Source organism: Varanus komodoensis, unplaced genomic scaffold (genome assembly GCF_004798865.1).
Source record: "Varanus komodoensis strain SLA01 unplaced genomic scaffold, ASM479886v1 scaffold58, whole genome shotgun sequence".
Classification (NCBI taxonomy): Eukaryota; Metazoa; Chordata; class Lepidosauria; order Squamata; family Varanidae; genus Varanus; species Varanus komodoensis.
In genome coordinates, this window is record NW_025336197.1 from 1,613,696 (window position 1) to 1,757,874 (window position 144,179).

General features: G+C 40.1%; 4 protein-coding genes across 7 annotated transcripts; 2 read left to right on the forward strand and 2 right to left on the reverse strand.

The window, feature by feature from the left end:
• The first annotated feature begins 3,563 nt into the window (after positions 1–3,563).
• Positions 3,564–23,129, forward strand: RAB5A (RAB5A, member RAS oncogene family). The gene is made up of 6 exons (XM_044449370.1): positions 3,564–3,774; positions 10,265–10,516; positions 14,522–14,673; positions 17,481–17,603; positions 20,087–20,180; positions 21,701–23,129. The coding sequence occupies exons 2-6, from the start codon at positions 10,354–10,356 to the stop codon at positions 21,814–21,816; spliced, it is 648 nt and encodes a 215-aa protein (XP_044305305.1). The 5' UTR covers positions 3,564–3,774; positions 10,265–10,353; the 3' UTR covers positions 21,817–23,129.
• Positions 23,112–36,309, reverse strand: PP2D1 (protein phosphatase 2C like domain containing 1). Of its 3 annotated transcripts, XM_044449365.1 has the most exons (4): positions 34,823–36,309; positions 27,037–28,946; positions 24,037–24,138; positions 23,625–23,788 (listed from the first exon to the last, which is right to left on the reverse strand). In XM_044449365.1, the coding sequence occupies exons 2-4, from the start codon at positions 28,943–28,945 to the stop codon at positions 23,748–23,750; spliced, it is 2,052 nt and encodes a 683-aa protein (XP_044305300.1). In that variant the 5' UTR covers position 28,946; positions 34,823–36,309; the 3' UTR covers positions 23,625–23,747. The 3 variants fall into 3 exon arrangements, with proteins under 3 accessions (XP_044305298.1, XP_044305299.1, XP_044305300.1); XM_044449363.1 differs by having other exon boundaries at positions 23,112–24,138; XM_044449364.1 differs by lacking the exon at positions 34,823–36,309 and having other exon boundaries at positions 23,112–24,138; positions 27,037–30,467.
• A 245-nt stretch (positions 36,310–36,554) lies between these two features.
• Positions 36,555–93,059, forward strand: KAT2B (lysine acetyltransferase 2B). 2 transcript variants are annotated; one of them, XM_044449400.1, is made up of 18 exons: positions 36,555–36,944; positions 54,361–54,487; positions 56,696–56,841; positions 57,384–57,473; positions 61,543–61,724; positions 62,490–62,681; positions 70,103–70,209; positions 72,726–72,851; positions 76,128–76,264; positions 78,328–78,539; positions 81,848–81,974; positions 83,949–84,059; positions 85,840–85,983; positions 87,137–87,251; positions 88,308–88,344; positions 88,557–88,620; positions 88,719–88,803; positions 91,057–93,059. In XM_044449400.1, the coding sequence occupies exons 1-18, from the start codon at positions 36,570–36,572 to the stop codon at positions 91,248–91,250; spliced, it is 2,571 nt and encodes an 856-aa protein (XP_044305335.1). In that variant the 5' UTR covers positions 36,555–36,569; the 3' UTR covers positions 91,251–93,059. The 2 variants fall into 2 exon arrangements, with proteins under 2 accessions (XP_044305335.1, XP_044305336.1); XM_044449401.1 differs by having other exon boundaries at positions 78,331–78,539.
• A 1,403-nt stretch (positions 93,060–94,462) lies between these two features.
• On the reverse strand, positions 94,463–106,289 carry SGO1 (shugoshin 1). Its single transcript, XM_044449410.1, has 10 exons — positions 106,224–106,289; positions 104,462–104,610; positions 104,189–104,385; positions 103,259–103,363; positions 102,333–102,400; positions 100,990–101,153; positions 98,503–99,369; positions 96,232–96,396; positions 95,268–95,451; positions 94,463–95,063 (listed from the first exon to the last, which is right to left on the reverse strand). Exons 2-10 carry the CDS (start codon positions 104,601–104,603, stop codon positions 94,925–94,927), a joined length of 2,031 nt encoding a protein of 676 aa, XP_044305345.1. The 5' UTR covers positions 104,604–104,610; positions 106,224–106,289; the 3' UTR covers positions 94,463–94,924.
• Positions 106,290–144,179: the final 37,890 nt, after the last annotated feature.

Below are 144,179 nucleotides of genomic sequence, written 5' to 3' on the forward strand. Positions count from 1 at the left end.
AGAACCCAGTACAAAAAACACGTGTATATTATTGAAGAATTCTGACCCCAGGAATTTGAGTGCCAGAAAAGAACAGAACTCCATCCTGGCTACCCTGTGTTTTCTTGATTTCAGCAGTATAATTAAGGCTTGGGGAAATCATTTTTCTTCCTGCTATTGTTAAACATATGGAATTCATATGCAAGACATCCTTGCCAATCCACTGCATATCGTCCAGAGATTTATTGATACATCAAGATATTCTCCGGTTCTCTTGACTAGTTTCCATCTGTCTCTATAAGATTATCATACAGGGGAACACTTAAATCTTCCAGCAATTTTCTAAGTTCATTAAGGCTCATTATGAGCTTTCACACTAAAAGTTTTCACTAGTCAAGAAAATGTTTTTCTTGCCCCTCTGCATCCCTTCTCCCCTTGTATGAGGAACCCTGCCAATTTTTCTTGCACTTTTCTGCATTTTGTTTGTTCTACTACTCCATACTTTTTAAAATTAGGATTACTCAGCCTTACAATGAAGAGCATGTAATATTGCATGAGTACTCAGGGGTGAGTATAAGTTCAATGGGACTTCCACTCAAGTAAACATGCAAAGGATTGTAGCCATAAATTGGGCAGGGGGCTGCATAGAACAGGATAGAAAACAACATGCTTCCTCAACTTTTCTGAGGTCTCCTCTGCCACTGCCACTAAATCGTGCTCGGGGAGGTGGGGTGGGGAGATGGCCGCGATCGCAGTCGCACTGGGGTGAGGGGAGATGGCCACGATCGTGCCTTTCTTCCTGCACGAGCACAATCACGATTGCACAATTATCGTCTGGACTCTCCCTCCAAACAATAACCTCCCCCGCTCCTAGGTTAGTGTTCTCTGCTGTACTGTACAGTACTTTGTCATTTTCATGATAAAAAAATGGTTACGAACGGATTAACTTTATTTACATTGAACCTTATGGGGAAATTTGACTTGGCTCATGACCAATTTGGGTCACAGCCAGAGTCCTGGAACAATTTAAGTTCGTGAGCCAAGGTACCACTGTAGTTTAAATTGGGTTAATGGGTTCAAGGTAGAGGAAGCCAGATTCCAGTCGCATATCAGGAAGAACTTCCAGATTGTTGGAGCAATACAAAAATGGAACCAGTTACCTAGGGAGGCTGTGGGCTCTCCCACAGTAGAGGCATTCAAGATGCAACTGGACAGCCATCTGTGAGGGAAGGTTTAACTAAGTCCTGCACTTAGCAGAGGATAGGAGCCGATGGCACTTTTGGCCCCTTCCAACTCTACTGTTCTATGATTCCTGTCACAAATAATGCCTGTTTATGCTCTAGCCATACAGACATTCTGGCTGTTAATGGAACCTGAGTAGAAACAGGCATTATCTATGTTTTCTAAGCCTGTGACCAACTTTGAGGAAACACAGTTGGAACAGGACAGCAGTACAACATTACTGTGCCATTTTAACCTTAATGTTTTCTGCTGCTTTTGTAATTTTCTAGCCTTTTAATTTATTGTAAAGCAGGGTGGGATTTGGAGGAGGATTTGCATTACTGTTTTGCTTTTTTCTTGTAAACCATTGGGGAATATGACTGCAGGCCAGTATTTTAAAAAACCAAGAGTAAATTATATTAATTTTATTTTATTTACTATTAGCGTTTATATACCACTTTATTTGCTAAGAAATCATAAAGGTATTGCAGAGCAATTTAAAATAATAAAATAATAAAACCTTGAAACAATGCAATCAGTAAAACTATAACATTAAAAAAACTACAGGCTTTAAAAGCTGGATTAAAAGGATGCATCTTCATACCCTTTCACAAACCATGAGAGTGTGGACCAACTGTTGTAGTTCTTGAAGAATTTCAGTTTAGGAACAAAAGAAGTAAGTTAAAAGTATAATGAAGATTCACACCACTGTATGCTACCTCTAAAGATGCTTGATGGTTTGCGTAACCTTGAATTTAGTTGAGATTGAGACTTGGGAGGGTTTTACTCTCTCCTTGGCTGTGAAACTCAATGGGTAACTTCAGGCCAGTCCTCAGCCTATGCTACATCATAGGGTTGTTGAACGGATAAAACTGAGAATTATGTTAGCTGTATTAAGTTCCTTGTAAGAGAAAAAGTAGTAAATGTAATATAAATAATATTTAAAAACCAGGTAAGACTTTTGCAGTATCTTTAAGGGACATCCTCATATGACTTGGAAACTGACATGAAGTCACATCATTTTCAGCACTAGGGAGCAAACCTTTTTTTGTTCTTGTCAACAGGCCAATACTAGTAGATCTGAATTGATGTTCTGTGTATTAGCAGCATTTTTTGCTACATTTATAGCTACTAGTCTTGAGGCTCTACAATTTCCGGCACTGCCTTTTTAATCCGTTCTAAAGGAAATTTATTTATTTATTTATTTAGGAGGCTTCTATGCCGCCCCATTCGCTGAAGCCTCAGGGCGGCTCACAATAATAAATAAACACAATATAAAAACAATATAATTTGAGTCGACAATTCGCTGTTTATACGCAGCCTCTTAGCTATACATACTGTGTATTGTAAACGATGGGTATTGCTTTTTTAAAAAGTTAATGTTGCTTTCTTCAGCTGGCTAATAATTTATGTATTTTGTACTGATGCTACACTGTTTAATGTTGCTTGCTAAAACTATAATGAAATGTAAAACTACAAAAACCACAACACTGATGGAATCTAGACTTCATGGTCCACTATAAGCATGAATCATTCAGGACCAAACCTTTGCTTGCACCACTATAGATTTGAATTTGCAAATGAGTGTCAGCTTTTTCATTCTTTACGAAACAATTTACCAAATCCAAAGATAACATAGATAGAAAAAGGTACACTGTACGTTTATGCTCGCATACATCGTTCACTGTCTTAATCAGCCTTCTCCACCACGGTGCTTTCCAGATGTGCTGGACTGCTACTCTCAGTTTCCTTCAGCCAACCCTCCGTGGTGCTAGTAGTTCTGGTCCGTCGCATCTGGCAGCATGAGACTGGAGAAGGCTGGTAAATTGCACCAACACGCTTTTCTGTTTGTTTGGGCGAACGGGAAGCCCGGGATCCAATTGCACTCACATCATTTGTGGGGCCCAACCGGCCACTATCGACGTGCTCGCCTCAAAGGATGCCAAGATACCTACAGTGAGAGAGCAGAAGTGGCCCATTCCCCTAATTTCAAGAACCGACGTATACTCCTTAATTAACGCGGCCAGATCGCGGCGGCTGGACCGCACCCCAACGGACCCTGCAAGAAGAGGATGCAGAAGAGTCTGAATGGAAGACAAGTGCCGGCTTCGGTGGTCACGTGGGCCCCTGAACTAGCCGCCCGGGCTGGAGCCCGCTTCCCTCTGCCGCCGCCCTCCATCCCACAATCCCTAGCGCAAAGAGCGCGCCCGGCGGAGAACGCCCTTCGCTCGGGTCTTCTTGGGCAACAACGGCTCTGACCGCACGTGACCGCGCAAAGCGGAAGCAATCTCAGGGCGGGCGCGGTGACGTGGCAAAGAGGCGGCGGCGCCGCGAGTGGAGGAAGTGGCGTGTTTGTGTTTTGGTCCGGGAGGAGGAGGTGAGGAGGAGGGAGGAGGAAAAGACGGAAGTTGGAGGCCGCGTTCCTCCCCGCCCCTCCGCCGTGAGACGCGGTAGAGCCCCAGTCCTTTGGCCTGTGCGCCCTGACCGGTGGCAGCAGGCGGTTGCCGGCGTTTGTTCTTGCGCTCACGGGGGGACGGACGTGGCGAAGAGGTCGCGGCTTTCCGTCACAGCCAGGTAACGAGGCATCGAGGCCGAAGCGGATGGGGGAGGGGAACGGGCCGGGCCCTCAGCGCAACGCGCGGGCGCGCGCCCCAGCCTCCCTCCCCCTTTCCTCTGGTGGCGCCCGCCGTGCCCCGGGGTGGGGGGCGGTGGCGCTAGTTAAATGAGACAGATTCCTTTCCACTCTCAAAATGGCGCCCCCATTTCTCCCACTTCCTCTTATTCCCGTGTCAACGAGCGAGATGGGGCCGCTGGGCGACTCGATGGGAGGCGAGAGAGGGGCAGAGGCGACAGTTGGTGGAGCTGATGAAAGGTTGGCTTCGGGGATGCAGGGAGTGCGCGGAATTGAGCGGAGTGAGGAGCAGGGGTGCGGGGAGAAAGCAGGCTCCGATGGGCTTCTTTTCTTGATTCCCCTGAAACGTAACTCTTAAATCGTCCAGGAGGGAGGTCAAGAGGACTAGGGGTGGGGACGCCAAGGGACGTCTTCTCATTGCGTTCAAGTCGCCTTCGTTTACGGCGGGGGAAACAAAGGCTGCTACGGTGGGATGGAAAGCGGAGACGGCCGTAGGGCCTGACCGTAGCTTGCTATCTTAATATCGGAGTGAGAGTTTTTGGCGTTCTGCTCTAGTGAACCTACAGGCGTGGTGTGAGCGGCAGTGTACGTAAACAAGGAGCATTACTTTTACACGAAACAGTAAAATTTTCAACTGTTTGCTATCAGTAATTTCCACTCACTGTCTCATCACTGCGAACCCTTGAAGTAGTTTAGGAACCTGATGTTTTGACCCTTCTAAGATAGTTGTACATGTATAGGCTATGTAGTCAGTATATATTGGGTACTTTTTTATCTTTAAACATTGCTTTTAAAATCTGTGTACTTGTTTTTACCAAATACAGGGCACCAAACACTGAATCGAATAGCAGTCAGTTAGCAATGCTCATTTCTGCCTCAAATCACTTTCTTTTTGAGTTGTGTAGGTAGTCTTCCATCAGTTATTGCCTGAATTAAAGGAAAGTTGCTATGCACTTCAGCGTTAACATTTGTCATCTACTTTTTCAGTTCCTTTTAGCTGAACAATAAACATGTAGTCCTGTTTAAAAGTGTACTTGCAAACTGGCATCATTTAAAATCGCTTAAATGGGAACTGCCACTGTTTAAAAACTGCTTGGAAGTTCAGGAAGAACTTAGGTTACATTTGAATAGTTAATAAGGTTCATTATACTTCTGTTTAAGTTATTTAGTTGATTGTGTGGCAATTTATTTGTTGAGTGCACTTTAATATGCTTTGCAAGCTAATATTAGAAATATTGCTAGTAAAATACAGAAATGGCAAAATTACAACATATCTCATTGCTGTACTACCAGGTAAGTAACAACAGATACACTCACATACACTCCTAGTAGATAGCTTACTGTATGCTTAGGACTAAACTTAATTGAATTCATAGAGTAAATATGAGTAAAGCACTAGGCTGTTAGCAGCTCCATTTAAAACTGATGTCTTTTTTAAATAAATATTTTAGGAATGACATAGTTGGGGTACTATTACTGACAGACCAAGGCTGCTAGCATGTTGGATACAGACATGCTTGTGAAGGAACATTGCAACTCGCACTACAACACACTGATGTATATTCCAGTGAATTAAGTGAAGCTAGCATATGAATAAATATAGTTGTATCCAGTTAACCCGTTCTATAAACTTAATTAAACTTAAGGCAACATATAATTTACAGATACACATATTTGATCCGCACTTTTAATTTTTACATAACATGAAAGCCATGCTGGACCAGACCGAAGTTCTATTTTGTCTAGCACTCCATACAAACTGTAGCAAACCAGCTGCCCATAGGATCGCTCAAGCAGGATGGCTAGAAGACCTCTTCCTGCCCAAGCTTCTCAGCAACTGGTATATGCAGGCATGCCACCTCTGGTGAAGGAGGTAGCACATAGCGCTAGCAATGCTAGTAGCCATTGATAGCTACTTCATGAACTTGGCTTTTTTACAGTTCAGCAGATGAATAATTAACATTCATACAGATGTGAGGAACATAAAGTTATTTTGACAAGAGATGGGCTAGGTTCCAAAGATTTGCTTAGGCACATATAAATAGCTTGTGCTGGTCCACTGCAAACTGACTTCTTTTTCCTCAGAACAGCTGATTATCAGACTGTTATATTTATCAGACTATTTTTATGTGACATGAAGAGGTGGCCTAAATTCCCTTTCAGTTCAGAGAACAAGTTAGCTGCATGATTCTTTGTACCTAATTGTGATTTATATCATATCTACAGAAGTAAGGTGGTAATATTACAGAAACAGGTGGTAAGAAATTGTAAAACATTTTGAGCACATTTCTGTAGGTTGTATCTTTGTGAGACAGAAACATCTGAACCCAAAGCCTTCTAGGTGCTCAGCATCCTATTCATGCTTCTGGGAAAAACAGGAGAATGGAGGTATTTTTTCAACTCTCAGTGTTTAGAACTTTTTCTTTAGTTGGGCCTCACTTTTCAGGATGAGCATTTAATGGGACTGAAGCTTTCTGAAATGTTGTCCTCATTCTCTATGCACATTGGAATGCCTCCTTCCCTCTGGATGCACATTTGCGATCTTGGGAATCAACTGTCACAGTTCATTCTGTGGTAACTGTGATGGGGGATTAGTTCTCTTTTCAAGGTTTTATCAGGCCTTGGTGGGGGCTCTTTGAAGAATCCTTCCTTGGGACATTCCTGAAATTAGTGGGTCATTCTTGCCAGATGGGATCAGGGGAGACATGTTTCTGAATTACAAGTTCTGCTTTTTTCCTAGAACCCCATGAACCATAGCCTGGTGCAAATAGGTATACTCTGAATCAAAGAATTCTCAGTCCAAGACTTTGTTCTTGAATATCAAAACTTAATAGAGTTTGCACTCTTTCCACCCGGGTATCTGTTCTTGGTTACCTGAAGCTTTAGTTGCTTCAGCTGTACAACAGAGGTCAGGGTGGAATAATTTTGTTGATATTATTTAATGATCAGAAATTTGTGTGCAGATCACACCAGTATCTATCAGTAAATCCAGATCTATGATCTGCCAAGGCACTTGTGGTTGTCATTCTCCCCACATACATATTCATAATTCACCAATACAAGTTTAGTGCCTGAGTTAGGATGTAAAGCCCAATTTTCATGGTATTTGCAAGTAGCAGGTCCAATTAAGGGGAGAAACAACCAGAGTCTCTTAAAACCCTTGCTTGCTGCATGTATCATTTCATTTTATCCAGGATGTGGAAAGGTGGTTCTGAGTAAGAACTGATTAATGCTGAACAGGATGTGAAGCAGTTGATGGATCTATTGAAATATTCTGAGGAAGTTCTTAGTGAATAGCATGACACTTAAGTAGCTAAACTGGATTAGGATTGCAGTGTGCATGTTTACTTCGGAATAAGGCCTAGTGTGTTCATTGGGGCTTGCTCTGTGGTAAGAGCATTTAGTATTGCAGCTTTGGGGCTGTACTACACATTACACTAAATTTAGCTATCATTTATCATATCTCTGTTTTAAAAGACTTCCAAATATGTGTGTATGTGGGAGTTCCCAATATAGGATCCAGCACAAACTGCCCCTCTAGCAAAAAATAGAGTGAATAGTAGCTTGGACTGAGCGACCACAAAGTATATGCAGAATTCACACACATTACATAAAAGATGGTCTGAGAGAGTATTAGTTGCTTTGCAGAGCATTTTGGGTCACTTGATTTGCATGATTCCAAAGGAGACAAGGGACTGGAGCAAAACTCCACATATTAGACTAGTGAAAGCAGACCTCCGACCTCAGGTAGCTTGAAGTTTGGACAACGGGCAAAATAAGCTCAGTTCCTCGTGTAAGTGGTCAAGATAGTTGATTAGGTTATTTAGAAAGATGTTTCCACTATTTAATGAGTTTTGACTAAACCCGTTAAACAGATCTCCTGTCCAAAACACAGCCATAAAATAAGGGAATAAATTGGAACTTTGAATCGGAAATAAAGAATTTGGGTCTTTATGGGAGTGGAGGCTCTCATTAGCTGTCTATAGTCCCACGTGCTCTCTATGGGACTTTTGATCTATATTGGAAAATCAGTTCATCATAACTATGAAGTATTATTGTGAAGATACAACATACAGCATCTGCTGTGGGCTTTAGACTAGCATTCATGCTTACTGGGCCTTTTTAACGAGTTTTGTCTACTTGTCATTAATTTTAGTGTGCACTTATACTGAAAACGTTTAAATAAATAGATAAAAATATAAGTAGAGGGGACAACATTGGTTAAACGGAATCTTGACTGCTTGAACCTGACTCTCTTTTCTGATAGCATGCGTTATTGTCCAGTATTAGTACATTCTTAAAGATGAATCTGTAATCTTACTAAAATCCGTAACTATCAACTTCCCTATTACACCAATTCTTTTAAAATCAAGGTCTAGGAGTCAAAAAACCTTGCATTAATCATTGCATTCACAGGCTTGTTTTTCATTCTTTCCCTTTCATTGACAAATTTGCATGCTCCTTGCAAACCCACCTTTAAATGTTAGGTTGGCTTTCCAACTTTAGTGTAGAGCTTACACTAAAAGGGATAACTGACAACTCCATACAATGTACCACCCACACATTCACACTCAACTGCTTGTGGGAGCACTTTGAATGTGCACCTCTCTGAAGGTGTTGTTCTGCAGATATACTGTGGAAATGATTTTTGTATCTTATACCTGGTTACACTACTCAAGTCAGTGGGCTTGTTTTTTAGTATGTATTTAAAGGATTACCTTGTGAAGAGATGCAGTGATTAAAACATTGCATTGCATTTAAAACATTGTGAAGAGATGCTGATTAAAGTACTGTTCGTGTTTTAATCCCTGATACATGCTGGATGCCTTTTCCTAATTAATTGCCTGACATGTTGTTCAAACCCTAGCAGCATGACTTCTTAGTGGAAACAATTCTCAAATAATCCATGGCCTATCATAGGGTTGTTTTGCTCTGAAATAGGCCATTCCATCTGGATTTCGATGACATGATAAGCTGCACCAGGACAGATAATTAGGAAAATGGGTGCCAGCATGCTGTGGTAGTTTGTTTGACCGCATAAACTGGCCCAGTAAATATTTCTATACTAGTCACTAAGTCAGGTAAAATTCAGGAGGACTGTTGTAATTTTACAAGAGCTATAATAATGTGGAAGGGAAGTGGTAAAGGAGACCCCCCTCTATCATTTCTTTGCCTGAGTCTCTTTCCCAATGTTTTCCAGCAATAGGATTCTCTGTGAGGATACACAGACTCGATAATTGTTGTATATAGCCTCTTTACATAAAGATTGGATGATAAAGGGGGCTTGTGGCAGAAGTCCCTTTGCAGACCACCACCTTTTATAAGCAACTTGTAAGGACATCTGACATGCTGATGCATTGCAGGGATGGGAGCAGGGATTGTTGGCTACCCAAAACTTCCCAGTCATACCCTAAAAATAATTGGTCTTCTGCAAGTGCATTGCCTTCTGCAAGAGACACTACTTGCAAAATAAGAGTGGTAGATTAACCTGTCAGATCCTTTAGCATATATTTTCATTCTCACTTACCAGGAAATTCCTCAGTTAATGCCTGTGTGTTCCTCTCAACTGTAGAAGAGTGTTTGTAGAGTGCTCCCCCACCCATACCAGGAGTCACCAAGTTATGGAGACATCCAAGTTCTGCATTAATCTGCCTGACAGGAGTACAGAACCTCAGGCATAGGGGCTGAATTTGGTCCTCAGAATGCCACACTTTTTATCTTGACTGTTCCACTCCCCTGAAGTCAAATATGCTGGCATTTTTGCTTTTCTTGGACCTAACTCTTTTGCCTTTGCCCATGAGCACCGCTAGAATTTGCTCTTGTGCACTCTCCTCAGCATCTTCTTTGACATGGAATTCAGTCTTTGGCCTAAACAAGGTTCTGCACCCAAGCCTAAAAGATAATGGGAGTATTCAGTGGATTCCAATATCTTCCTGAGTTATGAGGCTTTCAGTTCATGTACAGGATAGCAGAGCTTTGGTTACATCTACAGAATAAAGTGTACAACTTCTAACATAAATGAGCTAATATTCTGTCAGAATTTGAGAAAAATAGTTTGGTTACTTTTTGAGAATTTCTAAAAGTTAGCCTTTAGTTTGGGACATTAGTAATGAGGACAAAATAAGGTTAGTTGGAATTGCTAGAAGTTCCTCCAGGCTATTCTTTGGATTTGTGCTGAAGGTTTTCAGTTCAGCACTTCACTTTGAAAATTAAGCCTTGGTTCTATAAAACCTTAATCACTTTGAAACCAATGGTTCAGTTGACAATCATATGTGGACTTGTATGATAAAGCTATGTAAAATAAGCATGCTGAGTATGGAGATTCAGTTTTTGAAAGCCTCATGTAATAATTAAGATAAATATAAAGTTTAACATACAGCAGATGTGTGCCTAAGATCTTGTTACTAATATGAATACTGTTCTGTGATACAGGTTGCTTTGAGGTGAAGGCGCATTGAGGTTTGCATCCTGGAATCATCTTTTTAAAAATCTGAGAAAAGGGACTCCTTTCTAACTGGGACATGGCCAACCGAGGAGCAACAAGACCCAATGGTCCCAATGCTGGGAATAAAATATGTCAATTCAAGTTAGTTCTTCTGGGAGAATCTGCAGTTGGTAAATCAAGTCTGGTCCTTCGTTTTGTAAAAGGCCAGTTTCATGAGTTTCAGGAGAGTACAATTGGAGGTGAGAAAATGTTATATGCATTATAGTGCTTTATACTTTTCAGTAACATGTTTAATATTGTCAGTTTCATTGTTTAGTTTTGTAGGATGATGTTCTTGCCAGCATTATGTGTGGGTATAGTGAGATTCTTTATGATTCATAAAAAGGCATATGACAAATTATAATCAAATTTATGCTATAAGAGGGTGCAAACTTGAGATGTGTAAAGAACATGGATAATTGTTTATGTGAGGGATGCAGTACTTTTTATTGAAGATACATGTACTTATGTCCATATGCATTGTACAGCTTATCACAGTTTCTTGGTATAGCTGAATTATTCTGTAGGTTTCAAAAGCTGGATCCTCTGCCTGATAGTATCCTGATCATTGTAATCAGTGGAATTTGTAATACATTGTATCACTTGTATCAAAGGACTTCCTTCAGCTACAGAAAGACATTGGAGGAAAAAATACTTATTTCTTCCTTCCAAACATGGAATTCCAAAACTATAATTTATTATGTGATTACTCTCATATCTGATGAATCAAATTGGCTTCCTTATATGCATAGAAGAATTTTCTGGCTGTTTTACTTTAAAAAAGTGATGTTATTAACGTGAATATATATAGAGAGAGATTGAATTTGAATGTTGGAGACTGTTAGGCACTTTTGGGGCCTGGGATTCTACTTCAACATGCAGACCTCAAAGCAGACATTCACATTCTTTGAGATAGTTCTCTTTCTGTGTCAATGTATGTAACACTTCTTGGACTATGTAAAATGTATCTCATGTTACCTGAGAAATGTTCTTTGTCTATTTGGTTACCAAGGTCCTACACTTGAATGAAAGAGCTAGTGACACCTTTATTAGTCAATTTCTGGTAGACTGGCTTCTGTTATATGTTGTCCACTATTCCTTTAATTTGTTTGACCATCCAAGGATCTCTTCTGCATTTTCAAATGCATGCTTGCTTAATCTTTCAGTAACACTGTCATAGACCTCCTTCTTCTCATTTTTAGTCTGTGAGCTTCCACCTGTTCATATTAAAACCAATCAACCTGGTGGAAGGAGGTAATGCTGATGGTCCCTTCTTGAACTACCTATAGCTACAGAATGGATCGTGATTTAAGTGTTCCAAGTATGCCACTTTTTAAATCAGGTTGGCTCCAACTGAGGATGTAGGATGTGTTTCTGATCCTAACCAACTACTGAGCCGATGTTGCAGCTTTGTAGTAGCTTCTAGTAACCAATATATACTTAAAAGTTTGTGCTTGTTCTGACTGTTGGAAGTCAGCATGATAAAACTGCAGCCTCACCACCCCCTGCCCCTAATCATTGAGCATTGTTACTTTATTCGACTGTGTTAGTGAGTCTTGTCCCCTACAGTGCTTCTGCTGCGGAGTCTGCTATACCCTCTTTGTCATACAGAGGAGCAACATCTCCAGTGTACCCTTTCCTGTCCTTCCTGTTCAGTTTATAGACAAAGATGCCTTGTCCAATTTGCTCTCCATTCCACCAAGATTCCATAATGTCCATTATTCCTAGCTTCCTTGTTAAAACCACATTCTCCAGTTCTGCTATTTTTGCTCTGAGTTTTCCTACCTTTGCATAGAAACAGCTAAACATACCTTCCCTCTCTTGATACATGCAACTTACGATTTGGCACTTAAGCCTTTTCAGCATGTTATGATGTCTTTCTATAAGCTTGTGGCATATTTCCTCCTTACCCCTATATTTGGGCAGTCAAGACTTTTTTTTTTCCTTTTCTTCCCCTAAGAACCAGCTGCTTCTCAGATCCTGTTGGTTTTCTCCCTGAGTTCAGTTTTAAAGATGTTCTACCACTGTTTTTATGTTGTGTGCCAGCAGTTTCATCCCATTTTGGTTTAAGTGGAACCTGTTTCCCTGTACAGGTCCAGTTTATTCAGTTTGTCTCCAGTGCCTAACAATTCTGAACACCTCTTCTCTATACCACTGCCTCATCCATGCATTGAGATTCCTCAGCTGTGCCTGTCTAGTTGGTCTTGTACATGGAACAGGTAGCATTTCCTGAAAAGCCATTTTGGTGGTCCTACATATCAGCCATTTACCTATCAACATACATTTATGTTCCAGGTTCTTATGACTACATTTCTCTTTGTCACTGGTACCAACATGGACCACAAACACTGACTTCACCTCTGCACTATCAGCAAGACTATCTAGACAGGGTGTGATATCCACAACCTTTGTACCAGGCAGGCAGTTTACCGTGTGGTCTACATGCCAGTTACAAAACTGCCATGATCAAATCTCACACTGTCAAAAAACCACTACCCCCAAGGCACATCACTGCAGTGATAAGATAAATGCTTACCTTCCAAGAGTTTAATTGCTGACACTTAGGAAGTTCCCTGCTTTACCAACTAAGAGGGAGTAGAGTAGGTGATTGTGATAGCTGAAGTGTTCTACAAAAGGAATTGTCCCCTACTAGTTTCATGCAGAGCTCATATGCTATGACTCGTATTGCTTGTAACAAGGGAGCAGCTATGAGCTTATACATTCTTGATCTGTTTCTTAGTGCAGATCATGCACAACACTGTTCTCACCTAACAATCTCAAAGGACTAGAACTTATGCATTGTATATGTACTAGTTAGCATGTCTTCACAGACACAAAGCAGTTGCTATGTGTCATATGGTATCAGACTATTGAATGGCTTTAGTTGCTTAATTGGTTAGAGCTGCTTGTAATAATTGGCTAGTGGTTTTTAGCTGTCTGTATTACACTAATAAAATGTGATATCCTTTCCTTCTACAAATTATTAGTAGCTTTTTAGACTAAATATTCACCTGTTCACTTCCCTCATACTTTCCTCAGTCTCTTCAAAAGTAAGGTTTTAGAACTATCTAAACTTAAATTCATAAAACATACATGAACATAAAATTTTTAATGAACAGACAACTCTAAATGTATTAATATATGGCAGATAACATGTGATCAAAGACTGAAGTGTAAATAACTCTTTAAGTTCTGAAGAATATGTATGTTGCTCTCTGAATCTCAGATAGTATAAAACAGCACTTACAAGGTCACTGAGTCTAATTAGCATTTCTCAAGGAATATAAACCCTTCCAGAAAGACTCTTCTGTTGCAAGAACCCTTGAGGTAACTCAAAATTATGGCTTGTCAGCTGCATTTTAGGTAGCCACCCCTTTCCTGGTCACATACCACCTAAAGCAACTATAGGCTGTTTTTGTTTGGTTCTATCTCTTTGTACCTGTAATACCATATAATCACTTTATAGTAAATGTTCAGCATATTGTCCAAATGTACATTAATTCTATTCTGTGACAGTTCACAGAGGCTTCCAAACACAGTATTTTTCCAGTTTGTAACTGATGGCTTGATTTTTGAAACTCAGGACATGGCAATATTGGTCATATGAAGCATAGTTAGGATGTAGTAAAAAACCAGATTTCCTTTGGAATAAAGACATGCATATCGTCCAAGGATGATGAGAGTTGCATTTTGATACACTGAGTTGGGGAAGGCTCAATTAAATGAAAAAAGGGTTTGAGTGCTGCTTTGGTATAAGAAAGATTGCCACTGTATTTTTACTTGTTTTAATATAGGTTGGATTGTGCTGAATTGGGTTTTTCAGTATTTTAAAAGTGATGAATTGGATCCAGTTTAATCATACTTAAAAGAGACCCAATGAAGTAAAAGAGGCTTGAAACAGCTGTGACTATGTCCTGTTTGTTTCAGCTGTATAGTAAAGCTGGATCCAACAACAGGTTTGTAAAGCACTATAGGGGGAATTTACTGTGAACCATCCTGAGACGGCTAAGTATGGGACGGTATAGAAAAGATATAAATAAGATTAATTACTGTAGGACTGTTTGATTTTGAACAGTTTATGATATGAAATGCTGTTTCTTGTATTCATTGACTCCTTTACTTGCTCATCCTGTGGTAAATAATAATGTTCTAAAGGTGACACAGCAACTGCAGACTTACAGTTACTATTGCTTTCTTCCTTTCAGCTGCTTTTCTAACGCAGACTGTATGTCTTGATGACACAACAGTAAAGTTTGAAATTTGGGATACAGCTGGTCAAGAACGGTACCACAGTTTGGCGCCGATGTATTACAGAGGTGCACAGGCAGCTATAGTTGTTTATGATATTACCAATGAGGTAAGTAAAGTTAGTCATATTATAATAGAGGAAGTCTGGGCTCTGAATATAGTATGTCACAATGTTACTGTGAAAGTTACTTATTTTTCCTAGTCTGTCACTTTAGAAAAGTCAGCCTTTTTACCTTTGGATTTTATGGCAATTACGCAAAGAAATAAACCTACATATTTTGAAGCAACTAAAGGCCTTTGCTTGTGTAAGAGACTGCGTGCAACAAGAAGCTATGGCACCTGTAGGGATCCCTTTGTATATGGAATCCCTGATCTGGAGGTGTTTGAATCCAGCTATTGTAAGAGTTAAACATCCTTTGCATTACCTCCAGTGCCAGGTGCGAATGACACAACAACTTGTTCCCATCGTCCTCAGCATTGGGAGGTTGCATATTCAGATGGGTGTTGGCAAATGCCACAGCTTCTCAAGTATTAATTAATTCATGATAGATTGTCATGTTGAGTGAATCAGCTGAATGTGTTTCTATCATGTTTGATTATGCACCAAAACTTCCATAAGATATAACAGACTGAAGGAATTATAGCCAATGCCCTTTTTGTAGCCTATAAAATTATTGTTGTCTTTAAGTCTTGGAAAGAGTTTGCATTTCCTTTGAGCCTGGCAACCTATTCAATCCTCTCTTTTCTGTTTTATTTCCAAGGTGGTATGTTAAAATATGTTCTTGTATATTGGGAAAGGGAAAAAGTATAAGTTTCATAAGTCTGTTCAACATAGCAGTGCAGCAAAATTGTTCCATTGTTTTGAGTAACAAGGGCTCTTCATCAGGAGAAAAAAATGAATTATACTTGCAGATACATTGTAGTGCAAAATATTTTCTTAAGACTATTTGTTGCTCAGACTATTTTGGTACAGTTTCATAATTTTCGTAGAGATATCTTTGTAGCTGTAGTAGCTTTCTTCTCTCTTTGATAGTGTAGGTCTTTCTTGTATTTGTCATTATTAAAAATGAGCAAAAAAAATTAGCAAATGAAAGTGAAAACTTAAGAAGCTTATTAAATGTCAAGATAATGAGGTTCCCTGAAGATAGAAAGCTGTTTTTGTCTGCTTTGTAGAAGTCAATAAAATAGGCCCACACTTCATCCAAAAGATTTTGCTTGGATGCTAGATGAACACTGAAGTTCTAAGAATGATGGCACAGTGTTGCAGCCTTTTAAGTGCAACTAAAAGAACTATTTGGATTAATTTGAGTGCAGTCAGTACTTTAGATAGGGTGCGGAGAGATGTGTCAGTTTTGTGTGTGTTCCCTCTATGGAGACACTTTTGGCAAGAGTAGTTTTGAGTTGAATTCTTTCTGTTGACTGGGTTGCACTGGGCTGCATGTAACTCTTGGCCTAGTTTCATTTGACTTTCAGCAAAATTTCAAAAGCCCTCTGCATGTCAATTAGTTCAGACCTCTGGCAAGAACTGTCTGTCCCTTCTTTAGAGAGAAAAGGAAGGAGCAGAAAGAGAAAAGGAATAACCTACCTGGCTTTGGCTCATTGCTGGCTTTTATCTCATCCAGATGCATAACCCCCAAATTATCAATGACAGAATATGAAAAAGTATTTCCCACTTCTGATTGATGTGAATGCTAGAATATTCACCAAGTTGAAAAATCTAAATTGCTTAATGGTTGGACACTTTCTCTCACGCATTTCTGTTGGCCAAGTAAGAGAGGAAGTACAACTCCTTTGTGCTCTCTGAAAATCTTTGGGGGATTAGGGTACTCCATGAATACCTTAGAAATATCAGGTTCAGGGAGAATCAATGAAAATTAATTCAGTTTGTTGCAGTTCATGTTGGGCACATTCCATGAGTATTTTTAACATTCAACCTCTGGTTCAGCCTATTGGGAGTTTCTATGATGTCAGAATCTGGACACAGTGGATTATTTGTGTGTTAAACCTAAACTAACTGCATGTTCTTTGAGCCATGATTAATCTACATTGTTTGGTTTCAGACAGAACATAGCAATGGCCAGTGAGAGGTTAAATGTTCAAAAAAGGAGGCAGAATGTGTTACAGCAAATCTTGGATTAATTAACCCACAATTTGTTGCCATTACCTGCAAACAGCACAAAGTAGCATTTATTTCAGTAAAGAGTACAAGAAAGGGCACGGGCAAATACAGATATCCTCCTATCACCTTAAACTTCATAGTTCATTATTACATCCAAACAGTGATAGTCACATCAGTTTTCCATCTCCTGCTTTACTCTCCACTGCTATTAAATGTATGAAGTGTATTACCATATATTTCAGCTTTGTATTTTTAGTGAGGCACCAATAAATTCTTATCAAGAGTGCAAAAGTCTTTGTATGCCTGTTTCTACTTTACAAAGTAAAGTTGTGACCAAAATATATCTGGCTGATGTTTTGATGTGGACCAAATTTATTTCAATTTCTACCTTTCATAGTTTTCACAATGTTAGTATCTTAAGCAGAAGTGTGTGAATTCTTCTAAAATCAGTTAATTCACAATTTGCCACCAAATTATGCGTGAACTTGGTTATTGTCTTACAACCATTTAATGCCAGTGATACCTAAGATTGCATAATGAAAACTCAAGTCTAAATATGAGCTTGCAATCCATAATTTAAATTGATGTGCATCAGGATCTATTCCAAGTAAATGTATAGTTTAGGAGTATGTGCATGTAAGATTTTGTGTAAAAGAAGATAAAAGAACTCAAGTTAGAATATAGTTTTGGACGATGAATTCCCAGCTGTACTGTTTATAAAGACTGGTTAAGGTAGTTAAATGAATGAAGTTGAAAAAAAATACATAAACTTTATTTTTTGTTTAATTGATTGACAGGAATCCTTTGTGAGAGCAAAAAACTGGGTAAAAGAACTGCAGAGGCAAGCAAGTCCTAATATTGTAATAGCTTTAGCAGGAAATAAAGCTGATCTAGCTAACAAAAGGGCTGTAGATTTTCAGGTAAGTTTGGGTTCTTATATTTGATGGAAAATTCTAGCTTTCCTGTAATATTATCCAGAAACATAATACCCTCTCAGTCTTGTATTTGTTGTACATTATGGTAGGCCAGATCTATATTTTATAATATGCTGTGTCTACTTGCTTTTAAATCTGCACCCCTACTCACATAGGAACGAACAGACGCACACACACCATCAACATAAAACCTGGGAATAAAAGTGATTAAAAAACAGGTTAGTTTAAAGGTTTAAGTAGAATGACCAATTAGTCCAATTATTCTCAAGCAGCACACTTATGGGATATTTCAGGATTGTTTCTCCTTCCAACAAGCTATGCCTCCTGGGTTCTGATGATACAACAGGTTGTATCTTGGTGAACAGTTAGGCAAATAGATATATAGTTAGTTGACAGATATAAAACATTTGTACATTTTCCTGATTTTAGCATTTTTTGCAGATAGTCAGGTGATCACTTTTTTTCTAAAATTAGGCCCTTTAAAATATGAATAAGTGTTGTGTTTGCTTGCCTCTAGGGAGATTGTTATTTCTGGTCTTTGATTTTAGTTCTGAACCTGTATCCAAACCTATTACTGCATGTTTATCTTTGGTTCAGAAGTTTGTCATGGGTGGTATACCATGATCTTCAGTATCTACAGTTTTTTCTCACATTGTATTTCAGCGAAAACCCACTTAACCCTGCAGAGTGTATGGAAATTTAAACGCATGTTCTGTGTTCCAAAGCTGTAACTCTTAAACTCCATGCAAGCAGTACCATCTTCTTAAGGGCACAGTCCTATGCATGTTTAGACAGAAAAAAGTGTAAGCATTTTTCAGCCAGCTTGCAAAATAAAATAAGCATAGTTGACTAGGAGTTGTAGGACATTTTTGTCTAAGCATTCATAGGATAGTGCCCAAAATTGCTTTGTGATCAGGACAAGTCATTTTCATTCATTCATTCTATTTATATTCCACCTTTTGGCCTTTCAAGGAACTCAAGGTGGCTTACATATTTTTCCTCCTCTCAATCATATCCTCACAACAACAACCCTGTGAGGTCGTGTGAGCTGAATTCTACATCTCACCAACTGATTTCCCAAGCTTGTGCCTTCCAGGTGCTTTGGACTACAACTCCCAGCATTCGTGACCATTGACTATGCTATGTAGGGCTGGTAGGAGATGAAGTCCATTAGGCTGGGAAAGGCTACTTTGCATAAATATCTTATTTCTTGCTCCTATTTCAGGTTTCTCAATAGTTGACACTGTATGTACAAGGTCTTCCAGATATCAGCAATATATCAGCTGAGTTTTTCTGAGGAAAAACTATTGTCAGTCTCAAGTTTTTAAGCTTTTAAGTTCCCACAAATTCTTTATGCTTTCTTTTAGTCCTTTTTGCCACACCAGAACTTCTTTTTTAAAAAAAGAAAAAACAGAAATACATAGAATGAAAAAAGTAAAGCTACCAAGGGACCTTGTACAAAAATTGCTTATAAAACTAGATGTGGGAACATTCACAAAAAAGGAGCAATGATTATTACATCATCTAAACTTACAACTATATAATGCTAATTAAGTTAGTAAATAGCCAAATGAAGCTAATGATTTCACATGAAAAAAATGCTTTAACATAAACAACGGTAAGCTGTAATTCATCCCACAATGTATCCATAAACCTAGTTACAATTAAAAATAATGTCCCTTCTTTTCTTCCTCTCTTCCTTCTCTACCTATGTCCCCTTCTCCCCTTCTTCCTTATTTCAGAGAACAATTATACTAATCTAATCATTGTATATATTATATGTTAGTGAGATTCAAAGATTCTTTTTTCTTTCAATTACAAATAGAATAAAAATTAATAGGATTTCCATTTATCACTGAACTCATTAACTGGATTTCCTTTTTATGGCTCAAAAATATGTATTATAAGCTTTCCATTTATTACATCCTTTCAATGGTTTTCTATTTACACAGTTGGTTGATTTTGACATCACTGCATATTCAGCTAACTTATTTTTCCAACCTTTGCTGGTTGTTTTCCATTTTTTTGCCATTGTAATTCTGGCTGCTCTTATCATATATTTAAAAAATATTTAAACGGCATTTTAATTGTCAATATTATTGGATTTTATCTGGCCAGGGCGACTTATTTTATATAGTTAATTTTTGCATTTTAACTTATGTTTGTATTTTTAATTTAATGTTATAATTATTTTTTAACTTAATGTGGTAAGCCGCCCCGAGGCTTCGGCGAATGGGGTGGCATAAAAATGTTTTAATAAATAAATAAAATAAATAAAAAATTCTCACCACACCAGAGAATTTGTGATTTTCTATTTTTTTTGGAGTGCAGGGAACAGAACTCATCAGACTAGGCATGCTAAAATCCATCCTTTAAAAACAAAGCTCTGGTATCTCAGCTTGCAGTAATATATTGGTGTTAATATACAGCTACATGAAGAAAAATAAATTGGCATGCTTAACTTACAGGAAGCACAGTCTTATGCAGATGACAACAGTTTATTGTTTATGGAGACATCAGCTAAAACATCAATGAATGTAAATGAAATATTCATGGCAATTGGTAAGTAATCCTTTAATGGAAAATGTTTTTAAAACACATTCAGGTGTGTAGAATTTCATAGCATTTTTGAAACAATGCACTGGTAAGTAGACAGATTGCTTCTGAACCCTATATTCTGTTGGGCCTGTAAATGAAATTACAATTGTTACAATTTTGTGCTTTTATAGTAAACAAAAGAGAGTTAACAATGTTGAGCGATATTATCAGTTATATGGGGCATTTTTCTATTATTTCCAGTGCTTTATTTTCCCATGGATTATTTTCCATTTCCCAAGTTTGATAACAATGAATGGATGCCACTATCATCCTTGCAATAGGCAAGCATGAGGAATTGGCATATCACACACAGTTCTTTGGACTGCTGAAATTTATTAGTTTTTCAACAGTTATCATAGTTAGTTTTTTCTTTAATGTAAGGGAAGTCTATTCTATTGTTTTTAAATTTTTACAAGTGTTCTAAAAATTTTTCTCAATTTTAAATCGCATTAATTTTTTCTGCAAATATATCTGTATAGGGACTTTAAAAAAAAAACCCAGGATATGTTTAAACTGTACTAAATTCAAGTAAAATAAAAATGCTAAATCAGATCACTCTAGACATCAGAAAATGTTCAAAAACCTAATGTGCAGAAACCCAATGGAAATTTTCCAGAAGGTTTTCTAGTTCAGAATTTTCAAGAAAATCATAAGTCTAAATAAAATATTGTCCAGACATGTACATATTGGTGAACTAGTATAAATAGTATCCAAAGAATGCAGAACCTTGAAATATAAATTTACAAATGTGAATGGGTCCTTGAAGCTATTAATTTATTTGTTTCCACACCAAGCCTTTTGACTCTTACCAGAATACATTTTCTGTCTAAAGACTATGTGGGCAACCAATGACCCTCTAGATGTTGTTGGACTTTTAACCCCCATCATCTGAAATCATGGGGTGTAAACTGTCTACAGTTCACTTCCTATGATGACCTATTTATTAATTGCATTTGATTATATTTTACTCTGTCATTCTTTCAAGGACTTGGTAGTTTACATGGTTCTGATCCACCCACCAGTCATTCTCTCTTTGACCTACCCTGCAAAGTAGGTCAGACTGAAAGATGATGACTGCTCAAACTCATCTAGTCAACTTTTTGGCTCGAGTGATTTTTGTAGTCTTGTCTTAGTGTTCTAACTACTGCATCACACCTGTTCCATTCAGTTCAGTTTTGTAAGCACTTGTCATTAGTGCCTACTGAGAGATCCCTGTGGAAAACACCTGTAGGCTAGCTACCTGCAGAGTCGATTAATACAAGGCATTGTCCAGGATCCTCATTTGGAGATAGAATTGGACCATGTGATTTGACATTTCAGTCTAATAAATTTATATGAACTAGTTTTACTAGAACAATTATGGAGATGGGGCACATATATGTATAATATATTTATTGCTTATGAATGTATGCATGCACATACCATTAGATGTAATAAATGCTTACACAAAAATAAAAGATTATTTTTACTATAATTTTTTGTAGCTAAAAAGTTGCCAAAGAACGAACAACAGAATACAGGGGCCAACTCTGTTCGAGGAAGAGGAGTAGACCTTACTGAACCAACACAACCAACTAAGACTCAATGCTGTAGCAACTAAACTTCAGCTGCTTTAAACTGTCTTGAATATTCTATTGCTTCCTAACTTGTTAATAACAATGGAATTTGGAGTGTTTAACCTGGCCCAATACAGCTTCCAAAATCGAAGAGACTTATGAAATAGTTGTTTCTAATACAGAATGATTTTGACCTAATTTTTAATAACATGCATGTATCACTGGCTGTTATGTTTCAGCAAAAGAGGGGGGAAGGGAAGCTGGATAGACGTTTCAGTTGGAAGACTTATAAACTATCACTTGTCATTAGGGATAGAGATTGAACAACTCCATGAATTTGCAGCTAAAAAGTTAGTTCCTCAAGCTTTTCATATCGGTTACTGTTAAAGTGTAATGAACAGAATTGGGATTATCCATTTGTGGTATGGAAAAAACTAACTATAACACACCTGAAGATCCTGTAAGCTTATTCACAGTATTTATGCAAAATGTTGTTTATGTGGGTATCTACCATTTAAATATACATTCCACATTTTCATAATTTAACAAAATATGTGCAGCGTTAACAATTTTATTGATCTGTGCTTGCAGAACAATTGGGTTTTAGTTGTTTCATTATATGTAATTTTGTCAGCCCAGTTTAAAAGTAAAAAAAAAATCAAGTTTAATTCATTTTTCTCTTATACAATAAACAAGCAATGAATTCTAATGCAGCAAAATCTCCTTCACAAACTGAGACTTGTCCAACAAAAACTAGGTATCTGGTTTTGTTTTTAATCATTGTTGACCATAACATATTTCCCTTAAGGATAAAATTGGTCAGTGCACTAACAATTATGTACATTCAACTTGATTTTAAATTGGGATATTAATGTACTGTAAATAAGGTACTGCATTGTAGTCTACATCTGTTTAATACTCTGTACTATTTAAGAGTTGCTTAAAAGTATACAATATGTACAGTTACTTTAAAGAGCTAACATTTCTTTTCCCCAGATCTCAAGGGGATTAAGTTCTTCCTTTATGGCTAGAACAGTAATAAATGATGCTCCTGTACCTGTAACATAAGTACTACTGTCTGTCTGTAATGAATTCTGCAACTTTGTTTTCCAAAGTCATTTTATTTTGATCTGTCCAGTATATTGCACTAATTCTTTAGTTATTTTCATTATATGAAATCTACCAAGTGTCAGAAAAGATGATTTAATCTATTTAAATGTTGAACTGCTAGCAGAAACTTACATGTGCAGATTGTAAATTTGCAGTAATTTGGGCTTAGCAAGGAAAATGACAGTTCACCAGTGTTTAGTTTTATATTGAGGTGCTCAGGTTTGAATAAAGTGGTATAAAAAAGAAACTCAGTGTAATCAGTATTCTTAACCAAAGGAATACACATTTTTATATAGTTATCATAGCACAATTTATTATAACATGGGTTGACTGCAGCCCTAGTTTTCATTAGCAGGTAAATTATATATTCTGAACATAAATTGGTATCTTATCACATCCATTTAAAAGTGCTACCAAAACAGTAATATTATCTCTAGAACCTGCTTTTAGTGCAGCTTTTACAAGGTGCTTACTAATATACTTTGCTGCAAGGTCATAAAATGTCCTAGAATTGGTTTCTGTGTCTTCTGATGTTTGTGAAGAGTCATCGCTTTCAAGTGCCAATTCTGTGTTTTGATCAAGTATTTCTTCACTTCCAGATCTTGGTGGGAGGGTTTCGGTATCTTCTGAAGATGATGTAATTGAGCTCAAGGTTGATTCTAAAGAGCTTACTGATTCCTCTACTGAGTTTTCTTTAAAGGAATCTGACTTAATTATGGCTTTCTCACTTATGCTGTGTTTGGCGGGGCTTAACTGTGCATTACTTTGGCTCAGATTTTGGTCTACATCTCTCTCTGGAAAAATTTCTTGATTCAAATACCATGAATAGACGTCACCTTCCAAATCATCCAAAGGTAACTCTGAATCACTGGATGAATGCCTTTTTTTCAGTTGGGCATCTTGATACTTTTCCAAATAAGCAGAAAACATAGTTAATGTTAATAGTACTACTTCACTTTTATCTAAAACTTCCCATAGTCCATTAGAAGCTAAAACAAGGAACTGACATGAATCATCAATGGGAAAGGAAATTGTATGGGGTACAGGTATAACACTTCTTTTCAACTTGCGGTTTCCATGAAAGCCAAGGCCACGAGTATTTTTGGTAAGTCCTTCTAGAAGTCCTTTGGGTTCATTACTGCTGATGTACCCACCTTTCCGAAAAACACGGATCTTTTCTTCTCTAGAGTAAGTGGAGTGTTCTTTAGTAAGCCAATAGCTCTTCCCATTTTTGCATAAAACTGCATGAACATTACCTAAAATGTTAAACATTTGTGCATAGTAAGATCAGCATTGTCTTTTGAAGTCACTTTGACTTAAGGCACTTAACATTGCTTTTGTATTAAGCAGTGCAATAGACAGATTCCATGGCAGATGCTTCTGCATTTTCCTTTTACTGTTAACCTTTCAGCATTTCTGGATATCACAGTCTAGGTGAACAACTATCTTAATCTGAATGATGCGAAATGTTTGCTCTATATAGTTTGCCTGTCCTATGGTTTCAAATCAAGTGCACCTTTCTACACGCTTGTAAAGTTATTTCCATAGGTTACAACTGCACTAGGGGAGATGTAGCTGCTTTTGTAAACAGCCTGAATCAGCATCTTTTTCAAACACTATCAGTAAACACAGGAGGCTTCAAGTGCCAGCTAGTTGGGAGCTGTAACAGTCACTAAGAAGGGGAGGTATTGGTATGCTTCCATGAAACCGTAGAATACGCAGAAATAGAAATAAAAATTACAATACTTGAAGGACAAAGCAGATAAAGCATATGCTCAGTGGCCTTCAAGAATCACTGAATTTTGAGTACTGAGACCATAAAAAAAAGTGAAGGTGTGTGGGGAGGGGGGTGAATTTTCATCCTTGAGACCATTACTGGTCCCATCCTCAAGACATGGTATGTCTGGAATCCAAAAGCACTTCTGTAGTATTATATACCATGGCACTGCCCTGTGAGAGTCTGTGCTCTGAAACTGTATCCAGTGAGCTGGAACAGTGTAGTACTTCGACACTTAGGGAGAACTGAGAAAAGGACAGGTTGCTTACCTGTAACTTCAATTCTTGAAATTGTCACTACTGCATTCACATGGATCCTGTACCTTTGACTTTTCTAGAGCCTAGAAACTTCAGTGAAAAGCCACCCTACCCACATGTTCTAAGAATGGAGCTCCCAGCCTTTCCCTTCATTAAGAGCTTTCTCATCTAGATCACTTAGTGATTAAGATGAGTTTATTTATTTATTTGCTTTATGCCCAACTTTTTCATGTCTCATTCTCCATTCTTCTTTCATTTTAGTATTTCTATCAACATCAGAGTTGCATTTTCTTTTTAATCATCCTTTGCTGCAAGAACATGACTTTATTTTAGTAATTTACAGCCTTGGGCCCTGGACCATAAATGTGCAAATTGTAGATTTAAAATACCTCTATCAGATGACATAGAACTAGGGATATGCAGGCATTGTTTAAACTTTTCTGTGTTTCATACATTGTCAAAGCAATATCATTTAGAATTGGATTATTTTGGGGGGGACACCATATAAAGACACCAATTTAAAACAGTTTTCAAGTCTGTGGAATTTGTGTGACTTGGAAAAAGCTAGTCCGCTGTGGAATCCACCAGTCAGATTCATAGAAATTCAAGCTCATTTGAATTCATTGTGGATTCAATTGTGCATCCCTCTGCAAAACCCATGTGAGTGATGCAGAGAGAGAACAAAAAGAATTCAGACTGCCACTTTTAATGTCGGCCACACACTTTCTGGTTGCCTTCTTTTCTACCCTTGATAATCATTGCAAAAAAGTCAAAAATTGTTCAAAGCCTAATCTACTTCTAAAGTACATAAGTGAAGATATTCTGAAAGTTTATTTTCTTAGTACTGTAAATAGTCATTTTTCAACAGAATTGGTTTACAGTGTAGTATATGTGGGAGAGATCTTTGAGCACAAAGTTTAATTTGATTTGGATTAATTTCTTGGGGAATTATGCTGGGTGGGGCTAAAGATAAAAGTGGTGGAGGATAAATATAAAATCACATATTTCAGCTTTAAGGTGTTCTTATTACATAACATTTCTATACTGCCCAGAGCTAATGCTCTCAGGAAGTTCATAAATTTTAAGTCACCCATCCAGATTTCAACCAGGCCCAACCCTGCTTAGCGTCCAAGATTGTCTAAATTATTGTCTATAACTAAATCTTTTGGCATAGGAAAAATTACACAAAACCTGGAAAATCATATGATCAGTGGCCAGGAGATAACAGTTGTGGCTATCTGGGTAACCTAGGAAAATTTGGCCTATAGGTCTGGAACTTTCAACCCTTAAAGCAAAATAATGCACAGCTTGATTTCCACTGTTGATGCAGTGGATTATAATTATAATACTTATAATGCAGATTATAATACAGAGATTATAATACTGCAGTAACAACTTATGGGTGCACAGAAATGATTGATGTTCTGAGACAAGTGATGCTTGTAAATGGCCATGTTGATGGCATCTGATTGAAAGGACATATGAGAACTGCAAAAACATTGGTGTTTGTAGAGGTAAATACTCTGCTATGGACTTGCTTGTACATTTCTGGTTTAACCTCCATTGAAGGCTTCCATTGAAGCAAATTCTCAAGAAGGTACATTTGGTAGGGTTTTGTCAACAAGCCTATTCTCTTTTAAAATAAGTGATTTCCTCTGTTCCATAGCATCGCAGTTCGTGCATAGCTTCCCTTTCTTCACTGCTACAGACTCAAGCAAAAGACTGGAAGCATAGGAAGTTTGTGTCTGAACTGGGAACCCTGACTGATGATTTCTCCAAACAAGCTAGGCGTTTAACCAAAATTTGTCTGTCTGTAACAATGGGGAGAATGATATATATTTGGTCAGATTAATCTTATTGCTTTAGAATGCTAGGAAAACTGGCTTACCATTCTATTTCAACACAAGGTTTAACTGAGAAAAATCCTTAAGCACAAATATTAATTTTATTCTAAATTATTATATGCTGTTCTGAATCCTCACTCTTCATATCTAATGCTGAAGTACCCTCAGAAGTTATTCACTTTGCAAATTAGCAGTACTGACTTAAATTGCGCCACTCATACCGATAGGTCAAAATGGGTATGGTGGTGGAATGTGGTTCAAGGACTGGATACGTACCTATGTTTGCAATATGCATTAGCCCGACACTAACTTCATCTGAACTAGTATTGTTTTCAAGCAGACTCCCTTCCTTGATCTCTTTATTATCAGCAATCTGCTTATTGTCTCCAATATTATTTTCTTTTCCATCATTTATTGTTTCAAGGGGTTCTTCTTGCTGCTGTCCTGTGATGCGTCCTGTCCCTGATCCCATGATGATTTTTTCCTTTGTTCCGCTTATTCTTTCAGGCAGCTGTGATTCCTCTTGCATGAGGTATGGTTCTTTTTTGTCATTTATTATTTCAAAAGATTCCTCTTTCTGCTGTGTGATGCCCTGCTCTTTTTCAGACTTTCTTCTTTTAAGGAGGTCTTCTCTCTGCTCTATGACATTCTCTTCCTTTTCATCATTTATTATTTCAGCAGGTTCCACTCTTTGCTCTGTGTTGTTCTGCTCTTTTTCATCACTTATGCTTCCAAGGTGGTCTTCTCTTTCCTCTGTGTTGGTCTGTTCTTCTCCATCGCTTATGCTTTCAAGGTGGTCTTCTCTTTGCTCTGTGTTGGTCTGTTCTTCTCCATCACTTATGCTTCCAAGGTGGTCTTTCCTTTCCTCTGTGTTGGTCTGTTCTTCTCCATCACTTATGCTTCCAAGGTGGTCTTCTCTTTCCTCTGTGTTGGTCCGTTCTTCTCCATCGCTTATGCTTTCAAGGGGGTCTTCTCTTTGCTCTATTATATTCTCTTCCTTTTCATCATTTTTTCTTTCAAGGGGGTCTTCTGTTTTCTCTACAAAGTTCTGTTCTTCTTTGCCATGCACTCTTTCAAGGGGTGTTTCCATTTCCCCTACAATGTTCTGTTCTTTTTTGTCATTTATTCTTTCAAGGGGTTCTCTCTGTTGTTCTGGCCCTCTGCCTGACCCCATTTCTGTACAGCTTCTTTTCTTTGCTCTTATCCTTTCAGGCAGCTCTTGCTCCTCCTCTTGTATGTTCTTCTTATCCCTTTCAAGCGTTTTCCCCACCTCTGGTTCTTCTTGTTTTTCATTGCTTATCTTTTCCACTAAACAGATGGCAGCTGCACAGCTACTCCAGCGAACCCTGGAAACTTCATTTCTTCCAAGGCACAAGAGCTGGTCCATTCGCCAGAATGACTTAGCATATGCTCTGTGAATCCATTCATACTTGTTTTGCTGAGTTTTCTTGCTTTGGACTCTCTTAAAAGTAAAAATTTTCTCCCTTACTATATAATCTGCCCGAAAGACAGTGCGAAAAGAATCTAGTACTTCTTTTTCAGCTTGACTTACTTGGTAAGAAAGATCTCCATGAGAAAGCTGGTCAAGAAGTAAAAGGGGAAGCTCAGCTGAAGCTGTCCGTGCAGCAGAAATTCCATTGCTTCCATCAAACAATCCAAGGAAACATGTTCCTTTCCTATTTCCGTAATTGTCCAACACAACAAATACATCTTCCAGGTCTATGTTCCAAATAGCATTTTTGTCTTGACAGACTGCTATGGCTTTTATTAGTGGGTTGCTTACTTCTTGAATATGCACAGAACTTTGAGACACACTCTTGATGCAAAAATATGGAGCAATCTTGAGACTTTCCTTCAGGAGATCCACAGCACAGTCAATTTTCTCTCTCTCTCGTTCAGGATACTTAGCCATTCTTCTTTTTAAAATTAGTTTCTTTCTCCGATGGGCTATCTTTTCCATATCTATTGGTTCCACCCATGGTCTCCGATAATCCAGTACAGCCTGAGCCTGGTGGGTTTTTTTATGATGAAATAGCTGGCTAATGTGTACCTCTTTCTGACATATAGAACAAAGGACTTCAAGGTTGAGATGGCCAACTTTCTTGTAATCAATGTTGACCACTTTTGTTGAATCATCGTTGGCCTTGTGAAATTTAGAGCTTTCCGGTCCTGTTTGACACGTCATTCTACAAAACAGTAATAATTGAAGTCTTATCAGACAAAACTAAGATACTTGCTAGTGTCCAAAGAACCTTGCAAGCCAGTTGGGCCTTTGGACTTGTGTTTCTCTAGTAGCTGCCACACACTGTATGCCAAACTACTTTAAAAATGTGTGTGTGGACTGGGGGTGGGGGAGTAGTTCAAAGCAGTTTAGTGCTGATGCGTGAAGACACTGAATGCACTGAAGCTCCCAAGCAACTATACTCAGTAGCATCTTACCTTTGAACCAGAAGAATCCATATGACAATTTTTCCAACTTCACCTAGTGCTCTGCAGATATGTTGGGCCACAACTCCCATTATCCATGGAAATTGTAGAGTTGTAGTCCAATACAACTGGAGAATCAGAAGAAAGGATTGCTGCTGCACAGCCATTTAGACTAAAAGCTGTCAAGAGGCATATAGTCCATGAATTTGTGGACTCCCCTTTAAAAGCCATTCAAGCCTAAGACAATTGTGCATTCTGTAAAGAGTAACTTCATTTTTTGCTTGCTGTGAATGTACTGCCAATCAGTTTCACATGATGACCTTAAATTTGAATATTTTGAGAGAGGGGGAAATGTATCTCTGGCCAGACTTATACCCTTCCTGTTGTCTTGCTTCACAGGGAGCATACATTTTCAGCATGCCCTCTTCCATTACTATAATACTTTCTTTGAGATGAGCTGTCTGCAAGTATGCACAGTATTCCAGATATTACAGTCCTGTGCATCTTATTTTCAGTGTTGACTCATAATAATAACCCTTAATGTGGTATTTGCCTTTTTCACTGCCTCCACACATGAGTTGATGTTCTCATGGAGCTTTTCACCATGATCAATATCTTGGTTAGCCATTACTAGTCTGCGCCCTATCTATCTATCTATCTATCTATCTATCTATCTATCTACAATGTTAATAATTAATAAAAGACATAAAGGACATACAATGTGTTAATAGAATAAGCATAAAATACATTAAACACATTAATAAAATATTTAAAGTTACAACATTTTCCTTCCGTACACATCATTTTATTTGGATCAAATCTCATTTGTCATGGTTCAGAAAGAGCCTTCCATTGGGTCTCACTATCCTTAATATTTTGGTTTCAGCTGCAATTTTTGAATAAATTAAATGGCAATAATCCTGTCCTAAAGGTGCCTGAAATGTGTGTTCACATTGTTTCTGCTCTATACAGTGAGTTGCTTAATGCCAACTTGGCTCATCATGTGGATAATCTTCCTGACAGCAACTAGGCCTGACATGGAGACGACTCACACAGTATATACAGATCCTTGCAGAGACAGCAAATGCAAGAAATAGCTCAACTCAAGAAGAAGGAGTTCTGCACAGGGAGTTCCTAGCAAGCTTCACATGAAACATACACAGAGTTGTACTAACTGAATCTATTTTGCTGTCTCCAGTAGTGGCAATATGTCAGTTACTTCCTCTGAAAGTAGTAGCAGACTGATAGAACTTGAGATAAATGGTTGCCAAGTAATTTTACAGAAAAGGAGGAAACTAGGCCTGTAAGCCATTGGAGAAAACCTTAATTAATCAATTAAAGTTACATAAATCTAAAACGGCAGGCAATCATTCTGAAGCAGAAAGCATACATGAGGAGCAGATACATTCTTAGAGGGTTTTTTCCTGGATATGAAAGTATGGGAGATTACTCTTCAAAACCCTCTGCAGTTTTTAAAGTATGGGAAATTTTAAAAATTATAATAAAGTATTTTAAAATACTAAAATTTAAAAGTAAAATACTTGTGAACAAATGCACCAATGCACAGGTTAGAATAAGGTAAAGGTAAAGGTAAAGGTTTCCCCTTGACGTTAAGTCCAGTCATGCCTGACTCTAGGGGGCGGTGCTCATCTCCATTTCCTAGTCGAGGGAGCCAGCATTTGTCCACAGACAGTCTCCGTGGTCATGTGGCCGGCATGACTAAACACCAAGGTGCACGGAACGCTGTTACCTTCCCACCAAAGTGGTATCTTTTTATTTGCATGCTTTCGAACTGCAAGGTTGGCAGGAGCTGAGACAAAGCACGGGAGCTCACCCCGTCTGCAGATTCGAACTGCTGACCTTTTGATCAACCAGCCCAGCGGCTCAGCAGTTTAAACCACTGCGCCACCTGCATCCCTTCAGAATAGCCTTTAGAATATTTAGGTTAGAATACAGTGGTACCTTGGCTCATGAACTTAATCCGTTCCAGGTCGTGACCCAAATTGGTTGTGAGCCAAGTTAAATTTCCCCATAAGGTTCAATGTAAATAAGGTTAATTCGTTCTGTAACCATTTTTTAAATCAGAAAAATGTGAAGCAAAGTGACGACAACAAAGATGGTGGCCATCTCCGCCCCCCCCCCCAACCCAAGCACAAGCATGGCCATCTCCCCGCCAGCCCAGTATGACCGAGATTGCGCCTGTCATCCCTGCACGTGCCTGTCATTCCTGCACGTGCCCGTCATCCCGGCGCTCTCGGGTGCGGGGGAGAGATGGGTGTGATCACAGGCACACTGTGGGGAGGGAGAGATGGGTGCAAATGGTGCGCTGGGGGTGGGGAGATGGCCGCGATTGCAGTTCCGTTCATGCAGGGAAGGTGTGCCTGATGAGAGGCGTGCTCCTGCAGGAAAGACAGGCAGAATCTCAGCCATCTCCCCTGTGCCTCTGCTTTGCTGATCCCATCTGTATTCAGAATCCCTTTCGAATATTTAGGTTAGAATAGCCCTTTTTTAAATACAGGAAGTGCTTGAGGAAATTGTGCATGGCTTTCAAAGATGGACGCATTGTGCCTCCCACATTTGAGTGAAGCCGTATCTAGTGCTCCTGCCTTCTGCTCTACCACACTGAATACCTATAGCATCTGAGGAAGTGGTCCATCTACCCCATTGCCCTAAGGGGAGATGCTGCCCCTCACTAATGGGGAGGGAGTAGGTTTTGACAGGAATGGGAAAAAATCCTTTGAGAGTCTGCTGGGCATGTACAACATTCACACACTGACTCTCATTGGTTTTAGTTTCTTTTTTAAATCACCATTGTCAAAAAATTTCATGCTATATTTCGTGTTCTCCACAGAAGGTGATTTCATTGCAATAAAACTTATTTTATAGATAACTATATTCCTTTCTCACTCTCTCACGTGAATAGACCACCCTTCCATCAAAGAGCTTGGGATGGTGTACATGATGATTACCACAGTCTTGTGAAAGGGGATAAAAGAGCCACCCTTGGGAGGGACTAAAGCATCTGAGAGACTATATGATAAATGGTATTGCTCCCTCCTGAAGCTGCAGACAGAGCTGTGGCCTTGGGAAGGGAAATCTGAGTCGGTTGGATACTCCACTTTTCCCATTGGCCATGTCAGCACATCTCCAGTCTGGGGGAGAAGAGGCTACGGAACTCCCAATTACAGGCCTTCAAGGTTCCAACTCCACCCAGCGAAGAGGGTTAGGCAGGCTGAGAGACTTTCAAACATTAAATGCAATGTGGAGAGAACAGGAGCAAAAAAAAAAAAAAAAAAAATCTTGCTAGTAGGGCTTAAAATGGATGGGGGTTTGAAGATTGGAGCTTTGTCTAATTGGTATTGATTTCATGAAATTGTGCCATTGAGCAAGATGAGGGTGACCTGATTCATTTTAAAATTATACAGTGAGCTTCATGGAATGTAGGGATTCAAACCCAGGTGTGTCCGATCCAAATCCAAGAGTCTAACTTCTCTTATGAATAAAAATTAGATACAACTAAAGCCACCACATTAATGATACAGTGTGGACTACATTTTCCATCCCACAAACCCCTCCTGAATTGGATGATGGGACAATGTCCATATGTACAGTAGATCCAGGTTTAATCTTCACTTTTATCACATTCAATGCTGTTCAGCCCTGAATCTGGACACAGAAAAGAGGTAAGTTGTATATTCGACACACAAACATCATTCTGAAAGTCTTTATGCAATCAACCCTTTTCTTGTGGTATTGCCCACAATTGTTACTGGGAGAGCCATTCTCTCTCAGTATAGTTCAGTGTTTGTTAAAAGCCTGTTGTGACATGCCCTGTCATCTTCCTGTTCCATGAAAAATAACGATTTGTGTGTCTTTACATGGGCCTTTTATACTGCAGTATTCAGTCCTCAGCCTAATACTGCACTCTCAGCATATGCTAAAGAACAACTTGTCCCACATTCTATGTATTTCTTTTTTACTCAGGGAAATTCTGTAAAAGTGTACCTCTAGCTTCTAAAACTTGTGTGTTCTTTGGAAGCCATTTCTCTTGCTTGCTGTTGTCCCCTTGCACCAGATTACTGGGTGGGCAATGTTTACAGTTATTACTATAGTAACCATATTCTGAAACAATAAGATACTTGTCAGTTATATGACATAATGTCAAGCTGAGTCTGCATTTTCTGCTGCTTTTCCATAGATTCTGTATATTCCTAGGGACACAACCAAGAAACATCTGGGAAGAGTCATGCATCTGATGAAGTGGACATCTATAAAAGCTTATGCCAGAATAAATGAGTTTGTTTTAATGTGCCACAATATTTTTTTTCTTTTTAAATGGTTACAGTTGCTTTATAAACAAGTCAGAGTTGCTGAGTGTATGGGGCTGAAAGCTCAGCTCATGGAAACCCATCCAAGGGCAGTTTCATTACAGTTCTCATTGTGCAGTACAGTCACACGGTACAGCTGTTCAGTGGTTGTATCACATTGAAATCAATGGTGTTTAGACATGACTAATTAAGGACAGGACATTTTGGAGAGTGCTCATTCATAGGTTGGCCTAAATTGGAGATGACTTGACGGCACATAACCCAATTCAAGTTCTATTGATTTCAGTGCATCCAACTCAGTATCTGTTTTATATCATATTTTGTTAGACAAAGGGAATTCACATTTCCTCTTAGCTGTAGTGCCACTTGAGACATTTGAAAGACCTCCTTCTGTTTATTTGCTAATTAAACCAATTCATACAGATTAATTTACTATAGATGGAAGAGCAAACACTGTTCAGAAACTGCAGCCAGTTCTAGATTATAAAGTTTGTTTTTTTTAAATTATACTAGTATTTAAAGAAAATCTTGAACTCAGTTCAAAGGGGTGGCACCTACTCTTAAATGTTATATTAGAACATTTATTCTAATATCAGTCTGCTTTAATATACTGATTTGTAATGTAATTCTATTGTTTCATATTATTTTTTCTTATATTTTTATCTTAGATGGCCTAATTTTTTTAAAAAATAATGTGCTGAAAGTCTCTTCCAGCTGTTCCTATCATCTGAGACAATAAGTGGCAACCAGAGAGAAGGGATTCTTAGTTGTGGAACTGTTTTTCGAATTCCTTCCTCAGAAAAGTTTGCCATGTGCCAATATTGCTGTCTTTTTGACACTAGGTAAAAGTTTTTGGTGTGTTATTTTAAATCATCGTGATTTCCTATGAAAGTATTACTGAAGGGTAGGATATATACATCTTTAAACAATGGGGAAACTCCCCAAATTTTTTAAAAAATACATCAAAGCTCACTACAAAGATCACTACACAGGTAACTTCTATGCAGACTGGCAAAAAATTATAAATCCGTGATATAACAAAAAAAAAATGCAACCACTTCAAACTCATGGACTCTTATGAAAATATTCATTGGGTTAAAGAATGCTATGACTAGATCTGTACATAAGTAATAATAGAATTTATGAATATTCATAAATTGTAACAGAGTGGCTGATCTCATTGTATTCTCATGTTATATTGTTGAGTTTACGCTGAAATAGAATATGTGTGTGTGTATCATCTCAATTTATATACTGCTACCAGCAAATCAATCCATCCCTGTGGTTATTCTTAACAGGACTCTTACTCAAGAATGTTGAGTGTATCTTCCTTGGTTGCTTCTGCAGTTAAGGGTTTTGGAAAGATTTCCTGCACAGATTTCCTGCACCTCAATTCTGCTGGTCCTCTTACTCTGTGTAGGTTTTGGCTGCTTACAGATGGGCTGGAGCTTGGTTCTTCAATCTTTCCTCTTTCCAACTGCTCCACCTCTCAAGGAATTATTCCAGTTATACAGTTTTCATAGAATCATAGCAGGGTTGGAAGGGGCCATCGGGTCCAATCTCCTGCTCAGTGCAGGAATCCAAGTTAAACCATCCCTCTCAAATGATTGTTCATTTGCATCTAGAATGTCTCTAGTTTGGGAGAGTCTGCAACCTCCCTAGGTAATTTTGAGTTGAATGCAGCAACCATAATGAGAAGCTATTATAGATACTTGGATTAACACAACTATTTAAAGTGTTGAAATAGATGCCCAGCACAATTCCCAAATGCTAGAACTGCCAGTGGCAGGCCTAACTCCCTCCCCGTGGTCACTACTTTGCTCCACAGCTGACATCACCATATAGTCAATGATCATGGATGATGGAAGTTGTACTCCAACACATCGGAATTAGCGATCCGTTGAGGAAGGCTCCATGTCAATCCACTGTTCCTAAGAATGCATTCATTTTCTGGAATAAGTTATGTACGATCGTATTTCTAACACAATTATTTTAAAAAGGAAAGTCGCCTTCCTTAGTCGCCATCCTAAATACAAGGCTTGCCATAACGGGAGAAAATAACACGTGAAAGCGGGAACAAACGGCTTTGCCAGCACTTAGGCGAGTGCTTCTTGCGAGAAACAGGTGCGGGAGGCACTTCTGCCTTCTTGAAAGGCTTCCTGGAACTCTTGTGTACACTCAGCCCCGGCATTACTTCTTCGTTTCCCGATTATGAATCTGTTATGTCGGCACGCTGGGGAGGGGGGAGCAGAAGTCTCTTGGTCACCTCTGAGAAACGCTCCAGGATAGCTCCAGGAGCCACATACAGACGCGCACGCGCACTCTGCGGCACCTTAGCGACTCCCCGCTTTATTGTGGCACACACGGTCGCGTGTCAAAACACATCAGCTCATCTACACGGCGCCGGAGGACTCTTCTTTTTTCCTCCTCCTCCTTCCTCCTCAGGAAGGTTCCTTATGCCCCCGATGGCGTATTGAAGCGGAGGGAATTTGCAAACCACAAAACAAAGCCCCGCCATTTCTTCCTCTTCCTCCCCGCTCTGGAACTGTAATTCTCCTGCAAGTCCGTTCACGCCTCAATGGCCACCGCAGCATTTCCAACGCCACCCAGGCTGGGGCCAAGCGGGCGGCAAAGGCGTTGGAGCGGCTCATGGCGGCGGCTGTGTTGCTAGGCTAGGACTGTTGGGGACGCCACTGCACTGCTGCTTGGCTTCCTAGGCTGCGGAGGAGGGATAGGCCGTGTCGCCGCCGCCGGGGCTTTGCCTCTTGCCGCTCGCTGCCAGACAGCGATAACCCAGCCAGGCTCCCGACAACATGTCCGTCTCTCCCTACCCGCTGGCTTCTTAGCGGACGGACGCCTCCCCCGCCTCCTCCCCGCGGCAGGACCCGCCCGCGGTGTGGCCTGTCCCCTCCCTCCTGGGGGAGCAGCCGGCGGCAGCAAAGCAGAGAAAGGGGAGGGTCCAGAGCGCTCGACGGGCGCACTGAGCCGGGCACCGAGCGAGCCTGGCGGCGGCCACCGCACCCCGAGCAAGCCTCCTGCCGGCCGGGCTGCGGCATGTCGGAGGCTGGCGCGGCCGGGCCGGGAGCTGTTGCTGCTGCCGCCGCCGCCGCCGCCGCTGGTGGCGGCGGTGGAGGAGGAAGCAGCAGCAGCAGTAGCAGCGTCGGGGGCAACGGTGCCGGTGGCGCCGGAGCGCCTCAGCAGGGCTCCCCGGCCGCGGGAGGGTTGGCCGCTTGCGGACCCGCCCGAGCTGTTATCGCTGCAGCCGCCGCTGCTGCTGCCGAGAGCCCCGCAGGAGGAGGAGGCGGCGGCGGCGGCGGCGGCGGCGGCGGGGCCCCCGGCTCGGCTCGCATTGCGGGGAAGAAGGCGCAGCTCCGCTCCGCACCCCGCGTCAAGAAGCTCGAGAAGCTGGGCGTCTACTCCGCCTGCAAGGTACCCGCCCGGCCCGGGGGTGAGGGACGAAAAGCACCATAAAAAGGGACGGCGCCAACGGCCGTCCGCGGACGGCGCCCTGTTCTTTGTCAGTCCATAGAGGGCGCCCCAAGTTGCCCGCTGGTGTGTTGTAGTGCCGTCGGAAGGGAAGACACGGGGAGTGGCCCGCTCCGCCGCGCCCGACTCGTTTGGAAACCGTGAGGCCCCTTCACACTGAGCGGCGGGGCCGTGCTGCGTGTACGCCCGCACGCACGCGTAAGCGAGTGTTTTCCTGCCCTCCTTCCCTCTTGTTGTAAGGCTGGCAACAGGTTCTCCGCTAGGGAAGTTGAGATTTCCTAAGTTTGTTCTTCCTGAGCCTGGTTTTGCAGGGTGCGTTAAGGATACCTTGATTTGAATGCCATGCCTTTCCCCATCGTCGTGCCTTAAAAGTGGATTCGTCGTGCACACAAAGACACGCGTTTTCTTTAATGCTCATGCAATAGGACTGTAGCACTACTCATATGTTTTGCTGCGGAAGTATGGGGGGTAGTTATTCTGAATTAGTTGGTTATTGGTATTCATTTTTGGATAGATTGGCTCAGAATACAGTGTTCATGTCCTGTACGTGCAAATCATGTACATGCTTCAAAAGAATAGGCATGAGGAGTCTGTTGTGGTTGGAAGTGAAATAATTTTGGCTCCCAATTTTTTTTTTCCTTTAATATGGGCCTGATTGTGGGTAGGTAGTGGGTAAGGAAAAGCACTGGGTGCATGCTTAGTGCTGCTCAATTCTTCACTAGTGGTGTTCTGTGTCCTCCAAGTCCTTATGCCTAAGCACCTCAACATAGTTCTCTTCCTTGGCAGTTTGCAGAGCAGTTGCCTAACTTATCCTTTTCCTTGCGGTTTCTTCCCTCTTGAGCTCCAGGGCAAAACTTGGCCTCTGTTCCTGTGCTGTAACCCTTTTTGTCCCATTTCAGTCATTTCTGTGTGACCCATTTTCACAGAATTGGCCTTATTATAACTTGCAGCGCCTGACCCTTTCAGTTTCACCTTCCTAACTCCCTACTGACTAACCTGGCCTTGACTTCAACGTCCATGTTCCATGTGCCTTTGCTTCAACTTCCTGCCTTGCTGTCATTTTTCTGTACCAATATCCCCTTAGTGCTAGATTTATCATTTGGCACATACAATCCTAGTCTGTGTTAATTTATAAAGAGTGTTTTCCCCCCTTATGTATTGGGGTGAAGGTTTGCACGGGTTTGGAGGAGGCTGACTTCTCTTCACTAGCAGGAAAAGAAACCAATTTGTAGGCAATTGTACAAAGACTTAGAACTGAGACTGTGAGGCAGGATGTCAGCTTGACTTTCAGTGAAGTTGATATGTAAAGAGATAGGAGAATGCTACATTTTCCAAAGGCAGGAAAACTGAGGCCCAGCAGGATATGCCAGTAGTTGTTTATACTGTATTATTTGCTTGGTAAAATGGTGCCACAGCTGCTTGTCATGTAAACAGAGGATTCAGCATCGAGACAAACCCTCTTTTAAGTGCCTGCTGTGTGTGTGCATTAAGAAATAAACAATCCCTCCTTTTTGCTTTTGTTTTTCACGTTGTGTTTCTTTTGCAAGAAAGCCATTCCAGCACTCTGCCTGCATCCCGTTGTGTGCAGTGCCAGGGTATTTGGGGGAGGAGTGCAGAGAAGGAGAAGCATGCATTGGGGACCTGCCACTGTAGCTCCTCCTGCTCGCTCCCCCCTCTCCCTCTGCCTGCTCTTGGCAACAGAGCCTTTGTTTTGACAGGATGACAGCTGAAGGAGGTGGAGACTGTGGCTTGTTCCTTCTGCAGCCTGTGGCTGGCAGAAAAGCAAAACAAAAAACGGGATTATCAATCATGTGAGGTCAGAGAGCTCAGCAGTCAGGAAGCACATCCTGAGGATCTTTCTCACTCCTTCTCTCTCCGTCTTTTGTTACAGTACAAAGAAGTTAGGTTAAGCTAACAGCAATTTAGTCTTTAATCCAGTCCTTCCTCACAGAAAGTCAAGATGGTGTATGTGATATTCCCTCTTTCCCATTTTATTCTGGCAACAACCCTGTGAGGTAGGTTAGATTGAGTTCTGGAGATTAGCCCAAGCTGAGTAGGGATTTGACTGATGTTTTCCATGGTGCCACTAGCACTAACCATTCCACCTCACTGGCTCTCAGTGACCTGGTTCTCACATAGTGGCTAACTGTTGGTTGTTTAACCCCTTAGTGGCTAACCAAACTGCCTGCCATGTGCTCATTGCTTAAACTTTTAATTAGTGACAACTATAGGCAATTGCTGGGCTAACTACTAATCCATCAAGATTTCTGGGTTCAGATGTCAAAATAAGAGCCCAGAACTTGACGTGGAAGTGACAAGTGATGCTTGTTTATTGTTATTTGCTCCTGACAGCTCCTGCATTATGTAGATTAGGAATAGTCAAGTTGTGTAAACCAGGTTTCTATGTTTAATGATGATATGTTTTCATGTGTTTAAAATGATAAGAAAAATAATATGTTTCAAACATTGTTGATATAAATATAGCAATATGTTTGCATATTAAACGTAATATAATGCTATGTTTGAAACATTATATACACAAAAGTTATGAGTCACTTAAAACTATTACAATTTTAGGTGCACGCTAAGATTGTCCATCTAATACTATATGCTGTGAATGAAACAAGCACATTTGTAAATGCATCATTACATAATTTCCAAAGCGTAGCTATATCAGTTTATTGCAGGAGAAACAGAAGTCTTCTGATACTACAAGAGTAATATGTTTATTCTGGCATAAGCCTTTGTGGATTAAATATATTGATTATACTGTGCATGCTTTAGAGCAGCTATGGGTAACGTGGTGCCCTTAGACACCTTTGTAGGGCAAAGTGAGGGAGTTTAGCTTCTCCCATCACCTTTTTGCACAAATGCCTGTGGTTTGTTTGTGGAGCTCAGAGTTATTCTCAGGAAATGAATGTAGCAGTGGCCATAGGCCAGTGCCTTCATCTGCAGTGCACACATTTTGTAGGGATGCCCAGGAGAGTTTTTCAAAATGCCAGATGTGTCCTGGTGCCCAGAGCTTGCTTACCTCTGTTCTAGAGAGGATTGGCACCAGCTTCCTGTTATGTGTATACTTACTTGACAGCAAACCAAGTTTACTGTTGCACAGTAATTCAAAATTTCCAGTGTGTGGAGTGAGTGCCGTAGGATCTTTCAGTACTCTGAAGTTTAATAATATATAAAAGTTTGGTCTTTGTTTGGAACTGTTTTTATTCAACACTAGCAAACACATCCAACTTCCCCTAGGTAACACCAGCCCTTGGTATAATAGGGCAAAGTCTTTAAGAACACTTACACAGCTGTGAGGTGGAACACTGAATGAAGATTTGCCTAGTCACACCCCTAGGCATGGTCTGTCATCCTGAAAGCCCTTGAGGGGAATCTGCCAACTCTTTGAGCAGGGTGCCCCAAAGCAGGGAGAGGGGCAGGAATGGGGTTGTTGAGGATTAAGCAGACTCAAGGAGTTCAAACCTATGTTCATTGTTGAGTTCAAACTTTGGGTTGTTCAGCAACCAGAAGTCCCAGGTTTGGATATTGTGACAAACAACCTAGAAATGGGGTTGTTTAGCAAAGTGATGTTATGAGGAGTTAGGAGAGTATATGTTTGCTCCTGCAAGGCCTTGGTAATTTATGGTTGTTTAACCCATGAATTGTCATTATATACAAATCAGGTCAGTAAAACAGGTTGGTAACAAGAGTTCTTAAGAGACAAGGGAAAGCAAAATAAGCACAACACAGGAAGATAAAAAATATGAATTAATGGATGAACATGGCAGCCAGGAAACTACAGGAAAGAGTTAACAGATTCTAAACATGACTCACTCTAATATGATGTGTTAGCTAAAGTTGAGTCTCTTTAATTACAAATCTGTACCAAACAAGAATTGAACTGTATAAAGATCCTTACCAAATAAAACACTGAATTACAGTAAATATTGTTATTTTACAGAAGAGAACCCCAAATTAACTTGCTTCTGCTGTTTATGTAAATCTGCTGTGTTCAAAAATTATACAACTCTGTATCTACAAAGATAGGGCCAAAATAGGTGTGGCATCAGAGCTGCACACAAATAGTGTTAGACATATAACCTGAAAAAAGTAGCATTCCAAGCCAAAATGGTCATGGAGATGAAGACGCCACTTTGAAAATGATTAGGGGAATATTTTACTCAGGTCTCAAATTAGAGGGCTACTTTGGATAATTCTGAATTACAGAGAGATCAGGTTCTACGAACTTTGGAAAAAATAAGGATAACATTACCTTTTGGATGCCAAGAGCCCTCAAGGCAGCTTCGAGTATAAATTAAAAACAATAACATTACAATAATACTACAAATAGTAAGGTCAGAGTTTACAGTTAGAGCAACACTGAGCCATTTATAAGTAAGTTAGTTCATGACTGAGACCTTCTGATCTGCAGCTCACACTCCTACATCTAGGCTATAGCAATATCAACAGTTATTCCTTGTTTTACACACTTGTTTTACACACTTCATCACAGTAGCCACTAATATGTTACGGTGTTATGACTAGCACCTTAATATTTGCATATTTAGCAAGACAATCTAAATCATGCTATTCACCTCTTGGACACGCCAGTTTTATCCATGATTAGTTTTACTTCTTTAACAGTGGTATATCATGCAAGGAAGCTCTGAATTACCATCTTATCCATCTAAAGGAAAGTTATACCATAAATATTAGCATGATTCTCACTAGCACTGCTTCAAACTTTTTTAGAAAGCTTTCAAAGCAAAATGCCATATTTACACAAATAAATGATTAGCTCCTTGACATCTTGCACCCCTCCCATAACAGCTGAGACTGAAAAAAGACCTCCATTTCAATTGCTCTGTGTGTGTGTGTGTGTGTGTGTGAGATTGGCGGGGGAGGAGATAATTTGAAAGCGTTGCATCTGGAAAGTAAAGGGTTAACTTTTTCTTCCCTGCATAGTGCATCATTACCCCTAGTTTAATGGGCTAAGCGTTGGGGTACATACTGGAAAAGAAAGCAAATGGCTGAAAATCTCTTACTGGGAACTGTTTCCTTCTTGTGAAACTGTGGACCAAACCTATCAGAAATGACCAGACATGCATCTGCAATGCCAGTGTGTGTTTGACCAAGTGCACATACAAATTGCAGTGACATATTTTAGAACTTCTCTATATACGTATTTATTTATTTCATTTCTATTACTGTCCCACAGCCAACGTTCTCTGGAGCTTTACACAGCACATAAAAATAGATGATAAAAGTACAATAAACATATCATAAAATTAGAAAAAATATGTAAACGTTTTAAACATCTAAAAACAGATCATAAAAACAATAACAAGGAATAAGGAAGGAGGACTCCGCAAATCAGCTGGTGATCCCCCTCACGCCCTGGGTTGCTGAGTAAGTCTTTAAAAGCCTCAGAAAAGAAGGCCGTCTTAAAATATAATTGGTGCTCCGCTTTGGTCTGCTTTCCTGTTGTGCTCTCGGAACTTGAGTAGGGAATCACAGCAAAAGACATCTGCAGCCGGACTGCATTACATTACCATAAGGTCACATAATCATGGTTAGTTTACTTCTTCCCTCCTGTTTGAGAAGTCTGTTTCTTGCTATTTATCTGCCCTGTAGCCCAAGGGCTCTCTGGGCTGCTTACAATAGTTACATATTGGCATAGGCCGAGGTAGTAATATAACCACGTGAACCAATTGAATATAGCCAGTATTGCACAAAGATTTTCATTTGGTAAACTAGTCCTCAGAAAGATTTATTTCTGGATATATGACCAATTTGTAACAAGTCATCACAAGAATTAGTCTTTTCCAATTGCTGTTGTGTTGCATTCCCTGAAACTCCCCACTTTGTGTGTTTGAATGCCTGTTTGTTAATAGTTCTAATCCATCCTGGATGCTACTGTGGGACTAGTTCTGTTCTTACACTCTTGTCCCTGGGATTGTGATCCCAGCCAGCTAGGAATCATATTATGTGTTATATATTATAATCATATATGATATTACATACGATGACACAGTGATACCATAGGACCAGTCAGATTTACCTGTGTGGCCAAGTCATGAAGCCAGTGAAGAGTGAAGACAATGCTTTCTGCTGTGAAGTCAATTCAGAATGCAGGGAGGAAGCATTGCCTTTATTCTGAAAAGATGCCAGACATTTCCAGACCACCTCCCAATTATTTCTGGAAGAGTGGAGAGTATTGAGTGGCATAGGGTTGGAAAAGTTTGCAAAATATACTACCTTGAGTTATATCACTATTTGCACAAGATGCATTGCATGCAAGGGAATGTCAAGCTTTGATATGAGTTTAAATGTGTGTGTGTGTGTTATGAATTCATATAAGTAGGATATTTCATTGGATTGTTCTAAAGATGGACAAAGTAAGATTTATAAAATACTTTGTAAACTTGCAGCACACTTTAAACATTTTAATTTTAGATGTAATTTATATTGGTCTTGTTTGTATGTGATAGGAGCAAATCATGAGTTAAGTAACCCACAATTTTCTAGGGAACATGCCACTTGCATTTTTGGATATACAACCTCTGCTATGGGTTAATCATGGGTTAAACAACCCAAAATCAACTTAACCCAGTTCTCAGGTAATTAGTTGCTATGTGAGAACCAAGTCATTGAATTGAGTATGAATGAAGCGCAATACAAACTATAATTGAAACCTTTACAGTGCTGTGGTAGATGTGTTCCAGTACAGAGATGCATGTATGCTTGGAAAACAGGATCTCCAGTGGAGCTGAATCTACACAGTGTATACCATTCCTCTTTCATTAAACAAAATGTCTCTGATGCCATTCCTAATACACAAGGCTAAATGTCAGGCCCAGAAATCCTTTCAGGCTCTTTTTCAGTAGGCTACAGTGAAAGCAAGATCAACTGAAGGCTGCTGTTCCTGTTTTGTAATAACTAGCAAGCATTTGTAGGTATCTGTGCATTGTCAGCTAAAGATCTGGAAATGCAAATTATAACTTATATTTTCCTTTAATTTTTTGCCTTTGGCTCCTTTTGAAATTGATTTCAGAAGTCTTCAGATATGAAAATTTAGAGTATCACTCATCATGCATTCGATAGAAATACTGTTGGAAAGAAATTGACTTTGTATCTTGCTCCCTCTCTTTCTGTCCCTGTGCCTCTGTTCTTGTACCTTGTAGCTGTTATCAGATTTGCTACTGTCTCCATTGGTCATGTGACACACCTTGACCTGGCTCTGCTTCAGTCTTCTGGTTGTGTATATCTCATTTCTCTTTGCATCTGGTTCATGTGACATCAGCCATTAGGTTGAAATGCACTGGAATTTACTCTTTATAACTTGCTTACTCAGTAATACAATAAAAGCCATTAATGAGAACCAAAGAGAAAGGACAATTCAGAGGGGCTTCTGATATCTGGGAAGTAGTTGGGTGAATCAGCCTGTTTCAGGGGTGGGTACGTTTTGTCCTACAACCCCCTAACCCAGCTTTGGCTTGTGTGGTGACTCAAGAATGAGCCTGACATTAAGCTTTTCCCAGTGAAAAAAGAGTGACATGCTGCAAAAACAAAATGTTTACTTTTGAAAGTGCTTGAAAGAAACAATGTCTATTGATTCTGCTCTGGCGTTTTAGTAGTTCAAAACAGAGGGAGTATTATAAGGTTTTTCAAAATGCATGTGGAGCAAGATGAGTACCTTCTGAAGAAAAGAGTACGTTTCTGAATGTGTTGGGCTTATTAAAGCATTTTCAGGCACTTAAAAATACTTTTTTTGTTGTTTTTTGACACAGCATGTGACTCCCCACCTCCAATTGGTTTTTTGATCTTGAAAGCAGGCCCACAGTTTTTAACTCACCAACCTGAATGCAACCCAGCAGTGATGTATGGCAGCCAGCAAAATGCTTGGCAACCATGACCTTCTCTCCTTTTTGCAGTTCTGAATACAAATAAAAACAGGAGGTTTATTAAGCTCCTGGTGAGCCACCATGTGGCTAGTAGACTGTGTTTGGCTTGCTGGATCACAGACTTTACAGGCTTCCCTAAAGGGCCAACACTAGTGCTATTTTTCTTTTGTAAAAATGTAGTATTATCTACATGGAGCTGCTCATTCCTATGCACATTTGCTGGAAGTGATAAATGACAAGGGGACAGAATGCTGTTCTATTCTGCCACCAGAGGCTTTTCCCTTCAGTTGGTATTTCTGGGTTTCAACCGTGGGTTGAGGACTGGGGATAGCAAATTCTCTCTGGCATTCGTGTGCTCATAACATTTATGGAGCTATCCTTTGAACATGCATTTGGTGCTACTCCTCTCTCTTCAGCTCATTCCTTAGATTCTATATTTCAGCATTGCAGGATTTGGCCTATCTCTGTTATTGCACCTGTAGCCAAACATTCAAGATAGTTGAATTCACACATCACACTAAGCCAACCTTCTGCAACTTGGTGCTTACCGAGGCTGTTAACTATAATTCCTTTCCCAGCATAGCCACTATTTGATGATTAACTGTAGATAATCTTAACTAGGGTTAATTTAAACAGCTAGTTTAATACAAGCTAGTTTGTCAATCCAGATGATGTGACAAAATGCAGTTAAACATAGCTAGAACTGGAAGCTTTTTAGTGCCTCTCAGCTATGAGAGAAAGAGGAGTGTGCAAGCTCAAGGTCTCAGTCCTGCACACCCATTCCCTGCTAAACTATGATTTTGTACAGTTTTGCCAAACCTGGTACCCTGCAGATGTGTTAGACTACAGCTTCCATAACTTCCAGCAAATATGGCCAATGACAAGCACACATTTTCTCCCCACCTGTGTCTCCTCTTTCCTATTTCAGTTGTTTCTTTCTCTCTTTTGGATGGCAATCTTCATAGGAATAGGGACCTGTGTATATTGCCTGTGTAACTGGAAGGCACCCTGTATATCGGGTGGGGAGAAAATAGATCTCCTGTTATTTTGGACATCCAGCATTCCTGAAGATTGCTATACTGGGAGGGGCTTCTGGGAGTTGAAGTCTAAAACATCTGTATATCTACTTTCTCCACCCTGGTTGAACGATGATGGTGTTTTAGAAATATATCAGAACAGCATACATGATAATGTTCCTAGACAGAAATATACATAATATAATAAAAGGCAGTGTGTAAGTATATTTATACCAGTCATTGTTGGGAAGCTCACTTTTTATCTACTTCCTAAGCCTGATGATGAGGAAAATAACAGTTTTTATATATTTGTAAATTATATGTATATATTTTTCTGATGCATGGATATGAAACTCTGAACAAACAAATGATGTGAAACTGGGCCTTTGAACAGGTAACCAGAAGGGGAATGACAAGGTGGAAAATGGACAATTTTCTTGGCAAACAGGGTAGAAAAAATAACCACACATATAGGGTCTCATGTACTTTTACCAGGTCTTTCTCCATTAGTTTTTTCACATTAATTTAGCTATAAGAGCATAATGCAAAGAATGTGCACAAAAGTTTATTGTTTTAAGCATCATGACCAGAAAAACTCAGCAACACTGGCATGTTCATGCTCTGTAGGCACTAGTCTCATACGTTTGAATGACCTTACCACAAAATTATTTATAAACTTGCACAGGATGACATGTCACAAAAGGAGGGCTTATGTAAAAAGAAAAAAACCCTTCCTCTCCATTCATACCTCCCAGGCTTTTAATAAAGATGTAGGGAGAGAAACCCTTAGCATAAGGTATGTTTCCACACTTATGCAGAAACACACAAGTGTGATAGCTGATCAGAGTTATCAAAATCAAATCTTTTCTTTAGCACTTCCTAAATGTTCAGAACTCTTCATAAGTATCATTTCACAACTTTTTAACATGTACAAAAGGAGAGCAAAACATTCTGCTTACATTTTTTATTTTCCTAACATAAACAAAATACATAAACAAACCTGCCACTGGTCACCTGTTAGTTGGGCAGGAAGAGAAAGCAAAACTAAAAGTTGAGACTAGAAGCTAGGAGTGGAGCAAAGCAATGAGATGGAGTTGGTGGTGGGAGAAATAGCAAGACTAGAGGTTAGGAGTGGAGAGAAGTGGCCAAATAAAGGAATGAGTGGGAGAGAAAGAGCAAAGCTAGGAAGGGAGAGAACAAAATCCAGGGAGGGGATAGGGAGGGAATAGAGAAGAAGGGGTTGTGGGAGATAGAATGAGACTAGAAGCTGTGAGTGGGGAGAGTGAGACAACAGAAAGGAACAGTGTATCTGTACAGAAGAAGGCGGGGTGGAAGGAAGGAAGGAAGGAATAAACTCCTCTCCGTCCCTGCAAGCCTCTAGCCTTGTTATTTCTCTCCCCTCACCTCTTGACTGACCAGACTGCCCCCCACCCAGACAGCCATTATGCACCTAGCCCCATACTCCATAGGAGCTGCCATGTAGTGGTGCACAGCAGTTTCTCAAATTCCCAGTAGTGTACCTAGGTCCAAGAAGAATGGGCCAGTAAGGGCTAGCTTACTGACCCATCTAGTTTAGTATTATGCCACATCTAGTTTAGTCCATAGCAGTGTTCTCTAGCATGGTGCCCTCCAGATATTTTGGAGTCCAGCTGTCAAATAACCTGACCTTTCCCATGCTAACTAGGACGGCTGGAGTTGTAGTCCAGTGCATCCGGATGGCACCAGATTGGGTATGACTAGTTGTGGGCTCTCTGGTATTTCAGAGAGTATCTGAAAAAGTCAGGAATTAACTCTGGGACCATTTGCATGCTGATCATGTCTGCTACTAAGTTACAGTCTTTCTTTGACTCTGGCTTGTTAATCAACCCTAGTTACATAAGCACAGTTCACTGAGTACCAGTATAACAGTGAATTCCAGTTTTAAAAGTGGATGAATAGTGGTAACTGTGGTTTATCCTAAATCTTAGTTGAATAAAGATCAAACTGTGTTTTGAAATCCTGGTTTGTTATTTAAATAGAGTTAGTATAAACTGCCACTCCCTGAGTTCCTAAGTAACAAGAAATTGGTTTACTGAAACTGAAAACAGAAGATTTTAGTCTCCTCCTGTATGAAAATGGAAGCCTGTTACATCTTTTTTTCATGATCTAGGAGCCTGGTGCAGCTGCTTTCAATATGAATCATAGTTATTTAATATGTCTCTCTCATTAGTTGTATTTTGGTGACAATGGAAACTGAAAATACCACAAACTTTTTCAGCATCTAGGTTTCACTCAAGGACATCATTTTTTGAGATATGTCAGTTATATTGAATAAGTGATCTTGAGAGCTCCTGTGAGCAAGATTTCCTCCCATGCAGGAAACCTTTTGATGTTTCCTTCCTCAACAGCAGAATTAAAACTCACTTTGTTGCTGCATCAGCAGCTGATTTTGAAACTTTTTTGGTCACAAGAGCAAATGCCAAGCCATACAGCTCTTTCTTTCAGGACTGGATTCACAGCTCTGGCTCATAGCTAGAACATTATTACATTAATTTTTCTAATTATTAGTACTTGTTGTTTGTTATTTATTTGAAGAAAGGGCAATAGATAAAATCTGATGTGCCAAATGCAAGGATTAATCACAACTGCCTTTGAGTGCAGTGTATGTAATCCACAACCCATATTTTGCACTAGACCATAAAATTAGAAAAATGTTCATTGTAAAACCTATTCTCATTTCTTTTCCAGTGTAGGCAGCTTATGAAAGCCTAGTCATGTCATTGCTTAGAGTTTTTGTTCAGGGAAAATCCAAAGTTATATAATGATCCTGAAGTTAATTGTTATATGATAGAAAACAATATGCACGGTATTGGATATCGTGCTAGTTTAGGAAGAAGAATGGTTTTATATTTACCAAGGTACAATGTCAACTGTACCTCTAGGCAATATGGTCCCCTCCAGGTGCTTCAGGCTACAAATCTTACAATTCCAAACCCAGCATTGGCAGTGGTACAGGATTATGGAAGTTGTAGTCAAAAACATCTGGGATGAGACATACTGTGTATGCCTGATCTAGAAAGAGAACTATACCTACGAAGAAATAGGCAGAACAAGGTTCAGCGCATCTATTCAGAAGTAAGCTGGACTGAAAGCATTTTCAGATAGCTTTCAAAATAGCAACACTGCATGTCTACTTATAGGGAATCAGTCTTCAGTGCAGCTAAAAATCTTTCCAGTAGCATGATTTTTTGCGTGTGGAGGGGCCATAGGATGGTTTGGGATTCCCAACTCCAAGGCTGAAGATTGCAGTCTGACCCCAATGCTGGGAATCAGAGCATTGCCCCTTCACAGCCAGCATGGAAAGAATTATGTTGGCTGCTCTGTGGAGTCAAAAATTGTTCTTGGAACCCAATTAAAGGGGGTGTTTCTGGGGAGGGAAGAAAACCAGAATAATCAGGGGAAGGGATATTCTTCAACCACTCCAGCCTGCTTTCTTTACCCTCCAAGATTCGCCAGCTAGTTGGGCAAAAAAGCCTATCTAGCAAAATGGCCTCCATCTAGAACAGGGAGGCAAAGATCACTTCCACCATTCATCTTGCTCTGCATTATATACCTGTGGGATCCAAGCCTTGGGGCTTATGGGCAACCTGAGAGAATTGCTCCTTTAAAGATTAATTTAAACAAATATACCCACTTGTCAGTGACAGATAACAGCGAAAGAGACTTGCCAAGGATGTGGAATTCTCAGGGGCCAAATCGGTCACAAGAAGAGGGGGATGATCTAGCATCATTTCTCCCATGTCCCACTGTCATTATGTGGCACATTTCCCTGCCAGCAAGGGACAGAGAAATGCACAAGGTGCAGTGAAATGAGGATGCACAGTTAGGAAGGAGTGGATAGAATTGAACTTGGGAATGCTGTATTCAGCATTGGTTCCAGTGTTAGATGTTATGATCACTTGAGCATAGGCAATTACTCCATTAAAAGACTGGCAGTCACTGCTCAAATTGAATGAAGTCTGTAGAGTACAAGAAACTATAAACAATTTGTATCATGTTGAATAATGTTGCCTCTTTGGAGAAACTAAATATTTTAGTTGCTTCCCCCATCGCTTCCCCTTCCATTGCTCTTAAAGTTCTCAAGGAGGTAATTTCATACATTCTTTTTAAATGAAAAACAGAAGAGTGACATTTTATCAAGCACCAAAGTCAGAGAAAACATTGCAAAAGTTTCAAAGCCGCTCAACGGGATGTAATTTAAGCTTCTCAGGAATGTTCACTGACTACTGAGTGCAAAATATGTTCACTGCTGGGGTCAAGAATGGGAGGCATGTGTTGCAGTGTCATTTGCCACCTTTGAAAACAGTTTGGAAGTTTATGTGGTTCAAAATGCAGCCACATTCTTATTAGCTGGTGGGAGCATGGGAGTACGTACGCTGAAATAATTGCACTGGCACCCAAGTCACCTCCGAGGAGAAGTCAGAGTTCAAATTTAAACCTTCCAGGTTGTCTGGGGTATCTTTGAGAGTATATGGGCTTCCACATTTCCTAAGGATCGTACTGGAGGCCTTATTCCAGGTCTTGTCTTTTAACAGAAGAGTGATAGTTGAAGAAGAATTAGCTAGAATGGAGTGGACAACTTCCTGAGAGTGAGATGGGAAGCTGCAAAATAGCCTTTTTAAAGGGTGAAATCTCAGTTTGTCATCAAAATTCAGCAGAACAACAGTTTCTATTTTGGGCAGCAAACTGCGTTTTATCCAATAGAAAAGGTGCATTTGCAGCCTATTTGCTGCTTCTGAGCCAGCAAATTTCAGTTGTAGTGGGTTAGGGTTAGAGCAGTGGTGATAACACAAAGAAGTCAAGTGGGGGTCATACAGTCCACAGGAATGAGGGTTAAAAATAAAGCAAAGAGCAAGACAAATGCCTGCTAGCACACTGTCTCCCTGGGTCTGTTTCTCCCCCTTAGCTCTGCCCTACAATATTGGTACATCTGTTTGCTTGCATCTGTGATGCTAATTAATACACCACCATACATTTTTTGTATTAGCTTCTCTGGATTTTGGGCTCTCAATGTTTTCCGTACAACTTGGCATACTTAGGACGAGCGAACATTTGGGCGCATGCATAGTTTATATTGTGAATAATAATAAGTTCACAAATATTTCATGGGGTAATAAATGAAGGCACAAATATTTCATGGGGTATATGCCAGTGGGGGAGAGGAATTAATTCTATTGTTGGAATAGTTGCTTCAACACAATTTCCAGATGTGTTTCATTCTGTCTTATTAAAAATATGCAGCTGCTAGTATTAGAACCTTTAAAATGGATACTGAGAGAATTTAGATGTTGGGGGAGCTGTGGCACGAGGAACACCTGCTTTCTGAGACATGAAAATGGTTTATCTAAGGTGGCACAATTGCTAATCCTAGTATTTTTTTATATAGCGGTGCAGATTAACATATTACTTCACAAATTATTTTGTACGAGCCATTGCAAAGTGAAAGGCAAAACAGTAGTTTTCCATAGCATGTTACAAGGCTCTGGAGCTGCACATTGTTATGTAATTCATTATCAAAAGTATTGGATTACTTGGTAGCACTACCAGCACTTGTTTTGTCTATTTGTTGCATTTGCAATAGAGATCCTCATGACAGCCCTCAAAGAAAATTCGGGGATTAATGTTACATCTGTGGAAATTGGCATTATTTCTAAGTCTGTAATAATTCAAGAGAAAGAAGACTCTGCTTTGTGTGTGTGTGTGTGATATATATCAGACTTTTTCCCAAGGCAGCATATAAAACACACGCTAAAGTCTGGTGTGGTAGTAAACATAGTAAAACACAGTGAAAACATCAATAGCAGCAAACATTCTTAAAACAACAAGCACTATAATATAGCTTATCAGAGACCAATGGAGCTGTAACCTACAATGTAACTGGGAGAAGCCCAGAGTAAAGTAGTCAGTTTTCAGGACCTTCTGAAAAGCCTGCACTCATGGGCCTGGCAGAACCCCAATAGCATCTTCCCCTTGAGGTTCTGAACCACTGCAGAAAAGCCCCTTTCTTGCAGTGTGGTTGTTCACCTAACAGCCTTCCTAGGTTTGTGAATGAGAGAGCCTCTCTGACTGATGGAGGTGAAGGTAGTCTTTCTCGTAATCGTGTACAAATAATTTAAGGCTTTAAAGGGCAAAAACAGCCCTTTAAGATGAGCTTGAAAACACACCATTATTATTATTATAATGGTACATTTCTAGTTTTAGTATTATTATACTGCATTTCTCTCCCACTTTTTTTTTTCTATTGCAAGGAACCCAGGTGACTTACAAAGTTCTCCGTTGTTATCCTCCAGCTACAACCTTGTGAGATAGGTTATGCTGAAAGGGAGTGACTGTCCGAAAGTCACCCAGTGACCTTCATGGCCAAGTGTAGACTAGAACCTGGATCTCCCAGATTCCAAGTACAATGCTGTAACCAGCATGCCACTCTGTAATAATTCAAGGATGAGAAAACTGGGTTATATTATGAATACTATAGATTAATGGTTAGATGCTTGAGACAACATGTATTGTGGTGTTTGGTCCATTATGTATTTATTTAAGTATATTTACTTATTTATTCAAGTATTTATATGCCTCCTATAACTGCCAAAGGCCTTCCTAGGTGGCTTATAAGTAACAACATATTAAAACCTGTTAAAGCAGTTAAAAGAATAAAACATTGACACAACAATAAAAATATAAAAAGGCCACCAGCATTCATAAGGGCTAAGTATTAAAAAAATTAAGGTATGTCTTTGCTTGGCGCTGAAATGAAAATAAAGACAGGGCCAGGTGCATTTCTCTAGGGAGGGAGTTCCAGAGACAGAAAAGGCCTTTTCCTCTTTGCCTCCCCTCTCACCTCCTTCTTGCAGAAAGGCCTCCTGTCCTGCTCTTAGGGAATGGGTAGGTATTTTTGGACTTCATGTAATTTAGTACATTTAAATACCACTTTTCTATAGCATACAATACCCAGAGCAGTTCACAGTAAGAGTTAAATGATCAAAAATACTACATCTGAAAGAAACAAACTGTGCATTTCTCACATTTCCGTACTATTCATTAGTGAAACTTCTGCCTGGTTTACAACTATTAAAACCATAACATACAATATGATAAAACATCATATAGAGCTGGGTGGTTCCTCAGCCACATTCATCCCCCAAGGCCTTGTTCTGAAGCTCAGGGCCTCCCAATCTCCCCCCACCCACCCCAGTCTTAATCACAGCAATGGCATGGGTATGATTGAGGTGAGCTTTCTTGAGGCTGCCGGCCAGGCCTGAGCGCGTTGGGCTGGTGGCCTGGGGAGAGCTCACGCTCATCCTAGCATATCCTGCCGCGTGCCTTTGGGCCCCTCAGCAGGAGCATGCAAGGCATGCTAGGTGGTTTGTCAGCTCAGGTGCAAGGGGCTCAGTGCACCAATTCCAAGAAGGAAGGAGGGGTGGGGGTCTCATAGCAGGGCTTGTGGGTGGGAGAAACAGGGAAGGAAGGGATGGGCCACCCCAGAGGAGCAGTCATTGTGCTTGGGCTGTGATCAGAGAAGGAATTGCCTGTGATTTCTGCACTACAATCTCTCCCATTAAGCCTTCATTTTATTCAGTTAGCACCACAATCTTAAGATTAAGAAGCAGCTCCTGATTTAATGGTTAATTAAATATATTAATCATGTATATTAGATAAATGCATTGTGAACACTTTAATTTGCAATATGGAAATTTAATTCATTGTGTCCTCATGCGGCCCTGAATGTACAAAAAGTTGAACTGCGCTGATAGAGAAGTTTGTGTTTTAAGCTACACTGTTCAAGAGAACTCTAGCAGAAATGCAAACATTTAAAAAGTAGTAACGTATTTAAAACAACAGAAACTGAAGGACTAGAATGTCGGGGGGGGGGGGGGGGGAGAAAAGACTACAGTGTAGCCAACCAGACAATCCTCCCAGGGAAGCTCATTCCATAATCTAGTAGTTAAGGACACACTTGGCTATAAAACATGTAAATAAAAATGCAGATGTAAAAAAGCTGTGAAGGTCTCTCTGTTCACCTTTTCATCCCCCTGAACACCCCCAGAATGCAGGGTTCAAGGCTGCTCTTCCAACCTTGGAGGTGCAGTTCAGCACTGGCTGCAAGGACAGAGGGAGGATGCTCTGGTTTTGGAGTTCCAGCTGCAACCTTGCAGTGCAGCCCATTTCTGAGGTTGGAACTGGTGCTCCAAGTTTTTCTATGGCTATATAGACTGTCTAGTGGTCATAGGATTGTGCCCTCAGTGTAGTTTTAGTTTGGGTTTTTTGGGAGGGTTCGGGGGATACAGAAATGTTGCAGCAATATAAAAGCTCTGCTAAGTTTTTTTTAGTAATGTGCAAAACATTTACTTTATTCAAACTCATGCAATTTCTACTTCTCTCTTCTTTTCAACACTTCTTTGAAAATTACAGGCTGAGGAATCCTGTAAATGTAATGGCTGGAAAAACCCTAACCCACCTTCCACTCCGCCCAGGGCAGATTTGCAGCAGGCAGTTGTGAGTCTTACGGAACCATGTCGTAGCTGTAATCATGCTTTAGGTAGGTTTGCAGCCTTTTTTCTGCAACACTTGTATATTTATTTGATGTACTAAAGTTTTAGGGAAGCTGACAATAAATTAAATAAACATATCCACATCATTACAGTTTTAAAAACATCTTTGTGTAAAACACAACCCATGTAATGTACTTCAAAGTGTGGTACAGCTGAAAACAGTAAGAAGACGGAAGATGGGAAGTTCAGTAATTCTGCCTAGGCATAACATTGTAACAGGGCAAAGTTTAATTATTGAAAGTCTCTTTTCTTCCAGATGGCTATACCCAAAGGCATAATATACCTTTTGGCACATCACTTTCTAAAGATGAGTCAGAAGTCTCAAATAAACCCTTTTATTGTAGTAATTTCAAAACTTAGCTATAGGGCTTTACAGTCTCAGTGTAGTACCTTGACAAGACTCAGTTTATGAGCACCACAACAAGAGGCTTGAGTATCTCTTGGTTCTGCACACAGAATGAATGAGTTTAGACAAAGCAGGAAGTCTTCCATGTGAACAATGTCCTGTTTCCAGCAAAGTCTGTTCTTGGTTTCTCTGCCTTAAATACAGGGGATTGGCTTCTAAAGATCATTATCAGACATTTGATCTTGGCAGGGAAACCTAGTTCGTAGGTGATCGCTGTGTCTCATTTCTGCCCCACCCTGTTTAGTTGATGATGCACCAAACCCCTTAAACATCCTATGCTTCCCCACTGCTCCTGCTCTCACAGAAAATATTTCTGGTCAAGAAGCAGGGGTCTCCTTCAAGGTCAGGTCTCCCAGGTATGGAAGCTAAAGCACATCAGCTTCTTGTATCTCACCTCCAGGCTATAATTAATCACTTTCAGACAAGCCAGCAATGGATGCCAGTTTTAAAGCCAAAACTCTTTAACCAAGCCCTGCTTTAAAGTATAATGGCTTTTTGGGGGCAGTTAGAAAAAGTTCCGGATTTGAATGTAAAAGAAAGCTATGAGAAATTGTGACTTACTGTCTCATTTTATCTGCTTGTATGGACAATGTATGAAGGGGGAACCAGAATGCTTAGCAGAATGTTTCTTGCACTGGCATTTTGCTATTGGACATCATGGTTTATTAACCCAGGATTCATGTCTTACTTATGTAAACACAACCAGTAGCTTATTTGTAATATTGTATACATGGCTATTGAAACAATGGATTTGTATATATTTAGTTAGAAGCTAAAGAGGGACAAAATGACCTGGAATCTGAGCAGCCATAGAAGTTTCTGATTCCTTCTTCTCCCCTTTACAAAGAAAAGTTAAAATGTTGAGGACAGGAGCTGAGGACAGAAGCAATAGAAGCATCTTCCCAATTCAAACTATGCTGTCATTAGAATGACAGTGTAACTAAATTTCCAATTAGTTTCCTGCTGTTACATGGTTATAACTACCATTTATTATGCTTTTAAGACTTTGAAACATTTACTTCTTAAGTTCTCCAGGCTTTGTAAGCTTGCACTGTAGGCTTGCAAAGACTGCTGCTGAAAGTATTTTGAATCCTTTATTAATATTCAGGAGGCATCCTAATGACATTAAGTAGAATGATCCATTCCAATTAATAGTCACTTGTGAGATAATGGATCTTTTTCTGCAGATGGCTGAAATTTGAATGTATCAGAAGTGAGAATCAGTGAGAAATCTCGTATTAACAATACCCTTGGGTTAGGTTCAAGGCACCAGGGCATCTCTAAAACTGTTGGATAACGTTCCTGCAAGCATGCTTATATATAGATCTCTTACCTAAGATTTTGTTTGAAACATTCACACAATGATGTTCAGATACTGCCTTTGTGGCACTAAAGTAGAGCAAAGAAAGGGCACTGATTGATACCTTCGTACTCTGATTGACCTTTATTGACATAAAGGTCAATAATCAGCTTTTGCTGTTAAAAAATAAAGGTTTTAGATTAACAAAACAAGGAGAAAATCTGAAAAAATACTTGGAGTGGATGATGCTGATGAATGCCCCCAATATGTAAATGAATTGTTTCATTAAAATGTTTCTCAAATTCTTACCAATCATTTTAACTAAAATGTGGTTACAAAATTTGCCTAAGAAAATGAAAAAAAATTCTTAATGAACTAGATCCAATTTATCTATGTTGGTTGGTCATTCTTGAGATAGGCCATTCTATTAGACATTTCTGGTTGCTTGACCCTTTTCCAGTAAGTTTTAGATTTACTTGTCTGTTTCAGCTGCTCATGTTTCCCATTTGGATAATGTCTCTGAAGAAGAAATGAACAGGCTGTTGGGGATTGTGCTGGATGTTGAGTATCTTTTCACCTGTGTTCACAAAGAAGAGGATGCAGATACCAAGCAAGTCTACTTCTACTTGTTCAAGGCAAGTTGCCATATTTGTTTTCCAGAATAAATCTCATGCTTTCTAAATCTTCATAAAGTATACATAGTAATGGCAAACTATAACTGTCCCCCACCCAAAGTGGCAACTTTCTTTAGATCTATCCATATAACCTCCTCAACCTTAGAGGTTTTTTTCCTTGTACTGAAGTGGGAAAAAGAGAACTGTAATTAATCTGTCATCTGTGAAACAGAAACACATGATTGGTCCCATTAACCCAGGTGATTTCTCCATTTTCAAAATGCAGGATGGCCCATATTTAGTTGCCTCTGTATTCTCCGTATACCAGTAGCCTGGTCCAGTAATTCCTAATTTGGGGAAGATCCTCCAGATGCACTGAAGTGCAGTTACCATTATTTCAAACAAGTATGGTCATTATTGTGAGGATAGAATTGGAATGGGGGAAGACTACCCAGAATACTTTGCTTTGAAGAAGGGGTGGGAAGAAAATGTTATAAATAAATAACTTTGATTGCATTTTTATTTAAAGTCATCAACTTTTTAAAATATCCTGTTTTCAACAGCTTTTGAGGAAGTGCATATTACAGATGGGGAAACCTGTTGTAGAAGGATCTTTGGAAAGCCCCCCATTTGAGAAGCCAAGTATTGAACAGGTAAAGTCTGTGCACAGCAATTTCATATCAGTATGATTCTACTTTCATCTGACATTTATTTAAAATGATAATCAGGGCCTCTGGTAATATACAAATTTAATTTCTTATGTTGATGAGAAGGAAAGCTGAATATTTGAGGTTCACATTAGGATAGTTTTATCCTTTTTTCATGCTAAAAGGCAGTGTAAATCAGTTGCATGTATTCCAGAATTCAACTCACACTTTCATCTGCATATGTAATAATTATCTTTAGTTTAAATAGTGCTCTTTTTAATGTATTCTTTTGTACATGTCTGCAGAGAGGCCTTTGTTCTTTAGTTCAGTGCCCCTGGAAATTGGATGGAAAAATCATCTTGTAAATTGGAAAATCCACCATTAGCAATACAAAAGAGGAAGTTTAAAAGGAATCCGGTAGATGATAGCAATTTGTATCACTACAAGACCCTAGGTAGGTAGCTGATATCTTTAGAAACCAAGGTCCTGATTCAGGAAGGTAACTTGTTATTTGGATATATATCACACATGCTGAACTTCAAACATATGAATGGTCATCTTGACTTGGGTCTAGAATAATGCCATATAGCTATGAAGTACTGTTATGGTTCAAATTTTATCCATTTGCATTTGGTTAGATTTTCTATGTTTTCCAGTGCAAAACCAGAAATCAGTACTGTAAAATTAACAGACTTAATTGTGCCAAGTTATTTTTGCTATTTTAATTCTGAACAGCAAGCACTCGCTACACCGTTTCCTCTAAGACCAACAACAGAAGCCCTAGGCATATAATGGTGTCAGATGGTTGTCTCTGGGATCCAACCCCTTGCATTTCTTTGTGCAAGGGGTTGGGTGGGGAGAGAGACAAGTGAAAATGGTTTCCAGAGGCAGAATGGTGTACCTTAAATCGTGCTGCTGTGGATGGTGTCCTCAGCCTTTGCAGAGGGTTGTGTGTGGGGGTGTGGGGTGGCGGAGTAGATTGCCTGAAAGAGAAGCAAGCACCCCACATGCCTTCTAGAAACTAGCCAGTGATGTTAGTTGTGTTGTATCAACTTCAGTTAAAATACTGCAAATTAAGTTTTCTAAAATGGGCTGAGAATTTGATTAGAACCTGCAATTTTTAAAGATGCCTTAACGGCAACTGAAAGATGTAGTTGAGTGTGACATTCATGAAACAGGAGCGTGCTGTTTGGTTATTCGTGTCTGGACTGTGTCCAAAAATAAAAGCAAAATTAGGTGTCATGGGTTTAACAAAACTGTTCCAGTTGGTTGCCTTTGCAGGTGTCTCTGCAGTTAGCCTCTGAACTCAAAGGCTTAGAAACATGCAATGGCAGGAGATAGTCATGGCAGCTATCTGTACTGCCACCATATCTTGCATCCAGTGTTTGCTCTAGATGGCCATTTTCAGCCATCCAGTGGAAGCACTGGAGAGGAGTGGGGAAGCCAGCAGGGTTGCTGAAAGGCCAATACAAGCCCAGTTCCCCAGCCTCCTGCCCATACTACTATACCTCTTTTTGTCTTCTCTGAGCCCAAGTTGTTCTGATGCTGGCAGTGAGAAGACAGGTCATGGGCTCTCCCTTCAACACCCCCAGCTCCAAATCGCATGATCCAAGGATTCTTATGGCCTCCCAGAAGAGGTCAGAAGGCCATAGGATCCACCCTTTCAAATAAATCTGTGAAGCTAGAGGTATGGTTTATAACTGAACTAAGCATTTACAGACATGTCCAGAGAGAGAGAAAAGGCCTTGCCAGTTTTGTAAGAGGTGGGTTGGTTTTTTCTTCTGAGGAAACAAAGAAGCATCCACATAGAAAGTATAATTTTTAAATAAAAAATAGGGGCCTGGTTCTTCCCAAAAAAGGCATCCTAATTGATTTTCTGTAATATAAGAGATGAAACCTGGGATAAAATTTCTCCAAGAATTCCATAAACCAAAGATAAAAGGACTGGGCAGTATATACTGGAGGCGTAAGAGTTTCTCTATGGAATCTAGAAGAGGGGTAGGGATATTAATTAATATAGAAATAAACTTCCAGTTAAAAAGGATGATGTAAAATAAAAACAGGATGCATATATTTGTAGAAGGGATATATAACAATAAAGGATCAATAACATTGGTATCAATAATACCCCTATTATGAATCAGTTAATTTTTCTTCATATTTTAGCTACATTTAATAGATTTTCTAAGTCATAGAAAATTACTGCAGGGGATTTAAACCGGAATTTCCAGGGGGAAATACCAATTAATGATGCAAAGTATAACTGTAAAGCGAGGTAGAAAAATGTATAAATATATGCAGATCCTGAAAAGATATGAAATTTATGATGTGTGGAATGAAATTAATCTTAATGATTGCAGTTATTTTCTGAAGTACATAAAACTTTTAGTAGGCCTGATAGAATTTTAATGACAGAAATGCTTTGACATGGAACAAGGGAATGGAAATTGGCTAAATAAAAGTAACAGACCATACCCAAATACAAGAGTATGTAGAGATAGGCAAAAAAGAATTTCATATGGAAATAGAATCCTTTATTACTAATTAAATGAAATAAAAAGTAGAACAAAAAGAATTTGGAAAGATATTTTCAGTAAAACAAATTAGGTAAAACAACTGAAACAATTAGTTGGGAAGTGGGCAAGGCAACAATAAGACCTCTGTGTATAAAAGAATTTGAGTTTGGTACAGATAAAGGAAAAAGAGTTTGGATTAAGAATTCAATACAATAACAGACCAGTATAAGAATATGGGATGCATTAATGTTAGAAAAGACTGTAAAAATTGAAGAAAGAGAGAAAGTTGGAAATAAGCCAAATAATGAATAAATGACAAATATATTATGGGGGTATGGGTAAAATAGAATTTTAAGGTTCAACACAAAAAGGGAATTGAAACATATGATCAAAAAGAATTGGAAGCAATATTACAACATTATTTCAAACATCTATATAAAGGGAATCAGATAAAAAGCAGGACCAGGTACATCAAGATAAAACAAAGCAAAGAATAGAAAAAGTAAAAAAATGATAGCCAGATGGGAATAACTAAGTGTGACACATTTGATTGGATTATAACAAAAATGACAATATTACCAAAATTTAATGTACTTCAAGAAATTCTACACAAAATGTTTGAAGTATTTCAGAGTAGGACAGAAACTTTGATTTATTTCACTTTTCAAACTTTATCAATTTAAATAGAAGAAGGTACATTAAATTTTGTAGAGAAATGGTCCTGGACACTGGTAGAATTTGCAAAAATAAATTAGAATGTATCATTTTTGTGTTGAAGCGGATGTAAAATTAACTGAACGTTAATATATAAGTGTTCAATAGATGGCAAAAGAAGAAGGGGACGGCAGAGGATGAGGTGGCTAGATGGAGTCACTGAAGCAGTTGGTGTGAGCTTAAGTGGACTCCAGGGGATGTTGGAGGACAGGAAGACCTGGAGGAATGTTGTCCATGGGGTCGCGATGGGTCAGACACGACTTCACGACTAACAACAACAACAACAAATATATAAGTGTTAGGAATGTAGGTACTTAAGTCAGTTTTGGAAAGAGAATATTTAAAAAAATAAAAAGGGATAAGCTTAGCCCTATTGAATATGCTTGAGAAAGAGAACAGAGAGATTAAAAAATTGTTGAAAGCTGCAAAGCAGTTCATCACAAATATTTGGAAGACAGCATGGATGTTAATTTCTAGATCAAAAAAGAAAATATGGGATATAGCAATTCATGAAAAGTTGACACAAGTTATGGATGATAGATGAATAAAGAAAAATATACTGATGAAAATATATTGATTATATGAAGAAGGACTAATAGAATAATTTTGGAAGAAGATTATAGAATACTCTGGGACATAAAAAAGATTAGAAGGAATGAAATAGGACAAATTAACATGGGTCATTCTGGGTAGGGATTGGGAAAGGGGTATGTATTAATAGATACCAATATGGATGTGTTTTGTTTTGCATGTGTATGTATTACTTTTGAAAGCATAAACAATCAATACAAATTGATTTTGTAGGTACCCTAATTACCTGTTCTTCCTTTCCTTTCTTCCTTAAGGGGGTTAATAATTTTGTGCAATACAAATTTAGTCACCTTCCATCAAAAGAGAGACTAACAATAATAGAGTTGGCTAAAATGTTTCTCAATCGCATCAACTACTGGCACTTGGAGACACCTTCCCAGCGAAGACAAAGGTCACCTAATGATGACATTGCTGGCTATAAAGTTAACTACACAAGGTAATCCTTTTCCAGGTTTTCACATGTATCTTGTAGGATCGGGCCTCATAGATAGTGGGTACCAGTGCCCCCTTCTCATATCATGTGATATACAAAGTGAAGTACATTGGAACAAATATTCTGGTCGAGATTTATATACTGGCTTTAAAATGGATCGAATAAATATGTGAAAGAAAAATCTGGTAGTAGCTAGAAGCTATAGTAGCTAAATGTTCAGCCTATGCATTATATCTCTGACTGCCAGAAGCTAGTGAATGGCACCAGGCTTAAGATACTGCCCCAATTTCTTGCTTGTATTCATACTTCTGGAATTTGGTTTGTTACTGTTCCTGGATGGGTGAGCTGGAAGGACCAGTGGCCTATTCTTGACCCAATATACCACTTCTTGTGTGATAACCTGGCTTTAAAATTATTATTATTATTATTATTATTATTATTATTATTATTATTATTATTATTATTATTATAACATTTCTATGCCGCCCCTTGCCAAAACCTCGGGGCGGCTTACAACATGATAAAATACATTGAACTTCCAGAATATATTGAATATATTTATATGGAATTTAAATGTGTGCTCTAACTTGGTTGATTTCGGGACATGGAATAAAAACATTAAACGGTCATTAAATGGACTGTTGTTTTAGAAGTTGCAATGAAGTGTTCTTTAAAGCGCATAGCTATTGAGTGGTAAACAGACTGTCAAATACAATACTTTTCATGCAAGTTTGGGTCAACTGACTGTGTTTATGTCTCAATTTGCAGGTGGCTGTGCTACTGCAATGTCCCTCAGTTTTGTGATAGTCTACCTCGATATGAAACCACACAGGTTTTTGGGAGAACACTGTTGCGCTCAGTCTTTACCGTCATGCGACGGCAACTTCTAGAACACGCGAGGCAGGAGAAAGACAAACTGCCTCAGGAGAAACGAACGCTAATCCTCACCCATTTTCCCAAGTAATCTTTCTTTTTTACTTTGTGGACTTTCTGATCAATTTGAAGCCTTATGTCTCCCATATGATTATGATCCCTTACTGCTAACTGTATCTATTGCTAAAAAAGAGAAAAATGTCACAACACATTTCTTTCTGCTGAAAGAAACATTGTCTAAAGGGAAACATGTCAAGTGTAGTATATGGCAGAGATCTTGAACCTCTTTCATCCCAAAGGCTGGGCTCCATTTCAGAGAAACTCTTGAGGACCCGCTTCCAGTGATAGGCAGGACCAAATGCAAATTTGGGCATATATTTACCCACAAATTTTAATCTCAAGTTCAAGTTGCTAATAATGAAACATTACAGTCTAATCACATGCATGTGGGCTAAAGAATACTGAAATTTGCAGGTTTCTGCCTACATAGGAATGGAGAGAAAAAAACTGCTCAGCTGTTTAAAGCCAGGAAACTTCCCAATAATCCAGGGTTGGGGGAAAGGTGACAGGGTGTTCTGGGCAACTCCAAAAGGCCAGATTGGGACTCTGGGTCTGAGCTTCTGCAGCCCTGCATATACGTAGGATTGGGTTCCAAGGAGCTTCCACTAAGAATCCAAGCATCTGCTAGTCTACATTTGTATCTGAAACACAGCATGGCCTACAAGCCATGCAGCAGTTGCTGGGCCGTCTCTGTTGCTTAGTGGCTGAGCCTACTAAAGAACCTTAAGTTTTAAAACAGGGTGTTCTGGCCTTATACCTCTCGATGCAAGCTCTCCAAAATAAAAGACAAGTAGCACAGGCTTTTAAAAGCCTGTACCTGCCTTATATCTGAACTCCAGGGCTACATTCTTATTTGTGTGTACCTGTGAATAAGTCCCACCAAATTCATTCTCAAATGCATGAATAAGGTCATGGTGACATTCTGTTCAGAATTTCATTTGGTTATGTGCTGCAGTTACATTTGATTGTGCCTCAGAGCAGGGCTTCTGCCACACTATGTTGTAGCTTACCCACAGGACATGTTACATATAAACACATAAGCAAATACAGTATAAAGTATTTATGTGAAAGGTTGTGCCTTGAATATTGAAAATAAATAATTCAAATCCCTGCTTTGCAGCTTTGTTTGCTTAAGCAAAAATGGGAGATAAAATAAACTGAAGCACAAAAGTTGACTATCTTTCTGTCTGTCTGGGGGTTGTAGGATTTTTTTCTGCCTAAACAAGCCTAGAATTCCATCCTCCTTTATTCATATTGGACCCACTGAAATAAATGCAGCTGTTAGTCATGACTAACTCCTTTGATTTCCATTGAATATATTCTAATTATGATTAAGTCTGGATCCATTCCAGTGAAAGATAGTCCACCTTTCCATTAAGTAATAATAAATAAATCCCTTGAAATTCCGCTTATCTATTTATCCAACTCCAGTTTAAAGTTATGTTTTAGGTTTTTGAATGTATGTATTTTAATCTTTGTATTTTGTTGTGTATCATCTGAGTGATCAGACTGATGATCCAAAACTATTCCAATTTAAAACAAAAACAAAGCAAATAAATATGTATTCCCTTATGAAACATTTTCTTGGATCCTTCATTTTCAATCTATAAATAGAAGGAGCTTCCAGTCATGAAAGAATTTAAATCACAGAAGGAGGATTCTCTCATGGAAGGGTTCCATCCATCAATGGAAGCTTCTTCTATTCATGGAGCAAGGACTTAGGATCCAAGGTAGATTTGGAGGATTTGTTAATAAAGCTGGTGAGCTTCATAACTCAAGTTTAACTTCCCCATGCCATAACTATTCAAAGACTCAAAATGAGCCCCAAAGTTCCAAAAATGTCACCACTGGAAGATTATAGAATGCTAGCCCACCAGTGTCTGTGCAGAGTTCTTGTTTATCAAGAACATTATATTGTATGAAGTATATATTTTATAGTAGTGTTGGGATATGTTAATAAAGACATTCACAAGGCTTAGTTCAATGTGAGTCTGAAAAACAAATCCTACACATTGTTAATCCATTCAAAGGCAAGTATAGGCATATGTCAGAATCCTGGAATCTCAGTTTGAGAAGAGGAAATAAAACTCGGGTTGGTGGGAAAGATCAAGCGTTCAGACCATCTAGGCTTTATTGTATTACCCAGGTTCCCCGCAGGTCCAACTCACGATAATGCATTACCGGGCAGGCAGAGGTAAACTCTGCTGCAAAGCTTCAATACCCATTACAGGGCATTTATACTCTCTTGGGTACAGGGCAATTGATGACAGAATGCAGAGATTACAATAAGATTCTGAGGTCATCACATACAGAACAGATAAAGGAATGTCAGTCAATCATACAGTGACAATAAGATTACAATATTTCAAATTGCAGTGTATTGACATTTTAGTTGAGTAACTTGAACCCATCTCCAGGTCTGCTTAGACATGTAAATTCAAGCTACTGAGAAACTATGCATGAACTCAAGACTCTTATCTAGACTCTAAACATTCTGAATTGACCAGGGCACATGGAGCCCTCTGGACTAGGAAGATACTTCCTTGTAAAACTGAATTCCAACAATGATTATTTAATCATTGTGAAGGTGTACAATGTAAATTTGGACTAAATGGCCTGTGTACTGTAGCTTACAGCTAAAGGTGAGAGAAAGGAGCGGGGGAATGCCATTTTAAACAGTGACAGCTTGGTTTTGAGAAGGAGTACAGGATTTGATCCCACAATTCAAACGCACACAGAAGTAATGTTTTTCTGACAGGATTTGTCCAAATTTTCCCAACACATATGTATTGGATTATTTGTATCAGTATGCTTTAAGCATCAATATCATCAGCAACTCAGAGGTTATATTGTAGAATCACTACTGCAGATGTATACTGCATTTTAGAGAATTCAGCTTGACTTAAACATCATTTAATAAAAAAAACTGCTTGTTTTCACTTTTATTTATTTTTTTATTATTCGGAAGACATCCACAGTGCAATAAATACTCTATGCTAAATTTGCTGATCTGTTTGCATAATATTCTGAATGCACAGTTTTTGTCTACCAGAAAGTTAAGGTGTCTACGGTTTCACTTGTGGTTGAATTTTCAGTAACAGAAGAGCATTGGTTGCCTTTTTAGACCTTATTCAGTTTTGCATAAGGAAGCATATTAAGTTGCTTGTGACTTTATAGCTGTGTGTCTTGCTAAGTAGCTTGGTGGTAGAGCCATGAAGTTGTCAATTTATGTAACAACTGTATTATAATAGGAGTAAGTTATTCATGACTGCTTGCTTTTCAAACATATTAGTGGAACAATAGGTATGTAATTACTCCTCCACCCCCACTGAAGTTGCCTCTTAGCAAAGAACAAATTGCTTAGAGGCAAAATACTGCTCTTATACACTATTTCATCATGAGAGACAAGGGCTAAATAGGATCTTTGGTGAGACCAGTAAATTAAGAGTGCAATCCTATGCAGCTTTAGACAGAAAAAGGGTCTATAATTCCAGTATGCTCTAGCAAGCCATGGTGAGGCCTGCAGGCCCCCCCCCCCCCCCAATCTAAACATTCACAGGATTTTTGGATACCTACAAGATTCCATGCAATCATGCAAAAGTCTTAAGGGAAAAATAAGATAATGTAGGTAATGGTGGATTTCTAGCAAGGTTTGCTGCTTTTTGAACTAAGGATCTGGGAAGAAACTGGGGATTCTTAGGCTTTCTCACCCTCCTAGGATACCAATCTGGCATTCTGGGCTTCCTAAGAAGACTATGTACCCCTTTTTCTGGCCACATCCTGTTTCCACTGACTGCTGATTATTTGACACTTTTCCAGCTGTTGCATATATTTTTCCCTTCTAAAAGGGTGGCTTAGTGACCAGCAGTAAGAGTCTTCAACTGGAATAATTTCAGTATTTTTACCTTTGGACTTGTGTGACCCTGCACCGCTGCCTGAGAGCTTATTTGAAATTGCAGTTGCACCTACAATTATCTAAGAATAATTGGGGTTTACTTCTGATTAGACTTGTTTAGGATTGCACTGATTGCTGTCCTTGCTTAAAACAACAACATGACATTCTCATTCTGGTTGAATTGCCCCATTGGGCTTCTTGGAGTTACAGGGGAGCTTTAAGCAGAAAGCTTTCTACAAGAAGAAAAAGGGTCATTTCTGCAATTCGTGGAAAGTATGAATGAAATGTTATTTTTAGCATTCATATTGCTGTGAATAATAACATGTTCATTCTGAGGCTGTCTCCTACTAACCAGTTTCTCAGCTGGAGAAACTGCAGTTTAGAATTCTGAGTGAGTTCTTATTTTTCAAAGCAGCATTCCTAACAGACCTCCAGGAAAAGATTAAGCAGTCATAGCTTTAAAATGGTAGGAGGGTTTTCTTACATGGCATTATTGTCACCTTGATAATGTATTTGTGATACTTGAACAATTATATTAGTAGTTCCAAAGCACAGGCTTGCGCATCATGACAACGCACTCTGCAAATAAGCTACACAGGCTGGATTGTTATTGAAACAAACCCATGGTGTACCTGATAGAGGATTGCACTCACTTAGGGTTATCCATCCTTAGGTATCCCAAGGGACTTGTCTCCTTTCCCCTTGCCATAATTATGAGCCCTTCCCTCCTCTTTTCTTTCTGTTGTTTAGAGATTGCTGTTTGAAGTTGCCAATTTAGTATCTAGGTAATGGCCCCTCAAAGTCCTTTTCAGTGATTTGTCACCCCATATATATGGTGTTTACAAGAGCTGAGCAGGGCTGTGATGGAAAGGATGTTCTGGACAGCATTCATTCATATGGTCACCTTTGTTTATTTACTGCCCAAAGACAAATCTGGCTGACTGGTTAAGCCATAAGTTGGAGAGGACTTGATGGCACTTAACAACATTTGTGCAATTGTTTTAAAACTTTTTAAAAAATTAACGTTTTTAGCAAAGACTTCTGCAGGTCTGAAATGGGAAGGCTCAGCACACAGCAGTGTCTCCTTTCAAAGTGCAACAGGAACCCACTGTGAGCATTGACCCAGAGGGGGTGCAAAAGAGCATTATTTTTCACTTCGCTTTCTTTCAACAGCTTTCAAAAAACAAGCTGTCAGAAGAAACCAAAGACATAAATGATCATTATTCATGAAAAGAGGTGGCCAGTAGAATCCTCTAGGTTTGTCTGGGGAGCTGACTATTCCTCACTATTTTCCTTCATTTTCCCTTTTCAAAGGAACATTGATGTTCGACAGCTAGATTTTAAAACTCTGATTTATTTTACAAAGGGTTTGTTTGTTTGTTTGACAGGGCTATTTGAACTGTTGGTAAAAACATATGCAGGCACAGATATGAGTTAATTATGCTTGAGCTATAGTGTTGCACTCATAATGAAAAAAAAAAGCATATGGATGTCATTCATTTTCAAAATACAATTGCATGCAAAGTGAGAATTCTACACCATGTCCATGATTTTGGCTTCGGAATTTGAAGTGTTATAATTTATCTCTGTGCCACCTTTGGGCCAAAAGCCTCCAAGGGTAGCTCTATCAAGTTAGGCATGAATGCAACATTGTAAACATTATTTACAATTTGTAATAGCCTAATAAGAGAGCCAGTGTGGTGTGGTGATGAAAGTGTTGGACTGGCCCTGGGATATCTGGGTTCTAGTCTCCATTCTTCATGAAGTTTGCTGAACAACTTTGGGCCAGTCACTCACTCTTAGCCCAACCTATCGTACAGGGTTGTTGGGAGGATAAAATGGAGCTATATAAGCCACCGTGGGATCCTAACAAGGGGAAAAGAGGCAGGATATAAGCATAATGTAACAATAATAATAACAATAACAATAATAATCCAATTATTATTATTATTTCATCATCTATAACAAAAGGCCTACAACCAAAGGCACTCTGACTTTAGAATGAGCTCTCCAGAGAGGTTCACATGGTGCCGTCTTTATACTTTTTTTGGCACCAGGTGAAGACCCTTTTAGTTTGCTGATATTTTAACTGTTAGTCTGTTTTTAATAGTATTTTTAATAGATGTGGTATGCTTTCTATAACATAATTAGTTTTGTTAAGTTGAAGTAGGTGCGCTTTTACTGTTTTACAGTTATTTGATTTTTGCGTTTTTATACTGATTGTATGTGTTTATTGTTGCAACCGATCCAGGGAGCCATGTGGCTAATAGGGTGGGTTAGAAATTAAATAAGCAAACCAAAATGCATTCACCCCACGGGAATGGCTGGGAAGACCATAGACATGCTGGTACACTCAGGAAGGGTCAGCAGGGAATCTGCCTCAGGACTTTTGAGAACCACCAGGAGAAGGCTGCTGTAGTCCATAGGCAAGAATAGGGAATGGACAGCAATTCTGGTCATGGGGGCTGCTGGATTGTGTGGTGAGGCCAGGATGGTGGAGCAGGCAGCATAGAAACTGCTCTGTGTAGTTAACCATGCAGCTGTTTGACCAGTAAGTTTGGGCACAAATCTGCACACTGTGGAAGCCATGCAGGGTTGTTTGCTCTGTCTTGGGAACCCAGTCTAATTCAGATGAATAATGCCAACAGCTAGGAATGTGTACAGTACAGCATTTCCACCTGTTTACTGTTAATTACAGTTCTCAAAAGCTCAGCTAGGCAAACAGCTCATATAATATTGGTATGAAGTATCAGAATTAGAAACTGATTGGCTGGTCTGCCAATGTAGGTAAAGATATTTTTGTGTGTATGCATAGATAATTAAACCATATTTAAAGAAAGCTGGCTTTTCAAATATTGATATCTGGTGTTACTAGCCTCTCTCTGTTTTTAATTACAGTCTAGGGACTTCCCTTTGGGATTATTTCCATCATAATAGATGGATTATCTATTAAGCAAAGAAAATATGCCAGAAGAAGTGTTGAGCTGCTAATGGTTCAGTACTATGGTCCCTGAAACACTGTCCCAGGAACCAAATCCAAATGAAAGATTGGATTTCTCCACTATGTGGGAAGATAGGGAGGTCCAAGCGTGGGAGGCAGTTTTAATTTTAGGACCCCACTACCAGGCTCTGTGGAAAATTCTGCAGCCCATTTCTCCCCACTGATGGTGAGGGTGAAAGGGGGAGAAATAGGTAGGTGGTCCCTGGGCATGTCTGCCAGGTCCCAGACATTCACCCAGTGTGGAGAATAATTAGACCAACTGGATGTTGGTGTAATGAATTCCTTCCCTTTGACTGCAAAATGATATCTCAGTAAATGATGTTGTATCTATAATGTGTTCATTCCTTTCAATTGTTTCTGTGTTGTATCACTAAAAAAGTATAAACAACCTATTAAGCCAATGGTTTTACTGAATTTGTTCCTGTTTTGATAGCTGTCTGAAATTCTCATTATAACAGAATAATATGTATTATTCTAGGGAATTAGAAAACATATTACTACTTATATACTATAATCCATCTATAACAGTGTTTCTCTAACTTCTGTGTCAAGGTTCCTGTCCATGTTGGAGGAGGAGGTGTACAGTCAAAGTTCTCCTATCTGGGATCCAGATTTCGTAGTATCCTCTTCTCAAAGTGCCCAGCTAGGCATCCAGACAGGTAACTGTGATGTAATGCATGGCAGGATGAGAGCTAAACTGAACATGAGGGAATTAACATGTATGTTTTTACAGGGACTGTGGGGACTGGGATCAGCAAACTCGGACGGAGGGTAACTTTCTTTCTCACAAAAATTATATTTGTGTCTCAAAGAAGAGCCATACTGCATCAAACCCATGGTCCCATCTCTTCCAGCATTTGTTCACACAGAGGCCAAACAGCTGCATTACATCCCACAAACAGGGCAGGAGTACAATGGTATACTCCTACCTAAGTTCCCCAGTAACAGGTATACATAAGCACACTGCCTCTGATACTGAGGTAGTACATAGCCAGCAAGACTAATAGCCATGGATAGCCTTCTTCTCCATGAATTAGTCCAGTCCCCTTTTAAAGCCATCCAAATCAGTGTTGATGGCAGCTTTCTTGGAACTTCAAGCAGCAGACTCACAACTGTGATAATTTAGCAGGACTATGGCAGGAAAAAAGTGAGGTGCCCCAAAGTTAGCTTCACTCCTCAAAGAGCCCAGGCTGCTCAGATTTCCACTCAGCTGCTATTTGTATAACCAGAAACATGCACATTAATTGCAGTCATAGTTTAGTCATAATGTTGGAAAGAAAAGGATAGTTTTGCACCACACATGAATACTTTTTCCTAAAATACAGCTGAACATTACTTATCCAGGCCTGTCCGGTTTGGATTTTTTAATTAGGCTTTTGTTATGCCTACACAAAATATTATAGATAGTGTATTGGCCATTGCTGAGTAAGATTTAGACAAGAGCGTGTGTAATAAGATTTATGTATACAACTCTTGTTTATAAGTAGAGGAAGAGATTCCAGTGAACTTACAAAGAGCAGCTGTAATGCTGACAGACTCCTGGAAACTAGTATCATAATCAAGTTTAAATAAACTAGTGAGCATCTGGTAATAATAACCGTTAATGATATTTAAAATTTATATAACTTTTCCCTTCTTAAGAGCTCAGAACATTAAACATACATACATACATGCATACATACATACATTCTTTCTGTCTGTCTTCACAGGTGGGATTTTAGCCCACTCTGGTTCACTCTTCTACATCCTGCTAATTCTCACTCAAATCTTTGGAATGTACTCAGTTTAGGTCAAGTTGAAACATTGTTTTTCCATGGTAATGTCTTTGGAAAATAGTGGACTCTGAAGGTTTAGAGGCAGGGTGGGTAAAGTGTGAGCCACACAACTTCTGTCTGCATCCCACAGGAAGGTAAGAAGGGCCCTGCAGGATCAGAGCAATGTCCATCTACTCCAGCATTGTGTTCACTGAGCGGCCAACCACCTGCCCACAGGGTCCCACAAACAGGACAGGGGTGCAGTGGTGCCCTCCTGCTTCTGTGCCCCAGTAAGTGGTGCCCATAGCCATGCTGCCTCTGATACTGGAGGAAGCATATGGCCAGCAGGACGCTAGTTCCCCTCCATTAGTTTGGTCAGTCCCCTTTTCAATCTGCCCCAGTTGGAAGCAACGTCAGCTGTTGTCCCTACAATTATCATCATCTCTAGCTGCTGTAGTCAATGGCAAGGGGTGTTAGGAGTTATAGGCTAAAACATGTGGAAGGTCATGTTTCCCACATCTGGTTTAGGTAATAGACATTCTCAGCTGGGGAGATGAAGGGAGTAGGGCACTGTCCATTAAACCCTCTCCCAGCCAGCATGACCCTCCTCTGCTGTTGCTGCTGCTGCTTCTCCTCCTCCTCCTCCTCCTCCTCCTCCATCACCATCACCATCACCATCACCATCATCTCTTCTATTTATATCCCACCTTTTTTTCTTTCTAAGGAACTTAAGGCAGCTTACGTATTTCCCCTCTCAATCTTATCCTCACAATAACCCTGTGAGGTAGGCTGGAAAGAGCATCTGTGACCAGTGAGCTCCATGGCTGCATGAGGACTAAAACCTGGACCTCCTGAGTCCCAGTCCAACAGTATTGATCACTATACCATCCTGGCTCTGTTTGATAGGCATGATAGGTTGTCTTTAGTCAGTGTCAACAGTACTTTTTCACATGAACCCCTGGCCTGCCTATGCTTAAGGCAGCCTTTATAGGCACCTAGAAAGATGCTGTATACTGAATCAGCAACCTTGTGTTGCTGATGCTTACAGGGGTGCAAGCTCTGCCTGGAGATGTCAGTGGATGAACCCGGGATCATCTGCATTCAAGGCATGCTCTCTACCAGCAGCTGGTCCCTCCTCTTAGGAGGAACCTCAGCAAAGCATTTTTTAAGTGTTGGACTTTCCTGCTTCAACCTTTCGTGTTTCTGGTGAATAATCTTTACTAAAAGGACTGGGAATTGCTTTGTGTGAAACTTGACTTTAGAAGAACTGCTGGGTCATGGGGTTTGGGTTAAGGCCGCCTTTTCTCTCACAGTTGCATGACTGGTTTTAAAATCATTCTTTGAAGGCAGATAGTACTGACCCAGATGTGCAGCTTGATTTCTGATGCCTTCAACCTTGTTTTCTTTCTACACGATTGTAGTCATTAGCCGTCCTCCTGTAGTGAGGTCTGTTTCATACAGTGCAAGTCCTTCATCTCTAGATCAGCCCAGTGGAGGAAGCATGAGTCCTGCTTGCAAGACTGCTTCTGGACTTGACCCAAACATAGGTAACGTAAAGAACAGTGGACCTTCACCTTTGTGCTGTTGTTGTTGCTTACGTCTAATTGGCATGCCCTCAGACTGTAGGGACCTGCTCTGCTGAGCCAGTCCTGCTGAAGGGCACGAGAGCTGAGTAAAACTAGAGCTGTGGACAGTGCTAAGTCATGCTGCAAAAAGATCCTAGTTGCTGGACTGGATGATCCCGTGTTAGTCGTTCTTAGGCCCACTGCAATCAGAGGCCTAAATTAGTCAAGTTCCCTTGTTTTCAGTGGGCCTGCCTGTGCGTATGACTAACTGTGGATCCAACCCAGTGTGCTTCACTGCATTGGTGATTATTTATTCTGTTCAAAGTTATTTAGAGGGCTAAATTTGAAATTGTGACAACCAAGACTTCTGCCTTGGAACTCAATTTCTTTCCCAAGTTTCTAGCCCCCAAGAATTAAGTGAGTGTAAACAGAGCATTCTTCCCTCAATAGTGACTGATGAGAACCAGTTCCCATACATTGGGATTGTGGGATAAGGTCCCCAGGACAAAGGATATCCTTCCCAATTAAACCCTAGAAATACATATTCAAGGATGCGGTCCTAATTATGCCATTGAGCACAGTGGAGCTAGGATTTGGCTGTGCAATTTCAGTTGAAATTGTCCCCAAGGCGAGGTACAGATTACATCTCAATAGTTCATGTTGTTTCAGATCAGCACTGACCCATGGTTAAACCTTAGTGCAGACAAGCCCTTACATTTTCTTTGCCCACAGGCAAAATGCCACCTAATGGAAGAACAAAGCCTGTACTGGGTGTCCTATTCCCCAAACACCTCAATTCATACCTGATGCCTACACTGTGTTTAAGCATAACTGTGAAAATTCTTGCTACTCTAAAAAATTCACTCTGAGCTGACAAAGCTTTTTTTCTCCTCTGAGTTATTTGATTCTATCACACTTGCCCCCGCCACCCCCAGCAATTAATGAGGCAAGTCAAAACACAGTTATTTTTAACTTATCCTGGGCCTGAAGTGCCAAGCTCTCTCCCTGCAGCTTTTACTGCCATATGTACAGAATGTTCTACAACGAAAGCTAAACTGCCAGATTTGTTGATTCATGAGCCAGGAGAGACATCCATCATATCTATTCAGTCCAGCCTTATAGCTCTTTCTTTTTCCCAACATGTTCCAGTATACCTTGACGGGTCGAACTGGCAGGAAGAGGCATTTTGAATGGAAAAAAACAGTGCAAGGGTTAAGAGACCCCCCTTTTCCCTCTGTTGGTCTTTTAACTCAGCAGCAACCTGTGGGACCAAACCAGATAACTGCCCCCACCCCTCTTCTAAGAAAGGCACTGCAAAACTACACACAATTTTGCTTTTAGCTTTGCTGGTGTCACAGAGGAGCAAGGCAGCCAGATACAAATAATCAACTTTTGTTACATTGCTTTGAATTGCCCACACACCATGAGACTAATGCCTTGTTGGTGCAAACTAGTTTGGGAGCATTTTGATGGAAATTATTTTCACTGCCAGGATGTTTATGAACAGTGTTTTGTGAATGATCACTGCGGTAATCATTCATGCACACATTGACATAATGATTACTGTATTTCTTGCACTTCATTCCCCTCTGGCCTCAGTCCTAATATTTCTTCCTTCTCCTGCACCTTGTGTGTATATATATTTGTCAGCTGAAGATGACATTCCCATGCCTTGGATGAAGTAAGCCTGGTCCACAAAAAACTGAATTACTGCATTGTTACGGTGCACCAAAAGTGCCAGGGATCACAGAAAAGTTTACTGCTTAACTATATGATAATTTTGCCCTTTAATTTATAGAACTAGGAGAAGAATGTCTATATTTCCTGAATATAGACATTCAGCAAAGTTAAAGACATTCAGCAAAATATATAGACATTCTAAGCAAAGTTAGAACATATCAATATGTTCTTCTCTACTTATAGGGCTTCTTTTGTGGTTTGGGCTTCTTTCAAAGCTCTCTAGTGATTCCCTAAATATACCTGGAAGTACTAAAAGTTCATTGCTCTCTGGATGTTAGGGCAGACCCAGACTACTTTTCTTTCTTATTTGTCTAACCTGGAGTAAGGAACCCCTTTCAGCCTGAGAGTCAAATTCTATTTCAGAGAACGTATCAGGGAACACTTTTCAGTGATGGGTGAGGTAAATGGGAGTGCAGCCAAAATACTAAAAATGCCAGCATATTTCAGCTTCAAGCTTTTACTGACAGTAAGTAATCCTTAGCAGAGGCATTTTAACCTTTTAGAATGGGGGAAAACATGGCAGAAAAGCATCCAAATATTGCTGGTTGGGGGAAACAGAGTTGAGTTGTAAAAAGGGACTGTGGCCATCTTGGTGGATCCTGGGGGGACAGGAATTGGCCCTCAGGTGGGCCAGATTGAGCCCTTGTGCCTAAGGACCCCTACCCTACTCTAACTGATGGCTTGGTGTGTTTCCTGCTGGGCACTGTGATGTGCACTGGAAATTATGCAGTCCTTCTTATCTTCCCCTGGAAGCCCTTGCTCTTTGTGGAAATCCAGTCATACCAACTGTATGATTTGTGGTAGTGCAACTCTTTTTCCTCAGTGGATCAGGTGGGAAAGCAGCAAGAGCTGAAATGCTGTGCGTGTTTGGACTGTGGAGAAGCCTTTCAAAACAGCACATCGAATGCCCAGAGTTGCAGCTGCCTGCATCTGCCATGTCAGCATAAACTAATTCACAACACATTTTTGCCTCATAGTAAATCCTTAGATGTTAGCTGCCTTTTTAATACCTTGTCTGAATAGCATTGCTTTTGCAAGAGTCCATCTTTCCATTAAAAAGACCTTGAAACAACCGCACCTCATTTTAGGGTCATTTGCTCATGGTGTGTGCAAGCTGCATGGGACATGTAGACTAAACCTAAGCGAGGCTTCTGCCTACTTGGGTTTAACCATTAATGTTCATGAGTGCCTTGCCTTCGTTTTTTTCACACTGCTACAAGGTGCATCTGTGAGCACTTGATAGAGTGGAGATAACACCGATTCTGAGGGCTTTATCTGTGGTGATCAGTACCACAACAGTAAATGGCAGCTGCCAGCCCATTGAAACTGTGTCCCAAGAACAGTCATTATTTAAACTTATAGCATTATAGAATAGTCTTTCAGAGATATGAGTAAAACACATCAATTTTTTCCGTTCTGGTGTCTTTATATGTCTGCCTTCTGAGAGAATGAATATTTTGGTAATATCAAACTCCTTAACTGGTTTTTCCCCCCATTTGGTGTGGTTTCATTACTCAGGAGAGAAGAGAAAAATTAATGAATCTTATTCTGTGGAGGATGCTAAAAAGCCAAGAGTTGTAGGAGACATTCCTATTGAATTAATCAATGAAGTGATGTCAACAATTACGGATTCAGCCGCAATGCTTGGTCCAGAGGTAAGAAATGTAGCTTTGGCAGAACCATTCATGTCAATTCAGAATGTGGCAAATTAACTTTCTTAGCTACAGATTATCAATAAGTTTATGGATTGTGATTACTGATTATTGAAAATACCTAGATAATGGTTTTATTTCAAGTGATTTTTAGGATATTTTCAAGTAGGGGTCATAATATGATTCATAGTACAGCCAACAAAATTAGACATACAAAGCTGACTTAATTTCTGCAATGACTAAACAGAAATAAACTGTTGGCCTATCCAGCCCAGGATTTTCTACTCCATCTTTCTTACTACCTGCCTGATCCTTTTTATAACTGGAGATAGAAACTAGGATCTTTTGCATACACAGCTTATTTTATACCACTGTTATATGGAATTGAACCTTGTCCCTTCTATAGGGTACATAATTATTTGTGATTAAGAGTAATTTAAAGCATTATGTTGTAATGTATTCAGTAAAATAAGTATTTTTAGTCTAATTTAAAAGTTTTACCACACCATAATCTTGTAACATTCTTGGTTAAAAATGCTTTAAGCTAAAAGATTTCTGAGATAGAAGAGTTGGTATGAAACTAGCATACCTCTAAAGGTAAAGTTTTAAGTGTCATTTCAGAATTTCTTCACTGGGACTAATTTTAACATGTTTTTAGTTGCTAATACTTAGAAGCAGAGCTCATGTGCCTGCTTTGATTCAAATAGCTACTTTTTGTCAAGAGAAGACACTGGATTATTCTATGTCTCAAGTCACATGCAGTGAACCAGTGAAGTCCCATTTTGGTTGAATCCTCTTCTGTCTGTAGGATGCATAATGGTCTGCTAGACTGTGACTGTAGCATGGAGGAACAACTGTATTTGCCAGTGGGTAGACTGAGGATTTGTAGTGTGCAGGAAATGGTCTCTGCTTCCTCAGTATGACTGGTAGACCTTTTCTCCTGTTCCATTCCTCCTATCTGATCATGTGTTGCCTGTTTCTAGCTCAGTGACTGGCTGAAAGCAAGCTGCCTGATTCTGGATTTTAGGGAGACAAGGGAGATGCAAAGACATGTAGACGGTGGGGCTGACTGCTCGCTATATGGCTTCTAGGCCACCAGAAAGAAGTAGGAAGAAAATGAGGTCACCGGGCCCTAGTTCCCATTTATCAGTTCCTAGATTTTTCAAGCCCGGAGTGATCTGTAGCAACCATTCAATAAGCAGGAAGTAGAGAAGGGAAGAACTGTGTGAGTCAGACACATAGGAACACAGGGAGTTGCCCTAGAAGGAGTCAGAGCAGCAGCCCCTCTAGCTCAGAATGGTTGGCACTGACTGGTAGCAACTCTTTTGTGCCTCAGTCAGGCCTTCATCTCGGCTTTACCTGAAGGTCTCAGGGATCATACCTGGGACCCTCCACATGCAAAGCACGTGCTCTACTACTGTGCCACAGCCTCCTTTGCGTGCAAGCTACCATTCACCAGCTACCGTCCTTGTGTAAATTCCCAGCATCACATAATATGAATTGCCCTGCTAGCTCTTCCCATGCTTTGATTATTGTCTTTTGGACCATGCCATGGTTCTTTTTGAAATCCTCAGCAGCAAAATGTTGCTCTGTCAGACAGAAAACAAACAGCTGACTGGCATCTTTGTAATAGTGAAGTTAAGATGCAATTGAATTTGAATCAAACGCTTGCTTTTTTGTGATGTTTTGTTCTGCGTGACTAGCTTTTTTTATTCTGAGGAGTTGAAAAAGAAGTGAACATTTAAGTGAATTTACAATGATATTCCTACTTAGAATAAGTTAACAATGATCTCTCTCTCTCTCTCTCTCTCTCTCTCTCTCTCTCTCTCTCTCTCTCTTTACATGGTCGCTATGTAAGTTGATGAGAATTTAGTTTGAATTGTTTTATACTTTTCAAATTCTTGGTCAGTCGACAGCTTAGGTGCTTTCCTAAAAAGTTTGAAGGGTGCTCTGTCAAAATATACGGGACACACTTCCAAGTCTATGTGCAGATCATATGCAAAAACAAAGTAATACAGACTCTCCAATGTATACTGAACCTATTTCCATGCTTTTCTTTCACAAAGCAGACAAATTTTCTGTCAGCACACTCAGCCAGGGATGAAGCAGCCAGGTTGGAAGAACGCAGAGGAGTGATTGAATTTCATGTCGTTGGAAATTCCCTAAATCAAAAGCCAAATAAGAAAATTATGATTTGGCTGGTTGGCCTACAGAACGTATTTTCACATCAGTTACCCAGAATGCCAAAAGAGTATATTACTCGGCTGGTCTTTGATCCGTGAGTATCTTCTCTTTCTTTCTCTCTCTTCCTCATGGGAAAAGTAGAACAAGAAATATGATAGCTTTCCCTGGTTGAGCTAGTTTCTAGAAACTCCGAGTCAGTTTTTAAACTATACATGGAGCACAGAATCAATGTTCAGAGGAAAAATAAAGTGTTGAAAAAGATGCTGCAAAATAAAAGATCACCAGATGCTTCTCAGGTTCCTTGAGGGTTTCTCTGCATGAGGCATTGATTGTGCTCTCATGATCCTTCACTCATGGAAGTTTGAAGGGCCTTTTTCATGACCGTGACCTCATCCAGTGGTTGTCCCCTGTCATTTAGCTGCTGCTGCTTTTTCTCTGCGTGGAGAAAATGTGGTGGTATTTTTATTACCACTTTGATATTGCCAGCAGACTTGAGTATAGTTTTGTCATAGCGGCATGTTCCATGTCCCTTGGGAAGGGTGTGCGGTTGTGTGAGCAGCAGTGAAGCAGTGTGGGAGTGGTGCAAGCTACAGCCTCACTTTGCACTTGCGACGCTGGGCCATTTTTCCACTGCCAGTCCATGCTCATGCTTTCTTCCCTTCCTCTTCACTCTACTCTCTGCCAGTTCTGCAGCAACGAGGGTGTGGGTTCTTTCAGGCAACAGAAAATCCTCATCTTGTTGGATATTCAGGGAAAAAGGAGCAAGGTAGAGTTGGGTGGAAGGACCTCATGCAACATGGAAATCTTGCGGTTGTTTTCTTGCCTTCCTGCCCTCCTCCATAGCTTCTTGTTCTCTCTCTGACTCGCAGGTGTCCCTGTTGTCCCACCCCCTGTAGGCTGAAAACATCAAGTTTATGGTGTCTTTTCAAGCTTTCCTGATTGCCTCCTTGGCCCTCTTGCTCAAGAAACAGCTAGTTGAACTCCTTGCTTTCTCTGAAATAAATCAGATTATCTTCAGTGGCTTTCCAAGTCAATCACAGTGACTTCAGTGGAATTAACTTATGACAGGGGTGGGAGGCAGGTAGGAATGCTGCATGGGAGGTGGCTGTACTTACTTGCCTTCAGGTGGAGGGGATGTTGGCATTTGCAATCCCGATATTCCCTGGGCCCCCAAAAGATGCATCTGGAGAGGAACTTGCAGCTGAGAATGGCACAGTAATACTGCCATACCAGTCTGACCAACACTCTTTCTCTCTCTCTCAATCCTTCTGTCTCTCACACACACATGGGAAAAAAACGGGGGATGTGAGGGAAGGATGTCTGGCAGGCAGCTTCCTTCCATGAAGGAATAGGGAAAACCTGCCCAGGACTGCACATTTCATAGGACAAAGGGGCACCCTGCTGGGTTCCCAGAGGTGCATTGGGCTGCCACCGCAGCCAACCTCAGTGCAGGCACAGCTGCTAGGGGGCAGCAGACAGTGGAGAGGGGCACGGCCACTGTGATGTTGTGCTTCCATGGGGATGCTTTTGGGAAGCGCCATTCACACATGACAGGTTTTGAAGCTCTTTGTGGCATTATGTTGGAGAGGGGAAAGAGCAGGTGTAGAAAGCCTTGTGTATGATGCAGAAAACATCATAGTGGGACAGTTCTGGAATAAAACCTTCATATAGAAAAGCCCTGAGTGTAGTCTTTGTGGGCTATTTTGATTGATGGTAGAATAAAATGTGTAGGAAATGAGCAAAGAAGCTGGATAGTGAACTGGAAACAAAGCGTGGCCTGTGATTCTAGCTTATTAGGAGAGCAATAAGCCAGGAATCTGACTTTGTTCATTACATATGATGATTCCTGGTTTTTTTTTTTTTCCGCTCCTGCTGGCAGGAGGAACCAAGTAGTAGCAAGAACCAGCATTCATTCCCTGCTCATGCCCTTAGTCATGACAATCCAACCCTGGCAGTTCATTGACTGGAATCAATCTGTGAAACTCTATTCTAGATTACTACACTCTAGATCATGGGATAGTATCCAGTTTGTGTTCCTCTGCAGATCAATGGGAAAGGGAGGAGACAAGTTTTGGTGGCTCCCTGCTCCAGACCCTTACTATTATGTAGGGAGCTGCAGCAGGGAGGAACAGTGGCTGAAAATAACTCTCTCCCTGGTCCATTGACTCATGCCTGTTGTAGCAGAAGGCATTTGTCAGTCTCTACACCAACCGGATACCATCTACAGATTTTCCAACAGTTTTGTTAGCAAAAATGTCTACTGTGCTATTTCTGGAATGCCCCTGTCCACTTGCTTAACATCACTGATTTATTTGTTGTTGAATGAAATATCTTCACTAGCTTGGGTGCCAAAGCACTGCCTTTCAACTGATCTTTTAACAAATACGATGATTTAAGACAGGAAATAATGAGCCAAAGCCTCTCAGTATTTTAGAAGCCCTTCGGTATCTGCTAGCAACTAAAAGCAATGAAGAAACAGAGCAAAAGTTTGCCTCACGTGACTTAAAAGATTTTCCAGCTGATACGTGATCAAAATGATTCCTTGTGCAATTTTCTTTTTATTTATCTCTGTAAGATGACTGTTCTTCACGTTTGCCTATCCATGGCTGTTCCAAAAGTGAAAAGATCATGTATTGGAAATTTTTTAAGTAAAGCTATATATAATCAGTGTACAGTCAGTCAGTCCTTGAGTTCTGTTCCTGAGAAAATGGAAATTCATGTCTAAGTCCAGTTTGTGTATAAGTTGAATCACATATAGTCAGCCCTCCGCATTTGCTGGGGTTAGGAGTACAGGACCTCTGTGAAAGTGAAAAAACTGCAGATATCTCTTTAACTCCCCACAACTCACCAGCACCTCCTCTTTGCAGCAAGGAAATGTGAAGCAGATTTCCCTGTTCGGCTGGGTGAGACAGGAAGGCATGCTTTGGAGGTGTCCCTCTCCCCCTTTCTCTTCTTCTCTATGATCATGCTTTGGAAGCCCACCTCTCTTCCCTTTGGCTTCCTCTTTCTCTGTGGTGATGAGAACATTCCTGCATTAATGTTTAAAAATCCATAGGCTGCATAGCAGTTCGTTTGTAAGTACAGGTTTTTCATAACTTGGATGTTTGCAGCTGGAGGACTGCCTATAATGTAGAAATTGAACTTTGCAATGGGTATTTAGGTATCCCTTTGAAAGTGAGCTTAGAAAATGCAGTCTAAACATCCCTTGCTTTAAAAAAAATTGGGGGGCAGTTTCTCATTTAAAATGTTCTATTCACATCAGATGAAATATTTTGCTAGAATTGTACCTTTAGTGTCCATGTAGAACATAACTCTATGCAGAAAGTAGGTATGTTGTCTATTACACCCATATGAATAAATGTTCATATATAAAAATTTTGAAATATAATTGTATAACTACAGGAAACACAAGACTCTTGCGCTAATAAAAGATGGCCGTGTGATTGGTGGTATCTGTTTCCGAATGTTCCCGTCTCAAGGATTTACAGAAATAGTTTTCTGTGCTGTGACTTCTAATGAACAAGTAAAGGTAAAGACAATTTTGGGGAAATGTAAGACATGAACTCATTCCAGAAAAGTCCAGCATAATTGGGTGCTATAGGATCCCTTGTCACTTGATTAGAATGCACTGTGTCCCTTGAGCTTGATCCAGATGAGACAACTGTACTATCTACCCAAGTGTATTTCTGCAGCAGGGCAAACTTACACAGGTTTGGATGCCAAAATAGATTCGGCTGTTACAGCTGCTGAAAGCCTGCCAAATATCAAAAATGTTGTTTGTTAAAACTGCAATGTGTTACATTTTTGTCTCTGTTACTGTGCCATTCTCATAAGCATAGCCTGGTTCTCAAAGAGTGCCCAAACTGATGAATACAGATGTGTATATGGCTGCAGTCCTGTGGGTCACATCTTAATGCTCACAAGCACCAGAACCTGAAGGCTTACAAGCACCCTGTGCAGGGCAGGAAGAGAAGCCGAGGCACCTTCTGCCTCCCTGCACGTTTTCATTCTGCATTTTCTCTAGATAACCAGTTTTGACCAACTACCTGTGGTGCTTTGGAGCAGGGAGGAAGTTGGCTGAGGAGAACACAAGATAGTTCATATCTTGACTTCTGTAGCTCCCTTCTCCCCCAGTTCACTGGAGTGTCCCCATGCCCTCTCACAGGGGCTGAGAGATTAGCCAGCATGACTCTTTCCATACCAGCTGCAAGAGGGGTGGAGGCAGACTGGAGCAGATTCCCGGCTTTGAGGTTGGTTCTGTCTGTGACCATGGCTCTGGGAACCTGAAGTACCCCGTGGCCTCTCAGGCAGTATGCAGGGCCTGTGGGATAGCTCTCCAAGCCTCTTGTCATGCAAAAGGAATCACACAGGCAAATGGGGCTTTCTGTTTCACTCACTGGTTAATGCAGCATCCGTGAAAGTCCTTTTCTTATTTCCAGCTCAGTCCTGGTGCGGATTGCAAGTGTTGGGAAAGGTGTCCAGCACGAAAATAACATTGCATAATTAGAATTGTTATTTTATCTTTGCTAATCTTGGCTGATATGTTCCTTTAGGTAGGACATCTGTTGTGGAATGTGGGGTGGGAGAATCCGCATAATACAAGCTGTAAGGCTGAGCTGAAAGCTCACTTCAGCCATGAAATTGCCAAGTTGCCTTAAGCAAATTATTATCAGCCTCCTTCCTAATATTGGGGTGATAATGATAATAATACGGCTTCTGTTACCAAAAAGGTAAAACAGTTTCTGAAATATTGAATGTGGCACACCTTGAGCTTGGGATCACACGGTGCACCTTTTATCATGCCCCTCCCACCGATCTTTCCCCTCTCCCCCCCTGCCCCCAGCAGTTCTGATGAAGGTTCAACTCTGAAACATGATTCAGCATTGGACGTGCAATTAAAAAGAAAATTGGCAGTCGCTTTCCTTGTCAGCAGAAGCGTTTTCCACTCTCAGGCAGACTTCTTTAGGTTCCAAACCATTTCTTCAATTTTTTTCTTCCACATCCTAAAATAAGATTCAGGGTTTGGTTTGGTTTAATTTAATTTTCAAACATTTATATCCCGTCCTTCCGACAAACAGCTCAGGACGGCTTACAACAATTTAAAATATTACAATAATACAATAAAACAGCAGATATTAATATAAAACAGCACATCATAAAACTAAGGGAAAGAGAGGAGGAGGAAAAGAATAGAAAATGTGACTGTGGGAAAAAAGATCTTAAAACATCTAAAAACCTTAATTATTAAAATGATGGTTGAATACAAAAGTCTTTACCTGGCGCCAAAATGAGCATACAGTTGGCACTGGGCAGACCTCTCTGGGGACCACATTCCATATTCGTATTAGTGTTTATATTGGTGTTTTGCATTCCTCAAAGATTATTTCTATTGTATTTTATTGTCTTGCTTTTATGGATTGCTGTAAACCTCCTAGAGTTTCAGCTATAGGGGAGTACAGAAAAGAGAATAACAATAATAATTGTCCTAATAATTTATATGCAGGGCTATGGAACTCACCTAATGAATCATCTGAAAGAGTATCATATTAAGCACAATATCCTCAGCTTTCTTACATATGCAGATGAATATGCAATTGGTTACTTCAAGAAACAAGTAAGTAGTCTGTGCAAAGAACTGAAATTTTAAGAACCCTGAGGGAAGCCCTTTAGGTAGATGTTCATGAAAACTGAGCAAAAAAAAGCCTTTATGCCTTGCATCTAAAGAGCATGATTTGTACATCCAAGTTCTGGCTTTTTTGATGATGTTTAATTGTGGTGCTGTGTTTTGCTATGTGATTCAGTGATAGTGCATGTCATTTTCATCACTAGCGCCCCACACTCCGAGCAGGAGAACCATCTCTGGTGAGGAGACACTGGGTGTGGTAGGGAGCAGTCGCATGGTCATTAGCGTTGGCCCCAGAGGCTGGCGCCTGAAAGAACTCCCTGTATGCAGACGCTGTGCTGGCTGGAGTGGTTCTTTGTTCGTCTTTTTATATCCACTGCCACAGATGAGGTTCCATTCCCCCTGGATATAAAATTGTCACCCGACAGGGTGAATGACCATTATGTGGTGGCCCTGGTCTGAAGAGACCTGACCATATATTTTATATTTTTATTTATTTTATATTGTTAATTTTAATTCTATATTGTTATTTTTGTATTATATTGTGTTTGTAAGCCGCCCCAAGGCTTTGGCAAGGGGCGGCAGAGAAATGTTATAATAATAATAATAATAATAATAATAATAATAATAATAATAATAATAATAAAGCTGATCCTATTCCACCAGGTATTTGGGAATTAGCTGGCATTTCTGCCATTGCTTTATATTGTTTTAAAGGTGGCACTCATTCCTGCTTTCGCTGATTCTGTTTCTGTATAAATCACCTTGTGGACATTTTTGTTAGACAGTGTAGAAATCGTGCTAATGAAATGATTTTCCTTGAATGGCTGTTCATGAGCTGCAGTTTCCAAAAGTATTTTCAGACTCAACCTGCAATCCAGTTACCTACATAGACGTAAATCCCACTGAGTTCAATTGGACTTGCCTCTAGGCACTGGTTGACAGGTTTGCAGCCTTAGGTAATATTGGTAACAAATGAAAACCTACTAAAATTTGTAGGGCTTTTAATTTTTCTAAATAGGTACTGTTGTGGCACAAGGCACTCATCTTGCCTTACTAGTGCAGTGGGTGCCTGTTCTTAATCTTCCTGTTGAAATGGCCCTCTGCTGCTCCCTTAAAGAAATCAGGTAGATGATCAGTCTCCTTCCTGCGTCACAATGCCACAAGCTCTGCTTCTTCAAAGGAGCAGTGCTCCTCTCAACTACCTGCTGTTTCAAGGAGATGTCGCCCATATCAAAAGATTGAGGTGATGAAAGGGAGATACGTAGATGGCAGAGCTAGTGATGGAGCTACTTCTCTGCTTCTGCTTGTTTCAGGTTGCCTGCCTCCCTTTCACTGTAGATGGAAACCAATAGCAGTTGCGTATCCACCATGCTAATGATGCTTCTTTATAACAAACTATTTATCTGAACATCTCCCATGTGTCTTGATTTATGTATTTATTTTTTGCTTGCTTGCTTGCTTGTTTTAAGTAGCAAGTATCTTCAGTCCATATATGAAAATGCAGGATGACTTGGAAAAATTGATGTAGATGTAGGTTATTGGTAAAAGAGATATAACAATATATAGACTGGTCATAGGCAAATGTTTAATTTGAAAATATATAGGTTGCTGAATTATACATTCTTCTATTGCAGTCTAGCTGCAGAATGGCTGCTGCAAAGCACACGAGGGACAGGGTCACTAATGCGTCCACAAAAAATTGCACAGGTTTTATTAGAAGATGTTGGAAAGCCAAGCCAGAAAAATGCATTGACTCTTTTTTCCTTAGGGTTTTTCAAAAGATATTAAAGTACCAAAAGCAAAATACGTTGGTTATATCAAGGATTATGAAGGAGCAACTTTAATGGGATGTGAATTAAATCCAAGGATACCATACACTGAATTTTCTGTCATCATTAAGAAGCAGAAAGAGGTAAAAGCGATTTTATATATTAATCAGATGTTTATTATAAAATGCTAATACACTGGTACCTGCAAGTATTTCTTTGCAATAGTGTTTATTTCATCAAGTGGATAGAATGAATTAAACTGAGTGGCTTTGGGAAACAAAGCAGTAATAGTTTTGGATCTGGAAAGCTCATATGATTTCTGAAGTATACATTTCTCACACAAATAATAGATGCTTTCCCTCATTGTATGACAAGCCAGCCAGTGAATGTTCCATATAATTCCCTTACCTAATCTGCACTATTGTTGGAAATACGATTCTTGACACTGAGAACAAAAAAGCTTATTTATTTGGTTTATGCAGTCCTATAGTCTACTGAGAAGTAAATCCCATTGGGTTCAATGGGTGTACAAAATTAGCAGCTTGAGTAACTTGATCCAGCAATGCATAAAGTGACCTTTAATAGAGGAGGCAGCTCAAATGGGCTTCCATCGTGTCATCCTGTACACATTACATCACCCATGGCAGTTACATCAGGGAAATGGTAGATAAGGAACCCTCTCTTCTAGTTTTCATCCAGTGAAGTAACATGCCAGGTTGGATAAGTAGCATGATGCAGAGTTGCATATGATGTGCAAAGAAGGCTTCATGGATATCTCAGATGCCTGAACGCGGCCATCTTAAGACTGACTCTGCAGAGACCATGACCCCAACATCAAGCCAGGCTTCTACACTCTTCTACTACCCACTGCTTTTTGTAACATCTTGCCTGATTAGGAGACTTAGAAACCAAGCAAGGTTTAGTTGGCATAATAAAGGTATGGCACTAATATGGATTTTGGGAGCTTGTACTCCTGACCTTGTTTTCATACCTTTACTCCACGTTGGTTCATTCTAATTTATTTGACTTTTAGTCTGCTCCATTAGCCACAAGACTCCATGGGTAGGTTACAGTCACCCATGTACAATAAATAAGATCATATAAAAGACCATATAATAAAACACTAAAATCACAACATTAGACTCTTAATCATAAAACAGTAAGATACTGATAATATCAGAGTCCATGGCATGTCACTTGGAAGTCAGTCCCATTCTTGTCAATAGGGCCTACTCTCAGGTAAGTGAATATACATCACACTTCAAAATTACAATTGCAACACTGTTTCTGTTACAGATCATTAAAAAGTTGATTGAAAGGAAGCAAGCTCAGATACGGAAGGTTTATCCTGGTCTTTCCTGCTTCAAAGATGGAGTACGACAGATTCCTATAGAAAGTATTCCTGGAATTAGTATGTACCATCTTCTGTCAGTGACTGCTGGGTTCAGTTTTTAAAATGTGCTTCTATTATTTTTGAGTGTACTTAGAGTGTCATCCCATGCATGTCATTGTCAATTTTATCAACTTTATTATTTTTCATACTGCCCCATAGCCAAAGCTCTCTGCATGGTTTGTTGTACTGTCATAAAACAGACAAGAACGCCATAAATTCCAAAATACCATACGATAACCTTTGGGATTAGGCAAAGAAAATCTGCTTATGCAGCTCTCTGTACTCCCTTCCATAACCCATTACCCACCCACTCCCAGTATCCCCTGAAGTCTGGCATACTCTTAGGTAAAAAGGCACATGAATAAGAATGCTGCTGCAAGAGAAAGTGTGTGGCAGGATTGTAAAGAGTCTGTGGGGTTGCACTGTAAAATGGAAAAGTCTTTCTGCTCACAGAGGTCATCTTGGATGCACCTGAATGAGTGCTGCATTGCCGTACAGGATTATAGCCATAGTCTCGCTAAGCGGATAAATTTGAGGAAAAGTCTCATAACAGCATGAATAGTTGAATCTGTGAAGGACAACTTCTAGGGATCCTGGAGCCAATTCTTACCCAATACAGCAGCTCAACACACACGCACACACACAGAGAAGCATCTAGGGACAACATAGAATTTGCTGCCAAAATTCAGTAAGGTAGCAACCAAACTTAACAGTTTTCCCTTTAAAACAAGATGTACAGGGGACATGAACTTCATTTTAAAGCAAGCAGCATCTACTGGAGAATTCCAGGAGTGTAATTTCATTTTAAAACAAAGTGGATGCTTCTTACATGCCGTGTTGTAAGAGGCTGTGTTTGTTGCCACTGGGCTACTGAATTGGGCAGAACTTGTGTGCTACAAAATTGGCTGTGGGCAGGGGCTTGCGGAGGCTATGGGTTGCCCACCACCAATTTAAAACAATCACATTTTTTTACATTTCATATTTTATTGGCATACTTCAGAATGGTGTGTTGTCTAAATAAACAAGGTGGATTTAGGATTACATACTGTAACTATTATTTTGTTTGCTCTGTAGGAGAGACTGGATGGAAGCCAAGCGGTAAAGAAAGAGGGTAAGCATTATTTGGATAAGGGAGTGAAGAAACTCCTCCTGAAGTAGAGAAATCCCCTGTAATCTTGAAATAGCTGCATATTGTTCAACTTCAAAATACCTGAGGAAGTGTGTGTCTAGTAAACAATATTTTAAATGTGTAATGTTGCTTTTGAAAAGAGCATTATAAAAATAACCCCATACATTTTAATATCGTCTGTATTTTCTTTCAAGTAAAGAACCCAAAGACCCAGATCAGCTTTACAGCATACTAAAAAACATTCTACAACAGGTCAAGGTAAGCACCGATTTTTGGTTATGTATGTATGTATGTATGTATGAGATGATGGTGACTGGGAGAGCACTGACCCATGATCCATTTTTTCTTTTCCGAAGAGCCATCAAAGCGCTTGGCCTTTCATGGAACCAGTGAAGAGAACAGAAGCTCCTGGATATTATGAAGTGATAAGATTTCCCATGGGTAATGCTATTAACCTTTTTATTTAAAGTAGAGATGCGAGCATATCTCAGGGGAAGAAATGGTTTTGAGCCTGAAAGCATTAAGTAGCAGAAAGGAATCTGTGAGTTCATCTCTGTGAACTTTTGTACAGGCACCAGTAGATAAGCTCATTACCACTTGCATTATAATATGCAGGCCATGTAGCATACAAACCAGTGGACCATAAGAGTTGGTGCAGAGTTGGTCAGAAATAGACCTTTCATGAGCAGAAATGGCTTTGCACCTGCAGAAACCTTTTTGGAGTCAGAGCCCTAAGGGTGTGCACTGACCGTAAGATTTTGTTTCAGTCTAGTGCAGCAAATCAAAAACCAGTCCAATTCAGCTTGAACTAATTTGGACTCCACGTGATTCATATCAGGGGTTATACTGAAATAATAATATAGAAATCCAAAGCTTTATCCCTCTGATTTACTATCAGTGGAAGTCAGTAGCGTTTGTTTATTTGAATAATTTGATGGAATTTGCAAGTGTAATAACCCCTTGTGAATGGATGAAATTAGCCAAATTGCAAACATACAGGGACATTAATATAAGGACAGATTATATTATTTGATGTTTTATGGTGCTTCCCCAAGGAAGCACTTCTCTCCCTGTTGTATGTGGACAAATGTTTTATATATAACATACAGCATAGAGGCCAACCTAGAGAAATCTGCAGAAGTTCGGAAGGCTAGGGATATCAAACTTTGCAGTAGTCTCCAAACTTGAGGAGGAAGGAGAGATCCCATTCTCCCTCTTGTAGATGCTTCTTCTGTATGAAAACTGAATGATGTCATGAAGAAACTTATAAAATTTCAGAAAGATATGTGGAAGGAGAGTTATGATGAATGCAGAACAGTTTAAGTCTAAGTGTTTTCTGTTCCATTGGCACCAAAATGACAGAAAGCGCAATAGGACAGAAGTGGATAATGAATGTGGAACATCACAATAGCAAGGACTTGAACATCTAAATTTTCCAAGCACCCAGTGCAACCTTCACATCCTAATTCCCATTTTATACTTCTGCAGCAACTTTATTTACCTCACAAGCTTACACTGTAGTTCCTCTTATTCTTCTCCCACTTATATTTCCTCCCATCCTTTGGGTGAGCATGCAGGTCAGTCTTCCTTCCCCCTCCCTTGCCAGAAAATACATTATTTCTTTCAAACACCCACAGGTTTGAGCCCTTGCTCAGTTTTCTTTCACACAGTTACAAGAACATTTCTCACAATCCTTATTCTGTGCACTGCAGTCCTTGTTTCAATTTATGGTCTCCAGAAAGTCCTGCCCTTGACTACCTGCTCAGTTTTTTGAAACTCAAGGCTGTGGATTCCTTTATATCCACAGAAGGACCAAGGGGGAGGGAGCCAACAACCCACAGTAAGCCTAATAATTTTGAGTGCACTGTCAATTGTTTGTGAAATAACAACACAAAGTTGCTTATTGCCAAAGGTGGGCTAGTGCCTTTTCTGTCTCTCTGGAAGCTGGATCACTGACCTTCAGAATTCAGATTTAGATTTAATTTGGAAAAGGCCTGCTTCAGCTTGTGCATATTCCAAATCTTTCTAAATTGGTTCTGCTCAGCAGTCAGACAAATCCAAAGCACAGTCCCTAACAATTTCTTACAGTAACCAAAGAACTTGGGACACAAAAATTGCTTTATATAGGACTGCCGCCCTCCCCATACAAGTTTGACCTGTTGGTGGGTACATATCGCCTTCCATAGGAGGTACAATTTAAGGAGATGAAATTGCTGAGACGGCTGGCTTTTCAATAGTGGAAGGAAAAGAGTTTTTCCTTTGTAGTGTATTGTACTGTCTGTCCTTTATTCTTTTTTCCCACTTTAAAAATGCCACCTACTGTGCTAGTTCTTTTTCACACTATTTAAGATTCAGCCTCTTAGGGCAGCCAGAGCACAATTCTCCCATTTCATTCAGTTGAAGTATTTTTGCTCCCCAACCTGAAAAAGCATCAACTGACCACCCCAATTCAACATCTGTAAATGGGAGTCTGGTTTGCTACAGCCGCATTATACAATTACAATCTGAATACATAGCATAGGCATGTGGTGAGTAACATAGACACAGTTACCATGTTGATTCTATACAATTTAAATAATGTTCGCCAAATTGTCTATGAATTGGAATCTTTTCACTATAGGAGGAAATATTAAACTTTTCCAAATCTGGGGCATACTATCATAGCAATAAAACTTGATGCTTGTTTTTATATAGATCTGAAAACTATGAGTGATCGACTTAAGAACAGATACTACGTGTCTAAGAAGTTATTCATGGCAGATTTGCAGAGAGTCTTTACTAACTGCAAAGAGTACAACCCACCTGAAAGTGAATACTACAAATGTGCCAATATACTGGAAAAGTTCTTCTACACAAAAATTAAAGAAGCTGGATTAATTGACAAGTAATGATTTTCCTTATCTCATGCAATCAAGAGGACCTAATTTAAGAACAGAATATGCAGTTAAATTTTCAATAGAATTGGAACTTGTGTTTCAAAATTTGTTTTATTAACTAGCACTTTTAAAACATGTAATATAGAAGAGTTTATTTTATTACAGTCTTTTTAAATGTACACCTGCATGCCCTTTTGCAGTGTATTCAATTTTTATTAGACGTATTGCACAAACTGTTTGGAGATCTGGAAAGGGAAATTTTTCCAAGCAGTGAATGTTTAAGCTTAATGTTAATGCAGTATCAAATTGTAAAATAGCGTTTTATTTTTTACAACAAAGAAACTGATGAAGGGGAAAATGAGTTTTATATATATTTTAATGAAACACTCAAAGTAAGAGAAGGTGCTATGAAAGGGTAAGGAAGACCTGTTTTAAGCTATAAGGATGAAAATCCCTAAATAGATGCAAATTTTCTCCATAGTTTGGTCCTTGTTGCGTGTATTTGCAAAGAAAATTTGACATGATATGTAGCACAATGCTGACTTTAACTGTGTAGGTTATGTTCCCAAATGGATTTAAAAATCTGTTGCAGTCAAAAACTATTATTCTTTATAGGGTAACGCCAGATGCCACAAGTAATTTTAACTGATGCACATACATCTGTGGCACACATTTTTCTGATTAGCGTGCTGTGACCTTTGGTGTCTCTACCCAGCCGTGGTTCTCCATTCCCATCAATCTTGATGTAGATCAGAATGGGTTCCTTCAACCTATTATGACAGGTGCTGCTGTCTTCTCTCTTAGGGTGTATGTACACAATGCCTTGTGCATGCAGTTTTTTCTGGACTGACACTTCCAAAGGTTTCATAAAACTTCATAAAAGCAGATTTGAGCATACCTTCCTCTCAGTGTTAACATGGTAGCTTCTGTCTTGTATCAGTTACATTAAAATATTTTCAACCAAAGTTCTAAAACAAGTTATTTTAATTATCTAATTAATAATAATCTAATTATTATTAATTACATCTATGCTTGAGCTGCGCCTTATATTATTCATAGGAAATGCATTCATGCAAATAGTTGTCCTTGTCAGATGAAGAAATACCGACTAACCACTGAGTTTTCCTATAATGTCTTTCACAATACTGCAGGGAGAGGAAGAAAGTGGCATCCCACTAATTTCTTCTTCCCAAGTTTTATTTCTACAGTGGCACTGGAGGAGTAAAATTTCATGATGTTGTATTTAGTGAATATTTCACTAGTAAACTGCTGTAGAAATTTGGCCAATTGTTTTACAAAAGAATTTTTTTTCAAGATGCCTATAGTAGTGTTTATTCTAATCCTAAAACTAGATTCACTTGATAGAAGGAAATGGTACAAAAATAGTAAAAATGGTAACATAGAAATGCCTTAGTGCTTTATATAAAATCAGATTTGGCTTTGTATTTAAAGGTACAATGATGCAACTGTGTATTAGAGTATTTAAGTAGTAATTTTCAAGTATTTTGTAAACTGGGCCAACAGAATCACCTCTTAAGCTTGATATCCTGTGAAAGTGTTATTTTCAAAGATTCTTATTGTCTTGAAATTAGAGTTTCTTCTATATTGAAAACATTTGGTTTCTAATTTAAAGATTATTTTCATAGATATTGTGCAATAAAGCTATATATAGTATGATGTGTTTTAAAAATGCTTTAACTGAAATTTTACATTTGTAAAATTATTTATTGTATTGGTATAAAATGGTTTTAAATTATATGTATAAAATTAATCTGGTGTGCTATTTTGTAATTTGCTTATAAAAAAACCTTAAGTATTCAACACGTGTTCGGAGTTTTTCATATTACTTTTGGATATGCTTATGTTAGGAATTCTGTGCCAAAATGTTCAACCATTTGATCAGAGAAGTGTCAAAAGAAATCCCATATGAGCATCACGGGAAAGGTATGAGAATTTTCTGAGTAATTCTTTGGGTCTGGACCTTTGGCACTTACTGTTTTGAGGTGGCAAAGAGCTATATGCTTGTTTTCGCTCTTTAAAGTCTACGTGCTGGACAACACCACACTTGCAAGGATTCTTTTATTGCCTCCTGGGAGTGTCCTGCAAACACAGGGGAGTTGTAGTAGTGCCCAGTGTCTTCCATGTCTGAACAGAGACAAAACAGTGCGACACATGTTTTGGGCAAGGGGAAACCGGATTTTCTAAAGTTCTGAGAGCTTCAAGAGCTTAGGAAAGGCACCCACCACTTTCTGAAATGGTCATGTGACCACACTATTAGTCCCTCGCCCTACTCCAGTACTGCTGATGAACTGAAAGCTTGTTGTGAAGAGCCCTGCAATGCTGCAAAAAACTGAGCGGGATGGATGGAAGTTTAAAAAAGGTAGAAAACTTCTTGGTCACCTCATTCATTGAGTAAGTAGTTATGAAATTCTTGCAGTCCCCTTTCCCACTAGAATGATGGTGACAGATGATATCACCTGTGTATGTAACAAAGGGTATTCACTGTGTCAAGCAAATGCTGTGCAGCTGCGTATGATCACTAGCTTTTCTGTGGACATACTTCAGACCAAATATAAAAATTGTGTAAAAGCAATTCAGTGACTGCCAAAAGGCACTAGTCAACATTAATTACTTGTTAGAAGCAATTTTGTCTATGTACTTATTTTGAAATATTGCTTCCCTGTTCTTCCGGCAGAAAAGGTTCCTAGAGCAGCTTACAAAGATCAGTGGGAAAATCATTGTCCTCTTAAAACATGACCCAGATGGAGGGAAAAAGAAAAGTCCACACTTGGGGATTAGTTCTTAGTTCCAGAAGTTGCTGTAACTACTAGTTTGAACACAGGGTTCAGGAAGAGAAGACTCTAAAGATGGTTGGTCTCTCAGCTGACAAAGGACTCCCTCTGCTACAGCCTTCTGGAATAACTACTGCCAGGCAACACTGGAGGGAAGAAACTGATGAAACTGGTTTGAATGAATGAATGAACTTCATTAACAAAAATTTGCATATTGAGAATTGTAATGCGAGATTCAAAACATCTTAAGATAGAAATGTGATACAACTATATCTGTATTTACTTAGAAGTCTCACAGTGTTCACTTGGGTTGCCAGATAAATATGTTTGCAGTGTTACAGAACTGTGGTATTGTAGTTCCACTGTTTCATAGTTGCAGAGACAAGTGAATATACATTGGAATAATAATACTAACATGGTAGCATGCTAAAGTGGAACTACCTTTTTATTATTACCCATTTAATTATAAATTTCAATGTAAATAAGAGTAATTTTAGAAAATACAAAGAAAGTCGACAACTGTACTTGTAATCACATGCTTTAACTATCTACGCTGCACACTAAGCAGTTAATAAAACCTACATTTTTCAAATACAAAAAACATTGTGCTCTACCCTAGGAAGCCTACCACATTCAGGACAGAGAAGCAACTACTGAAACTAGACCATTTACATCCACTAACTCATTCTGTTACTGCTACAGAGCTTTTAAAATATAATGAGGAATTAAGTTGCAGTGTATGCATATTATGGAGAAGAGTTTTATCAAATAATTATTCACCCTAAACTGTAAGGAAAACAGTTATATGTACAGGCATATATTTAAAAAGTTCTTGCAACTTTACCTTCATAGCTTAATACTAAAATTGACAGGTTTTGTTCCTTCAAAAAGTTCCTAAAGGCAACCAACAAACGCCTCATTGTATCTGGACAGTGATTTCTTTTTAACAGACTTGCGCGTCTTCTTTTTATCTTTAAAAATTGGAGAATCAAGAAAACCAGTGTCTGTAAAAGGGTCGCCTCTTCTGAGCTTCCTATCAAAACAAATTAGCAAAATAGTAAACAATAAATATTGTAGTCCTTGCCTTGTTAATAGCGTTAATGATATAATTAATAATATAAATAAGGAACAACTCTCGGATAAGACTGGATTTTATCTTCAGACTATGTTTCTAAACCAAAGATACAACTAAAGAAACAGATCATAACCCTGTGAACTGAAAATAAAATATACTAACCCACTGAGAGTTGGCTCCTTATAACTCACAGAAACAGTACATCTACGTTTGTGGTATGAAATGCCATTTACTTCCATATTTACAGGTGAGTGGGAAAGTCTAGTTTGGCCAGTTGATGACGATTCACGGTTGGTAATATCACTAAGATGGAGACGATGTTTCTGAAGAGCCTCAGATGGTCTATCTGATGAAAGAAGACATTATTTTTCCTGTTTAGTCCCTTACCATTTAAACTTATACCCCAACTCCCTCACCCACCTTTGAATTGCTTCAAACAACACAGTTACCTATATCACACAACTTAGTTCTTGCTTGGAAATTATCACCACCATCAATTGCCAAAGTGCTACAATGTGTGTTTTAAGTGAACTTTCTCCACAAGAAAAAGCCATTTTGACATAAGTCCAATTTCATAGTTCCCCAAAGAAAGATGAAGTCATAAAGCTACCACATTAGATTTACTGCCTCAAGCATAACTGGTGGGACCAGAAGAGTGGCAGGCTTGGAGACAAAACTTACTCTGGCATCAGATCATTATGTCAAGCAGTGAAGCTCAATAGTCTCCCCAAGGAAATCCACAGGGCCTAACTGTACGAGATCAGTACTGTTCCATGCAATACAGATGCCACACAGCAAGATTTCAGCCTATAGCCGAAGCCTCCCTTTCTTCCAGTGAAAAGGCTACAATCATTTTTATTGAACACAGTGTGGTCTAGTTTTCAAAAAATAATAAATGGACTGTTAGATAAATCAAAATATAAAATACACAAAAGTATTAGTCACTGTTAGTATTTATGATGTGTAAATCAATTTTGTTGACAAGCCGCCTATGTCCAAAATGTTACAACTACCTTTGCAAGTACACTTAAGTGGCGTGTTTCCTGGGTATAAAAACCATTCACATAATCAACTGAATGGAATCATACTAACAGCACCTAACAGTAACAAAATAAAGCAGAGCTACCTTTCTCAGAGTTGCTATTTTCATTAGCAGAGTTCCTACCGCATACTTCATCCTCAGCCGTGACAGCAGGAGCTGAACAGTGTACTAGTGCAACAACTTTTATGCCAATGTTGGATCCACTGTTTTTCTGAGAGGAACTTTCCTCTTTAGTATTTTCAAGGGGACCTGTAAGATACAGAACAGTCCCAATTTCTCAAATTATTATACCCATGTTCCCTTAGCAGCTGTTTTCACCTTGTGTCAGATGGTCAGGCTCACTGGGTTGTTCACTATCTCAGTCCTCCCCTGGGCATCCCTATGGTAACACCAAGTTGTCTTTCCCTTCTCTGCTGTGATCATGAGCTCTTTTCAGCTCAGTGTGGTTTTTTCGTCACTTCATTTTTCACAGAGATTGCAAAAGCCAGCGGATAGTTCCTTCAAAGTGCCCAAACTGCACACTGAGGGGGCTGCCAGTTGAAAACATTGTTTCCTTTGCATTTGCTGTCATAGTATAACCCCAGACAAAGAGTGAGAGACTCCAAATAGGATTTTCCTCCCTTGGGTTCTCTTGGCTGCTATCAAAAGATAAGAAATATGTATCAAAAGGGAAATCAAAGTGTGAGTGATGGGACTTGCCCTCACTTAGCAGTCCGAGCTTGTTTTTGTTTTGCTAAATTTGATTGTCCTAAGGTGATAACACTAGTCCAGTTGTCCCCAAGACTCTGGATGCTCAAAGACAAGGAAACTATTTAAAAGGAACCAGCATTCTGACAGCTTGCTATCAAAATTCTGATTCCCTTTCAAAGGCTTTTCTTAACAAGGCTCTCTGATTTTTTTTATAAGGACATACGCATTTATGTATGCATGTATCCTTGTCAAGATATCATGGGACCACTGTCCCAAAACACCTTTAAAAAGCAGTATCACTAGAAAGGGCTAAAAGGGCGGCATTGAGCTGAAGAAGTTCCCAATCATGGCAAAGGGCACACATCCATTGCCAGTTGTCCCAAAGTGCTATTTGGGAACTTGGGAGTACCTAACACAGGTAGATGCCCAATCAAGCTTGACAAGGGTTTCCACCACTCTTGCCAAACAAACTTCTGGATAGTTCCCTCTACATACAATGGGTTAGCTACACAGGCTCAGATGACACAACAACCTACCATGTAAGAACCCATAGAACAAGCCATGAGTTGTCAAGAAAGGAAGTGTGTTGCCGTCAAACAAGCCACCTTGTGGAAATCCATCTGGATTTGCATGACTTGACAACATTATCATGTTGTATGAACTGAGTCACTGTCTGCAAGCATGGAGTTTCCTTCTAGCTTTGTCATGACTAACACAATACACATCTATCAAAACCCCTTTAAATGTTTTTAAATGTTGTAATCATATACTGCAGTGCTTACAATACAGATTCTTAGGATACAGTACTCCTTACTTTCTTTATTCTACGAACAGTCAGTTTATCCCAGACAGAGCCAGAACTTGGTGCTACCATATGAAATTTCAATTTGAATTCTGATTTTCTTTTGAATATAGTATCAGCAGCCCACTGAAGCAGGAGGAATCTAAAAGTGGCCAGCTGAGATGCCAGTGCCTGGCTAGAACTGAAGGAGCAGCTTGCTCTACTTCCCAGGTGGGAAATAAAGAAGAAACACATGGCCAGCTGACTGTACTGTCTTTCGCCCTCTGAGAGAGGGTCAAAGGAAGAAATTGTGGAGATCCATTTCTCTCTTATCCCTCAAAATAAAAGAAGCACAGTGGAACTTATAGAACTATTCCAAGAGATTATCTGCCAATGAATGAGTTGGCTTCATATAAAAATGAACACCTGTTGAAAACTGCTGGTATAGAAATAATTTATACAAAAGAAATAGAGCAAATGTAACCACTCTCATAAAGACATCTATGCAAATTGTCACTCAAACACTTTGTTTCTTTATGTTTTGTTCTATTTTACAAAAATGAACACTTTTCAGCATCCCTTTCATAAATCCAATTAGGAAGAAAAAGGTAAGCATCTTATTCTAGATGTTTTTGTTAAAAGGGCAGAAGCAATCTAAATAGGTAATCAAAATGTTTCTTTATAAAAGTTGGAAAGCCAAATGTAAGAAAATATGTAAGTATGTAAATACATAGGCTTGTTCTCTGAAGTAAGACTTAAAAGTCTTACTGCAGACTGGAATAAGACTTAAAGCAAAACCAAATCTAACTTCTGTAACGACTTCTTGTAGATTGTATACTTATCCACTATCAATTTTTCAAAGCATAGTAATAGACAGAACCTACTTGAATTGGTTTTTTTACAAGAATTCTCAGTTTTTTTAGTATTCTTGTTTTTCTTCTCAATATTTTTATCATGTTGCTCATACACAGTCTTCTTCAGTCGTGGTCTTGTGTGCACTGGACTTACGTCAGTATAGGCTGGGTTTTTTCCTGCTTTTGATTTTTTGCTGTAAGGCACATAGAGACTATCATCAGAATCGTCTTCTATAATGAATGATTCACCACTGGAATTTTCCATTTCTTCTGTGTGATTTTTCCCATTAGTTCTATTTTCATTTTCTTTGTTTTGACGGAAAGGTGTAACATGAACCCTCTCTGCAAAAGTAAAGTCATAAGCATCACTGGATCCAACGGATGTATCTGCTTTTTCTTTTGAACATTGCCGTTTACCAGAGCTTCTATCTTTTTTGGTTCTTGTCCTGGATGAACTTTTCAATGTTTCCATTTTTCTCTTCTGAGTTTTCTCGTTCTGTGTTTTAGAACTTCCAGAACAATTCAAATTAGTTTGCTTTGAGGCAGTCGTCAAGGTATTTGAGTCAATTAATGTTTCTGACAGTTGCAAACCGGAATTGGTGTTTATGTTATGTTTGTTTTCTTGAGAAAGATCATTTTCTTCATATTGTTCATTATTTTCCCCTAAACCTGTCTCGGGTCCAGTTTTGTCTTGCTCACAAGGATTGTTTATCTGTTCACTTATTTCTGGAACATTGCCATCAGATAAACACAGGTCACTCTGGGGTTTGATCCTCAAATAACGACGGGTAGATACATTTCTTGATAGGGAATTACCAACATGCTGATCCTCTTCATTTGACAAAATATCTGTGCTGTCATTGTCTAGGAAATCTTCACAAGAACTTTGTTGCTGGCCTGGTAATTTAAAATATCATGCATCAATGCCAACTGATACTGAACCAAAAGAGGGCTAATTTGATAGTTCTATATCAAAATCAAGAAAGCAAAAAGCAGAATTCCAAAAACGTACATTTCCACAATGACTAATAAGAAGTACTACAGTAGCATGCAGTAATTTTGGAGACTGCAGCTATGATTCCTAAGAAATTGTAATGCATTTAATCCTGATTCAGAAAAGAAGAGGCACAATCTGCTAACTCACAGGACTATTTTGAACCTTGCTTGTCCCACTCATTCTGCCTATACAAGCACAGATGATGCATTAGGTCATTAGGAAAACAAAGACATCTGTTCTTCCAAACCCCGATCAATTTTTCCCTTCACTTCAATGGAAGATACTGTATTGAAGTACAAGTTAAACTAAACTCGGTGAGGCAGGAAGTACAAAACAGCTCTGAAGTTTTCTACTACAAACTGTATAGGCAAGAGAGGAAAAAATAAGGTTATATTATACTTATATAACTTTTCTGTATGAGCATGTACATCTGTGTGGGTAATTTACTTATATCATGTTCACCCATCTCATGCCTGAGAACTTCAAGGTGGCTAAATAGTGGTAGCAAGTATTATAAGTGTGGGGTGTTGGGGAATAGCTTTGTAGGTTTAGATTGTGAAGTTCTAGAACAAGCAAACAACTTACATTGTTGGAGAACAAAGAAAAAGCCACACAAATTATTATACATGGAGCTCAGTATTTGAGCCTCTGAAGGAAAATTGAAAGGGGAAGCATTATACAGTGTAAAGTATTTTTAAAGTGAGGAACATAATGAAGAATACCCCTTTGGAAGGGTAGAAAGATTAGGCATTCTGGAATTATCAACACTATCTCCAGACAGATACACCTTGTTTTCTTCTGTATACCTCATGATGTAATTATTGGCACCCAAAATACCCCAGCAATTGCTCGCAGCAGTGCAAGTTTTGGAGATGTCACAACTTCTCTGAGACATCCAGATAGTCACATTTTACTTATCAACAAGCTCTCGCACCTACTGGGACCAGTTTTCTTAAGTAAGTGTAGCAGATGACATATCAGGCAAAGTTGGTAAAACACACTCATAGGCAGTGCTACCACCTGTGCCTCCAGTAGTCACCAATGAGTCCAGGAACACCCTCAAACAATTAACTTTATTTTCTAAATACGAGCAGCAGCACTGGTTTTCCCTGGAAATTTTTATGGATAGAACCAGATTCACATGAAAAGCATGGAAACCCATTAATTCTGATATACCTGCCAACTACAGATTATACTTCATATATCTCATACAGTGGGATTCTGGTCTAAAAGGCTTATTGCTCCCAATGCAGCTGATCAGATCTGGATGGGAGGCAAATTGAAATAGGAAAGGAAATTCATAAATATTCCCAAGAATGCTTTTTAGTCTCATTTTTTCCTGTGATGAAATAAGAGCTGCAGATCGGGCGAGGAGGCCCTGAATCTCTAAGCTCCAGTAAAGTGTGCATTTTCCATCCTCCAGTGCTTCGGCCCTGCTTATCTCTAAACAGACAGGCAGAGAGAGGCTTGCACTGAAAGTTCTATGCAAATTTTAGCAGTTTAAACATAGGATAACATACCTGTATCTATCTGTGGTGTTATGGCTGAAGATGTATTTTCAACACCCTGCCAGGGTTCAGATAGAAAATCTGAATCATTGTTCTTGATGTTGCCCTGCATTTTAGCTCTCAACATATTATCCCGTTTAGTTACATCTAGAGCAAGGGCATGCATTGGTACTCTCCTAAGAGAAACAGATAGAATAGACTGGATTATTTTAAAACAGAATTTTTGGATACAGCACATTTTATACACATGCTCAAAATTAAGACTTCCTACTTTTTTCCAAATGTTGCTTCCTTAATTAAATTTGAGGTTCCCATCTACTTGAGGACCCTCAGAGGAGGAAGGAAGATGACTAAGGTTCTGAGGCACCTCCAGGATACCTCATAGTGTAGAGGTGCTGGTCTACTCCCTTTCCTGTCCAGAATGCCTCCTAAACCATGCCTCCACGCTTACTTTTGCAATAAAAGATATAGCTGGTGTGATCCTTTATTTTTCAAGGGCAGGGACAGAAGCTACTCCAGATTTGGAGACCCAGCTAAAAGGTTGGAACAATTTTCCAACCTAATAACCAGGTCTCCGAAACCTCCCATGGCTGTGTAGATGCTGTCTAGCAGCCAGAGAATAGTGTTGCACTTTTGGTTTAAAAAAAACAAAAGCAAACCTTCAACGGAATATGCCTTTAAAGGAATGAAATACAAAGCAGCTTAGAAGCTTCTTCTCAAAAATGCACTTGAGATCCTGTCTAACAGACATTAAAATAGCTTGTAAATGAATTTTCTGGATTATTTAGGGAGAAAGTATGGCTCTGGAGTAGGGATATGCAGTAGTTCATTGCATTCCACTAAATTAGTTTCATATCCATGGCAGCATTTTGATATTTGCATTGCCAAAACAATTGTTTGGTTGATCCATATTATTCTTATAATTCCATTTAAATATTGATAGACATGGAATTCTAAATAAGTTCTTCTAAACCTTTTACTCCATTTTTTAGATTCAACAGTTTGACAGTGCTGTAATGTCATATTTATCACACACAGATGATTACATTTAGTATAAATGTTCATCAAATATTTCTCATGATTAAAGAATAACACTACCAGAATGCAGCTTATTCGAGATGAGACCCTGATTTTTTTGGGCGGTGCGGTTGGAAGTTAAAAGTGAAGAAGAGCTATCAGTCCATATGTAAACCTATTGTTTTGCATTGGTGACCCACTAGGTTAATAGAAAACAACTTCCAGTCTACTTCAAATTACATTTATTATAATATAAGACGCATTTTCTTGATATAAGTTCCTTGATTTTATTTTGAGGAAAAGCAACTGCTTTTAAAAAATGTAAATGTATGACTTACAGAGAATCCTGGCTCCTGAAACTACTGGATGCACAGTTTGCAAAGTCTGAGGCAGACAGAAGCTGATTCTGTAGAAATAAAAGGTACTATGCTAAAGACCTTTTTGAATGGATCATGCATAATGCATCTAATGAAATCAAGAATATGAAAAGTAGAGCCATGACTTGCAGCAGCAACTTGTGAGGTGGTTCACTGGAAGATAACAAGCTTCTATTGCTCAGTGATGCCTCAGGGTGAAAAGGCACTTACTGGAAAGCACTGTGAAGAGGCAGCATGTGAGGTGCTAGCTTAGTGCTATGCAGGTGCACAACCGCTGAGTGCCTAGCATCTCCCACTGCACTGCAAGCCATTCAGCAGGCTCCATGTCTTCACTGCAACTTCACAACACCTTGTAAGAACAGTGGGTTTCCTCTCTGTTCGGTAATTACTCAGCAGCACAACCTATCGCTGATCTGTAATGCCACCATGGGACTAGTGACACATACCTTGTTGTTTTACTTTATCACCATATTCTGAAACCAGATTGAACACTTTGACATAGATAATGAAAGATGGGCAAAATATGTCCTACATCAGCATTCTCCAATCTACTACCCTCCTAATGTTTTAGACTACTGATATTCTTGACCATGCTGGCTAGGACTGATGGGAATTGATTCAAAATATCTAAGGGCATCACCTTGGGGAGGCTGATGAAAATGGTAAGAGAGACAGAAAGCAGGTACATAGGAAAGAATGGTGCTTTGCCCTGCTTGCAATCCAACAGTTGCTGTTGGTATTTTACTTAACAACAGAATATGTCACTATCAAAGCAGCTTAGCAGGCAACAAATCTATAAGCAAATATTTTTCATGGATTTAGAACTGATACCCAAAGTCTACAGACTATTGATGCTTATACAAAGAGAAGGATGGGAGAAGACTTACACAATCTGTGGTACGTGTATCTTTCGCAGGACTAAGAAGATTTGTTGCATTTAGGAGGTCTTGAACAACTTTAGAAATAATCTTCTTCAAAGCCACTAATGTAGTCTAGTCAAGAACAAAAAGTCATTGTTTGCAGTTGTACAAAGCAGATATACCTTCCAGTATCTTTTATAAAGTGGACTTGTCCATGCATAAACGCAAGCAAGAAATAGAAGTTGATGTTTCTTGTTCTCTGTAGAAAGCATCTGCTAACATTCACTTTGCCAGAGGGTCTTATTGTCTCCATCTAATAAAGTGCTACAACTGCTAGCTTCATCAATACCTCAAAGGATTACCCAAAAATATAACAATCAATATCCTTAACTTACTTCTTGCTATACTGAAAAAGCTATTGGGATGTGTGTTGATCTTGTAAGAATAATTTATGAAAAACAATATTCTGTGAGCTCCAAGATTTAAACCATAGATCAGTTAGAGCTTTAAGAACTCAATCTACTGATGAATCTAAAACCCTAGCCAATTTTATGCAGATTGAGGGAGAAAAGGATTTACTTTTTTATTCTTTTGAGGACACTATGTTTACCACAGAACCTACCTTCCAAGGTTCTATTCTAGAGTGTCTTACAGGAGACCATCCAGTAACCAGTCCTATTATGTGTGTATACAACCAAACTGGAAAAGACTAGATACAGTGCACCAGCTGTTACTACTATGACAACTCTACAAAGTTGCTTTATTTTTACAACCCCAAAATGATACAGTCTCCATTCCTGTTCTGTACTTTTCCTTAGCTAGGAATAGAACTGAAAGGATTTTTTATGATTCCTCACAAGAGATTTCAATTAGAATGCAATCACATATGAAGCTTTTCATGCAATGGAATTTTTACTAGAATATGCATACATGTAAAATACAAGCTGGAAGAAGTACCTCAGCATGTTCTTTTCCTTGTTGTGTCTCCAGCTTTCTTTGCAAGACAAACATCTGAAATTTCAAATGCTGATTTTCTTTCTTTATATGCAGGATAATATCTTGTGCTTCCCTCATTTTGCACTTTTCTTCTTCCAAAGCCACAGCTAATGCACGATTGTTTGTTTGAAAACTTTTCAGTAGTGCAGAAGTGTTGTCTGGAAGAACGTGTAAACATTTAATTTCTAAAATCTCTATTTCTTGGAAAACTTGAACAGAATATTAAAATATTACCTGCAATTTTACTCTTGATGGATATGGCTTGGCTTGTTTTACCCAGCTTGGCCCATTTGTGATTTCTCTTTTCTCTCATTCGTTCTTTTATATCTTCCAGGCTATCTTTAAATGACTTTTTCAAGCACCTTTCTCTAGCCATATTTCACCTTAAAAAAATACAAGAACTTATTATGATTTAGAATATGTTTATTTAAAGAATTTCCTTGATGTTGTCACTATGACAATGTTGGCTAAATTTTATAGTAACAGAATATTCCCTATTTTACCTTTATCACTGAAAAGTGTCACAAATTTCTCACACATGTCCAAAAGATAACTTTTGCTGTTATGATATTCATGTCACAAAAATGCTTATATAATTTGTGCATAATATACAACACATTTTATTCACATCTACTACTAAATCAAGTTAAAATTAATTAACACAGCAACCCAGTGGTTCCAGCAGCCTATAAGCACATTTGGATATAATGCAGCCTTGGTTTTGCAACAAAAGACAGAACACCAACTTTGAAGGGGGAGCTTCTAATGTGGATTCACCCTACTCCACAAAAGTTCTACAGTGGCTATCTTAGCAGAGAGCATGACACCAAATTTCAGGAAAAGGAACCAAGGAAACAATACCTGCTCCTGCTCCTAATTCTACTAGACAGACCCAGAAGTCCATCTATTGAAAAACACTGTAAAGAAGGATAAAAAGGTAAAAGCAGTTTCTGCTACTACTCCTGCCTACTGGGTGGGATAGCTAATACCCTGGAAGACAGAAAGATTCAAAGAGATCTTGACATGTTAGAACACTGGGCTGAAAACAACAGGATGAAATTCAGGAAGGGAAAATGCCAAGTTCTTCACCTAGGAAAAAGAAACCAAATGCATAGTTGCTAGATGAGGGATACTTGGTTCAACAATACCACAGCTGAAAAGGATCTTGGAATTATTGTAGATCACAAGCTAAATATGAGTCAACAATGTGATGTGACTGCAAAACAGGCATATGCTATTTTGGGCTGTATTAGCAGAAGTATCACTTCCAAAACATGTGAAGTACTAGTTCCCCTTCATTCAGTGCTACTCGGACCTCATCTGGAGTACTTCATCCTGTTCTGGAAACCACAGTTTAAGAAAGATGCAGACAAGCTGGAAAGGGTTCAGAGGAGGGCTGTAAGCATGATCTGAAGACTGGAAACAAAGCCCAGTGAGGAGAGATTGAGAGAACAGGGCATGTTCTGCCTCGAAAAGAGCAGACTGAGGCGTGATATGATAGCACTCAATAAATACTTGAAAGGCTGTCACAAAAAGGGTAAGACCTCTTCTCGACCACTGCAGACCGCAGGACCCAGAATAACGGCCTTAAGTTGCAAGGAACTTTCTGCAAAAATTTCCTGAGTATTTGAGCAATACAACAATGGAACCAAGCACCAAGGGAGGTTGTGGGGTCTCCCACACTAGAAGCATTCAAGATGCAACCGCCATCTCAAAGGGATGGGGTCATTTGAGGTCCAGGTGTCGGACCCGATGGCCTTCCAGGCCCCTTCCAACTCTACTATTCCGTCACTTTGTGATTCCGAGAGGAGGCAAAGGGCGCCCCTCCTGAGCCCCGCTCCGCGCGGAATGGAACTGGTTGTTTCCGCTCCCCTCAAAGATCCGCAAGGAACGGCGGACACCTCGTCGTTCCACAGGCCCTTCCGCCGCCTCCCACCCATCAGCCACCGGGAGACCCGCCCCAGCCGTTAGAAATTCAGCAGCAGCAGCCACGAACCCGGTTAAGCGCCCCTCAGGGGCGCGCGATCGATGCTCGTCGATCTCCGCCTCGGCTGCGCCGGCGCGGGGGAGAGCGCGGCACCGGGACGAGGCAAGAGCCGCCGGCTGGCGCCCTGTTTTTGTTTCCTCGGAGCGCGCGGCGCCCGCGGCCAGCGGCGCTTCCCGCCCGTTCGAAATTCTCCGCTGCGCGCCCCGATTGGCTGCCTGGGCCGCCCGAGACGCGCGGCGTGACGTCACCGCCCCCTCGGCGCGAGCGGCCACAGGCGCTCCTCCCGTCCTTGGCCTGCAGCGGAGAATCCCCTCCCGTTCCCTTGAACGCTTCCTTGGCTTTTGTCCCCTCTGGCGTCCCGTCCGCCCCCAGCCCTCACTCACGAAAGGTCGCGCCTCGCCGGCCTGTGCCTGGGATTGCAGCCTCAGTCGCGCGTGCGGAGGTGGGCGCACTCGTGCTGAATGCGGGTCGTTGGCAGAGCTGCGTCCCCTGTAGTCTCGTGGGATTTGCACCTTCTGAGCATTTCTAGTCCCTGTTGAAAAATATTTAGCGCGTGTCATTCTAAAATAAAAGAGGGTGCTAGTTAGGAAGGGGCTCTTCACGTTGCACATTTTTCTTTCAAGACCATTTATAAGACGGAAAAGCGATTTTTACGGAGGAGTCCTGTGCCCATTTAGAGAGGGGGAAGTCCTACAACTCCCAACATGCCACAGCCAGCCTTACAGTTTCAGGCATGCCGGGAATTGTAGGAAGTTTTTTGTTTCTTCGAACTTGCATAAGATTAGTTTAGTTTTTAGTTTATCCTGCAACACATTTCCAGTATCTGTTTCTGCAACATCACGAGCTAAGATCAAGCTGGAACTTTTGCTTGCAGTCTTCCCCAACCTGATGTGGTCCAACTCACCTGGAGGAAAACTCGTTGTAAACCGCCCAGAGGGCTTCGGCTGTGGGACGTTTTAGAAATTGAATACTAAAGAAAACAACTCTCAGGATAGAAGGCAGCAGCGTTGGATGCTCATTTGGAAGCGCATTAGTTTTACAGATATGGGATGGGGAGGAAGATTTCTGAGCTTTGAAGGGGACCTGTTTAGAGTTATATTTAATAATTCAAATTATTCTCTTCTATGGGGTTATGCTTCATTTTTTACAACTACAAGTGCCATATTTCAATTCTAAATAGCAATACAACTCTGCAAATAATTTAGATAGGTGTAATTTTGTCAATAAGAGTATGTCACTGTTACTGACATAGTACTTTTAGCTGTATTTTATTACAATGTAGCTTCTGAGTATGCTTCAAATTGCATCCTTAGTCTACACAGCACATGTTTTTTAACATACAAAATGTAGAACTCTAGAATATTTTGCTACCCCTGATAAGATTACAAAATGTGCACTTCCTAATTTCCATATTGTGAAACTAACGAATTAATAGGTTTTTAAATCAAGAATATCCATTTTCAGTTCAATCTTGCTAATTTCTCCACGGTGGCTTGGGTTCATTGAAGTCTCATCTGCCTAAAAGTTAGCCTGAACACCTCTGATGTGTGATAAGAAAAAAAATCCATATATCTGGAAGATACAATGTTACTTATATGAACCATGAAATCTTTTATTTGTATGGTGAGAAATGAGAGGCTTTTACACAGGGTTATTTCCAGTTGTGTCCTTTTACCAGTAAAATGAAACTGTTGGAACAAATTTTCCTTTCCCACCTGAAGCCCCTTCACTGACCCTAATATCTGCTGCAAAGTATTGAGAGATCCTCTGAAGCATATTTGAGAAATAGTGGGAGTTAGAGGGGTACACGGAATGGATTAAGTGGAAGTCTGCTAACATAACCTTAATTTGTTCCAGATTTTGAAGGGTAAAGGTGGTTTGTTGCAAAAACAACAGAGTATCTTTGGGTGGGCAAACACATAAGTAAAACTGAGTATAAATAACTGCTGTGGTACAGGTTTACTAACAGTGCTTTAGCAAGTCACTATTGTCATTTGGAACATTATATGACAGAAAAGTTGGGGCAAACTGATATGTCTGGGGGAGACCTGTTCCAGTAAGGTCTTTTGTCTGTGGCAAGCCAACACACTCTTCTTGACTTGCATGTGTGTTCGTAGCTATTGGACTGGGTTTTCCTATGATGATTGACCAACATTCTTTTCAGCCTAATTGTACTGTTTCTAGCATTAAGCAAACATCTGTTGGGTATGGGAGGGAGATGAAACAGTAGGTAAATAACTCCATGAGGAAAAAAAAAAGATGCTGGACTTCAGTCTCTGTGTGAAAGCAGGCTTTTATTTGACACTGAAATCCTAAGCATATTTACTCAGACAAGTCCTACTGGGTTGTTTTTCTAATTGAAGAAATTCCACAGAGGAATGTGTCCCCCCCCCTTTTTTTTTCTCTCCTTGTGCGTTCATACTGGTGATCTGTAAACAGAAAAAGAATGTTAGTGATACAGGACACGTTTATCATTTGGAGATGTGGAGCAAATTTATGGTGCATTTCTTCTGAAAGCATGAAAATATAAATATTACACTGTTCCAAAGGCATGGTCCCTGCTATAACTTACAGGCCAGGACACAATGGACCAGCCAGATCATACATTATGGTGGAAATTGTGGGCTAATTTGCAGGAATGCACACTAAACTCACTGGTCTGGGTTCAGACATCATATTCACAGCCTTGCTGGAGATTGTTTACAAAAAGAGGAACAAGGTGGCCCATAGGTGGCCCATGTTCCTGCAGATCACCAGTTCAAGAATCCATGATCTGATGCTAGATGTTGCTTTGGGTCTCGGCTGAAAACTGCAGGCTTTGGTCTCTGACCATGGAAGTATAGGCCGGAGGTGGCCAGGCTTGTTCAATGAGAGAGCCACTTAAGGTAATGTCAGATGTTTGAGAGCTGCAAGACCTGAAAAAATATTTATGTATTTATTATGACCTAGCAGACATTGCTACAATTATCAGGCTAGTTACTGCTAGTAGAGATCTGGTAAGTCTCTATCTTGGCTTGTTGAAAATCTGAGAAAATCGCTCGCCTAATTGATTAGCATGTATATCAGCTACTGCAACCCTACTTACCTAAGCTCCAAGAAACACAGTAGGACTTACTGCTGAATAAACTTCTGTTGGAGCACGTCTGTGCCTTCAAGCCAAAATGAATAAAAGCTTTATGGAGCGGGACTTTTCTGCTTCCTTTGTAGCTCTGGACATTGGAGGAACCTGAGTGGTCATGCAGTACCCCCTTAGGAACTTCGGTGCTTGGGCAGCAGAAGTGCCTGGAAATCTCACCATCAGCTACCACACCAGAAGCTTCGTCGAGGCCCCAATTCTCCCCTGGAGAGCAGCTGGGCTCACTTAGGAAGCAGCCTGATTTTGCCCTCCAGCCTTGGCCACAATTCTGCACCTTGTCTGACAAGTCCTGTCCTGTCCTGTCCCTTCCCCACTCCATGCCAGGGGCAAGCAGGGACCTACTAGGTTTTTTAGTCTTCTGCGAGCTTCAAAGAGCCACATGCTGCTCACAAGCCTTGGTTTGGCCTTGCTTAGCGTAGTGCTTATATTTAACATGTTCAGCTTGACAGATAATGTTTTCTAGAAGGCCTTGGGAAAGATGGATGAAGGACTGACATGCCAGTGTCCTATTTTGAGAAAGATGCACCTTATCAAACCTACAAATTAGCTTATATGTTGTTGTGTGCTTATCTTAATTAGCTTATTATTACTACAGTCTATTATTGTGGTTCATGAGGGGTGGGAATATTTGGACTGGCCCGGCTAGGAAACCTCCACTGTTACATCCTGAGACATACTAATGAGATGGGAAACTAATGTGCTATGGAATCCAGTGTCCTGCCTAATCTTGGAAGCTAAGCAGGGCCAGGCCTGGTCAGAATGGGATGGATGACTTGAGTGTATGATTCTATGATTATTGCTGTAAACTGCCCAGAGAGCCTTGGCTATGGGCAGTGAAAAAATGTGGTGGTGGTGGTGGTGGTGGTGATGCTTGCTAGCAAGTAAACAAGTAGTTTCACACCACTTAGTCACTGCACCTTTATAACAGCGAGCTCCTTTCCCTATAGAAGCTGATCTATATAAGTCGTCTATATAAGCTGGCCATTTCCGCTTGTGTTGTGTTTGGACTCCAAACATCCTCCAGGGGGCTTTGCTGACTGTCCATTCCAGCTGATTGAAACCTGCCTGGCAGGTGAATCCATGCTCAGCATTGCAGTGACTTGCTGCTAAACCCTTTGAAAAGCTTGCTTGCATTTTGCTTGTTGTAACAGTAAAATCTCCTTATAAACAAACCTGGACTTAGCATACCACTTCCTTGGGATCACTCAAACTTTTCGCCCACAGCCAGGGCAAGACAGATGTGTGAACTGAGTACAGTCTTAACTATCTCATACCTGTAAGCGGGAGAACTGCCCATTGTTCTAGAAACACTTGGAGAAAAGGAGTAAGGCATGTTGTTTTAATTCAGTAAAAAGCTGCCCTGCATAACAAACATTTGGGAAATACTGTAAGAAGAATACCTGGACTTGAGGATGCAGTTTGTTTTGGGATGGAGCTAATGCAGGGATGTGTCCCAAAATCAGCATAAGGGCTGCATTTTGAGGATGCTCTTGGGGCCTGCATTCCGGTGGTGGGTGGGACTGAAGGCAAGCCAGCAAGGCCAAAGACAAGAGCCAAAAATGTAAAGAAAGAATGCCAGCAAATTGTGGCTTAAAGCTCTTAACTGCCAGTAACAACCTTAGGAATGGTATCTGGCATAGATTAAGAGTCTGTATCTGTTGTGTAGACATTATCTCAGACTGGTCAGCAATTCTCAGCCTTTTTATTCCACTCAGTATAAAAATGAGAACAGTGCACTTCACATCATTGTTGAAAGCATGAACAAAAGATGGTAAAGCACTGCTTTGAGATTGAAGGTAAAAGAAATTATAAACAGTAATAATATCATGAGAAGAACAAATCTTGTTCTTAGAATGTCTGCCAACCTCAGCCTATGTGGCTGTGTATCAACTGCAGTAGCCTCATGAAATATATTGTCTTGCCTGAATTTCATGTTGGTGTGTAAAAATGATCTACTCAAGGGCAAAAACATCACTCTTTGAAGCTGAGCGATTTTTTTTTAAACCCACACAATAAGCTGCAGACAAAGGCACAATGAATGAGGGAAAGCCTGGTCTATTCAAATCTACAGCCTTGGTTTAGACAGAAAAGGGTAACAGCAATGCTGAAGTTCTATTGCTGCAGTTAGCATCAGAATAGGTCACAGCTGACTGCTTTTGAAAGGTCTTCTCTCAGTAAGCATGGGACAAAGCTAAAAAGAAATGACAGACTCAGTCATTTTGTCATTCTGCACAGGCATTCAGTTCAAGTACTCTTTAATAACTTGGGTTTTACAAGGTAAAAAATTATTGCCAGAAGGAAGAGATTACAAGAAGGCAGAAGGTACAAAAGAAAGTGTTCACAAATTTCTTGATGCCTGATTAATGCAATCCATGTTAAGGTGTTGGTGCCTGCCTAGTTTCTCTCCTTGCCTCCCTGCTCCAAACTTAGGATACCATAGAAGTGCAGCTGTCTCAGAATTGTCAGTACATACCAGATAACTGCAATTCCTATTCAGTCAAATAGAAAAATGGGGAATGTGGAACCGGACGTACACACTTTTCTACTGCAATCTGCTTGTTGATCTACCTCTTGCTCTGCCTTAGAGGGATTGTGCAAACCTGGAAGTGGTAAGAAGTTGTGGCAACTGGCAGTGTCTTTGGCTGAAACAACAAGAAAGGGGAAAAGCTGCAGATGACAGTGCCATAAATAAATAGGCTGGCTGAGGCCATACTGAAGTCATATTGCTCGAGGGAAGAGAGATGAAGTCTGGAACCAGGACCTTCAGAATCCCAGGTATATTGGCACAAACCAATATATACAGAAATAATTAACTACTTCTTTCAAGCTGAAGTCAAAACACATCAGCCCTATTTGGCTTGCAAAGGTTCTTGTGAGGATATTCTCGGTTTGTTGCCCTGTGCTAATTCAGGAATATGTTCCTTTAGGACTGCTGGTGCTAAACTCATCATTCACTTGTTTGCACCTGGAGCAACACAATCAAAACAGAGCTTCCCATTCTGGGTTAGCAATCATTTTTTATAATAAGTAAAGATGGATGTTGGAGGCAGGAAAATGGCACCTCCTCTGGAAGCTGTTGCTTGAACTTATGATTTCTGGCCTAGCACTTCACAAGCAGTGCTTCAAAATGAACTTCTACTGTATTTGCAGAACACTCATCTATCTTACAGGTCCCTTTGTTTGTTACTTTCTCCCTTAACTACTAATTCACCCCAGCTGAGATTAAATAAGTGTTTGTGCTGGCAAGTTGCACTGTTGAGAAATGTCCTTCACAAGAAGGTGATGGCTTAAAGTAAGATTCAATTCTCTCATGGTATTTCATTGGCAATAAAAAGTGAATCCTACTGCCAATTATATTCTTTCTTCAACTGAACGTTTGAATAAAAGCTGTGAATATTTCTAAGTTCTAGGAAGCTTGGCAAGGAGATACTGAAAGTAGGAACTGAACTGTACTTGATGACAAGTTCTTTTGTGATAAGATTTTGATAGACATAAAAGCTAAATGCTGCCAGGTTTTTTCTCTGTGTATAGTTCCTCTGTGGTTAAAAGATCAGCCCAGGGTACAATCCTAGACATGTTTAATAGAAAAAGTTCTGGACTTCACAGAATGGGTTACTGGGTAATGCTGTGAGTTTCAAGTCATTTTTTCTGCCCGAACATGCATTGGCTTGCATTTTTCTTTTTCTGCATTCTGATGCATGTTTACTTAGATGTGAGTCCTGCTGGGTAGTTTTACAGCACAATCCTGCACACACTCACTGAGTAATGAGCCCTGCAGAACTCACAGACATCTGCAGAAACAAGCACAGGATTAAATGTAACACAAGCCTATGCAGATTTGCCTGGCACCTTCTCTCTATTCTTTTTGGCAAAGACTTCAGCCAATATTTTAATTAAGATAATTTTTAAGATGTTTATGGTATTTATTACATCTAGTACTATTGTGCCTTTTATGAAGAACTGAAGTTATTGTGTGGTTTTATTGCAAGGTTTTTTCTGTGTTTGATTGTTGTGGTTTTAGTGTGTAATATAATTATTAGTTTGTATCGTGTTTTATTGTGTATTGTATATTATTGCTGTTCTATTATGTAACCTGCTCAGAGAACCATTCAACAGGATAGAAATCTAATAAATAAAATAAATAAACAATAATGTGTCGGGACAAAATGAGCGAAAGCTCTGCCATAATAGAGCTACTAAAAATTAGACTCTGTAAGAACAGCTTTAGACTTAAGATGGGATTCCTGATCTGATTGGGAATGTGTCTTGCTCCCCATATTAGCATTAGAAATGCTATTGTTTGCCTGCCCTGCTCAGGTACAAGCTTAGAAATGTTATCTCAGGTTTACCTCCTGAAAGTTCTTTTTGTGTTGTGTGTCTCAATCACATTCAGCCCTAATCTTTTAGCCTCGGGTGTCAACTGCCTATGTGATTCCTCACCCTCCTCCAAACTGTGTATGCCACTGATAGGCTATAAAAGCATCTTGTGCAGCCTCTGTTTTTGTGATCCCTGCACACATTTCCTGTATGTTGGAATGAACTGTAAACATTGTATTGCGTCCCCCAGTGGACTCTCTCTGGTTTTTCCTTGTCACATGCTTACTCAGAACTAAGTCCCATTTATGTCCAATGGTGCTTACTCATATGTAAATATGTATAGGATGGCAGGCTATCTCATAAGACTCAGATAATTCTGTTACCATTACTCCTAAATGTAAGGTATTGTCTGAGTTGGTCCCACAGAATTTTTCAAGCATTATCATTTACATTGTTCATTATTGCTTAGAAAAATACCTCATCAAAAGGTTAACCATGAAATCATAGCTGCGGTATAAAGTATAAACATACAACAAAATGTTTTCCTTTCTCTTTGTTGGTTTATCATTTGACTCTATTTTATCTTGTTTTGTTTTACATTGGGCTGCCCTGGGTAGATATTTTGCCTATAAAGGTGAAGTGTGCATGAATAAGATCGTTCATACAATGATAATATTGCGGATGTAAAGCATTATGTTCCAAGTCAGTATTATATGTTTTCATCCTATTTATGTTTATGGAGAAGTCCCATTAACCTCAATGGAGCCTACTTCAGACTAAACATGTATAGGATTGTAGTGTAAGGCTGTAATGCTAATAAAGCCTATAGTATTAAATGGTAGGTTATTTCTGAATAACATGTATAAGTTTGTAATGCACAAAAATAAGACATTAGAACCAATGGTGAGGGAATTTTGTAAAATATTCTCACTGGTTATTATTTATCTTATCCATTTAATTAATGTAGTCATTTAAAAATTTGTACCTGATTTTCATTATGAAATCAACAAGGCTGTCAGAGAGAATTTGACATTGATAAGAACAATAACATGTCATTAAAATGGCAGTCTGTTAGAAGAGGTGAGAAAAATGAGGTTTGACTGCTTCTTCTCAAGCTTGCCACACAGTTTCTTCTAACACTTTTGTGAGGGGGATGTGGACTCCGGTCTCAACCACATGAAGAGATGCTGAGTAGAGAAAGTCAGGTTGGCAGTTTACCCGCTGACTTCTTTCTCTCCTGTTTGCTGAGGAGTTGGCTCTCATTTAGATCTGATTTATCATGTTTGGCTTTTAGGTGGTGAGTAAAACTAAAAAGCAAAGCAAAACAAAAAGCACCTTGTCCATTTTGTATGCCACACATGTACTTATTTACTTAAATTCTTCCTTGAGGCTAGCAAACAGCAACTTTCTTGCAAATTAATTACTTGGCATCATCTGTTTGGTCAAAACAAATGTTTAGCATCATACAGCCATGGAAAAACTTGCATTTGTATAGGATAATTTCTTAAAAAATTAGGGAGATTCCATTTTTCCATTAATCAAGCATGACTTTTTATTTTTAATTTCCTTCACAGGTTCTGTTGGGATGGAGTTTAAGCTTTTATCTGAGAGCTTCTCAAACTTAGATTTACTTTAGTTTGATTTTGGTTATGGAATAGCAATAGCAAGAATGGCCACTTGGTGGCGCTAGATTATTCTCCAAAGGGAGTGTGTTTTCTTCACAGCAGACTGCCTAAGAGATCAGTGGCAGAGCTGACAGGTTGGTGAAAAGACTTTCACAGCAGATTTCAAAGATGCAGTTCAGAAATGACTTGATGGCAGCTGTGAGGGTGGGAAGAGATTGGCTTTCTCTTTGCCCTAATGCTCTTACTAAGAAGAGGGGAGTCAGTGGCCCTGGATCCACCTGAAGCGATACACACTCTGATCCTATTCATGGCCAGACTAGGTTCTGTGCACTGATGTTTGCGGGTTTTATTTTCTTCTGTGAATTTGCACTGTGTTATGAACCACCTTTAAGTGATGTTAGCAGTTGGCCTACTAGGGCTGGAGCCCTGAATGTTTCCACTGAAATCCTGAATCTCTGGGAAGTGTCAGAACTAACCCAGCCAAAGCCTGAAACTGACAAGAACAGTTCAAAGCAATCAAAATAGAGAACAAAATAGCAGGTTCATGAAAGGAGGCTCTACTTCTCATTTTTTCCTTTTGCTGCAGCCTCACAGTTTGTGCTCTTTGGGTGCAATCCAGTGAGACTGCCCATAACTCTTTGAACTTGGAGGAATATGGGTCTCCTATGCCCCGTAGGATGGGTGTGGAGGTAACGTTTGCCTCTGCACTGCTTCCACTTCAAACCAGGAGCAAAGGAGGCCGAAGGCACTGCCAGGATATGCTGTACCTTGGTGGTGCCCATCCCCTCCTCTTCTCCAAGGTTGTTCTTCTGACCTTGCAGACAGAGCTGGCACAGTTTCTGCTGTGCTGGCTGTTGGTGGGAGGAGGCCACTCCAAAGTTGGAACTGTTTTCCAATCTTGGAACTGGGAATCCGAATGATCCAGTGCATACCAGAATGTGTAGACAATCATTTCCCACTGACCTGACCTTGTGATTTCATGTTGCCTCAAATCTTGAACAACAGGTTTCCCAACATGGCAGTCTCCAGATGTGTCAGACTATACCTCCCATCATCTTCCAGACAGTTTTTATATATAAGGCTTATTTATCTATTGTACACACTTTTGGTTTTGTGGAAGACCTGAGACTGGAAAACAAATAAGGAGCATTTCCTTTCCAGCCTATTTCTAGACTAGACAGCACTAGTGCAATTCCACAAGTGGAAGAAGTATTTTCATTTGCTTTCAGAAATAATACTCTATTTTCCCTTTTCTAAAAATCTTGCTAGAAGTGCTGTTTAAAAACAGAAGCAAAACTGGAAGCTCATCTTCGGCTAAGATTCTGTCAACAATCATGAGGAAATGAAGGGTGAACAACAAATGCCCTGTGCAGAAAAGCTCTGTATCTAATGCATCTGCGGGGTGCCAGGCTGAGGAAGGTTACTTTCAAATAATGAAAGGAGCTTCACTGTTCAATGAAGGTATCCAGGGACAGAGTGAAGGCAACTCTGTGGATTTCTATTCATACAGAGCCCCTTGTGCCTGACACATCTTCCACAAAAGACATGTAGGGGGAGTTGTTCCTTCATCCTCCCATTGAGTCTGTTCCGTATGTCATGCTTGATGAATGCTTGCATCAACATTACATCTTATCTCAATTCCAAGTCCTCATTCAAGCTGCACTGGCATTTTTCAGTCCAACTGCAAATAATAATCAAGTTCAGTTTGGTGGTCAACAAGCAGCGGGGCCGAGAAGTTAACTTGGAATTAAACCTTCATCTTCAACAATATTTTAAGTGTGTACATTTTTCATTCAAATGATTACTTTAAAAACTCTTTAAAACTCTCTTGTGTGACTCTCATTTATCCCATGGCAAGAATTCAGTTGATTATGATGGAAAGCTTCGTGTCTTTGGTTATTTACCTGAAACATCTACATTATAAATACTCTTAGAAATTGAATGTTTAAACTGTAGCAAAAATCAGCAACACCCTAATGTTTCATATTCAAAATCTAGAAAGCTCTGCTTCCGAGTTCTTTGCCTATTTCATATTGTTTAGATTTCATTTTAGTGTGTTTGCTTCATTTCTTCCCTCCCAGTTTCATGTCACCTGAACAATTGTGACCACCTGGGTGACAATCAGATTCAATTCTTGTCAGCTAGGGGGCTTTAAAAGGGAACAGCTTTCATTTATTCTTCCCCGACAAGGAAAAGTTGCTTTGCGATTGGAATACTAATGTGTGTTTGTTCTATTATTTTTACTTGCTCAAATTGAATAAAGCAAAACAAACCAAAAAGCTCTGATTTAATAATAGCTCTCTTTTTAGGAGAACCTGCAGGCCCTCATTTCATATGACACTTTAATTGACTTGTGCAAGAGAGGACTCGAGTCCTTGTTCTGCTTCTTCCCTTTGATGCCACTGCCCTACTTCAGTTTGTATCATAAACAAAAGTCACCTGTTCACACACACCTCTTCATCCAGGTTAAAAGGCAGAGACAGTTAATCAGTCAGTGGATTCCCTAGTCTCTTGATATCCAGTCAGTTCCAGAGGTAGTTCAATTAAACCTGGCACTTGGGTAGTTCACAAGAGAACATCCAGGCAGGCACAGATTAATCAAAGAAATCAATTTTGACGGGTTTTAGGCTGCCCTTCTATGCACACTTTGCTTGAACTCAGTAGGACTCCCCCTTTAGTGGAAATGCACTGTTAAAAGGTTGGCAAAAATGAGCATTAAGTCTGTTATCGTTTCCAGCAGCAGTATATGACTTTTGAAGAACAATTGTTGTGTAAGTCGGAACTGCAGCAAAATGTTGCAGCGTGGAGCACTCCCGCTTCTAGGCAGTCATGCTTCTTATGTGGGGCCTCATTCCCTGTCTCCCAGGTTATCAGGAGACATTCAGGATTCCATGACTGAGCATGCTCAGTCCTCACTGGGCTGTTGTGGGAGTTGTGTGGTTTCCCCCTTAGATACATGTTGTGATCACAATTTTATATATATTGCTATTTCCGAAAATACTGGGGTTTCCTTCAGCATGCTTGTTTCTAGTGATCCCACAATCTTGTCAGCAGTCACCAGGTGAGTTTGCTGTTAGAGGGAACATATGTTCAGATTTGGCATAAAAACAGAGACTAGTATATGACCTCGAAAAGATTTGCTGGATGCTTTAAATGTAAATTTGAGCATCTAAACAGAGTTAGGCATCTGTTCTGGTTTCAGAAAGAACTGTCTTTCTCCCTTTCTAGAGTCAGAATATAAATTGTCCATTCAGGTCTGTTCGCATTGGAACATTGTGTATTTATAGTTTGTGGTTTAGTCCATAATCAGGAATGTGGGAAACAATCCCAGGGAAAAAAATAACAGTTTGAGTGCGGAATTCTTTTGTGCACACTCCTATATATTGTGGGCATGTCTGTACTGCCCAAATTCTTTGCATCTGGTATGCAACCTGGACAGCCCTGGACAGTCAGCACACAGCTGTAGCGTAGCTCTTCAGTTTCAGGATCACTAGATACAAACACGACCAAGAGCCAAATACACAAAAGAAAAATACCTCTGAGTAGAAGGGAGCTTAGCTTCTGGCATTTACCTGTAATGGCAATGAACAATGTACTCCTGAAGTCCATGCACCTTATTCCCAGGAAAAGTGTGTTTAGAGTTGCAGTCTAAACTGGACATTGTTTTTGTGCAAGAACTGGGAGACTGTCACAGTCTTTCTCTTCTTTGAATTATGTACAACCATGATGAGTCAGCCATGTCTTCTCTTGGCCTGGAGTGGTAGTTCTGCAACTGTGAAAAAGCCCCTGGGACATGGTCGCTACTCACTCTTGTTTCCCCTTCCCACCTAAACCGGACACTGTGTCCCTCACCACTGCCATTTCCGGCCATTGCTACTGGAGGACGATTTAGTTGCTGATTTCCTTTCATTTTCTTTTCATTTTTAATAGCAAATTAAGCAATGTTGCTGTTTTTAAATGAAAGCAAGAGAGAAAGTTAGTAATACACAGTCTCTCTGTAGGAACAGAAATCACTATGGACTGTAAGATATATAAATGCAACAAAACAACAACAACAATGGTTTAGAGGTGATCCACCACCTGATTCAACAGGAACCAATGAAATGGACAGGAATCGTAAGCAGTCAGGTTTTAATTAAAGACACAGGAGCCTCAGACATGCTTTTTTTTGTCCATACTGGTCTGGCCAGGTTGCAGTTGTGTTTTATTCTTTGCCTACATAGGTATACAAGATCTGAAAAACATGAGAGGACAACCCAGTAAGACACTGGCCAGCAACAATCAACTCAGTTGCCTGAATACTCCATAAAATCTGAGAGAAGAAAGAATGACTTCTAAGAAAAAAATGTAGAAGCATCTTTTCCTATATGATTTGGGCGGGTGGGCACTGGATTAGGACATCGTGTACGTGCCTGTCCATTCCTTGCTCTCCAATTATGGATACTCCAGCTACCAGTTGACTGATTACCCACGATCAAGAAACACCATCTAATCACAAAGCTGGAAAGAAATCCTGAAGCTCCCGAGCCTGTGACGGAAATCTGCTCTGTGTATTGTTCATAATGTTGTTTCCTGTGGCAGCTAATTCATCCCAGCCATGAAGTGTATCAGCTGGTACAAAGTATTTCAATCAATGCAACCAGCATTCTACAGTGCACCGTTCATTCCTTTTCCCCTCCGTGCTCCCATTACACGAACCTGAGAAACTGGCTTCCAGACTCTTGTCTCATGTGCATGCCTACATGCTCTCTCTCACATACGCTCTCCAGCATTTTCTAGATCCACTGCTGAAAAGTCTGAGCACCTGATAGTAACAAACCTCTATTTTCCATGAACTTTTCACTTGTTTATTTTGTACAGCAACCTGTAAAGTCACTTGGGCAGAGAGAAAGTGACTGAGCTTCACAGCTGAGCTGGGGATTGGGAGTTGGGCCTCTTCCATTTTAATCGGACACTTCCCTATGCAAAAAAGACATGCAGACTTAAATGTTCTGATTGCAAAAAGAATATTTGCAAGTGGTTACACAGATAAAGCACCAGGCCGAGATGAAGGTCAGGACAGAAAGTACAGAGCCACAGTGAACAAAGAAAACATGAACTCAAAATCAGAGCAGTAGACATTACAGCAATTGATGTCCTTTCCCCCATAACAGTTTTTAACAATTACCCTCTTGTTAATAGTTCTTGAGATTCTACCAGTCAAATAACTGCTTATCTGTAAAAGCCTGAAGATGGAGATTTAACTGCCAAGATCATTAGCTTTCATATCGTTCCTTTCCAGATTAGATTTAGAGGCATTGACCAGCAAGTCTCATGAGGTCACAAGCAGATGAGAGTACTTTCAGCTCAAACACTGCTACAATTAATTTACTCCTGCAACTCTGTAAGCCAGCTCTAAAGGCCAATAAAGTGTTTCAAGCAACCGTAAGAACATTAGTTAGTCTTAATGAGAACATTATTGACTGCCGACACACGGAGGAACACGTTAAGACTTTGATATTGTAAGAATCATTTGCTTGCAAAGGTACTGAAACCAGGGCAGATCATGAAAAAGGCCAGGGCTGAACAACCTGTACTCAATTTGCTTCAGGACTTCAGAATCAAGATCCACGCCAGCTCTGCACCATCAGTTGGACAATGAGCATCAGCTAATGCTACAATCCAGCTGGATGGAATTATTCCAGCCGGGGTAATTTAGCTCAGGCTGACTGGCAATTCTTATGATTGCAACTTGCATACTTGGATGGGATGGAGGCTTCCCCACATGCCTTCCTTACCAGGACCAGCATCTCTGGGATGGGATGCAAACAGTGCCTTCTGAACCCAGTGAACTGGCCTCGCCCCCTGCAGGAGCACTTGACCTAGGCCAGTCTTGCTGGAGAAGCACACTTCCACTTGGTGTCTGCTTCAGACTGAGTGTGCATTTCAGTTGTGTCAGTCACTTAGTGTGCTCCCTGTTCTTTGCACTGTAGCAGCTGAACAGTCTCAGATACTGGTGCAATGCCACAAATTGCAGCATCTAATACAAGGCCAACAACGGCATGAGAGGAATTGGGACTGGAATGTATGGGTGGGTGTCCTCCTCCTTCTCGCACTTATGTTCTGCCATTTTTCCTCTTGTGAGGACCTTACAGGAACCTACATAGCTGTATTTTATATTCACAACAACAACCCTGTGGGGTAGGGTGGGCTGAGAGGGAATAAGTGGCCCAAAGTCTAGTGAGTTTCATGGCTAAGTGAGGTCTAGAACCCCAAACCCCCGGTCCCCAGTTCAACAGTCTAACCAACAGCAGCTCTTTTACACTACATAAACACAGGTGGGAAGGGCTTGATCCCTACTCTGTACTGCAATATCGGAGGAAACAGGATGGCTGTCCATGCTGCACATGGCCTTCAGGCACCGTGCTCACTTGTGAGCCTAAAACCTCCAGTAAAAATCCCCTTGTGCATCACGCAATTAAGTGAAGCTGCAAGCAGGGCTTCCTCCAGTTACAGTCAAGATCAGCTGGCTGGTCCTTGCCATGTTGCTCTGCCAGCTAGCTGAGTGCAGCAGGCTCCATCCATCAGTGAGGGGTCTTCAGATCCTTTGGTTACTAGGCCAGAAAAATATGGCCCTTAATTCTCTCCCAGGTTACTTATCCACTCACTGCAAACTGGAAGGCAGAATAACTGTCAAATATAGATTGTGCTAAGGAAAGTTAATCTAATCAAAGGAAATCTGCCCATCTAACGAGTGCTGAGCATATCCAGGGAAGATGAAAAATCATCCAGGAAAGATGAAAAAGCTGCCTGTTTGATGTGATCCTATTAAGATTGCAGTTCTACACACATCAGAGTGTCAGTTCCATTGAATTCAATGGGCCTTCCTTAAAGTAACCCCTTTTGCAAAGGGAGCACATTGTCCAGAAAAAGGAAGAGAAGAGACGTTGATTTGCTTATGCTAGATGCACATTTATAAGGTAATAATTTAAAGAGCAGTAGCATGCCTCTGCTCATTCTGCTCTTCAGGTGTTAGGTACTAAAAGGTAGCTTCAAGGCCCCTGCTCCCCCTTAATTTTTAAATTGGACTTGGAGCAGAGAGTCTTTCACATAATAGAGGATGCCTTTGATTAGAGAACAGTCCTTTGCAAAGTAGGACAAATGGCCACTGTCTAAGTAGACATGCACAGGAAGTGCACCTTAATGTGCACTTCCTATGTGCAGATGTGCAGACAGTCCTCTGCACATCTGGGGAGAAAAATCACTCACAGTATGGTCTGAAGGCCCATACAGCATCCACCATGTTGAAGCTAAGCAGGTCTGGGGCTGGCCTGAGCTTGGAAGGGAGACCACCTGGGAACTGCATGCAGCCACTTTGAGATCCACAATGGGAGAAAGGTGGGATACAAATGTAATGCATAACATAAATAAAATTAAAACATCCTACAATTCCCCAGGGAAATGCTAGGGGTTGTAGGATCTATGTATTCATTTGGTCCAAACATATGAAGGGTGACACCCTTAATGTATTAAATATGAAAAGCTATTAAACTCAGCCCAATTCTGGAAAATTAAAATAGCAGACCCATTGCATTTAAATATCTATAGTTACACCCCCTCGGCCAAACAAGATTTTTCAGACAAAAGGCCATTTAAAAAATGAAGGCATCAACAGTCATCCAGAACACGAGGAAGGTTTGGTTGGCAGTGTGCATTTTCATTCATTCATTTAAAGCATGTATATCTCATTCCTCAGCCAAAAATCCTCCAAGGGAGAGTTGCATGTAGCCATTACAAACAAGGTATGGAAGGAAAGTGGACATGGACAACTCAGAGGCATTTCTCTAAGTTATGAATCATTGGACATGTAAGGGCTGAATGGGAATAGCATTTCTTTTTCTTTAGTGAAAATGGTCAGTGTTTGGATTCTCAGGCAGCCGAAACTACGTTCTCAACTGGAGATTAAAGGGAGAGGATTCTAGTTGAAAATTAATAGAGTGTCAGGTAGTTTTTATGCATGATGAACTGTAATTGGAAGGGAAGGCTGGGTGCGAACAGGAAAATGCTCCTGCCCCCAATAGATGTGTACCGTTGTTATTTCGTTGGGTATTCAGCTGTCTTCTCAAAGCTGAAAAGACTTTGGTGAAAATAAGTATGGCACTGCTACTACACTCACCTTATTTCCAACAAACTGAAAATGGCAGGCATATTACATTTCTGCAGGCTAAGTGAAACTTAAAAAGGCATATTTTTGGATTGAATTCAGCCATGCAGCTAAATCTGGGCATGAACTGAACCAAATTCATGCTCTCTGAACAGTTGCTTTCTTCCTACCATAATTCTTCAAGTACTGGATAGCGCTTCATAACGACACTGCACTGTTTCCTCTGTGTACATCTTGCTTTATTACACATGCAAAATTTGGTATCTGGTACAGATGCTCTTTTTCTAAGAGGAATGATTTGTTGAGTGTTTTGGCAATATCCAAAATATTTCCGTTATATTGGAGATGAGCAAAATTTTAGATCTGGGTAAGGCAAGTCCTGAGAACTTGGCTATGATCCAAAGAGCCCTGTGATTTGCTCATGTTGTCCTCTTCTGATGATAGTGCGGCAAACGGCATCAGATGCTCTGCTAGACCTTTATCAGGAGCTTTTGAGGAGTCACAGAGGTACAAATAGAAGAGCAGCTTGGAAATTTCACTGCATAGACAGATGAATCCACAATGGACCTTTGGATCCAGCTGCTTAATCATTTGCTTCGGTATATATCAAATTGTGACTTTGGAGTCCTGTTCAGCACATCTTTCTTCCTGACAATATTTTTTTAGAAATGTAGGAATCTTTATAGCATGATTAAGAACACTGTCAGGCCTACTTTTCAAAATGTGTAACACATTTAAAATTGGCAATGAATTAAATCACTAGGCTTAAAAATGTGTATGTTACAAGTACTGTTAAACTGACATTTTTCTAACATGTTTTATTGACTCAAACTTTATGTAAACATGTTTATATGGATAGTAGCCATCCCTGTACTCCCAGGCTAAGGTGGTTGTCACTTGCAATAATTTCATGTCTAATGACAATCTGTATTTACATCTCCAAGGTATAGCAATGGGAGCACCTGTGGCCCCATCATATGCTGATCTACTGATGGGGCAATTCCTCAAAACGATCAATAGAACTTCCACCTGCAACCCCAGCATGCAATGGCATTATAGAAATGATCTTTTTGTTATCTGGAAACTTGAAGAATGTTAGTAAGTTTATCAACACTGTATGTTCCATTACTGAAAACCCCAAATTACCCTTCTGGCTTGTTCTCTGAACCACTAAAACAAATTGTTACACGCGTCCATTGTAAGCCTACAGATTCCTGCCCTTACCTTAACTACAAGTCATGTCATCAGAACCAACTAAAGAGGAACATAGCTTGGTTAATGGGGAAAATTTTGCAAGAAGATTAAATGAGCTTCAAGAACATCTCCAACCCTGCAGACACTCTAGTCACAGTATCGACTACAATGTCAATTCAGCATTAGTATTGTCTAGGGATGATATTAGTATTGATAATATTAATAGTAGTAATAGTTATAATAATAATAATGTGTATATAATTTCTATACTGCCCAACAGCCAAAGTTCTCTGAGTGGTTCACAAAAACACATTAAAAATAACAACAAACATACATCATATTAAAACATTGAAGCATCCTACGAAGTTTACAATAGAGAATTTAAAACCAAATTGAAAACAGATTTATATGCAGGCACACACACAGAGACAATAAGAACTTGAAGAAAAATCTTAAGACCTGTTTAACAACTAGCAGGCTCCAGTAGACTACTTGAATGCCTTCAGTAGAGGACATTGGTCTTTAGCTGGCACCAAAAAGAGAGCAAAGTTAGCTTCAGGTGGGCCTCAGTGGGCAACTCATTCTATAATGGGGGTGGGGGGACCACCACTGAAAAGGCCCTTCTCCTTACTGCCACCATCTGAACCTTTCTTGTAGGTGGCAGTCAAATGTAGGCCTGTTTGTAATGTCTGGGTAGATGAAGTTCAGGAGAGGTGATCCATCAGGTATCCTGGTCCCAAGCTGTGTAAGGCTTTATAGGTTAAAACCAAAACCCTTGAATTGGGCTCCGAAGGATATATGACATATATAGACAACCTGTGCAAGCAAGTCAGAATTGGTGTTATGTGATCAGATCACCTGATCCATGTTATTAGTCTGGCTGCGGCATTTTGCATAAGCTGCAGCTTCCAAATAGTCTTCAGGGGCATCCCCATGTAGACTTCACTGCAGTAATCTAGCTCAGAGATTACCAGAGCATAGATCACTGATAGCATGCTAGTTTGTTCTAGATGGGGGTATGGCTGAGGCACCATTAAAGGTGATAGAAGGCACTCCAAATCACTGAAGCTACCTGGGTCTCAAGTGACAAAGATGGCTGAAGCAGCACTCCCAAGCTCCTTGAAGAAGCAAAGGTGAATACTAGGAAAGGAAATTATATTCCATTTGTTGCAGGACTATCATCCTGCTGCCCCAGATCATGAAAAATAATGAAAGATAGTTACCCTATTATATTCTTGTTGTGCTCATTTAATCTTCACTCCTCATCAATCATCATAACAAGCAACTAGCATTAGTTACATCTGGGGTCATTTTGTTACCCCAGGCAAAAGGAAAATGGCACTTATGAAAGACCCTCGTTCTAGCTGAATTCTCCCTTCCCTTCCTGGAATTGGTTTCAGTCAGCATAAGAATGGCTTTTAGTTCTCAGAAAGTACAAATAATTTAAGGTTTAATCTTTCTTGAAGAAATGCATAACAGTGCTTGGCTAATTTCCATTTTCTTTGCATAGCAATAGTTTGGCCTGCTACATTAAAAGAAATCCCATAGAAAAGCTTTCCTTCAATGCATTTTAATACTGTTTGTTGAAGATTTTAGCTAAAAATCTTAGCTTTTGGAAGAGACAAGATGACTTGTATTTAACAACCTGGGGCATATTGTTGGGGGGGGGGAAGTATCCCATAGACTTATTCTTATGTGATCTTACACCTTTTAGGACCCAGATATTTATTTACACATTTATCAGCATCCTAGGAAGGCAATTCTGTAGAAGTGTTTGTGTGTAAATTACACTAAAGAGTGTGACTGAATGGGATTCCAGTTACCCCAGAAAGCAGGATGAAGTAAAGCCAGTAACTTTCCACCATACAATGCATTCCAAAATGCATTCTCCACCATGCATCACATTAACTCTGTTAGCTGAAGCATCTCTTAAACAAACTGTTTGTAACCTAGGATTTCAGCAGTGTAAATCAATACATTGCAATACCTGCAGTTGCCTCCAAAAAACCTCTTCTTTTGTAAACAGAATTACTAATAATTGATTGCCAACCTTCATTTCCACTAATGTGATTCATTTAACTGAGTACATGGATACATATATAGGATGTAGCATTCAATATGTAGAACACATTACAGTGGATCTATGAACAAGATTCCATAATTATAGATCTGTATAAAAAATAGAACAGCCTATTGCAAGATCTTTTAACCCAGCTGCACAGATTTATCACTGCTCTTAGTTGAACAAACGGCATTGACATGCTTGACAGAAAGGAAAATTTCTGAATATACACACAGAACTGCTAGTCCAGATGGCCTTCGTTTGGAGGATAATTCATAAGCTTTACACCAGCAAACTTGTTTTTTCTTCATTGGAATTTTCATCTCTCAGCATTCCAAACTGCCACTGCTGATATTCATTTTATATCACAGCTACTGATGAGCTTTGAATAGATTTAAAATTACCCTCTTGTTGGTATATTTCCCTCTCTCCCTCCCTCTCTCCCTCCCTCTCTCTCACACACACAGCATTGTTGCATGCAAATTAGAAAGGATTAAATACTTATGGGTATATGAGATTTTGAAGTGCAGTTGCATTTGTGCTGTAGATATTAGGGTCACGTCAGCAAGTGGAAAATCACTTGATGTCTCTCAATAAGCTGACATTTTTGAGAACTGTTCCTTCTGATCCTGGAGGAGTCAGGGAAATTAGTAAACTGACTCACATGTAATAACAAAATTATTAGTTAGAGTTGTCACTAATAAGTATGACACTAATAAGTATGATGCACAGAAAATCTAACATCAGAGAATGCAGGCATTTTCTGGAAAGGTGGTTCACCTGTTCCAAGGACAAGCAATGGAGAATGCAGCAATTCTTGGTACCCAGCTATCAGCCAGAAGGACGTTATCCAATAAAAGGGCTCAGCAATGTTGCTAAGGAACTAGACATTCCCATTTATTAGTATTAACATTTCTATATGGTTATTCCCCTTCTGGTGTTTCATAAACATCATGTGGGCACCATCACTGTCTTGCTTTTATATGTGGCAAAATTCTTAATAGATGATTAGCATTGTCTCAATACAAGATGGCAGGGAAAACCTACGAAGGAAAGGCATGAGGAAAAATTGTTCCGGTGGCAAAGGGGATATTTTCTTTGGTGAAAGATATACTAGAAAAATCTAGACAGCATATTAAAAAAGCAGAGACATCACCCTGCCAACAAAAGTGCGTATAGTCAAGGCTATGGTTTTCCCAGTTGCAATGTATGGCTGTGAAAACTGGACCATAAGGAAGATTGAGTGCCAAAGAATTGAGGGCTTTGAATTGTAGTGCTGGAAGAGACTCCTGTGAGTTCCTTGGACCGCAAGGCGATCAAACCAGTCAGTCCCAGAGGAGATCAACCCTGACTGCTCTTTAGAAGGCCAGATACTGAAGATGAACCTTAAATACTTTGGCCACCTAATGAGAAGGAAGGACTCCCTGGAGAAGAGCCTGATGCTGGGAACAATTGACGGCAAAAGAAGGAGGGGATGGCAGAGGATGAGGTGGCTAGATGGAGTCACTGAAGCGGTTGGTGTGAGCTTAGGTGTACTCCAGCAGATGTGGAGGACAGGAAGACCTGTAGGAATGTTGTCCATGAGGTTGCGATGGGTCAGAAACAACTTCGTGACTAACAACAAAATACTAGAAAAATGTAATATCCTATAAAAGTATCATCAATAGTTTGAAATAATTTTGAAACCAGCACTCTGTAAAATGGGAAGGCACATTATTCAGTACACATGTCTTCATGTTTCTCCTGGTTTGAACCTCCGCATATATCATCAGAAGCTTCATCTGAATCTTGGAGGACCGAAAGAAGGGCAAGAATTTTTCAGTGGTAGTTCTCTGATTATTGTTGTTATGTTACAATTATACCCCATCTTTCTTCCTCTTGCAGGAAACCAAAATGGCTTACAAAGTTCTCCTCCTCTCCATTTTCTCCTCACAACAACAATTTTGTCAGGTAGGTTAGGCTGACAGTCAGAGGTCCATCCAATGAGACCCAGTGAGTACATGAATAGGCCAGAAACAGAACCCACAAGTCCCGAGTTCCAGTTTGTGTGCCACACTAACTGATCTGATTGTGGAATGCTCTTTCCACTGAGGTCCACCTGGTGCCAATGTTGGCATCTTTTCAGACATTTTTGTCCATCTAGCAAGAGCATCTCAGAGGATGAGGGATGGAAGGAGGCTGGAGATGCTTCAGGTCACTCTATCCTCCTCCACTCCCTGCTAATGTGCTTGTTGGGAGGGGGCAGGAGAACGGGGTGGACCTCTGATTTCCGGCTCAAAGGTTGGAATGCTGCCTCTGACCTGGAGCTGGAAATCCAAGCTAAGCTCTGCCCTCCAGCCCCCTCCAGGCAATGTCCAGGAGCCATGGGATGGTTCCCTTAGCTGCTTTGTAGAGACTGTGCCTATGGCTTTTTTTGGATTGTCCAGCATATTATGAACCATATTTGTGGCACTCTAAGTGAGCATTAAAATGTTTTCAGACATCCCAACTTGCATATCTAAAATTGATTTTTCCTCTAGGTAAGAAGAGATCTCTAAACAACATTGCAACATTGCACTTAATAAGTATATTTAAAGCATCTCTTTTGAATTACAAGCTTGTGAGTATTTTAATGTGACATGCACTATGTAGGTCATGTATATGTTAATATAATAAATTATATGTACATTTATATTTGTGTATATTAGGAAATCAATCAAAATTATTTCAAATTAATTTCACTAATGGAAAGTATTTTATTTCAGAAAGATGTGAATTATTATTTTAATTATTATCTAAGCTTTCTAGAGTAAACTACAGTCATTAAATGCAACTTTGCAGCTAACATTCAGTATTTTTTAAAAATAAAAATTGCAATTGTTTGATGGGATCTGATAATTAATGGAATTTGAGCAGGACAAGAGGGTTAATATAATTGTATCTTTTTGTTTGATTTTCCTAAGCAAGATACCTCCTTTCAAGTGCTTTGGGTGGGAATCCTCTATTGCTTTCATTAACTTCCAAAAAGGGATTTGTCTTTCAACTGATCAGGGGCAAAAACAGTTACTCACCTCCATACTTTTCCTGAACCCACTAATTATCAGGATCTACCCCCAGATAAATCAGTACTTTAAGCAACAGCAACCACTACTCTTGTTACCATCCCTGCCTATATACTTTTGACCCTTTGAACTTTTCTATATGGGGTTGTTAACTGGCCACTTATCTACCGTATCTACTTTCAGTTTTGTTGCAGAATCAAAATCAGAATGTGACCTGCAGAAAATTTCCTTCCCTGCTTTTCTGCTACATAACCTCTAGATGGCACTGTGGTACAATGGAGGAGTGGAACTAAGCGAGAGGAAACCATACTTTCTCTCTTTCGCAATTAAATGATATAAGTCTTTAAATGATGTCCCTGTAGCCAGAGGTGTACCTACTGCTTGGTAAAAGATTGGTCTAAAATCAAAGCCTCCATAGCAAAAAGAGGGAGCAAATGACTATACCATCGGTGGGAAATGATGGCGACAGCATCAAATAGGCCCAGTGTGAGTGTCAGAATAAATAGTGCCAATGATAAGTCATCTGAACCAGTGGGAGTTGATAGGAAAATGGAACTTGTTTTCTTCCTCCACTAGTTTCTTCTCCATTGTAGGATGTAAGCTGCAACTCTCAGGGTTATGCTCCTTCTTCATTGATTGTCAGTGTTCCTTTTGTCTGAGCAGCACAGCCAGAATGGTTGCATTGGACCACTGCTTCAGAAAGGGTTTGTTTTGCCAGGAGCTGTGAACTCCCAATGCAATGGTACTTGCTTTTGAAGTGTGTACTTCCTACAGCATCTGCCTTGCTCCAGTTACACGCTGAAACTATGCAGCTACAACTTAAATTATAAATGATTATAAATGTAACTCTTTAACAGTCAACACCCACACTGGTCACTCATAAGCACTCATTTTCCTGAATTATAGCTGAGAGTGCAATCTTATGCATGCTTGGATAGGAAAATGTCCTACAACTCTGAACATGGCCCAGCTCATTGTAGGGCTTTTTCTGTCTGAAGATGCAGAGGAAAGATTGAACCCTAAAAATCTTAGGACACACTCCTTTGACCTCCTAGCTTGGAGCCCCAGAACTGGCACTCATAGACCCTCTCCCTTATATATTTATTTAAAGCTTTTCTATCCCAGCCTTCGTATGTCTCAGGGTGGTACAGTTGGTGTGGTTCTTTCCACACTGGCTGGGCTCCGAAGATGGAAGGCCTGTCTTCGCAGCTTGCATGGGAGAGGTTTTCCAGGGAAGCGGAGGGAGAGAAGAAGGCACGATCATCCTCTGAAGAATCCCAGCAGTGCCTTTGCCTCTCTTTCTTGATGGGATGGGAAGACATTTAGATGGCTGAGATCTACCAATAAGGACAAGTGCCAAGTTCTCCACCTAGGAAAAAGAAACCAAAGGCATCAGTACAAGATGGGGAATACATGGCTCAACAGAACTGAAAAAGAAAAAGATCTCGTAGTAATTGTGGAGAATATGCTAAATATGAGCAAACAATGTGATGCAGCTGCCAAAACGGCAAATGCTATTTTGGAAAGCATTAACAGAAGTATTACTTCCAAATCACAAGTAGTAGTAGTTCCTCTATACTGCTCACTAGTCAGACCTCACCTGGAATATTTTGTCCAGTTCTGGGCACCTAGATTTAAGAAAGATGCAGGTAAACTAGAAAGGGTCCAGAGAAGGGCAACAAAAATGGTCCAGAGTTTGGAAACACTGCCCGATGAGGAAAGACTGAGAAAACTGGGCATGTCCAGCCTTAAGTGAAGAGAAGACTGAGGTAGGACAAGATATCCCTCTAGAAGTGCCTCAAAGGCTGTCACAAAGAAGAAGGTCAAGATCTCTTCTTGCTGATGCCAGAGTGTAGGACACGGAATAATCAGTTCAAGCTGCTATAACCCAGATTCAGGCTAGATATCAGGAAAAGCTTCCTCACTGTCACAGCAATACAACAGTGGAACCAGCTGCCTAGAGAGGTTGTGAGCATTCCCACACGAGAGACATTCAAAAAAGACACTGGACAGCCAGCTGAGTGGGATGGTGTGAACTGGTGTCCTGCAACAGCAGGGGGTTGGACTTGATGGCCTTCATGCCCTTCCAACTCTTCTATTCTATGATGCTACCATCTAAATATTTTGGAGAGTGAGGCAGCTTTCATCTCTGTGCTCTTCCCACCTTTCACTGGCTGCCTTAATCCTCTGTGTTCAGAATGTTAGTGGGCAGCCACACTGAACGGTGCCCATAGCCACTGCATTATATCAGTTCTCACTTAAAAGCCTGTGCTTGGTGAACTCAGATAGTGTGTATGTTTGTGTTGGGTACCTTCCAGTTGTGGTGATGGCATGGCGTCTTCTTTTCCCACTTCCCTACTTCCTCTTTAATACTTCTCTCTGTTCCTCAGGAAGTGACTGCTGATTATGGATCAGGCTGTGAGACAAAATTTCACATGATAGCACAGATGAACCTGCAGGCACTGTAGCTGATCTGCAGATGAAATGTGAAGGAATAGCTGCTGACCTGAAAGGCAAAGTTGAAATAAGGTTAAAAAAGACTTCACAGTAGTTCTGAAAAGCCTAATCAGATTTCTCTTGCAGTTGGATGAAAGAGGGTAACGTATAACACAAACAAACACAGACCTGGCATCGGCATGGTGCTTATTGGTGCAGCTCTGTGTGGATACTTATCGAGGTATTACTGGCACCTACAAATAAACTTGTCTTCATTTTGTCACTTTACACTGCATAGGCAGGGAATTCAAGCATGAATTTTGATATGTTTAGAAATAATCTAGGGGCAGCACTGTTAAGAAATAGTGAGGATTCTGCCCTCAAAATAAATCTAACTTGTCTATAAAGGTCAGGATGTAGCTGTCTTAAGGAACCAGTTTCAACAGCCCTTTTTGCTTAAACACTTTTTGAATTATCTGTGGATATGATGAATTATCTTTTAGGATACATCATGCTCACAGATATTTATTTATTTATTTAAAGCATTTCTGTGCCGCCCCCATCGCAACAAAGCCTCGGGGCGGCTCACAACAAAAACAAAAACAGACAAAATCATACAAAAATTATACACTAAAAATATTAAAACCCGGTGCATCTCGGCTTAATTTTTTTTTTAAATCCTACATAATAAATTAACACTTAAAATAAGTTTTAAATAAAAAGGTCTTAGCCTGCCGCCGTAAAACAAATAACGACGGCGCCAGGCGGACCTCTCTGGGGAGCGCATTCCATAGGTGGGGCGCCACCACAGAGAAGGCCCTCCTCCGGGTACTCACCCTCCTAATATCATTCACAGAGGGTTCCCAGAGAAGGGCATCTGTTGCTGATCTCAAGGGGTGGGAGGGCATATATGGACGCAAGTGTTCCTTTATATATCATATCCTGATTTGCTCAGATGCAGAAGAACCAAAACCACTATCTCTGTTAAGGTTTTTAGACCTATAGAATCAGAACTAGAGTTCATCCATTAACATTGATCCATTCTACAAGTAGGATCGAAAAAGGACATTTTCATGTAAGGCACAATTAATTTGTGAAAGATATAATTGCCACAAGTTATCTTGGAGGCTACCTGCATATATAACTTTTGCATATATATGCAACCTACCTGCATATATAACTTATATGCTACCTGCATATATAACTTATATAAGGGCCATGATCAGGACCAAGCTGCAGACAGCTACCAGAGGTGAGTCAATGGCTGGAAGTCAAGCCAAGGAACTGGGAAAGGGAAATTTAGGAATACTCACCCAAAGAAGACCTTGCTGTTCAGCCCAAAGAGGAAGAGTTGTATTGCCCTGCTGTCCATGATGCCCTATCTAGCCCAAGGGGGTAGGGCCAGTCCAGAGCCAAAGGTGATCCAATCTGCCATTCTAATAGTTTTCCACATGTGGTAGTCTTTGCAAGGCTGAACACAGAGGGTTGCAGCTGTCAGAGTCTGTGGCTGGTGTGTGGGCAGCCAGAGACAAGGCAAGACCTACCAGGACCAGGGCAACAGAACGTCAGGCAAGACAGAGTCCAAAATGCAGGGTTTAACGGAGAGTCCGAGTCATAGTCATGGCACAGACCGAGGATGTGAAGAACCAGAAGAATGCAAGAGGGCAGAGCAAAGATATGCTTCTGGTCTCAAGAACCAGAAGAATGCATGAGGGCAGAGCAAGGACATGCTCAGGAACAGGCCAAAGGTTAAGAACCAGGAGGACAAACAGAGCTTCAGGTACCTTGGACGGCATAATAGGGCAGGAAACACAGCACAGCAGAATACATGGCAAGGCAAGAGATGCGAGACAACAGGAACCAGATGGAGCAGGGCAAGATGCAGGAACTTAACCATGGCTCACAGGAAGCCCTGCCTTACTGAGGCAATGCAGTGAGGCAGGCTCCATGTGCAAGGCAAGATACAGGTTAGGCAAGAGACAGGCACAACAGCAAGGCATCACAGAAAGGCAGGAACCAGGAGCAGGAATGCTCAGGCAAGGTGTAGGCACAGCAGCAAACAAGAGGACCTGCGCCACTGAGGCAACAGGGCAAGGCAGGGGACAAAGCAGGAGAAGGCACTACAGCAAATGGGAAGATTTCATTGCCAAGGCCACTTCCAGAGGGAAGAGCTTGCCCTTATTTCCTTTTTTATACACATATTTATAGGCCCCCCATAACTGCTGAGGCCTTCCTAGGCGACTTACATATAGCTCTTTCCCCAGGACTCCCAGTTGGCTCTTACCAGTAGACTGAGAGCTCCAGCAGGGCTGGGACTGATCCTGCAATGACAGTGGCAATTGTTCTGGTTCTGGCCACCAGAGCAGCCCAGATCCTGAAACAGCCCTGGCAATTCCTGACAATCATGGTTAATTGCCCCAGCAAAGACTAATAAGTTACAATATACCTCTAATTATCATTTTTGGGATCAAACCACATGTGACAATCTCCCTTTATTTTGCTTGTGAATGTTCCAGAAGAATCTGGCTAGTCAGTGTCAGCAGCAAGCCTGTCCTCTTCTTTGGCTCCATGCAGCTTTCGTCAGTCTGATATCCTCCAGATGTTTTGGACTCTAGATCCCAGCATTCTTGACAGTTGGCCACACTGGGAACGATGATGGGAGCCTAGATCCAAAACATCTAGAGTGCAGCTGGTTGGTGGAAACTGACTCAAGTTATGAAACTGGCTCCATTCCCATCCTGAAAGCATTGAATCAAAGCTTTGAACTGTGTCTGCACCTTTACAGCTGTGCACGCAATCAGGCACCTCAGCTGAGGTTTCTGTTTGTGAGAACAGTCCCTTTGCAGGTATAGCCCTCCAAGATGTTTTGGGGTCTGAGAGAAGAAAAAACAAGGACGAATGGTTGTATCCTTACATTGCTGTGGTTCCTGGCTTGTTTCTTTTTCAGATATTTGTCTCAAGATTGAGCTGCTTCAAGGAGGAAGAATCAAGAAGGTTGAAAGGGGTCAAAAGCTGTAAGAAGAAAAAGTATGGCAATAAAGAAACAACTTACTTGGGTCTACATTTTACCCATAATGCCCCCTAAGCAGGTATTAGATTTAGTGTGAATGCCCCATCCCCAGGTAGTAAGCACTTCAGTACTATATGAAGTAGGTGTCCTCACCTTGTCTTATAGTAGGGCCACCCTTATTGGGGTGGTTAATGCCACTAAGCTAGTGGCATATATCCAGTGTCTGAGTCTCACTGTCCCCCTTCTGTGTCATCTGTTGACAAAATAAGTTGCTGTAATATGTTCTGCATCATCTAATTATACTGTGCAGCTGGAGCATAGCCATGGACTCCTAGAATAGTCCACATTTCTGGAAACATATTAGGTATCACATCATTTGCTGTCAGGTACATAGTAAAAGACGCTTAGTAAGGCAGAGTTAAATGACAAGCACTGCCATGTTGTGTTCAAATCAGTGGGCCTAAGAATGAATGGATTAATGGAACTAAGAATGGTAGTGACTCAATTGATTATGAGTGCATAATCCTTAAAGAGGCGAACAAGAGGAAACCTGCACTTATGATGCATTTATTTGTTCTGCTGAGCTTGTACAATGCAAACAATTTATCAACACATACTTAATGTTTGCACTCCATTAAGTGTAGCAAAAGTCAGTGCTTTTGTTTCATGGAGATCCAGACATATCACTTGGTTGAAGTGTAACGTACCTCTCTCTGGTGCTCTTTGCTTTTCCTTTTTCTAATTCTAAGCTGAATTTCAAGTGAGCAAATTAGTAAATTTATCATTTTCCCTCTAATGGTGTCATATGGACAGTTTGATGAAATAGCTCATTATGGTCAATGAAGTGAAATATGAGTTCCATCAGCACATTTTCATTAAACAGGGCTACTGGAATTAGTTTGCTGTTATCAAGGACCATGGGATACAAAAATAAAATTAAGCAGGCTATTAGCAGATAAATTCAAAGAATGTCCCAACAGAGTTAGTATGCAATCCACTCAATTCTGCGACTGTTTTAGTCTCTATTAAATAAGTGAATGCTGAACAGGGATAGTGCTTGGTGGATTGTGTCCTCAAAAAACAACTGCTGCTGTGAAACTCAAAAGGGCTATTGTGTGCTAAAATGAATTGGGGAGCAGCACTGTTAATATATGATGAAGATATTAAATTTAATCCAGAGTCTCAAAGCATATGAGTGTACTTAAATGCTTCAGCCTTCTGCTGCAAGACAACTCCACTAGCAAAAGTAGCTGTTATACGACCCTCACCAGTCTCTTGGCTTATTTTGCAGCCTGCTGGCCTTGACATTTCAGCCAAGAATTCCAGCCCTGCCTCTTCTTCCAGTTCAGTTTTAGATTCTGAGGGAACCATGCTGGAATTCTGTAGTTTGGGAGAAACAAGGCCAGTTCTCACAGTCCCAGTCCAGACAGCCTACCCAGAAGAATGTTATACTGGATGTTCCCTTCCACAAAATAGAATACATTCCCTAAATGTTACACTGTCACCTGTTTTTCATTCCATCATCCATGCATTGACAGAATCACTTATTCTTTTTACCAGAATTTTGTTTTATTCATGCTTATTCACATTGCCACTAATCTGCAACAGGAGTAACTCACATTCACATAAATGCACGTTAGCACTAATGCAAATTAGGGCAAATCTCCCAAAAGCGAAAACCTGATCTACAGGTCAACGGGAAGTGGAAAAAGCTGCTCTGTTGAATCTGAAGTTTGGAGTCAAACAAATCAGAATGGATTCATTTGGATTCACTGCAGATTTCTCTGATTTGCCTAGCTTGTAGTATCAAAAGCTACTGAGACATCTAAGAGAATCAAGAAGGTAGCACTCTCACTGTGCTCTCTCAGCAATGGTCATCACACAGTTCAACCAAGGTAATTTCAAATTCAAAACCAGACCTAAAGCCTGATTGAAAGGGATATAGAAAGGGATCTAAATTTAAAAGTGGTTGGAGTTGGCTGGTTGGTATCTATGCAGACCGCATGCTGAAGAAAAAGAAGTCAGTGACCAGCCTGTCGCTGTTAATTTCTTCTCCCCCCTGCCCCCCCAGATGCAGAACCTGGCATTTGCCCCTACTGAATTTCATCCTGTTTCTTTCAGCCCAGCACTTGAACCTATCAAGATCATCTTGAATCTCCTTTCTGTCTTCCACGGTATTAGCTATCTTATCCAGTTCTGAGTCATCTGCAAATCTGATCATCATTCCCTGTACTTCCTCATCCAAATCATTAATAAAAAGATTGAAGCATTGGACTCAGGACTGAACCCTGCAGTACTTCACTAGTTACCTCCCCCCAGAAGATACCACTGATGAGCACTCTGTGAGTCTGATTCTGTAGCCAACTGTGGATCCATCTGATTGTTGTTTCATCTAGCCCACTTTTAGCTAGTTTGCTTACCAGGAGGTCATGGGACACCTTGTCAAAGTGTTGCTGAATTCAAGATAAACTATGTCCACAGCATTCCCGCAGTCCAACAGGAAGGTTGGGCTTGGCCAGGTAAGTTGTCCCACATCATCCCACCTCAAGAGTTGAAAGTCATTCAATATACCTAGGAAGGCCTCAGCAGTTATAGGCAGCCTATAAATACATGCATAAATAAAATATAAATAAACAAATATATACCTGGTCCCACTGGTGCTTTGCATGACTGTACGAATGGAACTGCCTCAGCTATGGAGATTGTTGTGATGGATGCCAGCAACTTGTTCTTCAAAGTGTTGTGCAAACTTGTCACCGCATGCTGCTGATGGTTCCACCATCTTTCTCCTTAGCCCAGACTGGTGTAAGGCATGCACTATGGAGAAAAGCTCCGCTTGAGAACACAAAGAACATGCAATGCTGGTAGATAATAATTCCCTCATTGTGCTAACTATACAGGCATGATTGTTATATTCAGCAGAGTGTACTACTTGGTCAGTTTTAACCCAGAGTTAACTCATGTCATCCTGGTGAAATGTTTCAGAGGAGCAAATAGATATATCATAATTTTATCCTGCTTTCCCCACTGCTCATATTATCACAGGTAGCATATTTGGGAATATTTTTCCATGTAAAACCAGAGGAAGACTGCTTGTGGTTTGTTCAGACTTGTACTGAGATCCTGCCAAGGGGGGAGGTGGGTTTAACCTGAAGCCCCCACTGGGATATTAATCCAGAATGGTCTCACTTTGCCATTAAAAATATCTCATTTATGCCATCACCACCCCCTACCAAGCACACAGGCACAACACACACACTATAGCAATCAAGCAACCAAACAAAAACACTCACCAACATACAGGCAAAAGATACCACAAACCCCCAAGATGGACTAGTTATATGCTCCCTTTTGATTGGTAGCATTAGGAGCCATCTTAGAAATGGCTCAAGTTCTTGTCAATCTCAAAAAGGTGCAAAGAAGCCATCTTTGCCCAGCATGCTTGGTAATTGTGAATGAAACCTAACCTAGGCCACCAAAAAAGGTAGAATAAGAAGGTAGGAGGGATTGTTACAATGCTGGACCAAGGGAAGATGACCACCGCCCCCTCTGCCCCCGCTGCTTTCCTATAATCTCTTTTTTCCAGTGTTTTGATTTAGAAGTAGTAGAGCTATTTACATTTTTTTAAAACAAGATTTTAAAAATTTGTTTTCAGAAAATACAAAAGAAAAAAAGGCGTTTATAAGAAGAAAAGAAAAAAAAGGAGGGAAGCCAAGGGTCATTCTAAGGATTTAACAAGCAATTCCTCATTTAAGCACATTTACAATAGACAAAAGTATAGCCATTCTCCCGGCCCACCCATTCAATTCTCAATCATATATTTATAGTTATAAATCTCAACATTGAGTTGGTACTAATGGTAATCATAGATGTTTGTATAAAATATGTTTTCTTCAACGATTATTTAAATTGTTCAAAGTAGATCTTTCATCTTGAAATTCCAGTAAATTCTTGAACTGGCCTTCTGTTGACACAACGTGTTAGCTTTCTCATTCTTGCATACTTCACTAGCGTGTTGTTCCAGTCTTCAATGGCTAGGCTATCTTCAGCTTTCCACTTTGAGGCAATTATCACTCTTGCTGCAGTAATCATATATTTGTATAATTCTATCATAACCTTTGGAATTGTCTCTGGGACAGTATTCAGTAACATGTTCTTGGCATTCATTAGAAAGTCAATTTTGAGTACTTTCTGCATCTCAGCATGCATCTGCTTCCAGAATTTTTTTGATTCTATCACATGTCCGTTACATATGATAAAATGTTCCATCTATCTCTTTGCATTTCCAACATTTTGTATTATAGATCTTGTCCATTTTCTGTATATCTTTTGGGGTAATATACCACTGAAAATACATCTTATATCAGGTTTCTCTTAGTGCTTGACATACAGTAATTTTATGTCCTTCATCCACAAGATTTCCCTTTGGAAGGCCAGAATTTCTTCTTGAAGATTCTACATCCAGCTCTTCATGCACATTTTGTCTTGTTGAGTCTCAGTATCATATTTAAGCAATTGTTTAGAAATAAATCCTAGGAGATGGAAATGCTCTTTATTTAATGGGAGAAGATATTTGTTGCTGTGGAACAACCCAACTACTTAACTTTCCTAAGATGTGGTACCACTTAAGGAACAGAGGAGGATTTCCGTGTCAACTCAAGGGGAGCACATGGAGCTTACTGCAACTGTGTCCTGTGTGCTCTATGGCCTGGGAGAAACAAATGTGGCCTCCAGACTTTTGACCAGAATTCCATTGTCCCTGGCCATTAGGCAGCTGGGAGTTGGAGTCAAGCAACACCTGGGTGGCTACAGGTTTCTTCACCCCCTGCCTCCATTAGTAGGGGTGGCGAACATATGGACCTCCAGACATTGGTGGATGGTGACTTTTATCAGCCCTAGCCAGCGCAGCCCATGGTGAGGGTTGCTGAGAAGTGCAGTCCAACTATTCCCCATCCCTGCCCTCCAGAATAGCCTTGCTTGAAGAAAACATGCCATTCCTTTGCTTCTTGCCAGATTGGTTCTTCTGATCACTTTCCCCTGTGTAGTGCTCGTCACTGATTACTACTGTGAAACTGGACAAACCTTTCCTTGTTTGGAATCCTTAATGATGAGGGTAAGCAGTTATGTTTAGCATTAGGGTTCCTGACCACTCAGGCTCTACAGGCTAGCTGAGGAGGTTTTGTCCTTGGGATATTTCCATTTTATTTTATAAATTCAGTGTTGGAGGTGTGTTATTTTAAATGTGTAAGCCTTAAGTCAATGAATATATGCAAATACGCACAGTCTCTCCCCCCACACCACCTCTCTCTCTCTCACACACACACACACCCTCCATCCAGAAAGCGTTCCTAACTACAGGTGTTACTGCTGCAAAGAAATATATATGATCAAGACAGAAAAGAAAGTGCTGGTTCTATTTTATTTCAAATCTGTCCAGGATCAACTTTACACTCATAGGTTGTGTGATAAAAACAGTGAAATTTAATGGAGACTCCCCACAGTTTTCTTCTCTGGCTTTTTTTATGATTGATGCAATGGGGGCCGACAAATGCTAGTTCTAATTAGAGCCTTTGAAAAGTGGAAGGGGCTTTACTAGGAACTGAATTGAAACTAAATTTACTGCAGTCTGATAATTGTGCTTTGGCTTGAACATGGGTGGTGTTTCAGCCAGAGGAAAACGCAACCTTATGTTCAATTTCCCTGCCCCATTCTGTCTGCCCTGTTATCGCTTTTATGTCCATGGCGCTCCACTATCAAGGAATGTCGCATGATTTTTGCATTGCTGACAGCATCATTATTAGATTATTCCTGTTCCATTATAAAACTGTCTTCCTAGGAAATTCAAAGCTTTTCTAAACCTGTAATCTGAAATCAAGTTAGGCAGGCTTATCGTCAGATTGTTCTGCTTCTGCAAACCTGTTAGAAGTGAACAAGGGTACTGAGACAACAGTATTGCAATGCCTACACTTTAAAACAAAATTCTGTGTCAGGTTGATTGGTTATTTGGCAGATAAACTTGATTTACTGAGATCATGCATAACAGATTAGAGCTGATGGCCAAATCTTGCAGAACAAATCAGTGGATTTCAATGCCAGATTAATTAACCCTAATCTGTTCATGCTTTCTGCTCCATGTGGATTTAAAAACACACACACAACACATTGATTCTCAGCAACCTGTATGCAAGTATGTTCTGTTGAAATTAGTTAATATTGTGTCAGCTGCACTGATTGTGTGTTCATTTCCAGGCCCACTTTAAGTGCTGACCTTTAAAGCCTTAAATGGTTTTCAAACAGGGTATTCGAAGGGCCATCTGGGCTTTAAGACTGCCATTTGAGGCTCTTTTCATGGGATCATGGTCAGGACCCATCAAACTTGGTGCCACAAGACAGAGGCCCCTTTCAGCGGTGGCAGCAAGATTTTCTCCCAAAACTAGTATGCAAATCTCCATGTTTAATCAGAACATATTTGCTCAAATTGTGATTTAGGAAAAAGTTATTTGAGTTGGATTTTGGAAGCCTCTGCTTGTAGTTTTTGTGTTTTGGTTGTTTTATCTGTATTTTTTAAAAACTGTGTTAGTGTTGTAATTAATCTTTTTGTCTGTTGACTTGGGAGAGCTTGGTCCTAAAAGGCATCTTAAAGATTTATACATTTTTGGGGGTGAGGGTTTTATACATTTTTCATCCATGTAAACTGGGTGCTTGGCAAGTTGCCTATAGTAAATGACCACTGCTCTGAGGTCATCTAAATTTGGGCAGCACTTCCCAAATATGGCCCATCTTTGAAAGTCGGGCTGTTGCAGCTATACTTTCTCCTGGCAGAAGATGGAGGGAGAGAAACAAAGAAAAAGCAAATCAAGAAGAGACAGCAGAATGTTTTGGTACCAACCACATGCTCTCTGTTTTCCAGTGGAGGCTATGATTAGTGATGCGGTGGAGCCAGTGACTGCAGGGATTCACCACTGACAATTCTCTGCTAACCATGTGCTGATATCATCTTCCATCAGTCACATATTGTTCACTGTCATAATGCAAAGTATTTGAGGGTGGCCTAATCCTGAATGGGCAATGGAGATCCATTGGCTCTACAGGATTGCTATTCCACTGTGATGGATGTGAAAATGGCCGGAACTGGTTTGCTGATATGGATCAACATGACTGCCTGGATTCTGAGGCTTTCTTTGGGAGTTGTGGCTATAGAGACTGTCTGTGTTTGAACATTTACCAGTACATCACTGGCTACATGGGTTCATAGAATCAAAAAATAGTAGAGTTGGAAGGGGCTATGAAGGCCACTGGGTCCAAGCCCCTGCTGTTGCAGGGCACCAAGTCACACCATCCCACTCAGCTGGCTGTCCGGTGTCTTTTTGAATGTCTCTCGTGTGGGAGAGCCCACGACCTCTCTAGGCAGATGGTTCCACTGTCGTATTGCTCTGACAGTGAGGAAGCTCTTCCTGATGTCCAGCCTGAATCTGGATTGTTGCAACTTGAGTTGATTATTCCATGTTCTACACTCTTGCATCGGCAAGGAGAGATCTTGACCTTCCTCTTTTGACAGCCTCTGAGATACTTCTAGAGGGATATCATGTCTCCCCTCAGTCTTCTTTTCTCAAGGCTGAACATGCCCAAGTCTGCCCTCATAAGGCAGTGTTTCCAAACACTGTTGTGTTTGTGTCAGGAGGACTGGACTCACAAAGAAAATGTGACTGCCTTAAGTTGCCTGTTCCTCCTGGAGCCACATAATGCAATCTGATTCAATGAGTCTTCCCCATTTACAAGTATGGAAGCCTATGAACGTGAGGAGCTCTGCCACCCTAGTCTGCAACGGTGCATCCATGTCCCCAAGTCTTCATCAATAGCAATCATAAACTTAACTGTGTCTGTGAAGATATAAAACCTGAATGTTAACAGCTAGATATTGCAGAAGATAAGGACATAGGAAATGTAGTTACAGGAGTTCTTTTCAGCATGACAATACATATAAACAAAGCAGAGATATAAAAAGTGGGGAGGATCCCTTGACCTAAGGATTGTGGATGGTTTGGCATATCAAGAAGGAAATTCATCCGTCCAGACAGAACATGTCTGGTGCACAGACAGATTTGCTCATGGAACATTTGGAATAATGCAAGGGTTGCCTACAGAGAATCATAATCTTGATGGGCTGGTGAGAAGGCAAGCATTTTTCAGGTTAGCTTTCTCTAACCTATTCATCCATGTATGTATTATACTTTGAAAAGGTTTAATTCAGGAGTGGTACTTGATTGTATTTGTAGGGGTCTCGTAGATATCCCCATAAACTTTCCATAAAGGCACCATTGCTTTAACCTCTGCTTAAGAGAAACTCCAGTTGTTAGACAGATCCTCCTGCAGGCATATCACAAGTGTGACAAGTGACTTTGGCCTCGTGCCACTCACGTCAATTCATATTAGGCAACTTGGGTGACAGACATGAGTGATATAAAATGTCAAATGAAATACTTGATGAGATATAGCATTTCTGTGGAAATGCTGTTACAGAGGCTGCAGTTTAAGGACAATCTAGACGACAGAATTTTTTCTTTCTTTCTTCAAGGTGACCAAAAAGATCTGCCTCTGAATTTGTCAGTAAATGAGAATTTTGCCATAGATTGCACAGGACCTGAGAATTTGCTGGAGCATTTTGGTCTTCACAATACCAGTGGGACATAGGGTGCAGCCTTATACATTTTAGGGAGGAACAGTCCTACAACTACCCCAGAAAGCCATATTGGATACGAAATACTGGGAGTTGTAGCTCTTATTTCTGCCTAAGCATGCATAGAATGTCACCCCAGGGAACAATCCTACAGCCCCTAGACATTGTCTGCTGGTGGGGGAGGTGGATAGGATAGGATAGTTCAGATTCCTAGCTCTGAGGTCAGAGGCAACACTCTGATCTCAGAGTTGGGAATCAGAGCTTCAGACCCCCTCCCCAGCCCCCTTGCAGTGGGTCTGCTAGTGCACCAGTTGCTGTCCAAGC

Coding starts and splice junctions, on each gene's coding strand:
- KAT2B (XM_044449400.1), top strand. CDS start 36,570: ATGTCGGAGGCTGGCGCGGCCGGGCCGGGAGCTGTTGCTGCTGCCGCC. Junction 61,725..62,489: donor TATAAAGTTAACTACACAAG/GTAATCCTTTTC, acceptor CTCAATTTGCAG/GTGGCTGTGCTACTGCAATG. Junction 88,804..91,056: donor AGTGATAAGATTTCCCATGG/GTAATGCTATTA, acceptor GTTTTTATATAG/ATCTGAAAACTATGAGTGAT.
- RAB5A (XM_044449370.1), top strand. CDS start 10,354: ATGGCCAACCGAGGAGCAACAAGACCCAATGGTCCCAATGCTGGGAAT. Junction 10,517..14,521: donor TCAGGAGAGTACAATTGGAG/GTGAGAAAATGT, acceptor TCTTCCTTTCAG/CTGCTTTTCTAACGCAGACT. Junction 20,181..21,700: donor TGAAATATTCATGGCAATTG/GTAAGTAATCCT, acceptor AATTTTTTGTAG/CTAAAAAGTTGCCAAAGAAC.
- SGO1 (XM_044449410.1), bottom strand. CDS start 104,603: ATGGCTAGAGAAAGGTGCTTGAAAAAGTCATTTAAAGATAGCCTGGAA. Junction 99,370..100,989: donor AACACCACAGATAGATACAG/GTATGTTATCCT, acceptor TTAAATTACCAG/GCCAGCAACAAAGTTCTTGT. Junction 96,397..98,502: donor TTGTAAAAAAACCAATTCAA/GTAGGTTCTGTC, acceptor TGTATCTTACAG/GTCCCCTTGAAAATACTAAA.
- PP2D1 (XM_044449363.1), bottom strand. CDS start 28,945: ATGACGTGTCAAACAGGACCGGAAAGCTCTAAATTTCACAAGGCCAAC. Junction 24,139..27,036: donor AATGCATATTGCAAACATAG/GTACGTATCCAG, acceptor TTAACATTTTAG/GTAATGTTCATGCAGTTTTA.